At 43.3% G+C, this 144179-nt stretch overlaps 3 long non-coding RNA genes across 4 annotated transcripts; 2 read left to right on the plus strand and 1 right to left on the minus strand.

Annotated features, from left to right (window-relative positions):
* The first annotated feature begins 5009 nt into the window (after positions 1 to 5009).
* On the plus strand, positions 5010 to 8229 carry LOC128835070 (uncharacterized). The gene is made up of 3 exons (XR_008444568.1): positions 5010 to 5386; positions 7556 to 7607; positions 8154 to 8229. It is a non-coding gene; the product is annotated as an uncharacterized LOC128835070 (long non-coding RNA).
* A 71-nt stretch (positions 8230 to 8300) lies between these two features.
* On the minus strand, positions 8301 to 90271 carry LOC128835067 (uncharacterized). 2 transcript variants are annotated; one of them, XR_008444564.1, is made up of 5 exons: positions 90126 to 90271; positions 73924 to 74055; positions 12918 to 12997; positions 12199 to 12310; positions 8301 to 8380 (listed from the first exon to the last, which is right to left on the minus strand). It is a non-coding gene; the product is annotated as an uncharacterized LOC128835067 (long non-coding RNA). The 2 variants fall into 2 exon arrangements; XR_008444565.1 differs by lacking the exons at positions 73924 to 74055; positions 90126 to 90271 and adding an exon at positions 25118 to 25159.
* LOC128835069 (uncharacterized) lies at positions 14996 to 29749 on the plus strand. Its single transcript, XR_008444567.1, has 3 exons — positions 14996 to 15239; positions 27183 to 27347; positions 27802 to 29749. It is a non-coding gene; the product is annotated as an uncharacterized LOC128835069 (long non-coding RNA).
* Positions 90272 to 144179: the final 53908 nt, after the last annotated feature.

The following is a 144179-nucleotide window of genomic DNA, read 5'->3' on the forward strand; positions in this document are numbered from 1 at the left end:
TCTTCAAAGGATAGCAATTTCCAAGTTTAGACATTGTGCTATAGGCAAATGTACAACACTGTTGGCTAACTACATGGAAAAAAATCCTCTTGTAATTCTATCACTCTTGTGAGAGGAATGAGACAAAGCCACTAAAGCACATTCAGGGACAGTGGTAATTTTCTGCTAAGGCCTAGTATATGTGCATTCAGTTAGTATCAGTATTGAATACTTGTTCTTGTGCCAAAGAAATATCTTGTTATCATCCAGTAAAATATGAACTTGCAAGTTGCCATCAATGGGAATGCTGTAAGCCCGAGCTGCCACCCCCAACAAACAGCATCCTTAATGACTAAGTGAGCCCTGTGAACTAGTTACATGAGTTAATTGCATAGTTAGACTAAAATAACACGGCTATTTTGTGAAAACTATGCAATAACTCCATGGCAACCCCACTGAAGAAGATGGTGACTAAATTGTGACAACGCTGCCACGTTATCGCCTGATAATGCTCATGTCCCCATTACTGAACGTGTTGCCAGCCTAGTCAGACCCCCTATGGCATGTTGCCATCAGCTAACCAGGGGGAGAGAGAGCGAGAGCGCGAGAGAGAGAAGGGACATACACGCATTTGCTTCTGCGAGAATTGTGGGCATATATGATCAAATGTAACCCTGTTGTAATTTTTTGCTTCAGCACTTACGTCCGGGATGAATGGGACTCATGGATATGTTCAAGCTACTCTAATAATGTTTATGCAAACTCTGTGGAGGAGTGGGTCAAAACCTGTGACACTTGGGCACAATTAAATTGAAATTGTGAGTTAAGCTACCTTCCACAGAGTAAGGAAGGTACCACTAACAACCGACACGGTGGCAACTGGATATTACATGAAAAATAAGGAAATAAATTAGAAAGTGTGGCAGGAGAGCACAAGAAACTCCAAAATGAAATCTGTGGTCCAGATCCAGGGCTGCAACTGATGAATGGCTCAATGGGAGGGGAAGGCACAAAACCACATTCATGTCCCCCCCCCCCCCCAAATCTTGAACTGCTCTGTGTTAGCCTGGTGCTTGGGGCAAACCACAGTTGGCTGCTGAAGGATCCCAATGATAGCAGCTGCCATTAGCCTCAAGGGGCCAGTCCAGTAGCCAGGGAAAAGTGGTGCATAAGAGAGTTCTGGCCATACCTGCTTTCCCCTGGCTACACCCTGTGGCAGCAGACAGGAAGGCAGGGTCTATAGGCCCTGAGAAATCCGCTATGTGTCGAGGTAACCTGGCAATCTGCACCTGTCATTTGAGAGCAGTTCTGCCCTACATCCATGTAGTCCCTGGGGTCAGTGGGGCTGAATGTATGTAGTCAAGGGCAAAATTTGATCAACTGAGTCTAAAACATATGAGTGGGGGGAAAATCGGAAATCCTTCACTAGCAATGCAGGGCCAGATTTTCAAAGGTATTTAGGCACCTTCAGATGCAGATAGGTGCCTAGTGGGATTTTCAAAAGCAACTAGTCACCTAATTCATTGCTTCAGATATTAGCTACCTAGTTACTTTTGAAAAATCCCACTGGGTGCCTATCCACATTTGAAGGTGCCTAAATGCTTTCAAAAATCTGGCCCACAGTGTCTAGCTCTTGGAATTAGAGCAAAGGCTGATACTCATGGTGAAGAGGAACAAAATGGAAACTATATTTAAAAGCAGCTTTTATTAGCTGGTCTCCCTACTTCATCTCAAAGGCAAACCAATCTGTTCCACCTGGAAGAACTCATTCCAAGGTATTGAGGCTTCATAATCTCACTACTGAGCAGTATTATTTGCTTGCCTTGGGCATACTGACAACGAGGGAGCAGCAGCTTTACTGAAAGTTACCTGAAGTCTCTGAGAACTGCACAAGCCTTTAGTGAGAGAGTGGTCCAAAACCTGTCAGCATTTATCAATCTAAAGAGCTGCTGAAAAATTCACTTCCTATAGTCTTATTCTGAGAAACATGAATACTTTTGTCACTGCTCCTGATCTTCACATCCCAGCTCAAAGTGATTTCAAGGCAATTTCAAACTAGTGAGATTCATAGGACTGACAATGGAAGGAGACAGGCCGGGCACTGATTTTTAACAGTGTTGCATAAAATCCTGTAAAGTGCCCCTAAAATGAGCATTCTACCTAAATATGTCTTTGGTTAAAAATGTACCTTTGCCCTGCCCACCCCCAAGACCCAATGATGACACAAACCATTTTTTACTGCTTTCAACATTCAGTGCCTTGTATGATGAATGGAAGGAAACACACACTTTTGCCTGAATTTTCATGTGTATTTTGTCTGGTCCAGAAATCTTGCACTCTCTCAGGTGAGATAGGTGATATCTCAGCAGCTGTGATGCTGACTGAGGTCACGTCTACACTACCCGCCGGATTGGCGGGTAGTAGTAATCAATCTATCGGGGATCGATTTATCGTGTCTCATCTAGATGCGATAAATTGATCCTCGAATCGATGCCCATACTCCACCTTGGCAGGAGGAGTAAGTGGAGTCGACGGGGGAGCTGCAGCGGTCGACTTGCTGCCATGAGGACAGCCAGGTAAATCGAACTAAGATACTTCGACTTCAGCTACGTGAATAGCGTAGCTGAAGTTGCGTATCTTAGATCGATCCCCTCCCCCCAGTGTAGACCAGCCCTGAGTCTTCCATTTTCAGTTAGGAGAGGGGGAAATGGTCAGCTGGCCTCTTCTACAAGTCAGTTACACCACTTTAGCACAAAACACATGTGTGGCCTTAAAGCAATGCACTGTAGATCCCAGGAACAAACTGACTATTTTTCCTCCCAGTAAATACTACCAAGTGTTATTCTAGGTAACAAACTACAGAGTGGAGTGGCAATGCAAAGCCCTTAGGGCCATCTATATATCTCAAAGTCAAAGCTAGCATTTGAGGCAAGATTTTCTGCTGTGTCTGAAATCCATCCAGTGCAACGAACAAAGGGGACTGTCAGGGAGCCATTTTTGGTTCCTTGTTTCTCTGCTTGCCTCCACACTAGCCCCAGCATATGTTAGAGCAACCACTCAGGCTGCTCTTACCTACAACACTTGACAAGATCCTCCAGAAGCCATACACCAGCTGAGGATAACTAGTGTGATCCAGTTATGCCCCCTGTACTGGGGTTGGGCACCCATCTCGCCTTTTGAAAAATCTCCCCCTGACTAAGAATTCCCACCTCCTGCCCAATTTTACTCCCAATTGTCATCACTATTGCTGCTGTGTCCTCCTGTACAGTAGCATTCCAGGGGCACCTCAGGGTCTGTATTTTTGAGACCATTGTCCTGATTTGCACTGCACCTGAAACAGCCTGGAATATTTGGTTGCATGGAAGGGAATGCCACACCTTGTTTCAAGAGTATCCCAAAGACTGTGGCTTTCTAAATGGCTTCAAAGCAGGGTCAAGGCCACCTATGGTATTTTTACATTATTTACCACTGTTAGCAGCTATGGAAAAACCCTGTGTCCCAGCCCCAATGTTAACATATGTAAGACCCTAATGCCAGATTTTATCAGTAACATTTATAGCTTTGCAAGGTGATCAGGATAATCCAGCCTCATACTTCATGGCATAAAGTTGTCTCTGATGAGAGGCCTTAAAACATTTTTCACTTCATATACAGCACTGTACAATTAGTTAGCTACAGCATGTTTTGTTTCAACTTCCTTTGGAGCATTGGGTACTATTTGGTACTTCCACAGGCAAAATACCGGACTGGATTGGCTAGTGGTGTCAGCCCGTCTTGCAAATCTGTGTTGCAGAATAACAATAATTATTTTTAACAAAAGAAACCAGTGATGGCTCCCCCTACTCCCACCATGTCAAATTCAAGCTTCTTGGCCCAGATCCTCAAAAGCATTTAAGTGCCTAACTCCCTTTGTCTTTACCTCAAAGGCTATTCTCAGTATACCACTCCCTACTTACCTACTCTTCTCTATTATCATTTTGCTTCCTGCATGCTCCCTCCATTTTTACCAGAGATGGCTACTTTGATCATCCGTTTGTCCACTCCTACAAATGTCTTTGTGCATCTACCACATTCTAATGCACATAACTCCCTCCCTGGACTGATACATATATGAGGATTCCCCCCCATAAGGCTTCATGGAATATGCTTATGAATGTATATGTGACATAACTGGAATATGTTTTAGGGGACATATGCCATGTGTGACAAAGTTCCTCCTCTATCTTGGTGGGTCCTGCGCTTATTGGTGGATTTTCTTGCCTCAGAGATTCACCATGTGGGTTGGGGAACAGCCCAGAGACCTTCCCCTCTGGAAGAACCCACAGTCCAGGTCAATTGCAAGGTTTGGGGGGAACCCAGGCCCACCCTCTACTCCGGGTTCCAGCCCAGGGCCCTGTGGACCTCAGCTGTCTATAGTGCCTCCTGTAACAGCTGCATGAAAGCTACAACTCCCTGGGCTACTTCCCCATAGCCTCCTCCAAACACCTTTCTTATTCTCACCACAGGACCTTCCTCCTGATGTCTGATAACACTTGTGCTCCTCAGTCCTCCAGCAGCACACCCTCTCATTCTCAGCTCTTTACTCCCAGCTCCTCACACTCACACCACAAACTGAAGAGAGCTCCTTTTTAAAACACAGGTGCCCTGATTAGCCTGCCTTAATTGACTCTAGCAGCTTCTTCTTAATTGGCTCCAGGTGTCCTAATTAGCCTGCCTGCCTTAACTGGTTCTAGCAGGTTCCTGATTACTCTAGTGCAGCCCCTTCTCTGGTCACTCAGGGAACAGAAAACTACTCATCCAGTGACCAGTATATTTGCCCTCTACCAGACTCCTGTACCCCACTGGTCTGGGTCTGTCACACATGTAACATATCTATGTAAAGGTTATGATCTATTGAATGTATTCATCCTATTTGTATGCATGTATAATTTTTGTATTTGAAGTTATGAATATTGGCTGTGTACTGGCTTGATTTTAACTAGCCTAGTAGAGCATTTGGTCAGCTGCTTGACAAAATTGCAAATTAAGTGTCCAATCAAAAACCACTTAAGCCAACAATGAACTTGAAGATGCCAATCCACATCTGAGCTTTCACAGGAATGTGGCTTGGCTGGTAAAAACTGAGTTATGCATGGACATGTGGCTTGCCCATGTGACTCCAAAACTCCATCTTAGAGCTGGATTTTGCATAGGAGAGAGAAGGGGGTTTCCACCCACAAGGGAAAGTCTATTTAACCCCCTGGGAGACCACTCCATTTTTTCTTCAGCTGGCTAAAGAGAGAGCCTCTCCACCCCCAAGATACCTGAAAGAAACTGGAACAAAGGACAGTAACTACACAGGATGTGAGTGATTGCTGGACCCAGACTAGCAGGAGACTAGTCTGTAAAAGGAAGCTTACTGGAACTGGTGAGGTTATATCTGTATTCAGTTTTCTTAGACATAGACTTGCGTGTTCTATTTTATTTTACTTGGTAATTCACTTTGTTCTCTCCATTACTACTTGGAACCACTTAAATCCCACTTTCTGTATTTAATAAAATCACTTTTTACTTATTAATTAACCCAGAGTATGTATTAATACCTGAGGGGGCAAACAGCTGTGCATCTCTCTCTATCAGTGTTATAGAGGGCGAACAATTTATGAGTTTACCCTGTATAAACTTTATACAGGGTAAAATGGATTTATTTGGGGTTTAGATCCCACTGGGTGTTGGGCATCCGAGTGTTAAAGACAGGAACGCTTCTATAAGCTGCTTTCCGTTTAAGCCTACAGCTGTTAGGGGATGTGGTCCAGACCTGAGTCTGGGTTTGCAGCAGGCTAGCGGGTCTGGCTCAAACCAGGCAGGGTGCTGGAGTCTGAAGCTGCTAGGGCAGGAAAGCAGGGGCAGAAGTAGTCTTGGCACATCAGTTGGCAGTTCCCAAGGGGGTTTCTGTCATACAACCCATCATGCCATAAGGCTGCTTAACCTCTTTGCCTTCAAATCCCTCTGCAAAACCCATTCCTTCCATGATATTTTCAAGAAATCAACCAGTGTATGATGCCAAGGTGGCGGGCAGTTGGGGAAATGTAATTTTATGGACTTGTAGAAACTTAAGCAATTGCAAAACTTTCTTTTTTTAAAAAAAGTTATAATGGATCTAGAACTATATGAACTGAATCTCTCCCTTTCTTTAATCTCTTGATGCATTTGTCTTTTTAGACAAAGTCTCTGGCACAGCAGGAGCCCAATCCTGCTCAGGAACTCTGGGCACTACCCGAATATAAACATTCAGTAATAATGAGCTAATCTGGTTTTTCTGATTGTCACTTCATTTCAGGCTATGTGATGGCACCATCTTGGTTTGAATGGAGGTCTGCTACAGCTAATAAATATATATATATTTATTTATGCTAAACCCAGGGTTGTGAGTTCAATCCTTGAGAGGGCCATTTAGGGATCTGGGGCAAAAATTTGTCTGGGGACTGGTCCTGCTTTGAGCAGGAGGTTGGACTAGATGACCTCCTGAGGTCCCTTCCAGCCCTGATATTCTATGACACACACCCTACTTCAGGGTAGGTTGTGGGTATATTAAGACAGAAGCATAGGGCTTGGTTGCAATGAATATGCACCTGTAGGGAGTTCCCCAGTATTTTCTGTTGGGCATTTGTGGCTGGATTAGGGCCCTTTTGCCCAATAACCCAGTCTGATAATCTGGCCCCTTGTTTTTTCCTGGATCTTTACAGGTGCAGGCACCAGATGCTAATTAAGACCCAAACACAGGGATCAAAGCCACAGTTTTCAGCCCTGTAAGGAAATACAGTAGGTGTCAGGGTTGCTACTATAATAATTAATAGAGCTGGTAGAAATTTTTCTACCAAAGTCTTTTTTTGTTGAAATGGAAATTTATGCAAGAAATGTCCTTTTTAAATTAAATTTTGGGGGCATTGTTGAAAAAAAGAATTCCTCCTCCCAAATTTAGTATTTGGGTTTCCAATAAAAAATCCCCCCAAAATTAAAGAAAAAATTGACAGTATCAAACAGGTTCATTTCATCATATTTTTTCACAGAAAAATAAAGTTCTGACCAGCTCTAATTATTATTAATAATAGTTAATGATTTAGTTAAGTAATGTATCAACTAAGGCTGAATTCAGGCCCTGAAAATTTGACTTTGACTTTATAACTTGATAAAGTGTAGAAAAATGTCTCAAGCAATTCCGATGTCCTCTTAAATCCAGGTCATCACAGTATATGGAGCATAGATGTCATTACACAATAAGGTAAAGCTTGCATGTCACTGAAAGTTCTGTGCAAGAAAATGATTTCCTCACACTGTTGCAATATCTGAATATGTATTGAAGATTAAATGAAAGCTCATTCTTGGTTGAGATCCAAACTGACATTACTCAAAAGAGTTTAAAATATTCATATTCAGAAAACCTCTCTAAATGTGTTTTCATTAAAACAACTAGAAAGTAATCTACTGTGGAATGAAACATCACTCAGTTTAGCTACCAATTTAGGCCTCTTTGTAGGTGTGGGGAGAAGGATTATGACTGTACTGTTTGATATCTCCCTTTCTGACTTTTTTCTAGACCGGATAATTGATAAATTGAATGGATCAAGTTTAAGTGGATTTATTGAAAGGTATGATGAGAGATGGAGCAAGGGGTTTGTACTCAGATCATCATTAAGCTAAAGCTAAGGTTTGGTTTGAATTAATGGTGCCAAATTCTAATGAGATGTTCACATGCAGTTTTAGAAGGCGAAATAGCAGATATCAAGTAAGATTACCAATTTTTACAAGAATGTTCCACCTTTTTGAACAGTAGCTGAACGAGACCTGGAAAGGGAATCCTAGATTCTGATTCTAGAAGTAGAATTTGGTTGAAGACCCAACCTGGGTCCAAACTCATAGTGGCAGGTTTAGATCCAGCGATCAGGGCATAATTCCCTACTCCAGAAATTCAGGGTTGACAGGGTTGGAATTGATATTCTGATTTGTGTCCAAATCCATTTTGGATATCCACACTACCCCTTTTGCCCTCCTTTCCCCTACCAAGCATACTCGGTGAATCCTCTCTGTGCATTCATCCCAGCAGGGCTGACAGATTTAGAATGCTTTTGTAGAATATAAATGCAAAACAAAGGAAAACTAGCACTCTCTTTTGTTGCTGTTTTGTTTTACTCTAGGAAGTGAGGAGACACTAGCCCAGACAGCAGAAATGACAGGTCATGGAGTGAGCACTTCCTATGAAGCAGGAATCCGCCTCACCCTGCTGGCTGCTGACTTCCTCTTGGTCCTTTGTACTTTTATTGCTGTGTTGTGTGCAGTGGATGCTCAGAGGGACTGTTACAATTGGAAAGGCAAGGCACGGCAAAGGAAGCTGTCCATACGGCTTTGCATTCAGTGTCAAGTGCTGTGAGCAAACAAAAGGCTCTGGCTGAGTTATGAAGAGCTGGGTGATGCAAATGCAAGTACTCTGAATACCAAATGTAATCAGTGAGCAGCACTGACATAATATGCAGCTAAAGAAATGCTCATCAGGAATGGTGTTCCTATAGTAAGCATAGATGGGAAACTCCCAAACTGCTTAAAAGGCATCTTTGTTTTCTCTCATACCTTAATATACTCCCTAGCTCTTTTGGCCACAGCTTCACACTGGCATCTCATGTGTAGTTGATTATCCACCATGACCTAAGTTCCCTGTAAGCTGCATGGCCACGCGGCTGCACAGCAGTCTATTTAGCGCCACACAGGTGCTTAGGGAACCCGACTGGGGACCTGCCGTGGTGGAGGGAGGGGCACCCCTCCCCCACCCCAACTCACCCTGTGGCCCAGACTTGCCACGGCTGGAGCAGCCCGGACCCAGCCACAGCAGGATCAGGCCCAGGCGCCGCCCCAGGTGCAGCAGGGGAGGCGTGGCTGGAGTGGCACGGACCTAGCTGCGGCCGGATCAGGCCCAGGCATGGCCTGGCCCCAGGCTTGGCCTGGGCGGCCCTCCCCTGGCCCGGTCCTGTTAATGATGGGGGGGTGCCTATCCTGCAGACTCAGCCCTAGAGCTTCCATGACAGTGACAGGCGCCTCTCCCCCCAGCCCAGGTGCTGCTGCGGGGAGAGCACACTGGGGAGAGTCCTCTCTCCCCACAGTAGCCCCAGAGCACCCTCCTGCACCCCAAATCCCTCATCCCTAGCCCCACCCCTGAGCCCACACCCCAGCTGGAGCCCTCACTCCCTGCACCCAACACTCTGCCCCAGCCCTGAACCCCTCCCACAAGAATCCCTCAGTCCCACCCCTACCACATGATTCATTCCACACAAGGGTGGGAAAAATTAGAGGGAACACTGACCATGACCCCCAAATCTTTTTCAGAGTTACTGCTTCCCAGGATAGAATCCCCCATCCTGAAAGTATGGTCTACACTCTTTGTTCCTAAATGTATACTTTTACATTTAGCCAGATAAAAACACACATTGTTTGGTTGTGACCAGTTTACCAATTAATCCAGATCTCACTGAATCAGTGACCTGTCCTCTTCATTATTTATCACTTCCTCAACTTCTGTGTCATCTGCAAACTTTATCAGTGTTGATTTTATGTTTTCTTCAGGTCATTCATAAAAATGTTAAATAATTTTGGCCTAAGAACCAATCCCTGTCTGACACCACTAGAAATATACCTGCTCTATGATGAGTCCCTGTTTACAGTTACATTTTGAGACCTATCAGTTAGCCAGATTTTAATCCATTTAATGTGTGCCATGTTAATCTTATATCTTTCTAGTTTTCTAATCAAAATGTTGTGCAGTACCAAGTCAAATGTCTTACAAAACTCTAAATATATTATATCAACTCTATTGCCTTTAGCAGCCAAACTTGTAATCTCATCAATAAAGGTATCATGTTAGTTTGATAGGATCTATTTTCCATAAAGGTATGTTGATTTGTATTAATTGCATTACCCTCCTTTAATTCTTTATTAATCTAGTTCTGTAACAACCACTCCATTATCTTGCCCTGGATTAATGTCAGGCTGACAGACCTATAATTATCCAGGTCATGCTGTTTACCTTTTTAAAAAATTGACATATTAGCTTTCTTCCAGTCTTCTGGAACTTCCTCAGTGTTTTAAGACTTATTGAAAATCAGCATCAACATTCCAGTGAGCTTCTCAGGCAGCTCTTTTAAAACTTGTGGATGCAGATCAGAGACGACCCGTGCCTGCTGATAATGGGGGGTGTGGCCAAAGTGAGGGCAGCCATTTTCAGCAGTGTTACTGAGCATGCTACAGTCCATGTGAGCATGCTCAGGGCAAGCCAAGTTGCAAATCTGGGGAAGCACATGACCCCACATGCCCCCTCTTCCTCATGTTTTCTCTGATGCAAGTTATCTGGACCTGCTGATTTGAAAATGTCTAACTCTAATAGCTGCTGTTTAACATCCTCCAGAGATACTTGTAGAATGGAAAGAGTGTCACCATACAATGAAACTATATCATCTGTTTTTCTCCAAATACAGGATAGAAATATTTATTGAACAATTCTGCCTTTTCTGCATTGTTATTGATAATTTCACCATTACCACCTAATAACACACCAATACCATTTTCAGGATTCTTTTTGTTCCTATATCAGGGGGTAGCCGTGTTAGTCTGTATCTACAAAAACAACAAGGAGTCTGGTGGCACCTTAAAGACTAACAGATTTATTTGGGCATAAGCTTTCGTGAGTAAAAACCTCACTTCTTCGGATGCATAGCATATGCATCCGAAGAAGTGAGGTTTTTACTCACGAAAGCTTATGCCCAAATAAATCTGTTAGTCTTTAAGGTGCCACCAGACTCCTTGTTGTTTTTGTTCCTAATATATTTTTAAAACTCCTTCTTATTGTCTTTAATTCTGTTGGCCATAGATTTCTCTTTGGCTTCCCTTATCAATTTTCTACAATTCCTAAATAAATTCTGATTTATATTCATTACTATCAACTTCCCTTTTCTCCCATTTGTTATACGCACATATACACATACATACATACACAACATTATAAATGTGATCAAGTCATGTTCACTTACATGTGGGGATGAGCTGCCATCCACATGTGTGTCCCATATATATATATATAAAAATAGCTTCATTCACTTCCCTTTTAAAGCATTTTTTTTTTTAACAGTATGGCCTTAATCCTAATTTGTGGGATTGTGGCTTTTTGGTCATCTAGTAAAGTATTCTTAAATGATTCTCAATTATCATTCAGATTTGTTTGATTAAATTCTTCCTCCCAGCTGATTTGGCTCATAATTGTTTTCATCTCTGTGAAACTGGCCCTGTTAAAGCACCAAATACATATATTACTGGTCTGCACTTTATTCTGTTTGCACATTATAAATGTGATCAAGTCATGATCACTTACTTGTACCTAAGCTACAATTAACTTTTAGTTCTGTGATCAGTTCCTCTTTATATGTTAGAACAAGGTCTAATATAGAATTCCCTTGTGTTGGCTGCAACACTTTTTGAGTTAGGAAATTGGCATCTATAATGAGAAATTCCAAGGATGTTTTAGTACTGTCAGTCCCCCATGACTAAACAGCCCTTTCCCCCCTACTAATTGTAGATAGGTGCACAAGTGGTCATCCTGTTCTCTAGTGTGATCCAGTGGTCTGTAGCAGACATCAACCAATACCCCATTTTATGCTTTACCTGTTAGGACATTCACCCATAAGCATTCAAGATAATTTTCTTTCAAGTTATCAGTAACTCAGAAACAGGTAATGTCATTTTGACATAAAGTACCACTTCCCCCACCCTTTTGCCCATTTAATCTTTCCTAAATAGGTTATAGCCATCGATTCCAATCATCCCACCAGGTTTCAGTAATTCCAACTAGATCAAATTTATGCTCATAAATGAGAAATTCCAATTCCTCTTGTTTGTTACCCAGGCTCCTAGCATTGATATATAGGGAAATTCAAGAATTTCTTCTTTGTATCCTTTGACTCCTTGATTAATTTTGTTCTCAACATCTCGATTTTGTGTTGAGTGCTCATAGCCTACCTCTTTTTACCCTCTCCTTTTGCTATTAGTTTAACTCTCTCCTGACTACTTTAGCCAGCCTGTCCCCAAGGAGACTGGGACCACTTTCCAGTGAGGTGGAGACCAGCCAAACTATGCAGCCCTCTGCCCCAGAGAAGTAGGACCAATGTTCCACAAAACCAAAACCCTCCACCATACACCACTTACCTAGCCAGTGATTCACTTCCAGAATCTTCTGCCTTCCTTTGCTTATGAAACAGAAAGGATCTCAGAGAAGATTTCTTGTACATTCTTCTTCTTCAGCACACTTCCGAGTTCCCTGAAATCATTGCTATTTGTGAGATATCCCACACGCAGTGTCATTAGTACTGATATGAACCATTACCAATGGATCCTTGCCTGTCAGAAGCCCACAGGCACCGGCTTTCTCTTTTCCCCAGGGGCGCTCAACCCCTGCTCAGCCACAGGCCCCTCACTCACTCCACCCAAGACCCCACCCCACCCCCTCTTCCCGCCCTTCCTGCCCCGCCCCACCCCCTCTCCCCTCCCCCGAGCACACCCCATCTCCACTCCTCTCTCTCCCCTCCCAGAACCTCCTGCACACTGTGGAACAACTGATTGCGGTGGGAAGAAGGTGCTGGGAGTGAGGGGGAAGAGTTGGCTGCTGGTGGGTGCTAAGCACCCACTAATTTTTTCCATGGGTGCTCCAACCCTGGAGCACCCATGGAGTCGGCACCTATGCAGAAGCCTATCCAATCTTGGAATGATATTTTGTGTCTTGACTCTGGGAAGGAGCACACTTTCCTGTTGTCCACCTGGCCCTTGCAGAATGTTCTTTCAATTCTTCAGAGTACTGAATCCCCAACAAAGGTCATCTGTCTTCCTTGGACAACAGAAAACTCTGTGGGTAAGCTGGATTTTCTTACAGGTGGGGTTGAGCTGCCATCCACTTGTGTGTCCCACACATCTCTCCATTCCCTTGGACCTGCTGGATTTTGAGAGGTAGCTTCCATAGAAAGAAACAAAGAGAGAATCAGGATCACTAGTTTGTTTTAAGATATTTCTCCAACACTGGCGGATGCTGTTTCCCACTATTTGTACAGTACTCATAGAAACTGCTTCTTTGTGGCTGAATAACCTCAACATACTCTGTTGTCATAACTATTTGTCTTCTACTACCATATAAAAGGTACTCTTTTGTAAAGGTGCAAAAGTATTAGCTCATTAGTCAATGTTTGTAAAATACTTTGAACATGAAAAATTTATAATTTTATTTTGTATTAAAAGGTGCAGCTTTTGCCTCAGAAAGTAGCCACATACTGATATTTTTTCAAGTATTTTCAAAATTAGTCCAGGACAAGATGTCTTCATTTTAACCAGCTATGAGAAGAGTAAAACTCCTCTAATTGGGCAAACCCAGGCATTTTCTCCAAGCCTTTTTTCTCCAAAAGGACAGTTTTTAAGTGTGACAACTGCTCCCTTTGTTGTATGGAGAAAGGGGGGAAAATCAAAGGAAGAACAAAGCCCATTCCTCTTTTTACCCAATACATGATGAAGCCTAGACACACTGATATCTTATTAAAAGATTTATGATCCCATGCTGTATGTCAGTCAGTTGTTGAAAGACTTTATGAAATATTAAATAAAATGTCAGAATCAGGGATTCAGAGAAAGAGCATATGAAGCAGACTGCAAAATCAGTCTCATAATGTGACCCAATTAGTTCCTGAGTTTTGAGGAAGTGGCTTTCCTGTGATTAGATGTCTGCCTTGCAGTAACACTGAGCTCTGTCTTTTTAATGAAGACACTGTGCCAGCAATATCAAGTTGTCTGTCAGCAGATGCAGCATGATGTAAAAGTAATAATCAAAGATTGAAAGTATCAGTAAGCAATGAAGCTTTTCGGGGAATATGAAGGGCCTAATTGGAGAAATGGTCTGAGTTAAACAGGATGAAGTTTAACAAAGACAAATGCAAAGTGCTCCACTTAGGAAGGAAAAATCAATTTCACACATACAGAATGGGAAAAGACTGTCTAGGAAGGAGTACGGCAGAAAGGGATCTAGGGGTTATAGTGGACCACAAGCTAAATATGAGTCAACAGTGTGATGCTGTTGCAAAAAAAGCAAACATGATTCTGGGATGCATTAACAGGTGTGTTGTGAGCAAGACACGAGAAGTCATTCTTCCGCTCTACTCTGCTCTGGTTAGGCCTCAGCTGGAGTATTGTGTCCAGTTCTGGGCGCCGCATTTTAAAAAAGATGTGGAGAAACTGGAAAGGGTCCAAAGAAGAGCAACAAGAATGATTAAAGGTCTTGAGAACATGACCTATGAAGGAAGGCTGAAAGAATTGGGTTTGTTTAGTTTGGAAAAGAGAAGACTGAGAGGGGACATGATAGCAGTTTTCAGGTATATAAAAGGGTGTCATAAGGAGGAGGGAGAGAACTTGTTCACCTTAGCCTCTAAGGATAGAACCAGAAACAATGGGTTTAAACTGCAGCAAGGGAGGTCTAGATTGGACATTAGGAAAAAGTTCCTAACTGTCAGGGTGGTTAAACACTGGAACAAATTGCCTAGGGAGGTTGTGGAATCTCCGTCTCTGGAGATATTTAAGAGTAGGTTAGATAAATGTCTATTAGGGATGGTCTAGGCAGTATTTGGTCCTGCCATGCGGGCAGGGGACTGGACTCGATGACCTCTCGAGGTCCCTTCCAGTCCTAGAATCTATGAATCTATGAATAATTCATCCATGGTGACATCCCATTGAAGTTACTGGAGTAGTTACGCTAGAGATGAATTAGGTCTGATGAGCTTTGTTTGCCCTAGAGAACTGCATCATTGCTACTTTCACCTGTGTGGTTGAGCCAGTGCGAGACGTAGCAGCGCAGTGTGTCCACACTGATCAGCCCATTTCAGGTGCACTACTGCCCCACATCCACACACAGCACTCCTTACAAATGCTTGGATGGATAGAGATGGTTGTCTTTTCCCCCCAGATTCCTGACTCAAGTCCCAGGAGCAGGGACATAATGCATATGGGATATAATGTCTGTTCAGAATCTGATTTATTCCAATAGATCCTTTGATTGACACTGCCCTTTGCAAGGATGCACATGCCATCAAACTCATATTGGCATGTTGGAGGGTCATCAGCTCCTACGCCACCTGATGCCCAAATTACTCTTGGCATGGAGATCCATGGCTTTCTACAGTGAGCACCAGCACCTTTGAGTAGCAATGCTCAACGGGGTAAGGAGCTAATGGCTAATGCTGTTCTTTTCATTCATGCTATGATATGTTTTGTCGAGTGGTTGTTTTGCTTTCTTGGTTTCTTTTGTTGTTTTTGTGAGTTCGTTTGATGAGCAAATGCAGTTCAGGAGGGAAGAGATCCAAACAGGACACTCCAGGAGGCCCTGTTCCTCCTCCTGTAGTGGGAGCTGGGGCATGTGTAGATGGTTAGGAGAGCTGTAGGGGACAGCTGGGATTATTTTTTAAAGACATTTTCTTTCACATCATCACTATATTGTTTCCAACTAAACTAAACAGAATAAAAAAAAGTGAAAGGGAGAACTGCACTTGGAAGGAATTGACTCAGTGTGAAATCCTTCAATATGTTCGTAAATCTGGCTTTTGATCTTTCCTGTCCCTTCAACCTACCATGCAGAGGTCCTGTTCCCCTACTACAGGATGTGAGTAAAGGCCATTTCAATCAATGGGAGTTGCCCATATTATCTGATAAGAAAATAGGGCCTAAGCAAATACTTGGGTTTCATTTCAGTTCCTGAACAGCTCTCTCATCATAGCAGGTGAAGAAGAAATTTGCTGCCAAGAAAAATCTCTTCTTTGTATATGTAAGAGGTTTCTTTTCAGACACTAGGTAATCTGATCCTCTGATAATAGCAAACTGGATTTAGCTTTAATTGAATATTAGAGATTTTCTTTTGGCTGTGCCCAGCTACAGTAATAACAGTTACTTATTTGCATAGTGCCTCCCACCACCCTGAAGAATCCCAGAGCACTTTATTAACGTAACACATTTATTTTATGGAGCAGTAGCAGCCATGGACAGATAAGAGTGAAAATGAGTTTTCATTTTAAACTGATTTCTCCAAATCTTTGAAAGGATTTTCAGAATCTGGGCTGCCCTCAATCCCCTCCTTAAAAAAAAAAAAATAGAAGAAGTAGTCCATTGGTTATTTGGAAATTAAAAAATGGGTATGGGAAGCAGCTTACTATTATATTTCATTTCTGTTAGCTCAGCGGATAATACAATCCCCTCTATTATTCTGGTTTAATATCACTCCAGGTGAGCATACATTGCCTGTTAAAAAATTACTAGTATCAGTCTAACAGAATTAAATAACTACCCATCAGAAACTGCTGTTTTAATGAACAAGAAATAAAGTTTTTCTGAGTGTAACTTAGCTATATTTAATTTTTAAACCCTTTATTTTTAAACAAAATTAAAGCACATTTCAAGTCCCACATCAGTTTTATTGTTATTCCCACTTGCAGCTTTTTGCTTTGAATAATTCAGCAGATTCAGTAGCCTACGTCAAGCCTAACCCCAAATTTACAAAACTCAATTTAAAGGTTCTCACCCTAAGAAGTACATTTAATAAATTATGTATTTTGCAATGGATTGTAAATAGCCCATACATTTTCCCCGTGATACTATTCATTTTCACATTAAAGAAAGAGAAAAGTTAAATATGGTATAAATATTCCTTTAGCCAAAACCCTGAGTTTCTCTTCTCCAAATTTCACCATTAGAAAATTTGGCCCAATAGAAAAGCCATTATAGGTTCCTGCAATCAGCACTAGTTACAACTGCATGCAGAAAATGAGACGTAAAATTCCAATTAAACTTATAATAATCTCATTGTGTAATTTACCAAATATATAATTTATTGTACATTTACTGAGAAAAATACAGAAGAAGGAATACTCTACATAACCTGGCAATTAGGTATGTGCCTTTGGCACACAGGCTTCACAGTTTCAAACTAGAAATGGGCTGGAGCTGCAAATTTTAGATTTGGATCCTGATTTTAAACACTTTAAAGTTTAGGGGTGTTCAGATGTGGCATTTTGGTTTAGGCCAATGAAAAAGATATGGGTCAACTTTCAATAGTTAGATGTACCTGTTTAGATTCCAATACAGAGCGATGGTTTCAAGTGCAAGGTTTTGGTTCAGAATAATTACCCTATACATGAATAAACATAATACAATGTAATTAAAATGTTAGCTATGAAGGGCTAGATCAGGAATCGGCAACCTTTGGCACACGGCCCATCAGGGAAATCCGCTGGTGGGCTGGGACGGTTTGTTTACCTGCAGCACCCGCAGGTTCAGCTGATTGCAGCTCCCACTGGCCGCAGTTCGCCATTCCAGGCCAATGGGAGCTGCGGGAAGCGGCGTGGGCTGAGGGATATGCTCAGGGCAGTATTGTAAAGTTACAATGCAACCTCTAATGTCTCTGAGCCAAAACTTTGTTTAAATGTATCCAGTCCAATAAATATTAGATTTTGCCTTCTCCCTACTTCTCATTTTTCCTCTCTAGAATTGAACAGTGAGAAAACCCATTAGGGCTTGTGTTAGTAACAGCCAGTGTTCTTGTGCGCACGTGTAGGGTGAATCAATTAATTCCCATTAGTCTGAAAGCGTATGGTGAAAGCATAGCATTGGCCTAATATACAGATCCTTTTTTGAATGACTTGCCTTATTCCTCTGTGTTTGCACTTCAGGCACTAAGAGTGAACTTTATGCATTAGCCTGATGCCAAATTAGGTTTAAAGATACAAATTGACTTTACAAACCCTATATAATGCCTGCAGAGAAAACTGTTTCACATTTTGAAATGCAGTTTTTGGGGTGGATGGCTAGGGCAGCAATTACCTAGCTTACTTAACTGAATTATACTTCTAACTTGTGATGAATCACTTCCCAGCAATAAATTATTATTTTTATTACAGTAGTTTCTAGAGTCTCTGATTGGGGCCCAATTCATTGTGCTAGGGGCTGTACAAATATATACCCAGAATAAGTAAAGGAGACAGAATCTGGCCCAAACATTCTTGGGACCAATCGCCAAGAGTCGGATTCTACTGTCCTTACTCATGTTGGTTAGTCCTGTAGTGTGAGACACCCTGCTGTCTTCAGTCAGACTTGTAGTGAAGCAAAGTACTGAGGGATAGCTCAGTGGTTTGAGCATTGGCCTGCTAAAACCAGGGTTGTGAGTTCAGTCCTTGAGGGGCCCATTTAGGATCTGGAGCAAAAATCTGTCTGGGGATAGGTCCTGCTTTGAGCAGGTGATTGGACTAGATGACCTCCTGAGGTCCCTTCCAACCCTGACATTCTATGATACTATACAGTGTGCTGGCTTGTGGAACCCTCACTCCAGCTGGTAAGTGATGACTTACACAAGCACTCCCACTGAAGTCACTCGGACTCATATGAGGGACAGCTCACACATGGGAGTAAGGAGTTCACAGTCTGGCCTAATGTGACTGAAAATATCAGAATCTGGCTCTAAGTAGCCAGATGGAATATAATGGGAAAGACCTATGTAACAACAGGTGTAAAGAATCCCAGAAGCAATCAGAATGGAGTGAGAAATATATAACAAAAACAACAAGGAGTCTGGTGGCACATTAAAGACTAACAGATTTATCAGGGCTTAAGTTTTCATGTGTAAAAATCCCCACTTCTTCAGATGCATGGATGAAGTGTTTTTGTTTTTGTTGTTGAAGAAGTGGGTTTTTTACCCACAAAAGCTTATGCCCAAATAAATCAGACTAACACGGCTATCCCTCTGATAACAAAATCAGGTTATCTGGGAAGATCTAGCACAGAACCAGTAGTATCATTTATTAATAAATGTTCCTTTTATTTAATCAAAGTATGCACGAAGAGCCATGTTATTTGAAGAGAAAGAACACAAAAACATAGTATAAAAACACACTTTCCCCTAAATAATATTAGTCAACCAACTCTTTTCCCGCTAGGTTACGCCATATTGCTAACCTATACATATGTTCCCCAGGGCATCATTGAGAAAAATAAACTGCAGTCTCCATCATCCCTCACCTTTATTTATTCAGGGTTTAACTGCATTTTAGCACCTGAAGAAGCATTTTGTGCAGTAATGGGAATGAAGTGGCCGTTTAACCTCTCTTGGAAGTTTTGCTGAAGTCAACTGTATAGGCTCAATCCTATTGTGAGTAATGAAATATCTATGATTGAAAATATCCAGTTTCCATCTAGCAGATGTAACCTTTGTAATTTGCCACTGTTCAGAAATAGCTGCTTTCTTTCATGTGCTGCAGCTTGAATATATTCTACCATATTCTTTCATGATTTTTTTTCTTACGAGCAAATAAACTGCAAATTGGAGGACAAAGGACCAGATTTTTGAAGGTGTTGATGCACCTAACTCCTATTGATGTTTACGGTATAAAGGACCTGACCCGTATTGATTTCAAGGGGAATAAGGTGCTTAAATACCTTAAAAAATATCTGGCCATATATCCCCTGCTTCCATAGAAAAGCCCATGGAAGAAACAAACAATCAATCAATTAAACAAACAAGCACTCAAAAAACTCCAAGGCTTTTCACTTAAGGACTGCCTGTTCTTGGAGCTGGGGGTCTGATTCCTAGCTTGAGGCGATATACTCACACCAGCTCTATTCAAGCCAGTGCACTAAAAATAGAATGTAACCATGGCAGTATGAGCATGTGCTTGCTTTGCTGGTGCCTAGAGCCGGTCCTGCTTTCAATTAAAAAAAAATTCAAGGAATTTGTAATAAATGGATTAACTTCTTATTACCGAACCATAATTGACTAAAAAAGTAGTAGGCCAAGTGGAAGTGGAGGAGGAGGTGGGGAGGACATTCAGGGTTTTGGATCATGTTGTTCTGCTAGTTTGGCTATTTGCATAGCTTCAGAGCCATCAGAAACCCTACAGGAAACTACTGGAAGTTGGAGCGATAGGCACCATTGTTACATGGACAATCAGTTGACTGTATCCCTTTCAAATTATATAAGTAGCACAACAAATGAACCCAGAGATCTATATACAATTAACTCCCTGTCCTTGATATATGTGCGCAAAAGGAAATTGTGCAGGGGAAGTTCCTGCAGAATAAAGCTATGGAGTTCCGAATGTGTGCAGATAAGGGCTCAGCTACACTCAGTCACCTGCTCCATACCCTGCCTCTGCACTGGGGAAGTTCTGATGGTGGCTAGGAAGAACGGGCTCTGTTCCTGAGCAGGTGCTGCCTCACAAAGCTGCTGCTGCCTAGACTCCTCTCTGCCATTCATCCAATCCCAAGCCCGCTAGCTCACCATGTAGGCAGCATGAAAAGGGGTGTATGTAACAATTTTAATTTGCAGGGCCATGTAGATGAATAGCACAGTGGGTCTCATCTGTTGATTACCAATGGGCCGGACTATAAAAGCCTGTAGCCTATTACTCTGTTCTGATACCATCAGTGCTCACAAATTAAGTGGCATCAGATGAGGTCATTACTTGGATGGGAAACAGTTGGTTGCAGTGTAAAATAGGCTTGATGGTTAAGTGTTTTTTGCCTATGAGTCAATATGGGAATGTTTGCCCAGCATGGCACATGGGGGTGCTGGGAAGCTGCAGACCATCGGCCTGATTCTCCTCACAGTTACACTGCTGTAAATCAGAATTAACTCCACTGAAATCAATCAAGTCACGCTGATTTAAAACCAAAATAAATAACCGCAGAATCAGATCCTCAACTGGTGTAAATTACCACAGCTCCATGAAGCTATAATCATTTTCACCAGCTCAGGATTTGACCTTGTGTCTTTCTGATGAAAAACCAATTCCCTTATCCTCTATTATTACCATTAAAGCACCCACATTCTTGGTAGAGGGGGTTACTTAGGGTCTGTGAGATTTGGCAATGGAATTTCCTGGGTGGAATTTTGCCAGTATACATGACCGCCTCAGTGTTAAATAAACAGTGTTATTTTGATATATATGCAATTATTTGTTTTAAATTTAAAAATTGCTTGTTCAGCATTGCTGTTGGAGGTAGTCTTAAGAATGTGCAAAGTGAGGTAAGAATTTTCCCAGACAGATTAGGTACATAGTTAAGTTTTATAAACTTAGTCTTAACCCTCTTTTGGAAAGCTTCTTTTCTAAGAATTCCATTAAAGTATGAACAGCTATTGTTTGATTTATAACTGTTTAGCATGAAGGGCTAAATTCACTCCTGGTATAATCCTGTTGATTTCTGTCTGTTTTAGAACAGAGAGGAATTTTGTCCAAAGGTTTTGGACCAAAATCTGGTGGGGGTCTAGACATAAACACAAATGGATCTGTAAATGAATTCACAGATATGCAGCAAAAACAGCATTAGTTTATACCTTTGGAAAATGCAGTCTGAAGCATAGCACTCTGACAGTCTATTTCTATTAGAATGCAAATAACTTGCAAAGTGGGGCTGTGCAGAGAGACTATTGCTGGCTCAGGAAGCGTACATACAAAGTAGGGTGATCATCACACTCCTGACCCTGCAGCATGCCCTCTGTAGATCCTGTTGCAGAAAGCCTGCTGCAGAACTGTACTACTGGGATATTTTGGGGAAGCTACTATACGGCCTTGTCTACCCTAGAAAAGATGAAGTGGTTTAACTAAATTGAGTTTAAATCAATCTAGTTAAACTAGTGCAAAGCCCCACTGAATTAACCATAGTTTAAATCAATTTAGCATAATTTGGTGAGTTACAGAAGGTTTGGATAGAAATATGATTTTTGGGAACAGCAACCAGTCAATTTTTATGTTTTATGCTTTGTATCTTTCATATTATTTTGATATATCAATGTTTCTTCTGTATGTGTGCAAATATCTGATTTGTGTTCACTGTTCAACAATTTGTGCACAAAACTTGTGTGCATAATTGGCTCGTCGTTTAGCTAGGTCTCCACCCAACAGTTCTTAGAACCTAAAGTAAATGGCATACTATGAAGCTAGCAATAGTCATAGCCAATAAACAAAAGATGTTTGAGAATTTCCTATTTTTATCTTCAATGTATTTGTGTTACCGGTAAAAGGATTGGTACTGTAGCAGCTGACCAGGTGCATGGTTTGCACATTCTGGAGCTGACGTACTTATGCTGGTGTGCTCTTCCAGAAGGATCAGTGTAGCTGTCTTCTTAAACAGAAAGTTTCTGAGACAAGGATTAGCAGAGTAGTTAGTGTGATTATATGCTAATTATTTGTTATTTTTTAACTCCGTGCAAGATGTTTGGATATATAATATAGGGTGAGATTTTCAAAGCTGTAGAGAATTTTGCCACACAACCTGTAGCTAAATCCATTAGTCAGCTTTGACATCTCAACTATATCATCCACTGTTAGGTGCTACTCTTTGAATAGCATAGTGTACTAAAAGTATTGGAAACATTTTCTCCCTTGTCCTTCTACTCTTCCAAGGACCCTAAAGACTCACAGAGGGGTGACAAACATACCCTGTCCTCCAGTTAATTAGAGATGGTTGAAACTCAGAATTTCTGTTCCATGAGAAATTCTAACATTTTAAAATTTCCTTTCATCCCAAATCAGAACAAAATTTCAAAATTTCTCTTAAAACAAAAATTCCAAAAAAATTAATTTGGGAAAATATTGAAATGTTTCACAGGAACTTGTCTGCAAAATGATGATTTCAAAATTGAAATGTTTTGTGAGTATTGATTTTTGTCAACCTTTTTGACTCAATATCAAAATGTTTTGTTTCAATAAGATCAAAGAGCTTCATTTTTTCTTTGTTTTGACATTTATATAAGTCAAAATGATAAAGTAAAATAGAAATACTTCAACCTCATTGAAATAAAATCTTTAGAGAATTCTTAATGGAAAAATCCAATATATTCCCATGAAATAGTTTGATTTTTGTCAAATCAGCATTTTCCAATGAAAAGCTGTTCCATCAGAAAATTTTCAACCAGTTCTGCTGATGGTTCTCAACAGCTGTCTCCCTTGCTAACCTAGAAGAACTTTTAATGAAAAAATTCCTCTTAGTATTTGTGAAATATCATTTATTTTTTTACTACAGTGCCTGATTAGATTTTTTGACATCTCTTTTTAGTTGACAAGGCATACCAACTTGAATGTTGTCAAAAATGTATTGTTCAAATTGTTTTGTGCCATTGGATCCCTAATCTTGTTAGCTAATGTACTCTTTCTCTCTCTCTTTAAAGTAAAATAATAGTACCACACTTTTGGAAGACTACAAGTTCATATCATAACTGTAGTTATTCAGCATCAATCAATTACATGTTCCTACTGATATTGCACAGGAGTTCATGAAAAGGGCCAGGATTGGCAATTTTTTGACTGGAAGTTATATAGTACAATTAACTCAACAAAACATTAGAATGTCTGCTTATATCGAGGACTCTTTGATTTGACCAATGTTTGTTTCAAAGTGTTCTTGTTATGTGAAGTCTAGATTCATGTCTTTGCTAAATGGTTTTTTTCCCTATGTACTCTACTGTAGTTTATAATTGAACTGCAGAAGGTTTGTCAAGAAGTGATCACATGGAAAAGACTAATGCTTCAGCTGATTTTACTTTTCTGGTTTCGTGTTTGGAAAAGTTGCCACACCAACTACAAAAATGTGGCTTTTTGCCCAGCAGTGACTAAGCAAGTTGAAACTAATGTTGCTGTAAATCCCTCCCCTGAGCAGGAGGGATTTGTATGTCCTTTCCTCCCCTTGAGAGCACTTTTCGCCATGCAAGCTTAAAGTTCCATTGGATACACTTTCCTTTCTGAAGTATTTATATCCCAACTGGTTAACACAATGTAATATATACTAGAATGAAGCAGGGTGGGTCACATAAACAACAGGAGGTAGTCAGAGGCACTTTACAATGGCAATTCACCATGGAAACATCAAACATAATATAGTGATCCTGTGTCTATTTATTTGTAGTGTTTAGCAATAGCCTGGAACTAACTGATAGAAATCCTGGCTTCTGGGAAGGTTCTGTTACAGGCTTCTAAAGTGACACCATGAAGAAACAAATCTGAAGTGTGCAACTCTTGTCTAGTTGTCCTTTGCACAAATAATTTGGCCACCAATCTATTTGTTTTTTATTGTCTGTATGATGGTTGTTAGCTATGTTGACAATGCAGCCATCTGAATCTCATCAGCATATTTATAGAAGAAAACTGGCTTTGGATGGAAGGAGGGAATTGGCGAGCATTTACAGAATCCTGCAAAGATGGGGAAGGAAGGGGTTAACTCCTTGTCAAAGGGGCTAAGTGAAGCTCATGCCCCACCAGAGACAACCTGCTCAGCCTGCCAGCTGGAGAGAGAAAGGGTTTCTTTCCATCAGGCAAATGAAGAGCTTGAGCGTGAGGCACTCAAAGAACAGAAATTTTCTTGTTTCTCTCTTCCCCCAATCTAGGGAGATAATAGGGCCTAGCATGCCACTGCCATGTCTGATGGCCACTGAATAGGTGGCCTGGTGTTTCTGCAACAGGGATTGTTTTATATACATACCAAAAAACGGTGCTACTTTTCCTAACTCAAGGGGGACAAGAAGCAAGAGATTCTCAAACCAAGCCTGTCTTAGGGGTCCTGTAGACTCTGGGAGATAGACTGGTAACCAGAGATTAAAACTTCTCACTCCCAGATAAAACTGCTTATTCTCCTTTTGCTTTGATTATCCCTCCACTGAAATGAGCCTACCTATATTTGGCAATGAGCTCTACCTGGTGCATCAGGCTAAGGAAAGTCTTAGTCTTTATCTTTGTAAACTGACCAGAACAGAGAGCAGCCCAGTGCATTAAAGAGACAGTGAACTAGTTGACTGGGTTTTCCCTTGATATTTGGGATCCCAATACTAACGTCTAGGTCAGTTAAGTACAGGGAGAAAAAGAAATATATAGAACACGACTTCAATTTATAAACATTGGCAAATAGCAGGTCATGGCAGTAGCAATTTTAGAAAGGGATATACTACCTATATCACACAGAGGCTATTGAAGGCTTTCTCCTGCTGCAGATGTGTCCTGCCATTTGGACATATGGTAAGGAAAAAGGGAGGGAGTCTTTTCTCAATTCTGTTGTAAAAACTTCATACCTTCATTGTCCTTTGCTTGAGAAGGCAAACTGAAAACCTAATTGCTGGGTTTTTAAGCCTGATTGATTCTAAATTAAGCCCACTTCAAGATTCTCTTCTCCCCCAATCCACTCCCACTCTCACCTGCAGTTAGTTGGTTCTTGTGTCCTAGTGGGTTGTTTCCTTTTGGGATGGAAAACTGAAGTGTTCCATGAATGGCTACATGAAAAGGCATCAGAAAGCAGTGGTTGCTACTGTGGAATGAGGATTCTGACATTTAAAAGAGGGAAATCAACAACATAGACTGTACTGGCAGCATTCACAGATGGCAAAAAGTGGGGATTTCCCCCCTCCTTAATTAAATAAGTGATTAAACAGTGTGTTTTATACTTGTGTATAATCTCTATTACATACCTGCTTATGTACAAGAAAATTATTCATGATATGGATTTTTTTCTCCAAACCAGTTTAACCCATTTCCACCATGAAATAATTATGCTATTTTGCATTTGGAGAAATCAAATTAAATTGACTTTATGCTAGAGGTTTAGAGAATAACAAACTATGAAAAAAAATATTATGTGACCATCAGTTTGTTCCAGTTCTGCCAAGAACCCCTTAGCAAAATTAAGATTTACTCCAAGTGACTCTATTTCTAGTTCTTTATAACTTTAATTCTGAAAAATATCTTAGTACTTGGAACATTTGCCAGAAAGATTCTGACTGGGCTTTTTATCCAGTGTATTATATATTATCTTATTATTTTACTTTTATTCATTTTATTTCATGATTCAACTAAAGCAACTGGCAAAACTCTTCTTTTATTTCAGTTTACATAATCCAACAATAAAAATGAGGAGTCTGGTGGCACCTTAAAGACTAACAGATTTATTTGAGCATAAGCTTTTATGGGGTTTTTTTTACCCACGAAAGTTTATTCGCAAATAAATCTGTTAGTCTTTAAGGTGCCACCAGACTCCTCATTGTTTTTATGGATACAGACTAACATGGCTACCCCCCAATACTTGGCATAATCCAACAATAATAGTCCTTTATTCTGTATGAGATGGGACTGATTTGATGAATATGTACAGATCTGCTTTGGGTCTTGTCTACGCCTAAAAGGGTTTGCCAGTATATCTATACAGGTGGAACTATGCTGGCAAATCCCACTGGTGGAGATGCAGTTTCTATCTGCAAAAGAGTTCTTTTGCTGATATAGCTTCAGCCAGTTCCCAAAACTGAATAATCTGCACTGGCAAAAGAGTCCAAAACTGCTTCTACCATAGGGCTTTTACCAGCACAACTACGTTGGTTAGGGGGATGATTTTTTCATACTCCCGATCAACATAGCTATGCCAATAAAACTTTCTAGAGTGGACCAGGTCTTGGGTGGAATTACATACCAGTAGGAGAGACCACCCTGGAGATAGCTATTGTGCGAACAGTTCCCCAAACTGCAATCCTTGTTCAGGCAAATGGCCTATTGAAGTCAATGAATTTGCCTAGGACTAGGACCATAGATCACACCCATATTGTGGAAGGCTCTATGGTGACCAAATTAACTGTAATCACAAGCAGTTTGACTAAAACTTGACTTAGGGTTTGTTTACACTTACAGCATTGTAGCAGCATGGCTACCCCCTTGTAGTGCTTAGTGAAGACTCTACTTACGCCGACAGAATAATTTCTCCTGTCAGTGTAGGGACTTCACCTCCTTGAGAGGCAGTAGCTATGTTGACAGGAGAAACTCTCCCATTGACATAGTGTTGTTTACACCCAGAGGTAGGTCGGTATATCTACGTCGCTCAGGGGGGTGGATTTTCCACCCCCCTGAGGGACGTAATTATACCACCTAAGTTTGTAGTGTAGACCGGGGCTAAGTCTCGCTGAGTGCTAGAGCTGGATGAATTGCGCAAACCTTGACAAATATCTTTTGTGATACTCGTTTGCTTTAAAGTTCAATAATGTTATTTACCCCTTGTTTTCCCGCTTCTCCATGAACACTTCTGTGAGTGGGGGCTTTTCTTTGCATTTATTATTTTATTTTATTCATATTATTATTATTTGTTTATTTGTATTGCAGTTGCACCTAAAAGTCCCTGTCAGGATGAGACCTCTACTGCGCTAGGTGCTGTACAAACACAGAACTAAAAGATGGTCCCTATCCCAAGCGTTTACAGTCTAAGTACAATCGTCACACAAACAGCCATATTCATATGTGAATAAGAGTACTCATGGGGAAATACAGGTATGTGCTATTTAACCCAAAGAGTGCTAATCCTGTTTATACAATTTCAGACATCTAATCATGCAGCAGAAACAATAGCATGTGACTTGGGGAGGGGGCAATCACACACCATGAATTATAGCGATGAATGGTTTGTGAACCTCCCATAGAAACGTGTCTGCATAAAATGTTCAAACCATTAGAAATAACGAATATTTATGTCAATGTAAAAGTCTGTGGGTAGTTTGTGAATTTAAAAATAGGTTACACTTGGCAGATGAAGTATTGTCTAAGATTAGCTACCGCATACTTGGGTTTAAAACCCAAGGAAGAGATAAATGGATAATTTCACTCCTCTTCATCTGCCAAGGCTCTGTCTGTAGGTGGTACAAAAATATGAATTGAAGGGCAAAAGAAAAAGAATGGTAGAAATTCAATGTTTCTTTAGCACACTAAACATTTTCTGTAATTTCAGTTTCCTCCATTGTGATTGCCAAGCACCCTGCATCTGTGTGTGTAGGTTGGCAGGGGATCTGCATTGTAGATAAATGGAATACACTTGCATACCTTCCCTATCTCTTCCCTGTCCCTCCACACTGATATGTGAGGTAGCTTCAGGAGCTCACTTTCACAGTGCATGACTGTTGAAGAATCCCTTCCATTCCCTTTCCTATATCTTCAGCCTTTCTGCACACTAGCTCCACTGCCTTCCAGACCATAGGAAGCCATAAATGGATGGGGCTGCACATTATAAATATCTAGGAAAAATGACATTAACAGTTACATTGTCCATCTAAATATTATGCTATGGGAATCAGAGAACCACTGCAGTGAGTACAGGACCTATGAGCTTCTCTCTATAGCACTGCTATGGGTACCCGCATGTCCCCACAGTATGCCAACATTTTTATGGCTGACTTAGAACAACGCTTCCTCAGCTCTTGTCCCCTAACGCCCCTATTCTACTTGTGCTACCTTGATAACATCTTCATCATCTGGACCCATGGAAAAGAAGCCCTTGAGGAATTCCACCAGGATTTCAACAATTTCCATCCTACCATCAACCTCAGCCTGGACCAGTCGACACAAGAGATCCACTTCCTGGACACTACAGTGCAAATAAGTGATGGTGACATAAACACCACCCTATACCAGAAACCTACTGACTGCTATACTTACCTACATGCCTCCAGCTTTTATCCAGACCACATCACACGATCCATTGTCTACAGCCAAGCTCTAAGATACAACCGCATTTGCTCCAATCCTTCAGACAGAGACAAACACCTATAGGATCTCTATCAAGCATTCTTACAACTACAATACCCACCTGCTGAAGTGAAGAAACAGATTGACAGAGCCAGACGAGTACCCAGAAGTCACCTACTACAGGACAGACCCAACAAAGAAAGTAACAGAACTCCACTAGCCGTCACCTTCAGCCCCCAACTAAGACCTTTCCAGCGCATCATCAAGGATCACAACCTATCCTGAAAGACGATCCCTCACTCTCACAGACCTTGGGAGACAGGCCAGTCCTCTCTTACAGACAGCCCCCCAACCTGAAGCAAATATTAACCAGCAACCATACACCACACAACAAAAACACTAACCCAGGAACCTATCCTTGCAATAAACCCTGTTGCCAACTCTGTCCACATATCTATTCAAGGGACTCCATCATAGGACCTAATCACATCAGCCACACCGTCAGGGGCTCGTTCACCTGCACATCTACCAATGTGATATATGCCATCATGTGCCAGCAATTCCACTCTGCCATGTACATTGGCCAAACCAGACAGTCTCTACACAAAAGAATAAACGGACACAAATCAGACGTCAAGAATTATAACATTCAAAAACCAGACGGAGAACACTTCAACCTCCCTGGACACTCTATTACAGACCTACAAGTAGCAATTCTTCAACCAAAAAAACTTCAAAAACAGACTCCAATGAGAAACTGCAGAACTGGAATTAATTTGCAACCTGGACACCCTCAAATTAGACCTGAATAAAGACTGGGAATGGATGGGTCATTACACAAACTAAAAACTATTTCCCCATGCTTATTCTCCCCCCCCGTTACCCACACCTTCTTGTCAACTGTTTGAAATGGGCCATCCTGATTACCACTACAAAAGTGATTTTTCCTCCTGCTGATAATAGCCCACTTTAATTGATTTGTCTCGTTAGAGTTGGTGAGGCAACCCCCATCTTTTCATGTTCTCTGTGTGTATATACATAATCTTCCTACTGTATTTTCCGCTCCATGCATCTGATGATGTGGGTTTTAGCCCATGAAAGCTTATGCCCAAATAAATTTGTTAGTCTCTAAGGTGCCACAAGTACTCCTGTTCTTTTCTCTATAGCATGGTCCGGATTAGGCCATCAATGTCATTTATCTTCATGTTAGCCACTGAAAGTGTATACGTCTGTTGGCCATTGCTGATCATGGTATGTTATTGTCTTGATTTAAATATGCTGATTAAATTTTTGTACTTGATTATAATACTATTAATGAATGAATGTGATGTATCAAGCAGACAGAGATCTGGCCTCTTTGTGTCACTCAGATGATACACTGGAACCAGAATTGGGCCATAAATGGCCAGCAGCCTGTGGTGCACAAAGCTGGCAGAGGTGGCTCCTTCCACCCCTTTCCCTGGAGTAAATAATATGTCAGGGGAGGGAGGAAGCATGTAAGGGGTGGTAAGAGTAGCCCCTGAGTTTTTCTAACTCTTGCCACAGCTGGCTACTGATCATCAGGATTAGGGAGCTGTAGCCAGCTGCCTGATGACCCCTTCTTTCTCTTCTTGGTGGAGATCTTAGTGGAGCTCAGCTGCCACAGAGAATCTGGCCCTGAATCTCTTCCTGTCTGAAAGCTCCACTACAGAACACAGCTAAGAGAGATTCATAGATTTTTAAGGCCAGAAGGACTATTATGATCATCTAGTCTGATCTGCACAACACAGAGCATATAATCTGCCCTAGATGAGAAGAGATGGAACCCACTGATCTCATGTTTACCTAAATTCCGCACAAAGAAAAAGAGCTAATCAGAGAAGGAAGCCCACATTTTCAAATTGTAGGTTTTAAAATAAAAGGAAATTAACATACACAAACTTTTCATGCAGTAGTGTACGTTTCTATGGTTTTAGGATATTGTAGTTACTGTAAGGCTATTTGACAATGTATCTGCCTTTTCTTAACTGTTCCTTTGCACACTTTTAAAAGCTTAGTGTTTTCTCATTTCTCAGCATACATATATTTCAACTTCAATGTTAAATAGCAACCTTAATCTAAATCTAGCACAAAAAAAAAATTATTTGATCTGATAATTAGCAGGTATTTCAGTTCATAACACAAGTATACATAGATATGGGGTTAGATTATCTAGCTATACTAGATGGCACTTGAATAAGGCAAATGATAATTTAATCTTTCATTTTGCTAAAGTACTAACTCATAGACCTTTTGAAATAATGTAATTTTCTTTTTAAAATGTCTATTACATTTTCAGTTTACTGTGATTTATGCACCATTATCACCTTTTCTTAGCTAAAGCACTCACTGCTCACTACAATGGGGATTAGCTTTATTCCCGTTTTCCATCAGTTTTTGTTTCTACTTTAGAAATTTATTTTAGGCAGTTTTAAAATGCAGTTTGTCATAAACCCACCCTAACAAATTTCTATTTTAGGCCGGTGGTGACCAGCTAGGCTAACGGTTATGGTAACGGTAAGGAGAGGCAGAGGCAAACCAAGACAAAAGGGATACTTTTGATTGTTTAGAACTTTAGAAGGGAAACCCCAAAATTGTACCAGGACCATAAATAATATAGAACATTACCAAAGACTTACTACTAATAATAATAATAAACTATAGGTTACCAACTTATTAACATTTGTGAGCTTGTACATGTTGTGCCTTTACTACCAAATGCATTGTTATTAACAAGAACAAAAGAGATTACTCTACAATATACTGTATCACTTCAGAGAAGAATCAATTTTTTGTCTCTTTGGCTGTAAATCCAGCTCCACTCTTGCTGTCCTGTTCTTTGCTTCTCTTCGGCTTGAAGTACTCCTTAGACCTGATCTACACTTTGGGGCGGAAGAAGCTAAGTCGGTCTAAGTTACGCAACTTTAGCAATGAAAATAGGGTAGTTGAAGTCGACGTACTTAGAGCTGCTCACTGTGGTGTCTTCACTGCGGTAGGTTAACTGCTGACGCTCCCCCGTCGACTCCTCCTACGCTTCTTGCTCCAGTGGAGTACTGGAGTCAACAGGAGAGCACTCGGCGGTCAATTTTTCACATCTTCACTAGACATGATAAATTGACCCCCGCTGGATCGATTGCTCCGGAGGGAGGAGTAAACATGTGCTGAGATTGGGTGTTCCTGTGGCTGTACCTCTTTGCACTGAGTTTATCCACAAGTGGGGTTTCTTCACCTACTGAGCCCTCACTGGTCCATTAGGCACCTTTGAACTGTATTCCGTCAATATATGTTCAGAGAGTCATTCTCTCTGTTCACGCACTGTAGGTCCTTTGTGGTTGGAAATCTCTGTTACTGATTCCGGGATCTGTTTTCATCTCATGCCACTTTTTGATCAAGTCCCTTTTTCACCTATTTCCTTTCAAAAAAAGAACAGGAGTACTTGTGGCACCTTAGAGACTAACAAATTTATTAGAGCATAAGCTTTCGTGGACTACAGCCCACTTCTTCGGATGCATATTCTTCTATATGCATCCGAAGAAGTGGGCTGTAGTCCACGAAAGCTTATGCTCTAATAAATTTGTTAGTCTCTAAGGTGCCACAAGTACTCCTGTTCTTCTTTTTGCGGATACAGACTAACACGGCTGTTACTCTGAAACCTGTCATTATTTCCTTTCAGTTTTCTTTTCCCTTGCTCTCTCTCCGGTATGCCTGTAGATTTAATTTCCCGCTATTTTCCTTCTCTAAGAGTGCCTGCTCATATACCCATGTCTGTTCTTTTTTCTGCTTTTCCTTTCCTATTTTCCTTCTTTCCTCCTTTTATTCTCCTGTTCTTCTTCTAACTTATCCCTTCACCACCTACTGAGGCTCTAGTTCATCCACTAGCTCAGCATGAACCCTCTTCTTCTCTAACAGTGTTTTCCAACTGCTCCTTCAGGTAGATTCAGAGCCCCCACCCCCAGTCGAGCTGCCCTCTGGTTGGCAGTCTCTCTCCCCAGGACAGCAGTCTGTGTCACTGCATCGCAACTGCAGCAGGTGCTGGTGCCAATCTGAGGGGGACTGTGCTCCATTCTGAGAAGTGTTCAGAACCAGAGATTATTATTGAATACATTTATTTATTAATTTTACTTGTCATACAAGGGTTTGTGACAGTTATATAAAAAGGGCCAGATTCTCCACTAGTTTAATTCTCTATGGCTCCACTGAAATCTATGTTCATTGGTTAACGCCAAAGGAGCCATGTTGAGTTACACTAGCTGACCATCAGGCTGAAAAACTAAAAAGAGAGAGTGATTTAAAATGGTCTAGGCCACATTTATCCCTGGTGCAACCCTACTAACTTCAGTGGATTTACACTGAGGAGGAATCTGTCCCATAGTAAATTAGTTCACAACTAGGTAGTACAGTTTAATTACAACATGAAAAAAATACAACCAAGTGTAATAAGTAATTATTAGATTAGGAATAGGCTGAGAAAGTGGTCTCTAGATTCCACTGATTTAGTAGACCGGTAATATAATTGCAGGTTTCATAAATACTGGTGGTTACAGTCTCCTTTTGGTATCTCTACTGTAACTCTCTTACAACATGGAATGAGGAGGATATCCCTGTAATCTGGAAAGAGTTTTATTCACTATCATGCTGAGGAATGGAATGGAACTTTCTCATTACTTTACTAGAGATGGTCATGATGAAATTAAAGACATAACTGGCAGTCTCTACAATTGACAAAAGTTGGAGCTTGTCATGTCAGTCTCATGATAGCCACAGCTGATTTGCCTCAGTGCAGCAATGGAAAATATGCAAGTTGGCGGGGTGACTGATTAATTTACCCCTGGGGATCCGCCAGTCTGAATTGTCCTGTAATTAAAGCCATCCAGACAATGTAAATAATTGTCTTATAAACTTTCTGCATTGGAAACTTTCTACAGCTGTTTGTTCATTGGTCTGACTTTGTATTTACTAACTTGCCAATGCACTGGAAGCTCATTAAGTTTTAGTACCTGTCAAGGACTTTCTGTTCCTGTTCCCCTTGTCCTCACATGTAGCATTCCTGGCTGAAGCCTGCAGGTATAACAGTGCTAACTATTCATAGCTGAGGTCTGTATTCCACAGCATCAGCAAAACAAGGAAGGCAGCAGTCTAAGGACCTGACTTTTCAGAAGTTTACGCACCCACAACTTGAAATGAAATCAAATGAGAGCTGAACATGTTTAGCACTGCTGGAAAAAATCAAGCTCTTAACCCTTTGGAGTTGGATGTGTGTACAGTATATTATAGGTGGGGCTGGTAGCACTGCTATTAAGGTTGCCCGATACTTCCATTATAAGACCACATTGCTATCTAAATCCCCACTATCTGGACTAGGGTGACCAGATCACTGACGGGGAAATATCGGGATGCAGGGGGAGGGAGAAGGGGGGATATCAGGACGCGCGCGGGGGGGGGGGGGGGGAGCGGGGGAAGGGGGGGAGCAAAAAAAAAGCTGTTTTGCAGGTGCCGGCCGCATGGCTGCTGCCCCTCCCTCCCCCTCCCCCCCCCAGGGCACATGTGTCACCTCCCGCCGCCCCACGGGGAAGGAGCTGCTGGAGCAAGAGGCACGGGGCTCTGGACCCCGGCAGCGGCGGGGGAGAGTGACTCATGGCCGCGCGAGTGGGCATATACAGTTTATTGGCTGTGGGGGGGGGAACCCCGGCCGGCTCCTCGCCCTGCCCTGTAGGGGGGGTAGCGTCCCCGCCCCGTGTCAGCATGTTCCACCGGCCGCCGCAGGCCAGGTAAGGAACCGAGTCCCCTTTCCCCCCGGCTCCTCAGCTGAGCGGCATTCCTCCTCCCTCTGCCGGCGCAAGCCTGGAGGGAGGGGGTGGTGGCCGGCTTCCAGTTCCTGCGGCTTGTGAGTACGGGCACCGGGCAGGCAAGGGGGGCTGGCAAGGGGGCTGCTCCCCCGGGAGGGTGACAGGGGGGCTCAGCTGAGGAACCAGGACGAGGGGGGAGAGGGCGACTCGGCTCCTTACCTGGCCTGTGGCGGCCGGCGCAGGACGGGGAGCCGGCTGGGGTCCACCCCGAGCCGATAAACTTTACATGGCCACTTGTGCGGCCCCGAGCCGCTCTCCCCCGCCGTTGCTGGGGTCCGGAGCCCCCCCCATCTACCTCCTGGGGAGCAGCCCCCTGGCCAGCCCCCCTTGCCCGCCCAGTGCCCCTACTCACCAGCTCCAGGAACTGGAAGCCGGCCACCACCCCCTCCCTCCAGGCTTGCCGCCATTACAGCAGCAAGCCTGGGAGGGAGGAGGAGTGCCACATGCATGGGGAAGAGGTGGGGCCAGGGCGGGGATTTGGGGAGGGAGCCAATGGGGGATGGAGGGGGTGGAGTCGGGGTGGGGGATGGGGGCGCGAGCCCTCCAGGGAGGGCAAAATTGCTTGTTTGTCCAGTGTCCCGACCGCACATTTGTCCTGGGGACTGCGGGACAAACAAGCAAATATCGGGACAGTCCCGATAAAATTGGGACGTCTGGTCCCCCTAATCTGGACCCACTTTTCTCAAGTTGTGCCCTTTCAATACACATGAATGGAGCTGTAGGTCTAAACTCTTTGTTCTTGGACTCCTTCCAGCCAAAATTTGGATATACAGATCAACGCACAGTGGGGCATTGATGCCTGGGTCTCCTGGGTGCTTCTACATTACAAATAAATAAACAAAGTAAATAAATTATTAATGCTTAACCCATCACTGCATGAAGTAATCTTGAGAGGCCTGTATATCCTCGGCTCTCCTAAGAAATTTTCTTGTAGGTCTGTCTGAGCCTTCTGGGCTTCTACCATGGTAAAAGGATTGGAAAATTCATGTTATATGCTCCTTGATATCTTTACTGTAGTAAGAAGACTGAGTTTGAAAAGTGGAGGAGATGGGGGGTTATAATTGTGTATAAAATAATGAATGAGGAACAAATATTTATTATAGAAGATGCTGGTAGCCTTGCCTATTATTAAAGTTGCCTGACATTTCCCATTTCAGCTGCTTATGGCTTTGCCAAACTTTAACCATTTGGGCTGAAATTTTCCATGCTGGATGTCTGCTTCGAGCTGACACATATAATTCCAGCCAAAATCATCCATTCACTTCTAAGGGTGGCTACAGAAAAATACATTCTTTTGGCCGTTTTGAAAAGCTCTACTCCAAGCTTTGGAGCATGGACTTGAAATTTGGCAAGGGGGTGGCCTTTGTGTCAGGGATGAGCCTTCTGCTATTCCCATGAAAAACCACCCAAATTTGCCCAGGTTATAAGCCTTTGAAAAAGTGAACTAGAGACTAGCAGTTAAATTCCCTAACAACTCTGTCCACACTGAACATGTTGTGGGGTATGCCAGATTTGGGTCTTGGCACCTGAACTAACAGCAGGGAGCCTGTCTCTCCTGTGCTTTCAATGACCTCCCTACTGGGCCAAGGCAGTGTGGAGGAAGAAGCTGCCTGATTTTTTTAATGCAGAGGGCACACTATCGGGGCCTGCTGGGGGTCGGAGTAGATTACAACAAGGAGCCTGGAATGAGGAGACTGGGATTGGGGGCTAGTGGAGGGAGAAAGGGAAACTGGGACTGAGAATTAGAGTGGGTGGAGACTGGGACAGGGAGTCCAGATGGGTGAAGTTAGAACTTGCTGACCAAGAAGACTGGGATGAGAAGCCTGAGGAGTGGAGTCTGAGACTGGTTAGTAGAGAACAGGACTGGGATGAGGAGCCAGGGATGGGGAAGAGGCATAACTGGGATGAGGACAGGTGGCAGGGCTTGGCTAAGAAGGGGTCAAACTTTGGGGTGAACAGGCAGAAGAGTGAGCACATTCCCTTCCATCCCTGCCTTTGCCACACAGTTTCTGTGTGGAGCTGGGCAAGTCATTTAAACCACACTTTTCACACCTGGTCACTGACTGTGTGTGCATCATTTCCTGGATGTCTGACTTGGGACCCTGTATACTCACAAGAGCTGTGCTTTGAGCATATAAAGTGTCATAAATTGTAAGGATTGTGAAAAATAAGGAACTAGGCATCTCAAATCGGTCACCAAAAATTAGAGGATACATTTTACTTTAATTTCTCTGTGCCTCAGTTCCCCATCTGTATAGGGGTGTTGTAAAATTAAATTTATTAATTGTAGCAAAGCACCCAGGTGCTATAGTGATGCACTCCATAGAAAAGCCCCTGAGGAAAGTAATAATTCTGGCATCAGTGCAGGGTTTGAAGAGTACATATTAGATAAGGCCTGGGACTACATGTTGAACAATGAGGATAAAACGAAATATTCATTAGCCGCTCATTAAGTGAATACCATCCACCCCATGTACTGAATGAAGCAGGCTTCCTCCTGTGGAAAAAAATGGTTTGTGATCTGTAATTGAAGACTGTACCATAATGCATGTGCACTAGAGGGGGCTGAATTAAAGTTGTACCAACAGCCTTAATACTGGAATGTCTTTACTTTTGGTGCTTGACTATGCAAAAGGGGTAGATGTGTGCGTGTGTGTGTGTGCGTGTGTGTGTGTGTGTGTGTGTGTGTGTGCGCGCACTATAAATACTAGAGACAGGTCAGAAACAGCCAGACTTTGGAGGGTTTGGAATCTGAATCCAGACCTGGATCTTCATTTCATAGCTGACTCCTATCTCTGTGACAGGCTGAACCAAACCCCTATATTGAAACACATTCACAGTCTGTGTTAGTGAGAATTTAGGTCTGAATATGAATCCCCCTAAGCGCTGAAGCATTACTTTGGCCTGTAGGTTGTATGTGTAGAGTTTCAGAAAGTCACTGACTGACAGCCCTGAAGACTGAAGTCTTCTATTTATGCACAGAAATGGTACAAAAGAGTCAATGGCTATTTCCTTCTGTGTGCTGGTAGGGAACCTTGTTCCCTAGTCCTGTATGTCAGTCTGACTGACAGCTGGCATCTAACAGAAAAATGAGTCAGTGAAAGGTGAGAGTCCTGGATATTTCTTAGTTGGAATCTTCTTGAGTTTTGAACAAGTGTGGGAGCTTTTAAGAAATTTGGAATGTCCTAGGTTTCGATAAAAGGATTTATTATAATGCTACAGAGAGGCTCTTATGCTAAGAATACCAATGAAATATAAACTGAGGGTGAAATTCAGCCCTATGCAGAGGGCCAGCTGGTATAAATCAGCTTAGCTCCGCTGAAGTCAGTTTTGAGGGTTGGCTGTTTGCTTTAAAAATCCACCGTACTTTCCCCCCAGTCTTTCTGTGTTGGAGGTTAGAATTGTTCCGCTGATTCTCTCAGGGCTTTCCTTTGAAAACACCTCTGCTGAAGGTGAACTATCATGTGAATGTTACACTTTTGCATGTGAAGGCTATAGAACCTAAGGATGTGTATTTATTGTAAGTGAATTCTGTAAGTTAAGGGTTAAAAAACAGATTCAGTGAAGGGTTAATCAAAGCAAGGACTACTGTGATACAGGTTGCAATCCAGGCCACCAGAGTTCTATGCAGATGTGGGGGCATAGCCTGGAGTACTTTTATGGATTCCAAATTAAAGAAAGCCACCCCAAAGGCGGAGAAAAGAGGAGGACTTCCCCATGCAGTCATCCCAGAAGAAACTTCCAGATCTTTCCTGCTGCTCACCAAATGTGATGGATGTCTGCCCGAGGCTCCACAAAGCCCCATACAAACACTAGAGCCCAGATCCTCAAAGGTATTTCAATGGAAGTTAAGCACCTAAATACTTTGCGTATCTGGGCCTAAGTGACTAAATCTAGGGTGGCCAAAGTTGCATTAACATTTTTGTTGTAGCTGTATTGTCAATGTAAATGAAAGAGTCAGAGTTTAGCCAAGGGGTTTCTTTGCCTCCATAATGTGGCTTAGTGCATCTGTGGGGAAAAAACCATGCTGGCAAAAGTCTACCTCTGCTGTGCTGGAGGAATGCTCCCTGATTGCTGGAATAACACCTTCCTGGCTGAACAAAGAGCCTGCAAAAGCTCATCTGATTTCTGGGTTTTTTTAGAGAGTGGTGGAATCTTGCTGACTTCTGTAGAAACAGTTAAACCACATAATAACCTGAAAACAGTGCAGGACCGTAAAGCTAGTAAGAGTCATTCACCCTTTTTGACGTATGGAGCCTTAAGCTCTGTACCGAGTAGCTCTCTGCTAGATTTTCCCCAGAGAGAAAGAGATCATATTTCTGAGGACTTCTTTTCCCTTGTTTTTTCAACTGTCTTGCTATCCTGTTTTGAAATTATAGCCTCTATTGCTTTCTGTTCACTGACACCTAATGAGCCAATAATGCAATTACTATTACTCACATTCCTCCTTTGGCACAATGTTAACCTTTTTGTTTGTTTGTTTGCTTTGTTTTGTTTTTGTTTCTTATGTGTCAGGGAAAATAAATCTTTGACTACAAATGAGGTATTTTTTTAAGAAGGAAGAGGCATTAGCTGGAGCCAGCTTTTCCTGCTTCTCTAGATGCTTAGCATTTCAGAGACTCTGGTGGCAGAGACAACCTTTGTTTAATGGAAGAATATTATGTTGAATAGTGCATGAAAATTATTTTCTCTTCATAAACACAGCAGGGACTCATTCAGTAACTCCTAAGGATTTCATATCTGCAAACAAACCAAAACCACCGGGCCTGATTCACCACTGGGTTACTCCAGTTTTATGCCAGTCTAAAACAAAATTAAAATCTGCAGAGTTACATGAGCATATAACTGAAATAATTCAGTAGTGATTCAAACCCACCAAATACCTTAATGCAGATTCACTGCTATATAAACCTGTCTCGTCACATTTAGAGATTCTAAGTGTTTCTGAAAACACTGGTTTTCATCATGGTTTCTTCACTTAAAATATACTTTCAGTTGTCAGAAAAGCAAAAGTAGAGATGAGCCAGAACAGGAATATACACATCTGGAGCTCAACCTTCCCAGTAGGCCCATTATAGAAATAAGGGATAGCTTCAAAAATTAAATCCATCTCAAAACCAAAGATGTATAGATCCTAGAATCTAATCTTCTGAATGTTATGGTCTGGGGAAGAAAAACAAAATCTTAAAACAATCTCTCTACACAGTACCTTCTGCTGTTCTGAAAAAGAATGTAGAGTTCAGAAAGGTGTTGACTTGACAACCCTAGAAACTGCCATCCTCTATTAATAAAGAATATGTGCAAGAGCAGTGCTAGAGATCAAGAAGGGAGTTTGTTCTCTTTACTGCTATTATTCAGTCTGGACTTTCTTGTCTAAGGCTGCCATTGAAGACAGTAATTTTTGTGAAGTAAGCCCCTGATCATTATTTGCAAATGGACTGAGATCACCAACTCAGGCATCTGCTTTAGGAAGACCTCTGTTATAAACCTACTTCCACTATACACAGGGCCGGCTCTGGCTTTTTGGCCGCCCCAAGCAAAAAAAAAAAACACCCACAACCTACAGCACGGCCGGAGCGCGGGTGCAGGGGGACCGGCTACGGGGGGGACGGGGAGGGAGCAGGCGGGAGAGAGAGAGAGAAGGGGGTGGCTAGGGCTACAGCAGGGGCGCTGCCACGGGGCCCCTCCCACTGCGCCGCCTCCTGCCGCGAGGGCTCCGCACCGGTCGGCGGGGAGGGAAGGAAGAGGACTGCCCTGCAGGGAGCTCTGGTTCTCTGCGCCGCTACCCCCTACAGGGCGGTCGGAGCGGAACAAGAACAACAACAAAAAAAAAAGCGTCCCTGTTGCCCTAGGATTGGGCAGAATGCCGCCTCCAACAATCTGCCGCCCCAAGCACCAGCTTGCTCAGCTGGTGCCTGGAGCCGGCCCTGACTATACATTATACTGCAAGTCTGATAATTGTGCTATAACTATATATTGAATTATTATTTTATTATTGGTTTGTTACTACTACTCAGTACAAGTTTAATGCAGTACAAAACACAGAAGAAAACAGAATCGAGTATTGCCAATACCAGACATTAAAAAATGAGATAATTTTAAAATCATGAGATTTTAAAAGTTGTTTTTAATTGCCTTCTGGATTTTGAGTCTTTAGAATTCATGCTTTCAACTTTTTCTTTGCAATCATGAGGTTTAGAAACTCATTGTTTTCTTTTAAATGAAAGATGAAATTCTCACATAATCATATGACCCCAGAAGCTGAGGCTTTAAGAAAAGAAAAGAAAAGATCAGCTATTATCAGACTGCCAATAAGATCACAAAAGTTGGCAATAATGGAGCCAAGCCCCAAGGAGCTAACATCTATGTTAGACACTGTGACGTTGCACCCCATAATGCTTTATGGAAATATGCTTACGGATGTATATATTACATAACTGGAATATGTTTTATGCTACATATGCCATGTAACATATCTCTGCAAAGGTTATGATCTACTGAACATATTCATCCTATTTGTATGCATGTGTCATTTTTGTATTCGAAGTTATGAATATTGGCTGTGTACTTGTTTGAGTTTAAGGGTATGTCTCCACTAGAAACTTCAAAGCATTGCCATGGGAACGCTCCTACGGCAGCACTTTGAAGTGCGAGTGTGGTCGCATGCAAGCGCTGGGAGAGAGCTCTCCCAGTGCTCCTGGTACTCCACTTCCATGAGGGCATTAGCTCCCAGCACTGGAAGCGTTGTTCCCAGCACTCAGAGCCTGTCTACACTAGAACTTTACAGCACTCAGACTTGCTGTGCTCAATAGGGTGATTTTTCACACCCCCTGAGCCAGCAAATTAGAGCACTATAAAATGTAAGTGTAGACAAGCCCTATGTAGGCATTTGGTCAGTTTCTTGAGAAAGGAATGTGCAAATTAAATGCCTGATCAAGAAACACTTAACTGACAATGGATCTTGGAAGACTCCAATCCACATAAGAAGTCTTCCTGGAGACATTCAAGATAGCAAGTGGGCAATGGCTGCTGCCTGTAAAGACTGAGTCATGCATGGACATGTGACTTGCCCATGTGACTCCAAAACTCCATCTTAGAGCTGGATTTTGCATAGGAGAGAGGAGGAGGTCTCCACCCACAAGAGAAAGTCTATTTAAGCCCCTGGGAGACCCCGCCATTTTGTCTTCAGCTGGCTCAAGAGATATCCTTTGGGGGTGGAGAGGCTACCTGAAAGAAACTGGAACAAGGACAGTAACCATGGGGTGTGTGAGTGATTGCTGGACCCAGACTGGAAGGAGGCTAGTTTGTAAAAGAAGCTTACTGGAACATCTCTGAGGGTGAGATTTCAGCTGTAATCATTTTCTTACTGTATTAGGTTTAGACTTGTGTGTTTTATTTTGTTTTACTTGGTAATTCACTTTGTTCTGTCTGTTACTACTTGGAACCACGTAAATCCTACTTTTGTATTTCATAAATTCACTTTTTACTTATTAATTAACCCAACGTATGTATTAATAGCTGGGGGTGGAGGGGTGAACAGCTGTGCATATCTCTCTATCAGTGTTATAGAGGGCGAACAACGTATGAGTTTACCCTGTATTATTTGGAGTTTAAACCCCAATGGGAGCTGGGCATCTGAGTGTTGGAGACAGGAACACTTCTTAAGCTGTTTTTAGTTAAGCCTGCACCTTTTGGGGGATGTTGTTCAGACCTGGGTCTGGGTTTGTGGCAGGCTGGCGTGTTTGGCTCAAGCAGGCAAGGTTCTGGAGTCCCAAGCTGGCAGGGAAAATAGCTTAGAGGTAGTCCCAGCATATCAGTTGGCAGTTCCCAAGGGGTTTTCTGTGACCCAAACCATCACGATGGATATGTTTTATGCTACATATGCCATGTAACATATACATTCATAAGCATATTTCCATAAAGCATTATGGGTAGGGTTACCATATTTTGTGCCTCCAAAAGGAGGACACTCCACGGGGCCCCGCCCCCAGCCCCACCCATGCCCCTGCCCCAACTCCGCCCCTTCCCCAAAGTCTCTGCCCCCTCCCCTGCTTCCCACGAACATTTGATTCGCGGGAAGCCTGAAGCAGGTAAGGAGGCTGTGGGGGGAGGAGGCGTGGCCCAGTCTGGCCCCCCTGGCATCTCCAGCCTGGGTCGGCTCGGGCCCTGGGGTGCCGGCCCCGGGCCCGGTCCCTGGCCGAGCACCCCCGGCCCGCCCAGCACCGCCGGCCCGTCCCCCGAGCCCCCGGCCCCGCTCCGCCGGCCCGTTCCCCGGCCCGGCACCGCTCCGCCGGCCCGTCCCCCGAGCCCCCGGCCCGGCACCGCTCCGCCGACCCGTCCCCCGAGCCCCCGGCCCGGCACCGCTCCGCCGGCCAGGCCCCCGAGCCCCCGGCCCGGCCTGGCACCGCTCCGCCGGCCTGTCCCCCGAGCCCCTGGCTCGGCACCGCCGACCGCCGGCCCCGCATGTCCTGATTTTCCCGGACATGCCTGGCTTTTTGGGATTTCCCCCCGGACAGGGATTTGGAGCCCAAAAAGCCGGACGTGTCCGGGAAAATCCGGACGTATGGTAACCCTAATTATGGGGTGCAACGTCACAGACACAAAGGACCAAATTCTGTTGTCAGCTATAATGGTGTAAGTATGGAATAGCACACTTACAGATTTCCACCACTGTGAGAGCAGAAATGAGCCAGCTCTGAACCTAGTATTATACCTGAAGACATTAGATTGATACATTTTTAATTTTCTGAAGAAACTAAAAATGTGTGTTTGTGTGTGTGGGGGGGAGGAATCAATAATTTTTTGCAAACACTTTCTTTTGGGTAAAAAAGCCATTTTTCTATTAATAAAAATTTGATTGAAAAATTGACCAGCGATATTATATATACAAACATAAAGGGCCTGATAAGTCACTTTAAGCCACTGGCTGATGTAGATGCTCCAGAATACATTGTGTCCAGCTCAGTACTTAGACCTTTGAAAGAATGCAGCATTGGTTATTCTCTACTGGCTGGTGCAAGAGAGGATGGCGGCTCCTCCCAGTCTCCTTTTGGGAAGGCTAGTACTGGTGAGGCACAATCCTTATGCTTACAGAGTTCAAGGATAAATATGGTGAATAGCTGCTATGCAGGGGTGAAGAAAGTGAAGAAGACTTCTGGAGTAAGAAGAAATGCAAGCAGAGATGTAATTATTTAGAAATCCCAGAAGTTGTTTGTCCTTAGCTGTAAGTGCTGAAAACATCTATTGAATGAGATGTGGAGAATCAGGTAAAGTCTATGCCAGTGTCCCACAAGCAAGGAACACAAGCAGCAAGAGGTATGCTTTAATAAAGTCCCCTTGGCTCCTACAAGTTATGCTGATATTTTTTCCCCAGAGTTATCACTTAATCCCTGGCTGCAGAGCTACTTCCTTTGCATGCTATCCTATATTTATCCACCCCCTAAAACTGAGATCATTAGATCATCAAAAGAGTAATACATCTCCCTTGATCTGCCAGTTCATGCTAGTTTTCCAGCATGATTAGAGGGCACCACATTCAGTGGTGCTCCTAGCTTCAGTGTGTTTGCTTTTTTGGGTGTTTCTTTTAGGGGTATACTTCAATCACATTACATAAATCAGATTACCATTAGAAAATGGAACAGCCTTTTATGGTCCGGCCTGCAGCTGAACTTGTTCTTTCATTTATAATTAATTAAAGCTGCAATTATTTAGTGATAAAGCCATTCCTTTTTTATTTTTGTTTTGTTTTCTAAGGAAAAGCTAAGCCTTTTCAGTCTCAGCAGGAAATCAAAATTACAGAACCAAACCAAAAAAAAAAAAAAGAGAGAATCAACTTTTATTAAGGGAACACATGCAACAGACCTGACTGCTGTGTGATGCTGGATCTAAACACGCCACTCTCGATTGAAACTGTGTGCTGTTTGCCTCATGTAAGGTGGAAGAAGAGCTTGAGAATAAGCTCTTATAATAGCATGGATTTCTATGGCACAGCTCAACTGTGGATTACTTTCCCAAATTATACAAAAATGAGTCCATGGAACATTTCACACTACAGTTATAAATATAAAAAGGATAGGGAAGACATGACATTGCATTTTGGCCAGTGTATGCAAGTATTATTTTTCATTCCTACAAGTCAACTGAAAATCGATAAACACTGGATGGGGTCCAGTGATATTTCCTTGTGACCTGGCTGGTTCAATATGGTTTGTCTGCCAAGCTAGAAAGGTTAAGGAGGAACTGCCAAAATACTTGCTGATTGGCTGCTTTTCTGGAAGCATTGACACAGAGTGTAGTCCGGGAACATAACTAGAGATGGCATTGAGTCAGAGCTAGGTCTTCAGTGCTCATGGGGATACAAGTTAAATGTGGGCTGTACAGTCTATGCTCTTCAAAGCCATCTGGAAATATGCTAAATGAGATTAATACCAAGGTATAGCAACAATGTGGCTCCTCCTATGTAAGCAATGTAATTGGGTTAAGGGTGTTGAAGAATTGGAAACTGAGAGAACACTATGATCCCAGGGCGGTTTTATTGGTTCTGCGAGAAGCTACTTTCTGTCTTGGTTTACAGGAATTACAGTAATATTATGTAATGACTTTATACTTGTTATGTTACATTTTCAATCTGCAGTTAAAATATTACAGACACATAAAAACAGATTAGGGTTATTGTGAGATCTGGGAAGGAGCATTGTCTAATGGCTAAAGTAGGTTGGGGAGTCAGGAAATCAGCCCTTTGTTCATAACTCTCTCTGAGTCCTGATGTGTGACCTTGAGCAAGTCACTTAATCTCTCTGTGCCTCTGTTTGAACCTCTGATTGGCAATCTCTGTCATGTGGGAGAACAGTGGCTGCTGTGAAAGGGGTGGTGATCCATCCTGTGGCTTCCACCTAAGGAGAACATCTTTGAAATCTGCTTCGCACTCCACTGGATGAAGCTTCCTGTGAGACGTGCAGCACGTCTCACTGTTTCCCATGGCTACTTTTTAGGGCTGCACTGGGCCCCTTGGCAAAATGGAATTACTCCAGGTACTGCTGCAATGAACCCACAACCTGGATTATGCCACCTTCCACTAGTGCAACTCAAGGAATGCACTGGCAGCGAGACTATTACCTCAGTGCTCTGTGATGAGATACTTCTGCACGTGCAGCTCAAAACTTCACTGTCTCCTCCCTCCCCTCCCACCACCTGCCCAAGTCTTGTCCAGTTACTGTCCTGTATCACTCCCAACACTGGTTCAAAGATTGCTCCCTCTCACTGAATGTCTGTGTTTTGGATTATTTCCCCCCAGACATAGTAGCCCTCATTTTTCTATATTGAGTCCCAGTGTGTAATTTTCACATACGTTGTATTTGCTGATGATTGTAGCTTCCCCCAAATTAGTATAAGCTGTGAATTTCACTAACATGCTGTTTACTTCCTCTTCCAGATATTAAACAAGTCAGGACTGTTAAACAAGGGCCTGTAATGTGTGTTGTCACCCTCATATGAAAGGGCTTCTAGAAGGGGACTCTCTGTGCCTCTGTTTGAACCTCTTATTGGCAAGAGGTTTTTGAGCTTTAAGGCCCAGATCCAACAAATACCTTAAGCATGTACTTATCTTTAAGCATTTGAATAGCCCCTGATTGAAATAGGACCACCCATATGCTTAAAGTTAAGCACAGGCTTTTTAGTGCTCTTTTAGATTAGTAACTTGGGCCCTGACCCAAAGCCCATTAAAAACCAATGAGACTTTTCCCATTAATTTCGATGGGCTTTGGATCAGACCCTCGGTGAGCATCCTACATGTTTGGATGCTTATTCAGTTCTGATTGGTCTTGTGGAAATTTTATGCTCTGATTATTTGTGTTTTAATGTTTACTCAAAGCTCTGGATAGGTGCTTTTTAAGAAAAAAAAAAAAAGAATAAATACATATAAATATGGGGGCCTCCCTTTCCCTCTGTAATGCAGGGCCAGACTCATGACATACACATCTTGTGCTTGGCTTCACACTGTGCATCTGTTACCCTACATACCAATGTGCTTGCCAGCTGTTGCGAAAGTAGAACCAGGAGAGTTGTTCTTATGTTGCCATGGAAATATTATTATTTGTGGTGCACCTTGCGCGGCGAAGTTGAGAAACATCGTCATGTATGAAAACTTTAAGAGGTCACCACATAGACATCAGTGCTTCTTGAATGAAGAAAAGCTTGAAAATAGCTTGTTGGGGTGTGGTCTTTTTTCAAACAAGGAGGTCACAGACTCAGAAGGTTTGTGCTGGAAAGGGAGCTGGTCAACTTTAGTGTGCACGGAAGGATTCTGAAAGTAGTTACAGGGTGAGGAGAGAGTATTAGAAATGTTAATATGGCCTCCAAATAGTAACACCACTGTAAGACAGGTGTAGAAATGGTAACTGAATTTTCCCCAGCTGATCAGCTTTGTGCCAGGAATTGTCTCTTAGGGTACATCTACACTGCAGCTAGGAGGTGTAGTTCCCAGCTCAGTAGAGATACATGTGCTAAAAACAGCAGTGTAGCTCTGGGCTAGTTACTCAAGTACCTAAGGATCTCAGATGAGATTGCACTAAGAGAGAGAGCCTGAGCCAACACCTTGGTGTGTCACCACCATACGGCTACTTTGAGTGCACTAGTTCTATCAAAGGCAGCACTAACGCATGCACATCTACTTCAACAGGGAATTACACCTCCCAGCTGCAGCAAGCATGCACTTTTAGCTATGTCTGTGCTGTACTCAGCACAATGGGGTCCCTAGTCCAAAGAGAACCCTTTGGGCATACCATAATATAGATGTTTACTACTATACAAGAGTAACTCTGTGTGGGAATACCCATTTACAGGCCCGTGCCCCAAATACTAGTAGCATTAGCTAAATTGAAAGACTTTAACTTCAGAGTTCCAAAAACTTTCCTTTTTGCCTGTTTCCTCATCCTTAACAACAATTCATTTTGTACATTTCCCTTTGGCCAAGCTTTTTTTCCTAGGTGCTTTTGACAGAGACTATTTACAAGAGGGGTGGATACTTCTGGCTTCTCAAGGGAAGCTCATGGGCTGTGTGTGGGGAGCTTGACGCCAGATAGTTAAACCTTAGCTGTAGGTCTTCCTTTTTACTTTGAATAAACAATGGTAATCCATTATTTACAGACTGCATTGTAAACAACTGTGGCTGAAACCTACTCTTCTGGGAGTCTGGTATCATAAACCCAACAAGAGAAGAAGGAAGGGCCAACCCATTGAGGGGAATAGGACTAATCTGAAGACATTTTAAAACAATCAGCAAACACTCAGTGGTTCCATTTATGCAGAACATAAACAAGTAAGTAAAACTGAAGATACCTCTGGTAAAATCCTGGCACCACTGAAGTCAATGGGAGCTTTGCCATTGACTTTAATGGGACCAGGATTACACTCCTTGCCATTTTTTGAGATTTACTTTAGATCATAAAATGAATGGCAAGTATCTGATGCTGTGATTCAGCTACTGCTTTCATTTGCACATTCTCCACCCACCTACACACCCAGTGACCCCTGTTATGTACCTAACACTTGAGATCTAATTTCACTTTTGTTTTTTAAAGATTAACTTAAAGGGAAGGGAGAATCATGCAAAATACGGTGGGATATTTACTGAACACAGAGAGAAAAGAAAATGGATTAGAGTCTGCAACTGCTGCTAACAAACTTAGAGCACTGGACTTGAAAGGCTTATTAACAAAAACAACGAGGAGTCTGGTGGCACCTTAAAGACTAACAGATTTATTTGGGCATAAGCTTTCGTGGGTTGAAGAAGTGGGTTTTTTACCCAAGAAAGCTTATGCGATTATTTTTCACTATTGTATCAGTAATTAACTTTTAGATGCCATGGATTATGCAAAACTTCCCCAAACATTTAATTATGAGAAAATACAGGAAGCTGATAATCCTTTGTCATTTGAGAATTGCGTATTTCATACCTTAAAACCTTCCTCTGAACGTTTGCAGACTTTGAGTTTCATTATTTTAGTACACAACGGCAGCCTTTTGTGCATTTTGTTTTTGCTCTGTGTCACAGGGTTAGCTGGCCCTTTAAAGGGGGTTGGAACTCAGCCTCACCTATGCGAGATTTAGCCCACCTTCCTGCTGGGAGATATGCAGGCAGCCTGTGGCCAACTGGAGGAGATTCCAGGAAAAGTAGACTTGGGAGTGAATGCTCCAGAAAGAATGAGAAACCAGTAGGAAAGGGTACAGGATTAGGTCCAGGCTGAGCCCACAGGAAGAAACTTTGGGAAGGAAAGAGAGCGGTTTGTGTTTCCAGCCCAATTGTTTAGGGTCTTGGGGCTGGAAACCTGTGGTAGAGAGTGGGCTCAGGTCCCTCTATGCTTTTACCTCTGTCTCTCATGCAGCATCAACTGTTGATTAAATGTAAGAATGGTCACAATGCAACTGACCTTGAAGTCTGTTTAGTTTGGTATCTTGATTTCTGAGGATCTCTCTTTTGACCACCTAGAATTAAAACACACATAACACCCCCTCTTAGTAGCCCTCATGATTACTCAATGCACTGCGTTGTCAGGTATTTCTCTTAGTTATCATTTGCTCCATTAGAGTCCATTATATGCCAAGTGTTGGTGAAATCCTGGTCCCTCTAAAGTCAATGGGAGTACTTGCTCTAAAAAGCTTGCAATCTCTGTAGACCAAACAGATAAAGGCTAGGAGAAGTAAAAAATGTTTTCAAATGTAAGTTTATTTGTGGTCAAATGTGTGGGTGAGTCAAAAGTTGGAATGGTAGCAAACACAGGAGAAGAAAATTCACCGTTAAGTGATCTAGAGAGTGGAATGGAGCAAGCTAGCAATGAAGAGAGGCTTGGAAGTAATAACCTGAAAGTCATAGAATCATAGAATATCAGGGTTGGAAGGGACCTCAAGAGGTCATCTAGTCCAACCCCCTGCTCAAAGCAGGATCAATTCCGAACTAAATCATCCCAGCCAGGGCTTTGTCCCAGAGGTTCATGAGCAAACAAACCTCGGAAACACTAACAAATAAATGTAATCCGGCAGTCACATCCATCACATTAGAGAGTTTATTTTCATCCTGTCCTATTAGTATTTTTTCATGTAACCAAGCAACTCCTACCTACTATGGAGTAAGATGTGAAATTAGCCTGAGGAAGGAAGATGGCTTTAATATGGAAAATGTCTAAGAGCCAGGGAGTTAAGCGATAGCCATTTTTTTCAGCGCCCCTTTCCATTGATCTTTCCAGAGCTGACTCCTCAACTTTGATCCTTAATATCAGAATTGTAATAATGTTCTGAGCTTTAATTGATTATCCCTAGCTAGTGAGTTTGGACAATCCCCCCCGCAAGACCCTCAGGAGGTCTAAAGGGTGGAGTGTGCTGTAGATTACGCTACCCCTAACAACAGACACAGCTCGCACATCTTGATTTTTCCAACACACATTGTCTATGACTATGCTTATCTGATGCTTGTACAAGTCAATTGCATTAACTGTGTGTAGGAGAGGATGTGCTTCTACTGACATCTTTTATCTGAAATGAAATCTTATAGCTTTCATCCTGCAAGTGAAAATCTCGTCTATAAATTCTCCTCATTAGCTCAGCCCTCTTACTGGGCACACTGAACTTGTCTCCCTCATAGCACTGGATGTTCTGCTCTGCCTAATATTAATCCTTTGTATTCAAGGGACCAACCAAAGTCCTACCAGAGTGAGTCCTACCCGACTCGGCAGTCACATACCTCGGTGAACTGGCCCTATAGCAATGACATGCATGCTTAATTGCAGTGAATATTTGGTACAGAAATATCCTTGTCTACCCAGCGTGAGCTTTTTGGGAACAAATCTTCATTTCCTTCATATACATTTCAGTGTTAACGCTCATTAGCAGTTGTTCACTATATAGCATCTCTAGGAAATGCAATAGCAATTATTAAGTTTCACACAACAAAACAAAAAGCATGTGTCGACAGGTAGATAAAATCTGATAGTTCAGCATTACGGCTCTGAAACATATGCTGCCTGAGAGACGGAGGGGAGAGCAGGAATTTTTATCTTTAAGCCTACCCAACATTAGACGTTCTCAAGGGACAAACAAAGTCTCTTTAGAGCCAAGATATTCCCTTGGATTTTGAGCATATCACTAAATTATTCAGCACTTCTTCCAAACTTTGCTCCAGAAAGACATCTTCATGATCTGAAACACTCTCTTTTATTTTGCATTTGAATGTGCACTCTCTTTTATTTTGCATTTGAATTGAATCACATGCCACGTTGGCATGATTTTGTACATATGCTGAGTATGCACCACAGTTAATTCTCCTCTGGAAGAAATGCAAGGGGAAGATAAATATAAAAATAAGATTAACAGCATAGCTGAAACTAAATTAAGTTAGGCTCAAAAGTTCATGGAGCACAGATGAGGATAAAAAAAGATAGAGGAAAATATTTAGTGAGCTTCTTTCAGCAGAAATCCCAGTATTGGGAAGTAGGCCAACCGTCCTGCAGGTCATGATTTTCACCCTGATTCTACACAAAATTTTGCTATGAGATTATGTACTGCACTGGAGCCATAAAAACTGGAAGTATGCTCCTTATATAGCATTGCTGTGAACTCTTCAACCACTACCACATTCCACCCTAGCAATGGTTGCATCTCAGTGGTTGGTGAAGTAATTCCTGTGTGCAGAGATGGAGAGTACACAATCCTTCCTGTTGAAAGATGCTACATATACATAATCTATCATTAGTTCTATATTTCTGTTATTAATAATGTTGTTGGCCAATGTCACTTTTCTCAATCAGATGGGGCCTGATCCAAACCCCTTGCAAGTCAATGGAAAGACTTCCACTGATTTAATGGGGATTGGATCAGGCCCATGTTGAACAACAAATGCAGCTACTGAAAACAGAGTGGTCCAGATACTCTGCTGTGCTAATCTTCCCCTCAGTGCTGCAGGGGAGTAGGGGTGTCAGGGAACCACTTACAGATTCCTGATTCTCAGGGTGGGGTCTTGCCACCCTGCACCTCAGCAAAGGCTGTTCTAACTCCTGATTACTGGCTATTGTCCCCAAGGCTCATACTCTGGCCACACCCACTCCTGCCTTGACATGCTGTCAATGTGTCTTCTCTACAAGGGTCAGTTGGGGGTATGGCAGAGCAGGAGCCATCTATGCTGGCTCCGCACCGGCTGACAGTTCCCCTGCATCAGAGAAATTCTCATCTGGGCAGAACTAGCTTCTTTTCAAGCCCTTTGCTCAGGTGACACAAGGGGCCAGGATGCAAAGGAGAAGCCAGCCCACAATCTTCAGACAAAACTCTGAACAAAACACTAAGGTCACTTTGGAAGGATCATCCAAGGTTGTTTTTTAGTTTTTAATGTCTTCCATGTTTAATACTGTTCATATCTGTAAGAGGGGCATTTTCCAAGTACCGTTAGTTTTGTGTTCCTTGTCGATTCTTCCTGGGACCCGGCACTCACAAACTCTAGAAAAGTCCACTTTGTGTATGATTCTTTATGCTTGAGCAGAATTGCAGTCTAAATAAGCAGCAAGGTCACCAGGGGTTATTCATCAGTCTCCCCTAGTGAGCTGTTCTTCCTTTTCAGCATGCATGTGTGGTGTTGTTGATGCAGGTTTCCCACTTAGAGGCTTGTCACAATTGCTAGTTTCACCTGATCGGAAATGTTTAAACCCTCTGTATACATCTCCTGAGATCACGGCTTCATCATCAGACAGTTTGCATACACTTTTGAATCTCCTTGCCACTCTAGCTTTATATGTAGAGGAGTTCTACCACCACACATCACTTAAAATTCATTCCTGACCTGAAAATTAACTCAGTAAAAATGGCACCTTCTCTCTCTCGACATACCTTCTCCCTGTGAGCTGCTTGTGGCATTTACTGATGTTAGTGGCAGTTTATTTTACTATTTTGCATAGGAAGCACATGAATATCCCCTTCAGGGAGACTAACCCCTAGGCCCTGCCCCCAGCTCCACTCCTTCCACACACACCCACACACCAGAGCCCTGAGGCCTCCCCACACCATGGTGGGAGGAGCCCCAGCCAAACCACCCTGAGCCCCGGCCGCCCATCGGCCCCACAATCACTGGCTCAACCCCCGGGCCACCTTCCAGCCCAACTATCAGGCTGCTGGCCAGCCCCGAACCACCTTGGACCACCCCTGGCTGCCGGCCGAAGCAATTGGCTGGCCAAGCCCCAGCTTCAGGCTGCCAGCCGGAGCTAAGACCCCACCAGCTTCAGGGAGAGCAGGAGCCAGGGCGGGACCACAGCCTGGGTTAGGGGAGGCTTACCCTCCCCTGGCCTATGATACCAACCGCCCATGCTATTTTGTGGTCACTTTTGCACGGCAGAGTCAGTACAGCTATGGGAGCAGGAGCCTCATTTCAGTCTATCTTGTGCCTCGTTAAAAGAACTGGTTTTCTGAATTCTGATAGTGCCTATTAGTTACACCTGTGCAAGCCCCTCTGAAGGTTGCACAGGTGTCTTTGAGGACTGTCCTGGTTACCAGGCACGCTGCACTTTAGGCCTTCTTGAGTGCCCCCCTCAGGTGACAGGTCTGGCAATCTTCACTTCCCTCAAGGGTAGAACCAAGTGGTCCCGCCTCTCTAGGGTTTATCTTCACTGTATTATTAGCTTAAGCCATAACTCTAGTTTTACCTTAACCCTGCTCCCGTCCACTCACAAAATCGTGTAGCTCCAATTATATGGCACTTTAAGCATGTGCTAGCTAGCATGTACTGCTGTCCCTTGTGCTAGTAATGCAGTCAGTACGCAGCTGCTAATGAAATCCCTGTGCTAATCCAATAACTCTGTGTGGTTCCAGTGTTCTGCAGTGTTGTCGTTCTCACTTGCACTAGGCTAGCTGGGGTGGAGTACCTCAAGTGTACTAACTCGAGCTAATTGTTGCAGTGAACATAAGCTGTGAATCTCTGGGCTGCAGCCCTCCCTATCTCCAAACAGTTAACCCAATAGGCCAAACAGAGTTACCACCTAAAACCCAAGTTGGAAAAAACATCCTTTTGCTTCTCATCTGAACAGATTTGATATGGAAATAAACATGGAATTCCACAATGCCATTGTCACACTCATTCATAATGACTCAAACCTGATGTTTAGCTGTGACAGACACTCTGAGTCCATTTCCCAGACCTGAAGAGGAGCTCGGTGTAGCTCGAAAGCTTGTCTCTCTCACCAACAGAAATTGGTCCGATAAAAGATATACCCCCCACATCTTATCAATATATCGGTCATCCAAACCCCAGAGCGCCCAGATCTGATCATGAAGTAACTTCTTCAGGTCGTTACTGGGTTGACCCTGTGTAATGTGTGTTATGTCCTTCCCCAGTCTTCTATCAAAAGTAGTTAAGAATTAATCAATACTGTAACCCATTGTTGCCAATTAGTTACCTGTTTCTCATAAGTTTAAGATTCTCTGGCAGGGCACAGTTCCTTTGTTGCTAAAGGCAAAAAAGTCCAAGTGGAATACTGCAGCTTCAGTTTGAACTGTAATTGTCAGGGTCAAATTCTCATTTACACTAAAGCCCATTCACATGGCTCTGGCAGCGTAAAGGAGCCAGGTACAATGTAACGTATGCTCACTGTCAAAACAGTGTTAAGGGGCCTTAATATAAATGAAAATCAAGCCCAAAAAGTTCATAGTAAAGATATTTACTTTAGAATACTAGGAGCTGTAACCACACACCAAGTCTTGCCAGTGGAAACCGGGGCATAGGGCCCATAGCAATAGAAAGTCCACTGCAGGGTGGGGGAGTATTGCAGCAGTGCACAACCAGGAGACTAAAGCCAGCAAACAAATCAAGTCACAGGTGTTGTGCAGATACCACAAACTCCTCTGGCTCACACACATACAGTTGCAGTCTAAATCTCAGGAATCAATCAACACTTATTACTCTGGAGCCAAATCAGGACACAAGTTGTTCTACTTCTCAGCTTCTTTAGTTTCCACAGTTCCCTTTACAGTGTGTCTGTCTCAGCTCTTCCAGTTCCTGAATCCTACTGCTCCTCTCTGCCCCAAACATTGAATATGTTATATTCTCTTTATGCAAATAAAGTATTTATGCAACACTCAGATAGTGATTGTTTGTGGCTGCTGAATAGTCCTCTCAAATCTTTGGGCATGGCTACACTTGCAGATGTAGAGCACTTTGAGTTAAACCAGCAGTAGGAAAAGCGCTACATTCTGTCCACATTAACAGTTGCAAGCGCACTGGCGTGGCCACATTAGCAGCTCTTGCAATGGCCACAGAGAGCAATGCATTGTGGTAGCTATCCCAGAATGCAAGTGGCTGCAACGCGCTTTTCAAATGGGGGGGGTGGAGTGTGACATGGAATGTGTTGTGTGTATGTGGGGGGAGAGAGAGTGGGTTTTTGGGGGGCTGGGAGCATGTCAGCATGCTGTCTTATAAGTTCAGACAGCAACTGATCCTCCCTCTCCCCCCCGCTGCTCTCTCTCACACACAGCATTCCACAGTAATGGTTGCTTTGTGTCAGAGCAGATAAGCAGCCGGCTGTCAGAAATGGAGCTTTCAAAGGGCATAACGTAATTTTAGTCAATTAATCAACAGCGTGCCATCGCTGGTAAATAGTATCAATGGCCAATGAGGGTCTGGCTGGAGAATCTTGCCTGCATGCTCGGGGTTCTCCTGATCGCCCTATTTGGGGTCGGGAAGGAATTTTCCTCCAGGGTAGATTGGCAGAGGCCCTGGAGGTTTTTCGCCTTCCTCCGCAGCATGGGGCGGGGGTCGCTAGCTGGAGGATTCTCTGCGACTTGAAGTCCTTAAATCACAGGATTTGGGGACTTCAACAGCTGAGTCAAGGGAAAGGGGGTGGGTCCGCTTTTGTGGCCTGCATCATGCGGGAGGTCAGACTAGATGATCATACTGGTCCCTTCTGACCTTAAAGTCTATGAGTCTATATCCACATTGCTGCAGTGATTACAAACAATGGCAAGAGTGGCCACTTGACTTAAGGGGATTATGGGACATTTTCGGAGACTGATCAGAGCGCAGTAATGCAACACCTTGTCCACACTGGCAACGCAGCGCTCCAGCGGGGGGCGCAGCAAATGTTATTCCACTTGCTGAGGTGGAGTACCAGCAGCGCTGTAGCCACAGAGTCAGAGCGCTCTATGTGCCTTGCCAGTGTGGACGGGGAGTGAGCTAGTGCGCCTGAGGCTCCTTTATTGCACTGTAACTCGCAAGTGTAGCCAAGCCCTTTGATGTGGATGCGCTCTTCCCAAGCTGAGTGAGAAGTGGCGAGAGAATGGGTAAGACACATAGGGCATGTCTACACTGCAATTAAACCCCCACAACTAGCCAGTGTCAGCTGACTCAGGCTCGTGGGTCTTGAGTTACGGTGCTGTAAAACTATGGTGTTGACATTCGAGCTAGGGCTGGATCCCAAGCCCTGAGACCCTATGAAAAAGGAGGGTCCCAGAACCTGGGCTCCAATTTGAGCCCAAACATCTGCACTGCAATTTTACAGTGCAACAGCCCGAGCCCCATAAGCCTGAGTCAGCTGACTCAGGATTGCCACGGGTGTTTGCTTGCAGAATAGACATACCCATAGCCTGAATCGTGTCCCCAAGCAGACAGCTTTGAAATAGAGCTGTCAGCCAGGGAGAGGGTGGAGCAGTCCAGAGGCAGAGTAGTAGAGTGATACCCCTCCAAAGGATAACAGTTGTCTTGTTTTCATACCAACACATATTAGAGACCCTTGGGCCTATTTTTCCTCTAGCAACAGTTCCTTAAAGTCACTATGATTTCCCGAATCTTCAAAGTGGAATGGGTTGGGAGAGGGATGAGGAACAGGTTTTGGAGGTTGTGGAGGGGATGGAAATAAATGTTGTATGCAGGGCCGGCTCTAACTTTTTTGCCACCCCAGGCAAAAAAGAAGAGCGCCGCCCCGCCGTAACACCCCCCCTCCCGAGTGCTGCACCGCCGACACCCCCCCCCAGTGCCATGCTGGGCCACCAAAACCCCCGCTCCCCCCCCCCCGATTGCCGCTCCGGGCCGCCCAAATCTCCGCCTCCCCCGCCCCCCCCCCCCCCGAGCGCCGGGTTGCCCAAAACCCCTGGAGCGCCGGGCCGCCGAAACCCCCGCTCCCCCACCCGAGCACCTCGCCGGGCCGCCCAAACCCTCGGAGCGCCAGGCCAGGCCGCCCAACCCCCCCCCAAGCGCTGCACCGGGCCAGGCCGCCCAAACCCCTGCCGCCCCCCAGCGCCGGGCCAGGCTGGGCCGCCCAAACCCCTGCCTCCCCGGAACACTGCGCCGGGCCGCACAAACCCCCGCACTCCCCCCGTGCCGCCGAAACAAACAAAAAAACCCCTCGAGCGCCGCCCTGCGAACAAAAACAAAAACACCGCGAGCGCCCCCCATCACACCAACATTGGCCACCCCTTATAACATGCTGCCCCAAGCACGTGCTTAGTCGGCTGGTGCCTGGAGCTGGCCCTGGTTGTATGGTCAGAGAATGAGCTAGGGATGGGAGATCAATGATTATAACCTGATGCAGAAATACTGGGATTGTATTTCTTGAGGTCAAAAGATTTGGAATTTTAAATAAGGCTGCAATAAGCTTATGGACTTCTGGCGGTTAATCTGAAATAAAATCTTGATCTTTCAAGGTCCACACATCACTAGATTCCTGCTGCAACAATACAGTGTTGTTGTTTTTGTGTTCTGTAACCAATGGAAACGTGCATTCCAGTCACTGTTTAAGGCTGTGTCATAAACCACCAAAACTCTAGGAAGCAAATTATTCGAAGTTCAGAATGACACAACATCCTAAATTGGTCATTTTTTACCTACAGCTATGGACAGACTCTTAACATCACACATTCAGTTAAGTGCCCTGGGTGAGGAAACACCTAAGGATGGAATGTCACCCTCAAATGTCACTGTTTTAATTAGCTCATTTAAATTGTGCAAAGTGTCTGATCCCAAAACTTCCCCAAGGGGTTTCAGCATCCAACAGAAGGAAACAGTCACATGATACATGAAGCGACCAAAACAACACAGCAGAACTTGTGTACAATTTCACACTCATGTAAGAGTTATTTATACCACACAACACTGAAAAGTATAATGCAGGCACCCTGACGAAGAAATTCAGGCCACTAATGTCTCTGATCCACTGTTTAAATGGACCTGCTGTGTCTTTATGCTACTGGCTGTTTGCATTCAAATAGCTAGCTTCCTGATTTTGATTATGCTGTCATTTGTTCTCCCTGGGGCTGAGACAGAAAACCAGAACTATGGGATGCAGTCATCACTTCATGCAATGTATCATATGGTTAACAGTTGGAGAGCCTGTATTTGCTTGGGTCCTAATGCATTCAGGCTTCAAATAATTGTATTAAAGTGAAGCTCTTAACAAAATGCTGTTGAATTTTCCGATGTCTAACTTGACATGGTTACAATGATGCAGTCTGAAACTGCAGAAGCTAATGGCCCATTATTTTTTCTGCTGTCTTTCTTTATAATTTCCATGTAATATAATTTAAATGTCAGGTCATCTATCTCAGGAGATATTGTAATATGTGTAATAATTGTGTTAGACCCTGGTTGGAGTTGATCTTCAGACACATATGGTAGGCCCAATCTGTGAGGTGCTGAGTTGACTGCAGAAGGAGTTGAGGATATCATGAGTGTCTCTCATGATTGGTTCCGGTGTCAGCTAGGATTGAAACTTGGAAGTAACAATTTCTAAGACACCTAGGAATTAAAACTTGTTATTTCCTATCCACACTGTATGTGCCTGTGTGTTCAAGTTGAGTAATACCAGCCAGTCACCCTCTTCTTCACTTATGACTTGGAAACTGACTTCTTGGAGTCCCCCCATCCCACCCCATTCACTATCAAATCTTCCTGCCTTCTTCCTTAGGGTATGCAATCAATTTATCTGGGATCGATATATCACGTCTCGTTAAGACGCGATATATCGATCCCTGAATGCGCTCACCTTCGATTCCGGAACTCCACAAGAGCGAGCGGCGGTAGCGCAGTCGACAGGGGAGCCGCGGCCGTCGATCCCGCGCCGTGTGGACCCCAGGTAATTCGATCCAAGATACTTCGACTTCAGCTACGCTATTCGCAACTTCGGCTATTCGCATAGCTGAAGTTGCGTATCTTGGATCAATCCCCCACCCCCCCCAGTGTAGACCAGCACTTAGACTCCTGTAGTGTTCATGCTAAAGTCAATGGCAAAAACGTGTACAGACTTCAATGGGACCACAATCAAGTCAAAAAGCTCCAATGAACAGCCATGACCAAGAAACTTCAAAAATAAATTGTGTAAAAAAGGGCTATGCAAGAAGACCTGCTACTACCTTTGTCTTAATTATTTTATTTGTAAAAAAAAGTATGTTTTTTTGGTTGGTACTTTTGCGCCCTTCTGGTATAAAGTGACTATAAAGCTGTGGTAACTGGGCAGCTGGAGATTTCCCTGGTTGTGGGAATCATTTTGTAGATAAAAGTGGGAATAACTCCACTCTGCACCATTAGGGAGAATGCTGGGAGATAGGAGGGAAGCAAGACTACACTATATTGTACCCTGGCAATCCCTGGATGGCCCTTACCAAATGTAACGAGCAAAACTTGGCAAGATCCAAGATTCACGCACTGAGCATGTCTTGTTCATTCACTTATGCAGGCTGTAATGGAAGTTCTGGAGCATGTTCATAAACAAACTAGGGATATACAACCTAGATGGAGCTACTATAAGGTGGGTGCATAACTGGTTGGAAAATCGTTCCCAGAGAGTAGTTATCAGTGGTTCACAGGCAAGCTGGAAGGGCATAATGAGTGGGGTCCGCAGGGATTGGTTCTGGGTCTGGTTCTGTTCAATAGCTTCATCAGTGATTTAGATAATGGCATAGAGAGTACACTTATAAAGTTTGCGAACGATACCAAGCTGGGAGTGGTTGCAAGTGCTTTGGAGGATAGGATTAAAATTCAAAAAGATCTGGACAAACTGGAGAAATGATCTGAAGTAAACAAGATGAAATTCAATAAGGACAAAGCAAAGTACTCCACTTAGGAAGGAACAATCAGTTGCACACATACAAAATGGGAAATGACTGTCTAGGAAGGAGTACTGCGGAAAGAGCTCTGAGGGTCATAGTGGATCAAAAGCTATATGAGTCAAAAGTGTAATGCTGTTGTAAAAAAAGCAAACATCATTCTGGGATGTGTTAGCAGGAGTATTGTAAGCAAGACACGAGAAGTAATTCTTCTGCTCTACTCCACACTGATTAGGCCTCAACTGGAGTATTGTGTCCAGTTCTGGGCACCACATTTCAGGAAAGAGTGGACAAATTGGAGAAAGTCCAGAGAAGAGCAACAAAAATGATTAAAGGTCTAGAAAACAGCAACCTGTGAGGGAAGATTGAAAAAATTGAGTTTGTTTAGTCTGGAGAAGAGAAGACTGAGGGGGGACATGATAACAGTTTTCAAGTACATAAAAGGTTGTTACAAGTGTGACAGTGTACCCCATAAAGCTTTATGGGGAGGGGGTGCTTATAAATGTATGTATGACATAACTGGAATATGTTTTGTGCTGCCTGTGCCATGTAATATATCTCCGTAAAAGTTGTGGTCTACTATATCTATTCATCCTATTTGTACATATATATCATTTTCTACTTGAGGTTAAGAATATGGGCTGTATGCTGGCTTGGTTTCTAAGTAAGCTTTGGGAGGCATTTGGTCAGCTTCTTTAGGAAGGAATTTGCCAGGTTAAGTACCTGATCAGGAAACACTTGGAGAACAATGCATCTTGGAATGCTCCAATCCACATAAGAAGTCTTCCTGGAGACATGCAAGATACCACGTGGACAATGGCTTCGGCCTGTAAAGACTGAGTCATGCAGGGACTTGTGACTTGCCCAGGTGACTCCAGAACTTCATCTTGGAGCTGGACTTTGCATAGGAGGGAGGAGGGGGGTCTCCACCCACAAGAGAGAGTCTATTTAAACCCGGGGGAGACCCCTCCATTTTGTCTTCAGCTGGCTAAAGAAGGAGTCTCTCCACACCCCCAGGATACTTGAAGGAAACTGGAACAAAGGACAGTAACTACAGGGGTTGTGAATGATTGCTGGACCCAGGCTAAAAGGAGATTAGCCTGTAGAAGGGAGCATTCTGGAACTGGTGAGATTATCTGTATTTAGTTTGATTAGACATAGATTTGCGCATTTTATTTTATTTTGCTTGGGGACTTACTTTGTTCTGTCTGTTACTACTTGGAACCACTTAAATCCTATTTTCTGTATTTAATAAAATCACTCTTTATTTAGTAATTTACTCAGAGTATGTATTAATACCTGGGGGAGCGAACAACTGTGCATATCTCTCTATCAGTGTTATAGAGGGCGAACAATTTATGAGTTTACTCTGCATAAGATTTATACAGGGTAAAACGGATTTATTTGGGTTTAGACCCCATTGGGAATTGGGCATCTGAGTGCTAAAGACAAGCAAACTTCTGTGAGCTGTTTTCAGGTAAACTTGCAGCTTTGCGCAAGTGATTCAGACCCTGGGTCTGTGTTGGAGCAGACAGGAGTGTCTGGCTCAGCAAGACTGGGTGCTGGAGTCCTGAGCTGGCAGGGAAAACAGGAGCAGAGGTAGTCTTTGCACATCAGGTGGCAGCTCCCAAGGGGGTTTCTGTGATCCAACCCGTCACAACAAGGAGGAGGGAGAAAATTTGTTATTCTTAACCTCTGAAGATAGGACAAGAAGCAATGGGCTTAAATTGCAGTAAGGGCGGTTTAAGTTGGACATTAGGAAAAACTTCCTAACTGTCAGAGTGGTTAAGCACTGGAATAAATCGCCTAGGGAGGTGGTGGAATCTCCATCATTGGGGATTGGAGAATGGCATGGACTGCACCCTCAGCAAGTTTGCAGATTATACTAAACTGGGAGGAGTGGTAGATATGCTAGAGGGGAGGGATAAGTTACAGAGGGACCTAGACAAATTAGAGGATTGGGCCAAAAGAAATCTGATGAGGTTCAATAAATACAAGTGCAGAATCCTTCACTTAGGACGGAAGAATCCCATGCACCACTACAGGCTGGGGACCAACTGGCTAAGCAGCAGTTCTGCAGAAGAGGACCTGGGGATTACAGTGGATGAGAAGCTGGATATGAGTCAACAGTGTGCCCTTGTTGCCAAGAAGGCTAATGGCATTTGGGGCTGTATAAGTAGGGACATTGCCAGCAGATCGAGGGACGTAATCATTCCCCTCTATTCGACATTGGTGAGGCCTTGTCTGGAGTACTGTGTCCAGTTTTGGGCCCCACACTACAAGAAGGATGTGGAAAAATGGGAAAGAGTCCAGCAGAGGGCAACAAAAATGATTAGGGGGCTGGAGCACATGACTTATGAGGATAGGCTGAGGGAATGGGATTGTTTAGTCTGTGGAAGAGAAGAATGAGGGGGGATTTGATAGCTGCTTTCAACTACCTGAAAAGGGGTTCCAAAGAGGATGGATCTAGACTGTTCTTAGTGGTACCAGATGACAGAACAAGGAGTAATGGTCTCAAGTTGCAGTGGGAGAGGTTTAGGTTGGATATTAGGAAAAACTTTTTCACTAGGAGGGTGGTGAAACACTGGAATGGGTTACCTAGGGAGGTGGTGGAATGTCCTTCCTTAGAGGTTTTTAAGGTCAGGTTTGACAAAGCCCTGGCTGGAATGATTTAGTTGGGGATTGGTCCTGCTTTGAGCAGGGGGTTGGACTAGATGACCTCCTGAAGTTCCGTCCAACCCTGATATTCTATTCTATGATTTTTAAGAGCAGTTTGGACAAACACCTGTCAGGGATGGTCCAGATAATACTTAGTCCTGCTCTGAGTGCAGGGGACTGGACTAGATAACCTCTCGAGGACCCTCATCTGGTGCTCAAGCAATTAGGTGCCATGGCTCAAGCAAATTTTTTACATACATAACTGATGCAGCAAGCTGCCAGGGCTATGACCTGCCAAGAGTTTAGAGGTGCCAGGGCTCAGCCCTGGCAAGCCCTGGCACAAATTAAGCATGGCTCTCATCTTCTCTACCCTCTGTGTTCATTTCCATGTTTGTTGCACTCTGTCTAATATTTACATTTTGTGTTCTTCAATGCAGCAGCAGCCGTCTTTTTGTTGTTATTGTCTGTAATGCAGCTAATACACTTTTGAATGCTCCATCAGTAATAGTAAGAAGATGAATATTATTGCTAGAGCTGCTCAACATTTATCATTTGGAAAGTATTCCTGCTGAAAAATATAGTTTGATTGAAAATGAAATTTTTCAAAAGAAATTGTTGATTCTGATGAATATTTTCAAAATTTTCTTAACAATAACTGTCATTTTGAATTGACATTTAGAAACAAAGCAACAATTTTTCATTTATTCCATCATAAAATGTCATTTTGGGTTTAAAAAAGAAACTAAGTGACAATTTTGTCAGAACAACAATTTTTACTGATATACTAAAAAAAAAAAAAAACCCATTTTTTGTTTTAACATTTCTAATTGAAATTTTGATTATTTGTTGATATTTCAATTTTCTGTTCCATTTTGGAACAAGGCTTAGTTGCAGGTCTTTTATTTCAATGTAGATGTAGTCTAAGGATCATTCCGGTCAAAGAGCCCTGGCCTTCCTCCACAAACCTGCAAAGCCGAACTCATCCTTTTTCAGATGGCACATGCATATGAAGGCTACTCTATGAAAGAGAAGTACTTGGGAGAGACCTTTTCATTTATTTAATAAATTACCGTCTAAGCTTTATGGGTGTCCTTAAGTTGTAGTCAGAGATGGAGTTCATTTAGCGTATGTCTACATCGAACAGTAAGCCCAGAGTCTGACTCAGGTTTACCCCCAACCACCCCTTCAGTCCACCCACAAATTAGTCTGACTCGGACCAGCAAGCACTTGGGTGCCTGGTCCCTAGGCCTCTGCTAGGGGTGGGTGGGTCAGACTAAAGTCCCACTGCGACTCAGGTCCAAACCTGTCATTTTGCAGTGTGGACGCAGTTCAAGCTGTAGACCTGAGTCAGAAGGTCTGCATAGTATAGTATGGATGCATTAGCATGGTTATGAGATCCAGGTCCAGCAATTGTAAGCCCAGGTTTACAATGCAGAGTGAATGTTCAAGCACAGGCTTGGAAACACTGAGTCCACAAGCCCAGGTCCCACAGACACAGGTTTAAAAAGCAGTGTAGACACCCCCTGAGGCATCCCAGTCCCCGAAAAGCTGCACTGCAATTAATTCTTTCAGGCTCCTTATTTAATGAGCACCAACCATGTTCTCAGCACTGTACAAAATACAGAGGAAATCCCAGTACCTACTTACTATCTCTGTAGAGAGCTAGTATATTAGACACCATAGGCACTGACTCCATGGGTGCTCCGGGACTGGAGCACTGTCATAAATATATAGGGAAGGGTAACAACCTTCCTGTATACAGTACTATAAAATCCCTCCTGGCCATAGGTACAAAATCTTTTTACCTGTAAAGGGTTAAGAAGCTCAGGTAACCTAGCTGGCACCTGACCAAAAAGGACCAATAAGGGGACAAGATACTTTCAAATCTGGGAGGCGGCTTTGTTTTGTCTGTTCTTTGTCTGTCTGTTCTGTGTGCTTGCCGGAGACAGATCAAGAAAGCAAGCAATCCAACTCCATTAGAATTAGTATGTACTAGCGAGGAAATGTGTTAGCTTACTTTTATTTTGGCTTGTGATTTTCTCTGTGCTGAAAGGAAGGTGTATTACTGGTTTTCCTTTTGTAACTTTAAGGTTTTGCCTAGAGGGAAACCCTCTGTGTTTTGAATCTGATTGCCTGTGAGATTATCTTCCATTCTAATCTTACAGAGGTACTCCTTTCACCTTTTTTCTTTCTAATAAAGTTCTGGGGGGAGGGGGGGTTTAGAATCTGATTGGTTTTTTTTAGTATCCTAAAAACCCAAGGTTGGTTTGTGCTCATCTTGCTTATTCTCAAGCCTCCCCAGGAAAGGGGGTGTAGGGCTTGGGGGAATATTAGGGGAAAGTAGGAACCCCAAGTGGTCCTTTCCCTGAGTTTTGTCTAATCACTTGGTGGTGGCAGCATTCCCTAATCCAAGGTACAAAGGAGAATTTTTTCCTTGGGGAGTTTTAACCTAAGCTGGTAGAAATAAGCTTAGGGTGTCTTTCATGCAGGTCCCCATGTCTGTACCCTAGAGTTCAGAGTGGGAGGGAACCCTGACAAGCACACATGGGGAAAAAATGGTGGCTGCTGAGCACCCACTGGCAGCCCCCTTATTAGAATCTCCCCTTCCCCCCAGCGCCTCCTGCCCATCAGTGGGCCCAGCCAATCAGCACCTCCCCTCCCTGCCCAGACCTCCCACCCACCATGATCAGCTGGTTTGTTCAGGAGGCTCTGGAGGAGAGGGGGAAAGGGAGGATGCAGTGCACGTGGAGGAGGGGACGGAACTGGGTGGGAAGAGGCGGGGCGGGGTAGAGCGGGGGTGGGAAGAGGTGGGGTGGGGGGTGGGGCCTTGGGGGAAGAGATGGAGTGGAGGCGGGGTCTGGGGCAGAGCCGGGAGTCGAGCCCCCCACGGCAGTTTGAAAAGTTGGCGCCTGTGCTAGACACAGTGAATGACCTGATCAGATTATGTCAAAGGCGTGCAAAATCAAAAGAGTTTTCTTCTTATATAGTCACTCTTCTTTCATTAATAGTGATAGCAATGTATCCAGGACAGTTTACTCTGTGTGAATTTGCCATCTAGACTTTTTACAAAATGGTCAATGTTCTTCTCGGCTGTAAAACTAATAAATGCCACTCAGGCTCAAGTACTAACAGTGGGGGAGTTCTTCTGACGTGATGCCAGCTGGAACCATATTGGTTTTTCTTTTATTTCAAAAGCCAAGGTGGATGAAGTGTTTTGTTAATCTAGACTTCCCTACAAGAATAACCGTAAAGGACTCCATAGACTAAACATGTATCCTGCTGTCCCTAGACAAAGACTTCCTTGTATCCTACAGTTAATGAAAAAACTCCAGCATGCTCAGGCAGAGCACACAGCAAATGTTTCTTATTTCCTTCCAAAAGATCAGAGTGTCCCTAACATTTTCTAAATTCTCAAGATATTGTAAGAGAAGTTATCCCATCTGGGGTGGAGCGGCAGGAAGGAGTATTTTTCTAAGGTTTAAAGCTTTATTACACATTTACTAATCAGATCCTCCTCAAACCACAGGACCACTAGTGTCTTGTCCAGTTTCAGTCAAACATGTTCTCTGCATTTCTGTCATTCCTGCTATCGCCTATCAACCAACTACACTAGTAGTACTTGTTGTAGGAATCGTATTACAAGTCGATCGAGATTGGGGTTCTATTGTGCTGGGGGCTGTAAAATCATAAAATAAAAGAACCCCTGCCCTAAAGATGGCCTTTAGGGCAGCAGCTAATACATATATATATAAAATACACACAGAGACACCATCCAGAACAGCCTGCGTCATTCACTAAACATAATGGGCCAGAGCCTCAATGCAGTTCCAGTCTGTTAGTGCTGCTCTGATGGTACCAGTACATCAAAAAGCCAGCTTAACAAGCTAAATGAGAATTTCTCCCAGTTTGGGGGAATACAGGTAGCAGAGTCAGCATAGTGGGCTCTACACTACCCCCTTTTTAGCCCTTTGTAAGGGAATGTGGATGCATGAAGAGGCAGAGTTGGGATACAACTGCACTCGGGTTATCCCTGAGTGGTGAAACAATTCCTTGTGGCCACTGGTAGCTGGGAGAAAATTAAAGCAGTCCTCGGCTCAAATTTGCATCTAGGGTCACAGCACCCTGAGGATGGCCACAGGACTGGGGAGACATAAAGGTGGTGTAAAGCCACCTTTATTCCCCCCACACACACACATGTCCTGAGAGAGGTGCAATATGTGCCAGAAAGGCCAGGGAGAAAGAAGAGCTTACAGTTGTCAAGACAGGAGATGAAGACCTGGACAAGAATTTTGGCAATGAAGACAAAAAGAAATCATGGGTGGTGGGTACAATAGGCTAGGGGAGGCTCTATCTCCCCTGGAGCTGCCACTACTGCTGAATGCCTGATTGCAGGTTTGGCAGGGTAAGTTTTTGCTCTATTATGTCCCATGCAGGTTCTGGAGCAGTGAGGAGGCAATATGTGGTAATCAGCTTCCCGGGTTCATCAGTAATCTCCCTGGACTCCAGAGAGATTACTGATGAACCCAGAAAGCTGAGTAGCAGATACTGCCGCCTCAGCCACTCTGGAACCTTCATGGGGCATATCAAAAGCTCAGGTTCTTCTTCAGGAAGAGACTATCACGCTGTGGCATTTCCCGGGCAGCTTGGGGTCGGGGGAGAGGAGGGGAGGTGCAGTGCGGCTGTGGCTAGCCCAGGGCTCCTCCAGGCAAGTGTGGGGAGGGGCTCAGGGCTCCTCTGGGCAGGTGTGGGGGGCAGGGGGCTTGGCAACCAGGCTTCAGCCAGCCTGGGGCTCCTCCAGTCAAGGGGGTGGGGCACTTGGGGCTCCTCTGGGTGGAGGGGGGCTCGTTATTCCAGCTGCGGGGGGAGGGGGTCTTGGGGCTCCAGCTTCAAGGGTGGGGTGGGGACATAAGGGACAGAGCCATGGTCTAGCCACCCCAAAGCTGGGCTCCACCCACCGCCAATGAAAGAAATGTTTCTACTTTGTAAATGTTGTGGAGGAAGAAGCAACAAAACCTGGACACAATTTGGACATGTGAAGCTAGAGGGAGGACAGAAGCAAAGGATGACACCCGGGTCACTGGCTTGAGTAACAGGGATGGATGATGGTTTTGTCAACAGCCGAAGAGAAATAGCGGGGTATGGAGTGAATGGGAAGAAAAACAAGTTTTGATCATGGTGAGCTTAAGTCAATGGTTCTCAAACTTTTTGTATTGGTGACCCCTTTCACACAGCAAGCCTGTGTGTGTGACCCCCTTTATAAATAAAAAATGGGGTTTTAATTTAATGGGGAATTGGGGCTGTCAGTCCCGCACCCGGCCTGGCTCATGACCTCCATGTAACAACCTTGCAACTCCCCGAGGGGTTACGACCCCCAGTTTGAGAATCCCTGGCTTAAGTTAATGGGAAGACATCCATGAGGAGATATCAGAGAGAGAGAGAAAAAGAGGCTGAGGTTTGGGAGACATGTCTCAAATAGAGAGAGAGATTTTTTGAGTCAATGTAAAGACTGCAGCTGGAGCCATCTAAACAGATAAGGTCACCCAGAAAGAGGAGGGTGCAAGGGTAGAGCCCTGTGGAAATCACACACAAAATGGGAAGGAGGAAGAGGAGTATCTATCAAGGATACACTGAAGGAATAATCAGAGGTAGGAAGAGGACAGGCTTGAAAACTGAGAAAGGACAAGATTTCAAGACGTAAGGTTGGTCAAAGCAACTGAGAGGTCAAGGAGGATGATGTACGAGAGATTCCCCTCTAAACATGTCTGAATGACTTCATCTGCTCCATTAATTTCAGCTACTACCTGTATGATGACTCACAAATTGAGTCAGCCTCACCCCGACTGTCCAGTTTCATATCTCTCACTGTCCTTCCAGCATCTATTCTGATGCTCCACTGGCATTTCAAACAGTCATGATACTTCCCCCCCTCTACAACATATTTAAAATGTTCATTTTCCTCTCCATCCCCATTGTAAAAATCTGGTCATGTCATCTGGCCACTTCCACCTCCTCTCCACATCTCTTCTCTGGCACCTTTTCCTTTTCTATAACAAGTGTAAGTCTTTTGTCCACACAACTCTGTCCCTGGCTATAGCCCTACTTTCAATTCTGGCTACCCTCCATCTTGCTTGCTACATAGCCCTACCTTCTGGATAATTGCTCCTTTGTGTCCTCTTCCTGCTGTTGCATTTGCACTTCCTCCATGTTTTTACTTATACCTGGAACGATCTCCCTTTCCTCATGCATCAAGTAACTTTCCTTTTATCCTTTAAATCCCTCCTTAAAACACATTTATTTCATACACTCAGTACCTGCATCTCTTTGCATTAGAAGTGTGTATTGTATGTGTCTGAATTAGACTGTAAACTCTTCAAGGCAAAGATCTTGTCTTCTAAGTGGTTTTAGAGCACAATGTACATTCACAGTCTGGCCCTTTAAAATTCCTCCTGTCTTACAGCAAGGAAGTGTACTTCCTACAGGCACTCAGTATTATTCAATATAATTCACCCTGGATGGGCAGGAAGAATTTTAAAGAGTCAGGATTGCAAAATACTTTAAAATTATTATATAAAAAAATCATACTCTATACTCGGTCATTGTCCCTATTTTATCCTGAATGTATTAATTTCATTGTACCAACTCCTATTTCATTCACTCTCTCAAAAAGAATGGAAAAGTTCACTTGTCAGTTTTCCCTTGTATCTGGCTTTCACACATGCATTTTGGGAGAACATATCAGTTCACTTTAAACTACTGAACCGACTGGATTACTGTACACTCTGTAATGTTACTGTGCCCTTGTACAAACATAATAAAACATTAGTCACCTAAAGCATCATGTTCCCTTTACCTTCTTTAATACAAGTCCCTCCTCAGACATCTTGCAATTACTTCCTGTTTCTTTGTGAGGTGAGTGACCCTTTGTACATTTCAGGTATTCTTGTTATAGATATTCCTGGGTTTATAACCTAGCAAGAGACTTCCTGTAAGGTTAACAGCTGTTTTGGCATGTGACATATAAATGTAAACAATTCTGAATTCTGAACCTTGAGTCTGTATAATGTTCTATTGGCATCTTTCAAAATGAATTGTGAACCTATGCCTATGATTCATCAAACTTTAGCTTCATATTAATTGTATAAACTACCACTCTAAAAGTTACTTCTCAAGGTCCACAGTAAGATGAATTCATGTGCATTTGATTCTTCTACTATTATTGTTTACAATAGTCTAGTTTAACATAGCCAGATTTACCTGTGATTGATACTACACTGCTGAGCTGTGCTGCAAAGGGGCTCCCTGTGCATTAATACAGAGGGAAGATTTGGGGTTTAGGGAGGAGACCCCTGGATTGGTCAGGCACTTCCCTCTGTGAAGGGGGCCCAGTGGCTCTAGGGGCTTTTGCAGCCCTGAAATTATAGTGTAACCTTCCCCCACCCCACCCCCACAAACTCTGAAGAAACCAATCAGCATCTAGTCTGGGTACCTAACCTGGGCAATGGGCACAGGATTTCCCCTTCTCAAAGTAGGAATATAGGCCCTGATCCTCAGCTATAGCCAAAGGAGGTTACAAAGTAACTCAGAAAGGCTGTTTATGTAAAGGTGGACTTAGAATTTGACATCACTGGGGCATGTGCTAATCACTCTGGGCCTCCTTACTTGATTGTTGTTCTCTTTCCTTTACAACCCATTTCTCTGTCTGTTTTGTTTTTCTAGACTGTAAGCTCTTTGGGGAAGGCACTGTGCCTCCTTTTGAGTTTGTACAGCACCTGGCACATTTGAGGCATTACCAGAAAATAAAGCTGGTCAGAAAAATGTGCTAAAAAGGAATTTTTTTTCAAAAAGTAGTTTTAATTCAAAAAACTTTTTGCAAAAATGGAATCTCATTTCCTGACCATCTCTACTGTTAAGGTGAGGTGTCATTAAAGGAGGTTTTGGAACTGATAAACTAAACAGTAATAAGTCACCAGGACCAGATGGTATTCACCCAAGAGTTCTGAAGGTACTCAAATGTGAAATTGCAGAACTACTAACTGTAGTCTGTAACCTATCATTTAAATCAGCTTCTGTACCAAATGACTGGAGGATAGCTAATGTGACGACAATTTTTAAAAAGGGCTCCAGAGGTGATCCTGGCAATTACAGGCCTTTAAACCTGACTTCAGAACTGGGAAAACTGGTTGAAACAATAGTAAACAACAAAATTGTCAGACATATAGATTAACATAATTTGTTGGGGAAGAGTCAACATAGCTTTTGTAAAGGGAAATCATGCCTCACCAATCTACTAGAATTCTTTGAGGGGGGTCAACAAGCATGTGGACAAGAGGGATCCAGAGGATATAGTGTACTTAGATTTTCAGAAATCCTTTGACAAGGTCCTTCACCAAAGGCTCTTAAGCAAGGTAAGCTGTTATGGGATAACAGGGAAGGTCCTTTTATGGCGTGGTAACTAGTTAAAAGATAGGAAACAAAGGGTAGGAATAAATGGTCAGTTTTCAGAATGGAGAGAGGTAAATAGTGGTGTCCCCCAGGGGTCTGTACTGGGCCCAGTCCTATTCAACATATTCAGAAATGATCTGGAAAAAGGGATAAACAGTGAGGTGGCAAAATTTGCAGATGATTTAAAACTATTCAAGATAGTTAAGTCCCAGGCAGACTACGAAGAGCTACGAAAGGATCTCTCAAAACTAGGTGACTGGGCAACAAAATGGCAGCTAAAATTCAATGTTGATAAATGCAAAGTCATGCACATTGGAAAACATAATCCCAGCTATACATATAAAATTATGGGGTCTAAATATGCTGTTACCACTCAAGAAAGAGATCTTGGAGTCAGTGGATAATTCTCAGAAAACATCCACTCGATGTGCAGTGGCAGTCAAAAAAGCAAACAGAATGTTGGAAATCATTAAGAAAGGGATAGATAATAAGACAGAAAATATCATATTGCCTCTATATAAATCTATGGTATGCCCACATCTTGAATACTACGTGCATATGTGGTCACCCCATCTAAAAAAAGATACAGTATATTGGAATTGGAAAAGGTTCAGAAAAGGGCAACAAAAATGATTAGGGATATGGAACATCTGTCATATAAGGAGAGATTAATAAGAATGGGACTTTTCAGCTTGGAAAAGAGATGACTAAGGGCAGATATGATCGAGATCTATAAAATCACTAAGGAAGTGTTATTAACTCCTCCTCATAACACAAGAACTAGGGGTACCAAATGAAATTAATAGGCAGCATGTTTAAAACAAACAAAAGGAAGTATTTTTTCACACAACGCACAGTCAACCTGTGGAACTCTTTGCCAGAGGATGTTGTGAAGGCCAAGCCTATTACAGGGTTCAAAAAAGAACTAGATAAGTTCATGGATGATAGGTCTATCAATTGCTATTAGCCAAGATGGACAGGGATGGTGTCTCTAGCCTGTTTGCCAGAAGCTGGGAATAGGCGACGGGATGGATCACTTGATGATTACCTGTTCTGTTCATTCCCTCTGGAGCACCTGGCATTGGGCATTGTCGGAAAACAGGATATTGGGCTAGATGGACCTTTGGTCTGACCCAGAATGGCCGTTTTTATGTTCTTAAGAAATAATAACAATAGTAATTGTGTCAGAGAGACATTAGGCGCAAGAAGGGAAAAGATGTTGGTGTGAACTAGTGGTGGCTGTACAGATGTGAGCTTGGTGGGTGCCAAGTGAAAACTTCCACGCTGTGTCTTTTCAAAGGCCTCTATCATTAACATGTTTCTCTTTGATGCAATATTTTCTCTTTGGGGACCTATTATCACAGCACTGGCATTAAGCATGAGGATTATAGACCCCTTGGCTTTGGTAGATAGTGGCCAAACCTGAACAATGCTGGCTGGCACTGTTTGTAACTGGTGCCGGCCCAAATCAGACAACAGACACCTCCTCCATCTCCGTAAGAGATCGGGTTAGCCTGACAGTGTCTTGCTGTTTACCCTGTACAATGCTGAGCACATGGCTGGTGCTTAACAAACAATACATTAGAAAATGACAATGAGGATCCTCCTTCTGTCCTGGAGCATGGGGTTCACCTTCCTCTTTCACATAGAGAGGGCACAAATCTTATCTGGCTCCTTTGGTCTCACTTTTCATAATCATTCCTTGAAAAAGAACCATTCAGATAATAGCCTTCCACAAAAGAGAGGGTCCGAGATGCCGCCTTTTACTCAAGTCTGGAAGTTTGCAAACACTGAATATTTTTATTTAAATCAGTACATTGAAATGGATAAAGCTTGTACCACAAACAGCCAGGCTTATTTGAATGATACAAAGAATGCCTTGAACTTTACGCAAAGTTTGCTTTTGTTGTGTGGAAACTATGTACTCAAAGCTTCACTAGTGAGAATAAACATAAAGCATAACACTGTGATGAGACACCACACCATAAAAAAGCCACAGAGAACATTATGGTCCTGCAATGGTAAACTAGGTAACAAGAGTGCATGTAAGTTTCTCACCTCTCCTGGTCTTTTTAGAAGCTTCTATGTTCTGTAAGGAAAAATCAGCTAGTCTAGATCAGAATTCAGCTGTGGTGGCCTTACATGTTGTTAAATATCTCCCTCCTTGTCTCCCCTATCTGGAAGCTTCTACTTCTTTCCATGAGGTTTTCATCACTCTCGTCCCATTCTATAATCTTACTATTTTAAAAAAAGTATGGCTTTATTGCCACTAAATCCCAGCCTTAGAGCTCTGAACACCAAAGGGAACACCACAGGCAAGGGGCACCATGTGGGGATGCACTGAGCACACAGCTGTAGGTCCAGGCTCAGCTTCCCAGACAAGCTACATTATTTTGGTTCCACAATTTCCATTCCTTGTGGCCTACTTTTGCTGCCTATATTCGTTTCTCATCTTATGTAATTATAGCATTTTACCTGAGCCTAGGAAATTAGAGCAATTGCTGATGTTTTTTCCACACGCTACTTGGCACTGGGGAATTTGTCCAGAGATGTCACAAAATATTCTTTCCTTATCCCCATTACCTGTTCCAGGAGTGAGAATATCAACCCCATAACAGGAATGCCCAGGCTGATATTATTATGCTCAGATCCCGCACCAGGGTGTATGAAGCTAAACTAATAACTCACCCATCAGGCTAGCCACAGCTTTTAATAACCTCCATTGCCACTCACTTTGCAAACCCTCCAACACATAGAGGGCGAGTGCCTTTACAAATATAAAGTCAAACCTCTCTTTGTCTCTTTTATTGTGTACTGGAATCTGAGGCCTCTCCACTGTCACACTATGTTTCCCTGTGCAATCTGGGGCCTTGCCATGTATTTATGAAATCTTAATCATGACATAAATGTGTTCAGTGTTAGGTTTTAGTGAATCTAGTTTGTTTTCATGGCACTCACACTGTGTTGCCTCCATGGTTCAACTGCACTAACCCCAACTGTAAATTGGAATTAAGTTCCAAAATTCAGGTACAGATAAAGAGTTCACGCACAGAATTTTTTCGCAGGAAAAATACCTCACCCAGTTCCTGCAGTCATTCTTCCATTTCCAGCAGATTCAGATAAGGAACTCACTGGCTCAATCAAGTTGTTCTGTGGATTAGGAGTGGCCAACTTATCTATTTATTTTCTGTGTCACTGCCCCATCACAGCTCCAGCTAATCTTGCTTGAAGCAAATTTTCTTTAGGGTTGTGGCAGCAGATGGAATATATTAAGTGACAAGTGCTGCCCTTCTCCTTCCTCTTTGTTAACATTTTGTGGCTTTTCTTGACCATATTTCCCTGCATTTTGAATAAAGTAGTGTTACCTTAAGTAGAATGATGAAGTATGCAACTATAACTTTTCCTCTGAGGCTCTGTATTGTTCTGCGGTAAATCAAGGCCTACAAATCTGCAAAGTCTTGTTAGTCTTGTGGTGTTCACTGAGTCCAAGATGGAATCTAAAAAGGGCAGGTAAATAAGATAGCAAGTAAAGTATAAGAGAGCATGTGACATTAAAAATGCTAGGTGCTTTGTGTCCTCTACCCATCAGGCATTGCAATCTGCCATCCATCCCACCTGGAGCGCATCAGATTCCCATTCCACTCTGAGACACACATACACATACAGGCCAAATTCATCCCTTGTATATTCTGTGGATTTCAATGGAGTTATACTATTTGAATTTGGTCCTATGTTTTCCTACTTTAAGAGAGCACTATTTTGGTACTGTTCACAAACTTCTACTGTTAATCTTCTTCTAAAATGACCATGAAGAATTTGTTAGTTTTTAATTGATGTAGCACTGGATAAAGACCCACTGCTTCACAGAGCCAATGAACACTTAAAGTCTGACTCACTATTCTCCATCAGCGGAAAAGAGACAAATGTAATAAGTGCATAGTTATTAACATGTTGTACACATAAGAACAGATATACTATTCCATGTGACACAATTAACATTTGTCCCTATTACCAGTACAGCCTCAGAGTTTATGGCCCTGTGTATTAATGAAATACTTACGAAATAGCATTGACATTAGAAAACTGTTTAGAACTTAATTTCTATCAAGTTACGTACATTATACTTTGCTGTAAATAATGAAGTGGTGTTTGCTTTCTTTTTCAAAAGGATGTTTTTGCTGATTGCATTGGCAATTAATGAGATGGTGTGCAATGCATGGCTACTCAGCTGGCCATAAAATAAAATGAACTCACATTGTGATGGTTCATTGTTGGTGTGTGCTGTTTCTTAGAATGACAATTATGTGATTAATTGTTTGTATTTTATTGGCTTATGCTGAAACAGGGATTGAATGATGGCTGTCCCCTGCTGGGACACTCACAACAATGAGATATATATTGCTCCTGAGCAGAATCTAAAATAAATAGACACAAATTAGAAAAGTCACTGTGAGCTGAGGCTCTTCACGGCTGGTATAATGATGATGTCCACTGTAGCTCATGAGCAGGGTAACAAGCCATGACCTTTAGCTTCAGAACACAGACCACTTGACTAACTCCATTAGCTGGCAGCAGTAGTAGGCTGTTATATGTTATAGGGGACTGGAGGAAAATCCAACATACAGTTTCAGCCTGTTAAACTGGAATATAAGCATGTCATAAAAAGAGACTGACAGCCTCAATACTGAATGCTGTGTTAATTCTAGACAACCAGGCAGCCAGCTTCAATATCTTTAGGGCCTGATGCAAGTACAAGATCCCAAGCTCCCAGAAATGGGAAGGAGGAAGAATTAGGCTATAATTTTCCTCCATCTGGTCCCATCTGCCAGAGGGGTAGGGTGTCTGGCAGAAAGTAATTTCCTCTCCTTCTCCTCCTGGAGTGAGCAATAGGGAAAGTGTATGCAAGGGTTACATATAATGTGAAAAACCCACAAAAGCATCACACAGGCATCCTCTTATAATGAAGGCTGGCTCTGAAGAACTGTCAGTGGTAATAAATGAGAGCATCTTGGGACAGGCAGGCTTGCAAAAAGCTTCAAATAGAACACAGAAATCCAGTTGGGACTCATCCCGCAAGAAGCTTTGGTTAGTAATACATTTCACAGTTGCAGACTGTAGACATCAGAGAAAAACCTGATTACTGCTGCCAAATTTAGATATGATTTATGTAACTTTACCTTAGCAATTTACCCATATTACTGCTAAATACCAGGCAATTGTATTTTATAGCGATCAGTTATTAGGGTAAAATTCTGCTCTGGACAGGTTAGCTTTAGTGTGGCAGTCCAGTGTGTCTTCTGCCGAAAGGGGATTCATAGGGGAAAGCCAAAGCACAAAGGTGGGAGATACTTTGCTACTTCTTTGAGAAAGCTCAGACCATCTTCAATCTAGGGTTTGAACTGATGGAAACATACATACTAAGCAGTGAATACATCCCAGACCACATCCCCTTGAGCAGGGGTTCTCAACCAGGAGCCTGGGACCCACTGCGGGGGGCTGCGAGCAGGTTTCAGGGCATCCACCAAAATAAATGAAAGAGCAGGGCCAGCATTAGACTCACTGGGGCCCAGGGCAGAAAGCCAAATCTTGAGCCCCGCTGCCCGGGGATGAAGCCAAAGCCCGAGCAGCTTAGCTTAGCAGGGCTCCCTGTGGCATGGGGCCCTGGGCAATTGCTCTGATTGCTCCCCCCTTAACGCCGGCCCTGGCTTTTCACCCACTGAAAAACTGTTGTTGTGGCACAGGGGGCTGTGGAATTTTTATGGCATGTTGGTGGAGGGGGGCGCAGAAAGAAAAAGGTGGAGAACCCCATCCCTTGAGGACATAGAGATCTGGCTGGCTGATTAGCAGGGTCCAACTCCTATTCATTCCTGTGCAATGTGGAGTGATCCTGGCAACTGTTTATATAGAGAAAAGAGGCTTTTTTCCCACTTGCTCACCAGTATAACCAAAAAACCATAAATTAAGAAGAAGCAAAGTATGTAGGTTTGTGAGTGTGTGAGAGAGACAGACAGAAGAACTGCACGTTTGGTGCCTCGCTGTTCTACAGGATGCAAAGGGGAAAAAAGGCAGAGCTTGACTGCGCTCAAACACTGTAACTTACAGGCAACTGTGCCATTTAAAAGCAGACAAGTGCCTAACTAGTGGCATAACCAGCAGCATGGTGCAGCACACCATGGTCATATAAGGAATAAGGTTGGCTGATACAATCATCCTTATTGATTACACCTGCCACCAAGAGAAGTAGGTAATGTAAATTCTGGCAGTCAGTGATGCTGGGATTGTGAACCTGGCATCTGGCAGTATTTCCTGAGGGAGGCAGGAGATGTTCACATACACATGAAGTACTATTAAAAAAAGATGTGCATAAGGATAAAACCATGCTGTCCTGAAACCTGTATGTGGCACACATGAAACATTCCCAGATCTAATGTACATATGAAATGATTGGGCTGCTCTTTAATCGCCAAAGTGCTGCCCAGACTCATAGATATTTGACACACCCTCACAGATCAGCATGACCTGCTGCTGCACTTTCATCTGTGCCCTATTGGCACAGCTTGTGCATGCTTGGCAGCCCTCATTACTGTTGCTGGCTCCTTTGCCCTGTGACTAAAGTGCAGGGCAAAGAGTGGGGCTGAGAGCAGTCGCAGGTAGATCAGCTGAACTGCAGACAGTGTGCATCAGAGTATGTGTGGGCAAAAGGGGGCTTATAGGTGGCCACTGGCATCTTCACCACAAAAGCTGCTCAGAGCAGAGGATTGATAGGCCACTGAAGTGATCTGAGTATTTGGGGATTTTCCCTCCACTCCTCCATAGGCAGCGTTTTACTATCGTAACTATGTTCACTGAATTGGATTCTGCTGCGTTATTGGCTGGTGGAGGAAACAAACCTGGAAAGAATTAAAAGAAAATAAGAGCAGTGGCTGGGGGACTGAGTGGCCAAAGGGATAAGGAGCCTTTCAGCAATTTGAATGAGTGCAGCCTTGATCAGCAGTGATGAAAAGGCCTTAGTATCCAGTGAGTTATAGGCACTGAGATGATGGTCTCCGCTCTTTGCTAGCTAACAGATGTCCACATTAAAAAAACTTCAACACCAAAACATTCTCATACTTTGCATTATTTGCCAGTCTCAGCAGACAACCCAATAGAAGAAAGATGGTCTAGTGGAGATGGCATCAGACTGGGACTTGGATGACTGGAGTTCACCTCCTGGCTTAGACTTCCTCTGTGACATTGAGCAAAAAATTTCATTATCCTCCATCTCAGTCACCGGTCTATAAAATGAAAATAGCATTTCCCTATCTCAGAGGACTGCTGTAAAGATAAATTCCATCAATGATTGTGAGTCAGCCAGATATTATGGTAATGAGGGCCATATAGCTGTCAGCTCGAAAGAGAATGAACTCCCTCCTGTTGGAAATGCTCCCTCTGGGCTGAACCATGTGGTGAAGAAGTCGACTAGCCCATGCTGTGTACCTGGTCTGTGAAGAGAGGACTTCAGTCCCCACAGCTGTTGATTTGGCATCTTTCACTAGCACTAAGTTCACTTTCAGAACTAGCTGATAAGTAATCGGGTGGAAAAATCCTTTCTGAAGGCTGTGTGAAATATTATCTGGTGAACTTTGTCTGTAGACAGCTGGTATCTTAGGAGAGGCTTTTATGTACAAGATTGGTTTGAGTTGTGTTATGTAACTGTGTTCTGTCTCTTTTCTTTAATTCTCTTATTTGGCTTTTGCTGCCCGTGCCAAGACCTTGTCAGTATAGCCTGTGTTAGCAAAAGAACATCTAGTGATCACAGAACCAGGAAGGTGTGAACTACATGCAAACATTTCCAATTACATGCTTCATTTGCCTTCTGGGAGGAACGCTCACCTGGACTCTTGTTCTTGCTTGGAGTGTCATTGGGGGACATAGTGTGTGAGGAGACTTATCCCTGGCACGCGTCCCACACCCAGCACCTGCCAATGAAGTTAGCTGGTCACAGCAGGAAGTGCATGCTGCACCTCCTGAAGGATGTAGCTTGCCCCCCTACAACTCAAGAAAGGGACCTGGGCTCATTGTAAGCAGCTCAATAAAACCAGCTCAGTGTGCTGCTGTGGTTTAAAAAAAAAAGCTAAGATGTTAGGATGAAAAAGGAATGGGATGGAGAATCTGATCATACTTTTTTATAAATCAGTGGTGCAGCCTGACCTGGAATACTGTGTGCCATACTGGTCAACCTGTTTGTAAAATGGCTGTGTTTCTAAAAGAACATTGCAGAGCTGGAAGAGATTTGGAGAAGGATGACCAGAATGGCCAAGGGTATGAAAAAAAACTCTCAGATGAAGAGAGATTGGAAAGATTGCAATGGCTTACCTTAGAAAGGAGATGAATAAGGTATGTAAAATAATGAATGGTACAGAGAAGATAGAATAGGAACATCTGTTCTCCCTGTCTCATAACACAAGAAAAAGAGGACATCCAATGAAATTAAAAGGTAGCAAATTCAAAACTGACAAAAGGAAATACTTTTTTCATATAATGCATAATTGGACTGTGGAACTCATTGCGACAGGAAATCACTCAGGCCAAGAACTTAGTAAGAATCAGAAGGGATTGGATATGTATGTGGATATCAAGAATATCCAGAATTATCATAATTAATTACAATAAAAATATTGGGGGAGGGGGGCCGCAGAAAGAAAAAGGTGGAGAACCCCTTTAACCTTATGTTTCAGGGTTTAGGCCTATCTCTAAGAGATGAGCATGAGACCTAATGTGAGGGAGTTTTATCCCCCATCTGACTACTGTGGGATTCTTACACCTTCCTCTGAAACACTGATTGTAGCCACTGTCAGAGACAGGATACTGAGCTAGATCAACCTTGGGTCTGATCCAGTCTGACAATTCCTATGTTCCTTGCCTGTTTGGGAGCACAGAGAAACTCTGGAGCCTAAGGCACAATATCGCTGTGTTCCCAGAGAATGGTGTAACTCCTCTCTATTGCATTCTACAGACCATTTACAATCACTAAATGTTTAAAATATTTGTGCTTAATATAATTTCAGTTCTAGTCTGTCCTATTCATATTGTTGTGGGGAAAGGAATGCTGTCTCATGCACCCATGCATTATGGTAGAAAGACTAGGTGGGAGGTGGCATAGCATTATGTAGCCCCCCCTCTGGGATTTTGCCAACAGAACATTGCACCAAAAGACACTGTGATCCTCTTAGGAAGGTGCTCTCCCTCTAAGAGATAGTTAAGTTTCTTTGTGCAGTCCTTGAGGCCCCTAGCGCCTTATTCCCTCATAGCCAGAATTTAAACAAATATTGTGAAGGTTATGGAAAAGGAGACTATCCATTGAAACAGATTGTATACACTGTTACAACCATTAATTTTATTTACAGAGAGAAAGAGAGAGAGAGAAAGGACCTGGGAAGTCATCCTGTTGGGTTTTTTTCCAGTAATCATTTAACAGTAAATGATGGTCTCAGTCTTGATCAGGAGACTGTTCAGCATTCTAAAGCTAATGTCAGCTGACAAGGTCTGTCTTGCTTTTCACTAATTGCATGCTTCTCAATTCTCTGTATAAAGAAAGCGAACACCACAGCAGAGGAAGAGAGGTTTCCAAGAAAGGCCCAAGCACATTTGGCAGAAAGGGGCAGTGTTTATGAGAGATAAACGTGGAGGGGAAAGGAGGGGAAGAGAGACATTGTGAGATCAAATTAGGAATGTTTATAAAAGCATTAGAGGGGTAGCCGAGAAATATGTTTTATTATTATTATTTGTTCTATAGTAGCATCTAAAGAACCCAGCTGAGATCAGAGCCTCATTATGCTAGCTTCTGTGTATAAACAAAAACAGAGACAGTTGCTGCCCTGAAGAGCTTACAATCTAAATAGACAAAACAGACAAAGGGTGGGAGAAGGTAAATATTATTATTCAGCTTCTGCAGCTGGTGAATTGAGGCACACAGAGATTTGCTGAAGGTCAGAAAGGAAGAGTCTGTACCTGGTCCATGGACTGAATGCAGATTTCCTGAGTCCTAATCCAATGCCTTAACCAAAAGATCAACATTGTACTGTATGGACCACTATAATAAACACAATTTAACAGAGGTCTCAATGATAGGGCTCCATAAAATCATTTAAAATGACCTTTTGTTTGTATCATAGTAGTAGGCAAAGGCCCCAATCATGGTTGGAGGCACCATTGTGCTAGACACCCTGCAAACTCAGCAAGAAACAAGTCGCTGCCCAATTGAATTCAAGACAAGACACAACAAGTGGGAGTAGCAAACAAATGGAGGGCATGGATATTTTCTATCTTTATTTTTAAATCCTTCCTCACTCAAGGGATTATCTTCTTGGTGGAGGAGTGTCCATTTCCAGTTGACTTCACATTGATTCGGTCCCTGATATTACTTTTAAAGTATTCTTAATTGGCCTGATCCAGAGCTCACTAATGTCAATGGGAATCTTTCCACTCATTTCCATGGGCTTTGGACCATGCCCTATCAGACATGCTGAACTAGAAAACTGATCTAAATGACACCTGTACTAAAACTGATCTAAACGATACATTTATGCTGAAAAAACGTCATTCAGCATCCTTTCAAAGCTTCCTGAAAGGGAATTTTTTTCTCATTTTGCCCCCTCATTATGTTCCAAAACTTAGCCTTTGCAATGTTTAAGTGCGTGGGGGTTGGGTACCTTTTGGTTAAGGTAAAACTCTGTAATGAGGGAGGAGAGGAGAGTAAGTTTGCAGCCCGAGTTACCTCGCCGATATCCCTAAAGTATAATGTTCTGTCCTAATAGAATATGGAATTTTACTGTATATCCAATTGGAATAGTCCCTGCTTTTCATGGAGATATTCATGTTTTACAACCAAGACCTTTGTACCTAGCTAGCGCAATGGGATTTTCCTGGTTTTATTGCCCTTATTTAAAACAGAAACAATATGTTCTGGGTACAGAGATGCCATAAAATAGAGATCAGGACACTTTCATTAGATTCTGAGTATTCTTACCACCTTTTTCCATTTAGAAATAAATATACATAAGGAGGATAATATTTGGATGAATCAATGGTGTACTTAGTCACAATAAGCCCATTCTGAGTCAACTGGTTCCTTATATGATATGACCATGACATTGTACTGAAAAAGTTATTTATATTCTGCTCACCCACAAGGATTGAGATGCTTTATGTATATATATTGAAAGTTTGCTGTCAGCAGGCTTTGAAAAGAGCTTTTCTGCTTTAAAAACATTTATTTCTTCTGTCTGCAGACAGCCTGGTTGTTCATCAGTGGGTCTTAAAACATTGGGGTCATGTATGCAATCATTTAGGAAAGACAAGTTTCCAGTCATAACAAACATACATGAAACTATATCAGAAGAACACAGTGCATTTTAGTGCAAGAGGCAGGAAAGCAATTCTCAAGCCTATGGACAGTTTTCATGCTTCTGTTCTCACTTCTCATTACTTCAGAATGTGCTGGCAAAAATAATGAAGGACAGGCTGGACAGATGCCAGCTGATCCTTTTCCACTGGCTGTTCAGCCCATGGTTTTACACAATACTGCTATTCTTGATAGATCTCTGACACTCCACCTTTTTAAGGTGCTGTTAGGCTGAGAGAACTAGCAAAGGCTTAAGAAAAAACTGAGAAAAACAAAGATAGTCTGCCAGTCATCACAAAAAATGTTGCCTCCAGAATATTAAACATTGTACACCGCTGGGTAAATCCCATATGTCTACATACACCCATGAGCCCTGACTGACAGTTGCTTTGTTCACATGCTTAGCTTTTACACCACTTTTATTCTAGGTTAGGGTGACCAGACAGCAAATGTGAAAAATCAGGACAGGGGGTGGGGGATAATAGGAACCTATATAAGAAAAAGACCCAAAAATCGGGACTGTCTCTATAAAATCGGGACATCTGGTCACCCTATTCTAGGTCTGCCAAGGACTGCCTTCCTACCAGTGGAAGTGAGGGCAATCTCAGTGAGGTGCAAATGTATGCATTGTCACCTTGAATGGCTGAGAATCCCATACTCCCTCCCTGCCATAATACACACACACACACACACACACACCTCTCCGTACACCAGAGGGCATGCAAGGAGGGATCTGTCTAGAACTGTTCTGTTAGCTCTGTATCTGAAGGGGTGTCCCCTGAGAGCTTCCTTCCTCCTTTGTGGCCCCTTTATGCCTCCAGAACAGCATGAAAGGACTGCAGCACTACAGGGAACTGGACTCATGATTTGTTTAAGTTGCTTCTGTAGAAAGGTAGGAAAGACCGAGTGGGTAATCTTTTGGCAATCACCACACACCTAACCATTTCCTCATACCTAATTTCAATGCTCTTTCTTTCCTTGTATTGTGTGTATATTTATTACAATCCAAACATATTTGCTAAATTCTTCATCATTTGCACATTAGGAGTCTGGCAGCTGCACCTTTCACCCTGCTTGCAATGGCAGCATTGTTGAAAACAATTCAGGTCAGAAAATTGGAGCTCTGGCCTTTTCCACGGACAGTCTGAGATCCTACCAACCATATGTAATGAAAATTCAGCTCAGGTTTTGAAACATATTGAACTGCTAAAATCAACAAAAAGATGGCACAGAATGTACTTTGAGGTTATTTTTAGATTGACTCTGAGTGGACTTTTGACACCTATTCAGCAATGTGCCTTGGCACGCAACAAACTAGTTTATCAAAACGCTGAAAACATTTAGACAGTAACTACTTCATTTGCTGGTAAATTTCCTTCCTTCTTGATCTCTCTCTCTCTTTCTCTCTCTCTTTCTTTAAAATGTTGAATTTGGATACCACACCATAATCATGTGATATGCAGGAGGTGATGTTCTTGGAAAAGAGATACAACTTATGACCCAGAAAAGAGCTTATCTTTTCAGGGTAAAAGAACAAGTGTGTTCATTGAGATAAAGTCTTAGTTGGAGCAATTTCTAACCCTTTAATGAGCTGCAATTATTAAATTAGTACTCTCTTACTGTACACATTTATAATAAATACATTAACTGTGCATATGGGTAAATATGTTTCATAAAAAGAAGGGCATATATATGCATTACAGTACACACACACGCATATATATATATTTGTATTCTATTTAAAATACTCAGTGTAACAACCATTTCTATTCCCCTTTCAGTTATGTACATTGTTTCCTTTTGCAATAGTTTTCTGTACACACACAGAAACTTACTGAAATTGAATACAGTATATATTCAACTGATGCAAAGGACGCAATGAACATCATGCAAAGGAGAATATGTATTGTCTTTTGCGTATTCTAAACAGCATACAAGTGGTCAAGCCTGTAACATTCTATATACATATACTCATATACAGTGTATCTTTATACAGCTGGAACAATACATGTCATGGAAAATGTAACTGCTGTTATTTTTCCATCTGAGTAATTTCTTAGTACTGAGAGGCGTAACGAATGGTGATTTGAAATATGCAATCGCTTACACTCAGATATTCAGTTCACGTGTTAGTAGCAGTGTAAGACACACACACACACACACACACACACACACACACACACACACAAACACAAAATAAAACCCCACAACTGCAGGGGTTACGAGCCCTTCTCACTAATGCCACTGGATCAGGTGCACACTGCTACTACTCATGGCAATAATAAAGGTCTATCCATTTAGCTGTCACCATCCTGCCTTAACTGTTGAAATCCAGCACCCCAGTTAAACAAGAAAACTAGGCCTTTATGCCTCTAAGCCACCTTGGCCTTGAGCTGCAGCTCTGCGAAACATATTGTTTACTTATTCACTAAGATCCATCACTAAGCCTTCCCTACTCAGGCCTCTGTCTATCAATTTCAACGGGGGAAGCGCACAAATAAAGTTAATAAAATACCCAAAATGCAAAAGAGGCTACAAGAAAGTAAAGAAAAATGGCGCTCCTTCCTTTCCATAACTAACAATGTCACCCTCATGAATGCCTACCGAACCGTCCTACATGGAGCCCACTCCCAAAGGAGGGTTTAATTAAAGGCAATCACAGACTTCTTCCTGGTACCTAATTCCAAATTGTATCTTAAAATATAATACTGAAGAACGGGGGATGCCCCTTATAAGAGATTGTAAGCCTGGCGGCATGTGAATTGTTAGCATAGCAATGGAACTATTACAAAGCTGGAGGTGATTCAGTAAGCTTCAAACAAAATCTGTTGGTTTTACAGAGGTTAAACAATGAACATGACAAGCCTTAAAATGAGTGGGCTGCTTTAAGTGATACTTCCTCTTTAGCATAGTTAGCTTTGTTATAAGCAATTACTGCACATAAACTTCTCTCTCGCCACACGGATTTCTTTCTAGGTGATAATGAGGAAGGGCAATATTACCTGATGGAAGAACAGAGCAGGAAATGCAGAACACCATGTCTAGCAGAACTTTTATTGCATTCCATTCAATTTGACTTTGTCATGAAAGCTTCATGAATACAGAGCACCGAGCTAACAGCAGACCTTATCATTAAGGGTGTCTTAGGTTAATAACTCTCACAAAATATATTTCCCCCCCCTCCAAATTAGGCCCTGATGCTTCAGTAAGAACCACACAGGCAGACCCCTGCACCAGTGCAGAATCCCATTGATTTCAATGGGGCTCTGCATTTGTCCGTTCGAAACACGAGCCTGTTCACGTGTTTCTCATGACAGAATCAAAGTCTAAGTTTGAGGTTGACAAGACTTTTCCCACTATTTTAAGCCCTTTATGTTCCATAGGGTGATCAGGTTTTAGAAACAATGCCAATGTGTTTTTCTAGCTAAAGGGAAGCTTGTGCCCAAATGAGTGTCCTGTTTAAAGTGTATTTATATGGCGAGGTGGGGGGGGCTAAGAGTATCACAGTTAGACTCCCTCTAACTGTTTTTATTTTACACTGCACCTCTTCTTCTACTTCATTTTCACCCTATTTTTTCTCCCTACCCTTCCCAGCTCCCACTCTTTTTTTCCTGAGCAAAGCAGGAACCCAACAGTACTTTAGTTCATGTCAAACTTTGAAATATACATTGTTTGAGTAAGTTCATAACTAGAGAGGTTGAATTCACCCATCCATGCTTATTACAGCTTCCATTAATTGTGTTGCAGCAGGTCACGGGAAAGCTTTTGGTGTGTGTGCAAAGCCTACTTTATAAATCACAAGTAATGGAGATGAAAGCTTCGAGTGCAGTCTCCTGGAGGAAAATGATTACCGCAGTAAAGTATCATTTTTGCAGGAAAGATTGTGTAATAATAACTTGATGGGATTTTATATTACTGGTGTAACCCAGAGATGAGCAGCAAGGTTCACTGTGTGCATTAATAATGTGTGTGTAGGTAGTAAATTTTCCATTGCTTTTGTGAGTTTGAAGTATATTTGAGATATATTCATACAGCACACTCAATACAAACTATCTGACTCTGGACCGTTTCATCCCACCTACCATGCATGTGGCATCTATCATGTAGCATACATTCATATCACATCATGAATGTAGATGATTTACCCCTCCCCCCCATGAATAGTACGTATTGCTTATTAACACAGGGTAAATATCCTCCATATGCAAAAGGCCAGCACAAGTCAACCATGCAAGCTTAAGTCCCACTTACATCCCCAAAATAGAGCTTACGTGGTGTAAAAGCTTTGTTCTGCCCTTTGGTATGGAGGTAAATTTCACCCATAAGCAATAACTGGAATGTGTGCATAGCAATGCCTGTTTAGCCTTGTATAGACCTTTGAATGTACTGTGCACTAAGGCTGCACATAGAGAGTGAGTTCCACATCTGGATAAATTTTTGAAAATTGTGGGCTAAATCATATTAAAAGAGATGAATACATATAAATTCTGCTGAGCATAATAAAGGCGGTGTTTTCTAGGACGCTGTGGAGAGGATAATATTTGCATTCCTTTTTAGATTTCAAGGCAGTTTTGAATTGAACATGAATAATCCAAACATTACAAGCTCTTCCTAGCTAATGATTAAAAAAAAAGTGGCTGTGTTTCCCACCCCAAAAAGAAATCATTACAAAAATTACTTCTGGGGTTTCTGACCCTTGAGGAGCCTTCTGAGCCTCCAGACATTTTTGGTGACATTAGTGGCTTGAAGAGAAATTATTTTTTTAAAATTGTTTAGAAGCCCTGATGCCAGTCTCTCCAGCCAGTCCCCAAAGCCCCACTAAGTCATAGAAATAGTGGACCAGTGGCTAGGACATGAACTATTCACACTGGGGCAGGGAGAAATCATCTGAAATGGGCATAGGGCACCTCCTTCCCCAATTGTTATTCTAGCCTCTCTCTGTCTGTGGTCAGCTACTACAAGCCATTATTTGGAGGTAAATAATTAAAGAGTCATTGGGTTAGAGAAAAAAGAGAACAAGAGTGAGCAAATGACTTTGTAGTCTGCTGGTTAAGGAACATTCCTCAGAGGTGGGAGATCCTGGTGCCCAGCCCCAGTGCTCCAATTACTCTTTCATTATTGATCCACAATGGAACAACTTACGTGAGAAGGAGAAACTGAGGCAGTCCCCATATCAGAACATCCCATAACTCAGTGGTTAGCATATGTTCCTAGGACACCCCGATCAAATCCTTTCTTTCCATCTGGCTCACAGGGGGAACTGAACCTGGGTCTCTTACATCTAGGATGACCAGACCGCAAATGTGAAAAACCAGGTGGTGGGGGGGGAGGTAATAGGAGCCTACATAAGAAAAAGACTCTAAAATCAGGATTGTCCCTATAAAATCGGAACATCTGGTCACCCTACTTACATCTCAGGCAAGTGCTCTAACCTCTTGGCTAAAAGCTATAAAACAGGTGGTGGCACCTCCTCCTGCAGCCATTTTGTGTGGAATGAGGCAACTGCTTAACTCATTCTCACAAGAAATGCCTTAGATGACTAAGCCACCTGCCTCCAGAAGAGGCATTCCCATTCATGGATCACTAGCAGAGCTAGGCACCTCCTTGCAGCCTGGACTTAGGTGCCTATCACTGTGAGGGAGCGGGCCTTAGCATACATCCCTCTCATCAGCATCTCCCATTGGCTAGCTTAGGCAGCTCCCCACTTAACATGCTGGCCAGTCTCTCTCCAAGCATTGGATAGGGATCCTAGATGCTTAACATTTGTGAATTGCAGTGTTGTTTCAGTGTTTTCCTAAGCACTGAAAAGTTAGGGGTTGCCATGATCAGTGTCACATTGCCTAAATCCCTTTGTGACTCTAGCCCATAGTGACGTGATGAAGTTTTTTTATTCTGATGTGGCAGTATTTTGCAGTCACTTTGCACTGGTATAGATGGCTGCACAGCATTCAGGGAAAGAGAATCAGGCCCATCATTTTATGTATAAAACATTAACAAGAGAAGCACAAACATGCACATTCATTCCAGTGCAAATAATTAACTATCAGCACAGCTTATAGAAAGTTTCAACAAGAAATAGCCCAAAGAGAACTTTAGAGGCTATTTTTTTCAAATATTTAATATTGGAGTGGTGCTTTGTACTAAAAGATAAGGAATCACCAAGAAATTATAAGTATGTCTGCAAAATGAAAAAAAAAAAAAAAAAAGATTTGAGTATTACCTTCACACACCCACAAATAGAACAATAAGTGACTTTGATTCTAATACAAGAAGGGATAGTTCCGTGTTTAAGCATTGGCCTCCTAAACCCAGAGTTATGAGTTCAATCCTTGAGAGAGCCATTTGGGGATCTAAGGCAAAAATCAGTAGTTAGTTCTGCTAGCAAAGGCAGGGGGCTGGACTCAATGACCTTTCAAGGTCTCTTCTAGTTCTATGAGATAAGTATATCTCCATATATAATTGTGGTCAGGGCCGGCTCCAGGCACCAGCCCACCAAGCATTTGCTTGGGGTGACACCTGGAGGGGGGTGGCGTGGCGCTCCGGCCCGAGAGCGGGGCCGCGACTGGGCTCGCCGCCCTCCCCCCGGCGCTCCGGCCGGTCGGGGAGAGCGGGGCCGCGGCGGGCTCACCGCCGGGGAGAGCAGAGCCTCTGCCGGGCTCTCCACCCTCCTCCTGGTGCTCTGGCGGCCAGGGAGAGCGGAGCCGCGGCGGGCTCGCCGCCCTCCCCCCGGCGCTCCGGCCAATCGGGGAGAGTGGGCCCGCGGCTGGGCTTGGCGCCCTCCCCTGCCGCTCTCTCCGCGGGGGGCGGCGGGAGACTTTTTTGCCTGGGGCGGCAAAAAAGCCAGAGCCGGTCCTGATTGTGGCTAAGGGAACAAACTTAAAGTCCCAAAGTAGAAAGACTATAAGGTTACCAGTCTCTTTAAAAAGTTTGAGAAACATGTACACCTTGAACTTTTGTATCTTTAATTTCCTGGCTGCTTGCCATCTCAGATTATCTTTCATCTGTCCCAGATGAAGTTCCTTGACACTGGAACTGATTTAATTAACAAAGCCATTCCATACTGACGTCCTGAGTGACAAAGGCCTAGGTAGTAAAATCCAGTTTGTCAGTCAAAAAGAAGTAGACAGTGTTCAGGCTTGTAATTGTTACAGAGCTTAAGGCCTTGGCTACACTGGCAATTCACAGTGCTGCACTTGCTGCCCTCAGGGGTGTGAAAAAACACCCCCCCCCCCCCTGAGCGCAGCGAGTGCAGCGCTGTAAAGCGCCAGTGTAATCAGCGCCTGCAGTGCTGCACGCTCACTCGCAGCGCTGCAAGCTATTCCCCTCGGAGAGGTGGACTACACTTGCGCTTCACAGCGCTGCCGTGGCAGTGCTGCGAATTTCCAAGTGTAGCCAAGGCCTTAGACTGTGAAAAGTTAGTTCATCACTTCTAAAGAAAGCAGTGATTTCTCCTAACCTGCATTCCCCATTGCCACTCTACAAGTGGAAATACAGAGCCAACCTGCTCATTCTTTACAGATGCAAGTTGAGGTAGAGAATAAATCCAAGTCTGGGATCAAATATAATTACAGCTATGCCTGGAAGATAGGGAGTTTATAACCTCGCCTTAAAAATGTGCTGCTAGCTGAAATATGGCACACAAGTTCTCAGGTCAGGAGTACATTAAAAAACAAACAAACACCCATTTGGCTATTTTAAAATTATAAAACTGTCAACAATTAACTGCCTTTTGAGTCTTTTATATTACTTCCTAATGCAGGTTACATGCTTTTTTCTATATTAAAAAATAAGCAAAGTAGCTGAGATTTCAAAACATCTACTTATAGAATACTTATTGTTTCTAAGGATTATCATTCTAAACATGTTACGAATGGAATCACAATGTGCAAACATATGTCTTATGAATCTTCAAATGAGCTATAATACATATGAAAGGTGACCTGCACATGTGGAAAAATTGGACTTGTGCCTCCTTTTATGTTTTTATGATGAATAAAGAGAAACCTGAAATGGATTAATTTGCTCTAATAAACCAAAATATCCTTAAATGTATTAAGGAATAATAATGAAAAATTTACCCAATAGTTCAAATCCCCATTCAGATCATACAAAGAAAGTCCAAAAGAGCGTTGCCCTCTATCAAGTAACACACAATATATGAAATACAGAGACTGTTTTTGTTACCTCTGCTCTGCCAAGCTCTTTGTTAGCTGTGACTGGCAAGAAGGTTGTGTCCTTTTCTCTTGGATAAGGACCTCTCTATGATTATCTGTCACCTTGAGGTTTGATTTCTGCAACGTGCTCTGCATGGAATTAAACCTTCAAACCATTTGGAAACTAGAGCTAGTGCAGAGCACAATGGCTCAGTTTTCTTGCCAGGAGCACATGAGTTCTGCGCTGCCAGACAGCTGATTACAGAGTGAAGTCCAAAGGGCTGGTTTTAACGTATGAAAAACAAAATGAGCTGCTTGAGAAACTGCGTCTTTCCCCATGTGCTGCCTTTACAATCATCCATTTTGTTCCCATTAACAGACACCTCCCTACTTTGAAGAGGATGGGAAAGGTAGCAGGGCATTTTTGGTGAGGGGTCCTTGGCCTTGTAATTCAACCACTTGCCTCATTAGTTTGCCAGAGGCTAGGTTTAGTGACCTTCAGAATACACTCAGCTGTGAAGAGTCCACATCTATAAAATGGGAATAATGATACTGGCCTTCTTTGTAAAGCCCTTTGCGATCTACTGATGAAAAGTGCTGTATAACAAGAAGGTATTATTATTATGTTTCTCCAGGTTTATCCTGGTAGGATGGTGGCATGGAGGATGGAGTGGGTTGTTGGGTGGGAATCCACCTTGGAACTACAAAACGCTTTTCCTTAGGAGATCTACTCCTTTTATAGTCAATTTGATACGGTTTCATTTTTTTATTTGAAAACCAAGACCAGGGGATTGGCTCCTCTGAAAAACCTCTCATAAATGCCTATTGAAATCAATGGTGACAATCTACCTATTGCGGGTACTGGGATGAGTGGACCTACGCTCACTTAGAACTAAATACCCACCCCCTCACCCCAGGGGGAAGAACCACTGAACTCAGACCACAAATGAATTATTGAGGCAACAAATAATAAAACATGAATGAGAGTGAGAGCAAAGGTTAAAAATCCAGGAACCAGAAGGGGACACTAAGCAGAGAACCCTCGACAGCACTCACTGCTCCTCAAAGGCAGCTAAGGAGTCAATGGACACTGCCCACAGGAACGCTTCATGGAGATGTGATTTGACCAGGAACTGGAAATAAGCCCCACAGTCACAGAGTATCCCTCCCCCATCCATCTTCCTCCTCCTGGTGTGATGGATGGCCACCTTGGCCAGCACCAGGAGGAGATTGACAAGGAGGTCTCGTCTTGACCTTGTGGGGACATGGGTGGGATGTGCAAAGACAAACATGTGAGGGGAAAAGTGCAGCCGGATCCTCAGTAATTGGTTCTGGAGGAGTCAGAAGAGTGGCTGCAGCCTGACACATGCTACATAGGCATGTGCCAGAGTTTCCCTCTTGCTGCAGAAGGAACAGGTGTCTGGGGATTCTGTGAACCATGCCAGGTACATGTCCATGCTCATGGCTCCGTGAAGGAACTGCCAACTAAAATCCCCTGTGCACCATGGAACCAGAATGGAATACAGACTGGCCCACTAGGGCTCCCTGCCCTCTGCAGATGGCAGTAAGTTCCGCAACTTGATGCTGGAGTGGGACACAAGGGCAAGGAAGTGGATGGTATGAAGAATGAGCATGTAAAGATGTTCTCTGGGTGTGGTTCAAAGATGGAATGGGTGGATGGCAGCAGGAAGGCTCTCAGGGCAGTGGCCCAATGATGTGCTCCAGTTCCACTGGTTCCAATGGGTCTTGGACTGGGCTCTAAGGGTACGTCTATACTCACCCTCTGGTTCAGCAGCAAGCAATCAATCTTCTGGGATCGATTTATCGTGTCTTGTCTAGACGCGATAAATCGATCCCGGAAGTGCTCGCCGTCGATGCCGGTAATCCTGGTCTGTGAGAGGAGTAGGCAGAGTCGACGGGGGAGCCTGCCTGCCAGATGTGGACCCACGGTAAGTATCTTTAAGTTCGAACTAAGATACTTCGACTTCAGCTACATTATTCACGTAGCTGAAGTTGTGTATCTTAGTTCGAACTGGGGGCTTAGTGTGGACCAGCCCTAACAAGTATAAATGTAAAGTATTATTGTTCAGATTCAAAAACGAAAAAAGGAAATACTTTTTCTCAGAACATACAATTAGACTGTGGAACTCATTGCCACGGGATGTTGTTGAGGCCAAGAATTTAGCAAGATTCAGAAAGGGATGGGACATTCATTTGGCTATCAGGAATATGCAGCATTATAATAATGAATGCTAACAACATTTTGGAAGGTATATCAAACAGGCTTCAAAACTTAAGCCAATCTCTTATTCTTAGAGATCAGGCCTAATGTGGGGGTGAAGATTATCCCACATCTGCTGACTGTGGGGTTCCTGCATCTTCCTCAAAAACTTCTGGTACTGGCCACTGTCAGAGACAGGATATTGGACTAGATGGACCTTGGGTCGGGTCAGGTGTGTCAATTCCTAGACAGGGTATTAGTGGCATATAGTCATAGTAAGTTGCAGCTTATTACTGTAGATGAGTAAACCCAGAGAAGCTGAGATTCAGTTAGTGTCTGTATGGTTTTATTGACACAACTCCACCCTGTGTCCCAAAGACAAGCTCTTCTGGAGTACAGCTTGGAAATTGTTGTCCCTCTCCTATTTTTCATGCTCCAGACATGGGCTTCTAGAACATGGGATTTTCCTGGGACGGCTACAGTGAAGCAGGTGGGTCTCAACTCCATAGTACTATATATGATGTTTGTGACACAATGCAAACATCCGTTATGGCTAACTGTCATTATTACTTGTTATTAAACCTACATAGTACCATAGATTTACACAACTTTCTGCAAAAACAGAGTAGGCCATATTGCCTATCCTGAAGAGCAATTCATAGCATTCAACTCCTTAAACACTGTTGATTTGGACAGATTCTGATTCCTGCCTGAACCATTTGCCCAATGTATTTAATTAGTACAGGGTTGTGTAGAAATCTCTACAGTTTGTGCATCCAGATGCTGAAGTTCTTAATCAGTCCTTATTCAGGCAAATTCACAATAATGTTTGGGTAAGGAATGAGTAGATATTGGGAAAGGACTTCATGATTTGGCTCCCGATGAATTAAGAAATACCCTCCTTTTTATAGACTTCTTACACACCATCAACCCTATAAAAATATAAATTTACTCAGACTGAATGTTCAGCATTTGAAATTTGTATTCTGTTTAGGTTCTTATATTTTACTTCTCACCCTAGTATCTGAGCTTACCCAAAACGATGAGCATGGGCTTTTAAAACAAGTGTGTATGTCAACAGAAGCCCTTTTTTATGTTAGACTTCTGACACTTGGCATCACATCATATGATAATGCGTCAGACATATGGTAACCTGCCATTCTCTATGGCATTCTCTCTTTTAATGGCAACATAAGCAAGTTTGCAATGTCAGATCAACATGTCCATATAAACTGAAAATACAAACAAGCCAACAGTTATAATATTGCACTCCTTCATTAAACAGCAAAATGTATACTGGGTGCAGTCCAAATGGCTATTTGTATTTTTCTTTGAACTGAACAGATGAAATTGTTAGGTAAAAAGCAAGTCCTCACTCACCTCTCCAGCACCCGAGTTCGTGCGGAGTTGGTATGGGGCTCACAATCTGTCAGAGACCAGACACCAATTCGTTGATCAACGGGCTCACACTATCCTTAGCTTGAAAAGCTTCAGAGTAAGTGTGGCAAGTTTATTAGGGGTGAGCATCAATATTTATACACAGAAGTAAACAAAGTGATTAACAGATCATAATGGTCATGTATAATCAATCAAGATTCTACAGGATAAAACAGGTTAAAATGTAAATTCAGAAAGAGAAAAGGGGAGATGACTACTTAAGGGGAGGGGGGTGTCATGAGTAGTTCGCAGGTCAGAGCTTTGATTAAAAGTTCAGACAGAGACATCAAGTCTGGGTTAAGTTTAAGCTCATCAAAAGTTCAGACTCAACATTATGAAATGACAGAATGTTTTTTTTAAAACAGGGGAATCAGGGACTTTCTTGATACTTATTGTAGGGATTGTATGTGAAAGTGAAGAAAATACATAAAATTTTGCATCATTTTTGTCATTTCTATCCCTGACATTTCATAAACCAGAAACATCATGGTTCATGAAATGTTTCAAAATGATTTCCACAAAGGACAATTTTCCCATTGAAAAGATGCAAAACTAAACATTTTGCAATTTTTGCATTAGGAAGACAAGGTGGGTGAGATAAAATCTTTTATTGGACCAACTTCTGTTGGTGAGAGAGACAAGCTTTCGAGCTACACAGAGCTCTGCTTCAGGTCTGGGAAAGGTTACAGCTAAACACAAGATGGAACAAATTGATTAGCATAAGTAGTTAACACATTTTCTAAGGGACCATTAATGGGCCACTTCACCTTGAATGGTCTCTTAGAATATGTGTTAACTACTTATGCTAAAAGAAGAACAGGAGTACTTGTGGCACCTTAGAGACTAACAAATTTATTAGAGCATAAGCTTTCGTGGACTACAGCCCACTTCTTCGGATGCATCCGAAGAAGTGGGCTGTAGTCCACGAAAGCTTATGCTCTAATAAATTTGTTAGTCTCTAAGGTGCCACAAGTACTCCTGTTCTTCTTTTTGCGGATACAGACTAACACGGCTGTTACTCTGAAACTTTACTTATGCTAAATAACTTGTTCCACCTTTTATTTACTGGTTTCAGAGTAGCAGCCATTTACTGTAACCTTTCCCAGACCCAAAGAAGAACTCTGTAACTGGAATTGTTTCCTTCATCAACGGAAGCTGGTCACTCACCTTGTCTCTCTACTGAAACTTCACTGGCAGTTCATGATATGAGATCATTTTTTAACATGCAAAACCTTTTTGATTTTTTGTTTTTCCATTCCACTTTCAATTTTTTAATCACACCTTTGCTAGGAAAGATCTTTATTTGTTAATGAGAATTATTTTAAAAGCATTAAACTAAATTCAGAATTTTCTTTTCCATGTAGCATAGAGTTGAAAGACAGTCTTTCATCTCCTACTTTCAGATGCTTTATAGACCGAGTCTTGCAATAAGATATATTTAAAGAAGAGCATGTCCCCATCTGTATATAAAAAGGAGGTGATGGAGTGGTTTTGTTGGAGTGATGATGATGTAAATTCAGGAAGATGTTGTTGATGTGTACTAGAACATTATGTGCCCTGTCTATTGGTTGTATTTTATTTAGGGTGCTTAATATGGGACATCTGGGAAAATTAGTCATATTCAAGCAAGTTCAACAGCAATCAATCAGAACTATGCAGTACAAACGTTCAAATTAACATCAAGTTGACTGAGCTTCCATTAAAAAGAAATACTGTGTAGTTGGAGACTTTTTATCTGCCTTCTTATCTTTAAGGCTTTAGGGTTCACCCGGGGAGGGGTGATGCACACACACTTCTACCTCCCCCCCACACACACACACGGGGAGAGGTTACACACACACACTCCCGTACCCCTCTCTCACATGGGGGGCCAAACCAAACCAACCCTCCCCTCCCTGCCCGGTGCTCTCCGCCCTCCAGGCCTGGCTGGGCCCCTGGGACTGACCTGCCTCTCCTGGTACCTGATGCTGCATCTTCCCGAGCTAACACGTGTGGAGGGACATGCAGGGTCACATGCTCCCCCCTGATTTCTGCCCTGGTTCACACCAGAATGTGAGCAGCAGTAGCCTTTTGGCACTGTGTGGGAGGGAATGGATGGGAGCTGCTTCCAGTTGCAAGTGGAGAGGGGGGAAGGGATGACCTGGCCTGTGTCTTCACAGAGCTCATCTCTTCTCCTCCCCCAGGGCTTTGGCGTGCATGGCTCGGCTCCTCCTGGCCAGCACCCTGTGCCTGCGGGTCTCAGGGTTTCCCAGAGCGCCGGCCCATCCAGAGGCAGTGCGGGAAAGCAGGAGCATGCCAGCCAGTCTGCTGGTGAGCTGAGTGCTCTGACCAAGGGCTGGTTTTCCGAACAGCTCTGGGACCAGGACTCGCCTCGCCAGTGGAGATATGGAGGAGCCGCGTGGCTGGGGAGGTGAAGGGGCAAATTCGGGAGAGGATAGTGAGAGGGGAGCACGTAAAGGGCTGATGGGTGGGCAACAGAGGTGACAGGTAACTGGCCACTGCCTGGCAGCTGCCCGCACGCACCAGCCACCACAGCTCGCAGCCCACAGCCAGTGCCGGCTGGAAATGGGACAGGGGGAAGGGCCCTGTTGGCTGAGAGCCAGCATGCAGTGGGGGCTGCACTGACAGACCAACTGGGGGAGCGGCCAGCCCCGCGCACTGCATCTTTGCCCCGCCAACAGCCTTGCACACCCACCACCATAGTTGGCCACTGGACCCCCCACTCATCACTGGTGGGAGGGTGGCTGGTGAGCAGTGATCTGGCCAGCAGCAGGACCCACCAGTACTGATGTGGGGGAGATAGAAAATACGGGACAATTTGCCCTTTTTTAAGAAAAAGTCGGGACACCTACAGGAGGGCTTAAATATGGGACTGTTCCTTTAAAAATGGGACATCTGGTCACCCTAATTTTATTTCACCTGCTAACAAGTGAATGTGGCAGGAGGTACTTTTTGCCAGGCTCCCGAGCAGCACTTTGCTGCTGTTAGTTTCCTCGGGTAGCAGGAAGTTACCCAGTGAGTTCTTCACTGCTTATGGACTTCGCAAGGGATGAGATGACACTCCTGTGTGGAGGGTGTGGTCAATGTACAGCCCCAAAAGTTAGTTTAAATGGGACTTAAGAGGTGCATAGACAAACTTTCTGCCCAAGGGTGAATTTAATGCAAAGAATGTGGTTTATAGGCCCCTTCAGTTTGGTCCTGGGAATGCTTTCCTGTCTCTGGGTATCAAATAGAAATCACCAAATCCACCGGCTCTACAAAGCTGAAATGACTGAAAAGTAAGCTCCAGCCCAGAGTATACACAGACTATACTGCACTGCACCAATTTCTTTACTCTGTCCTATGCAAAGTGCCATCATGGATATCAGGGATCGGAACATTCTCAGTCTTATTAATAGGGACGCACAAATTTGTTCATATCCGCTAAGCTCTGACCTGATCCTTCACCCAGAACTCAAACTGAAGTTGCACAGAAGATTTTTCAAAGTTCAAAATATTTCAGTTAATTTTAAAGACAAAAAACCCATATTGGCCAGCTTTATATGCCTCTTCTAGTTCTGAGTCAAAGTGCCAAAATACTTTGAACAGAATAATGTAATGTGCTATGTTTCAAACATGAACAGACCAGAATAAATCAGATGTTTCATAAGGAACTCATATTTTACCATGAATCTTTAAGCTCAGATTTGCGGAGTTCAGGATGTTCAGATGCGTGAAATAAGATTTGGATAAGTATCCAAACGTTTGCAGGGTACTTACCTGGAATAAATCTCCAGCCTTTTGAGCTTCACCTACCAATAATTATAACTGTGATGCTAGTTTATATTATTCCAGATCATGTCTGAGTCTGACATCACCACTGAGTGACAAAGAGAACAGAATAGTCCTGACATCATCAGAAAATTGCATTCTAGCTTCCATCCCCAAAATATGTAGTCATTACTTCTGTGTTCTCCAATTTTTCTTGTACCTCTTTTGGATGCTGCAGTGCTATTTTAGTGTAATGCTTTTATGACTACAGTAGTTGATTGCTTTGACCCTGAAGTCCTTTCTGCGGTGTTGCTGAGTCGCTGAATCTCAGAGTTCATTCATAGCCCTTTGCCAGTGAGTTATAAACTGAATGCCCAACTTGCTAGAGCAGCAATATTAAATAATAATAATGATGATAATGAAAATAAAGACTCCACTAACCTGACAAGTTCAAGCGAATATGAATAGCTGTGTGGCTTTAAACACTACAAATATCGAGTACCACACACAGCTTAATTATCCCTTTCACCTTTAAAGTCTTCACATGAAAACTTCTCTCTTGCTTCCCCTTATGTTTCAGTGATGTTAATTGTTTGGCTTAAACCCAGAAATCAGGAAATTCAGTTTGTATCTTTATCTTTAACCCATCCCACTGGTGCCTAGGAATTTCAGCACAGTATAAAACCATCCCCAAGGCTACGTCTACACTACCACTTATGTCGGTATAATTTATGTCATTTGGGTGTGAATAAGCCATCCCGCTGAGCAACATAAGTTACGCCAGATTAAGCACCAGAGTGCACAGGTCTATGTCAGCAGGAGAGCTTTTCCCACCGACATAGCTATTGCAGCTCATTGGGGGTGGATTAAGTCAATGGGAGAGCTCTCTCCTGTCAGCTTAGAGGAGCGGCTAGATGCACCTGCACTGCTGTAAACTCTCTAGTGTAGCCATAGACCAAGTGTCTCAGCCCCCTGCCCCTGCTGCTGATGGCTATAAACTGAATCCTGAATGACTAGGGCTTCAGGATAATGCTCTTTACTAACGAAGACTTTGTACGGCAAATGTAAGCACCGAATGAATTAATGAGAGACGACCCTCAAAATGCTTGAGACTGTTTGGATAAACACCCAGAAATTTGGGAGCTTCTCCAAGCTATCTGATCCCCTTGTGGAAATCTTACAGCTTGTCAAGAGGTTTTTAATGCTTCCTGCTTGTAGTCCATCCAGATCACAGCCATTTTTCATGGTGTGTCAGTGAACATAACATGGAAGCGCCTAGATGTGTGTAAATTAAAAATAAGGAAGAAACAAAAGTTTGCCTACCTTTTTCAAACCTTATACAATACACAGCTTTGGGTTTCAGAGTAGCAGCCGTGTTAGTCTATATCCGCAAAAATAACAGGAGTACTTGTGGCACCTTAGAGACTAACAAATTTATTTGTGCATAAGCTTTCATGGGCTACAGCCCACTTCATCGGATGCATGCAGTGGAAAATACAGTAGGAAGATTTTATATATATATACACACACACACACACACACACACACACACACACACACACACACAGAGAGAGCGAGAACATGAAACAATGGGTGTTACCATACACACTATACGAGGGTGGTTAGTTAAGGTGAGCTATTATCAGCAGGAGAGAAAAAAACTGTTTGTAGTGGTAATGAAAATGGCCCATTTCCAGCAGTTGACAGAAGATGTGAGGAACTGTAGAGGGGGGAAACTAAACATGGGGAAATAGTTTTACTTTATGTAATGGCCCATCCACTCCCAGTCTTTATTCAAGCCTAATTTAATGGTGTCCAATAAATGAAGACTGGGAGTGGATGGACCATTACACAAAGTAAAACTATTTCCCCATGTTTATTCCTCCCTCCCCCCTGCCCCTGCTACAGTTCCTCACATCTTCTTGTCAACTGCTGGAAATGGGCCATTTTCATTTCCACTACAAACAGTTTTTTTTCTCTCCTGCTGATAATAGCTCACCTTAACTAATCACCCTCATTATAGTGTGTATGGTAACACCCATTGTTTCATTTTCTCTGTGTATACATATATATCTTCCTACTGTATTTTCCACTGCATGCATCCGATGAAGTGGGCTATAGCCCACGAAAGCTTACGCTCAAATAAATTTGTTAGTCTCTAAGGTGCCACAAGTATTCCTGTTCTTTTTACAGCTTTGGGTGATGGTTTGGTGGCTTTCCAAACCAGTTAACTCATTCCCAGAATAAACACTAATTGTCAAATTACACAGCCATGAGAAATGGGGTTTATAAGGTGTGATGGGAACTTTATAGGCCATTAAGTATGCTGGTGAGAGTTGCTCTCTGTAAGGGAGATTATTTCACAGTTGACAGTTTGTCTTCCTGACACCTCCACAAAATTGAGATTAGCTGATACAGACCTTGGAGTAGAACGTTTTGGGGTAGGCATGTTCAGCAGAGGCCTCTTGAGTCCCAAATTCTCTTCCTCCCCTAGTCTGACAGAGCCTGAGTCTGTTGACCTTCAGGACACATGAACTGCCTGGCTGTTTGCTCAGGCTTTTGCTGAGAGGTTTATTATAACTGCTGGGAGAGATGGGGGTTTATGTTTAGAACTCTGCTATTGAGTCTATAACATTCAGCTTGCTATTGCTGAACTAATTTTGTAGAATTTTGAGAAATGTTTCTGCCTGTAACTCCAGAGATAAGTGTGACAGGGACTTTAAATGAATCTATTACATTGAATTAATCTTTTTTTTAATTGCTCATCCTCCCTTATTTCTTCTGTTTCTCTTAGGTGCTCAGCTTTTTACTGGCAAAGCCTGTCCTGAAGTAGCTTCCTTCTGCATCCCTTCTCCATTTTGTGAGCAGTCACTGTCTCATAGTGCTGTTTCAGCACAGCAGGCAGGCCAGCTGCAAGGACAATGAGGACGTGGATTCATTGGCAGGGGGTATGTTCTGCAGTGGTGCAGATGGCTTGGTACTTAAATGTATGGGCCAGTCACAACAGGCTCATGGTGTGAGACCTCCCCCCACCCCATGCTTCTTTTGCAGTCGAATGAGCAAAGCAATTAGTGAGTCATTGTTTGTTCACACAGATTAACTGTGAAGAGTGAGGAAATTTAGATAATAGGTTGCATATTCCCCTTCTCTTTCCCATAATCAGGGCCTGGTGATATTTTCTCATATTATTTATCATGATTTAGCAGTGCAGATGAAACTACATACAAAACCTAGGGACACATATTGGAGAATGGGCATTAGCTAGCACACATCTTAAGAGAGAAACTAATTATAGGTGGAGCAAATGGAGCCATATGAACTACATGAAGTTGTGCTAACCTGGTGTCAAATTTCAAAGGGGAATCGTACCTGTAAATCACTAAATCATGCTAAATTTAAAGTCAGTAGCAACAGTTTATGTCCACACTATGCACACTAGGGGTTGCATTATGAAATTGTCTTTGAGTCTTGTAGGGCAGTGACTAAACATGGTCCTGAAGAATTGTTAGTACTCTATTGCTCAGCAGCCAAATTGCTTGTGAAATATAAAACAGAGCGCTTGTTTTAGATATAATACTAGGAAGAGAGTACTTAAGTTATCTAACAATATACAGTGGCGAGTGGTGTAATGTAAAATAGAACTGAACTCTTCATGTCTTCACCTTAATAGATGAAGTTACAAAACAAATACAACATTGTTGAATTTTAGACCAAATCAGGTTGTACTCAGGGAAAACCCTCATTCACTTCAATGAGCTTTAGAATTTGGCCTTTCCTTTTCATATAACTTGATCTAGCTAAAATGCAGCTTTCTGGACACCAAGGCTAAATAATCCGTATCAGAGGAAGGAAAAATCATTGTAGTGTTATTGCTATTGTTGTTTTTGTTTGTTTGGCTGGTTGGTGGAGGAAATAGAAAGCAAGGTGGTAGAGAGAACTCAAAACTATACACAATGATTTGCTATCACAGCAAGTGAATAGTGTTATCTAAAGCGGCTGCTTGGACAGAGGATTCCCTTGGTCTGTTAATTCACTTTGAATAAGTCATTAGCTAACACTTTTCCTGGGGTGATGACCACAAGGGACAATCCTGTCCCCATCCTCCCACTCCCTAACAATGTCCCTGAATTAAAATGAAAACACCCTGATGTTTTACAATTATCAGTAAGTATAAATGACTCACTAATCCTAAAAAGCAACAGAGGGTCCTGTGGCACCTTTGAGACACTAAAAGTCTCAAAGGTGCCACAGGACCCTCTGTTGCTTTTTACAGATTCAGACTAACACGGCTAACCCCACTGATACTTCACTAATCCTATAATACTTCCCTTTGCAATGGGACTCAGATCTAACTGGGAGTGACATAATCCTCGTTTAAAGGGGCCATGCCCTTTTAGTCTGTTCCCTCTGGTTGTTTTTTTTTATTTTTATTTTTTTGGGGGGGAGGGGGGGAAGGCTTTAACAAGCAAAACATGACAGAGCCAGTGGGGAAGTGAAGCAAGCACCTAGATCTCTCTTGGCCTGCTTAGGAACACACTGTTTCATTTGGTCAAAGATGGGTGATTAAAATCTACTACTCCCAATGTGACTCTACATCCATAACTCAAAGAACTTTTATTGACCAGGTGGGGAAGGCTGGAGTGGAGATCAGACTTCTGATAGTTAAGGAAAATTTTGCATCCAATTCTGCAAAGAAAATGTCCTTTAAATGTGTATAGTGTAAAGGAAGAACCATTCAGACATGTAGCCTGTGTTTTAGTCTAGTTGCCAATAAATAATAATAAGGACAAATAATTAATGGGGATATCATATGTGTGTGTGTATTACTGAAGTTCACACAGTGCAGGAGAGAGAGGAGTATTAAAACAGTCTGGGCTTTACCACTCTGGCTCTATCACAAATAATGAAAAAAAAAGGATTAAATAAATAATGAGGTAGTCTTAGTGAATCAAAACTCTGAAGGAATTCCTTTGATTTAGGCTGTGGGCCTATACACACGGGCAAATGGAGCATGTTGGGTGAAGCTCATCCCAATTGTCTACTAAAACTGGTTTCTTTTGCCTGTGCAGATGGAACCAAACTGGGTTTCAACTATGTTACTGGAGCATGTAAACATCATGTTTAGCCTTGTAAATATCAGGAGACAAATTCACCCAGGGTTTGCTTCCAACATAAACCCAGCCAGAGGTCCCTGAGATGGAAATTGTGCCAGGAGGAGCCTGGAATGGTACAGAAACACAACCATTAGAGTTGGCAACATTGGCAATGGTGAGGTAGGGTTGGCTGTGGAGAAAGATATGGCTTGTCCTCCCTTAAAACCGAATGAGGGTGTAAGACACCAATAACTGAAACAAATGCTGAGGAGCAATAGTCCATCAAAAATCAGCAAGAGCAATAACAAGAGTAAAAACTCCACCTGTCACCACACATTGCAGTGATGTGCCACAAATTCGCAGCATCCGCTGTTAGCATGTATCTTTTTCCAAGACCCCAAGAATTCTGCAACAAACCCCTATCAACTTTAACAGTGATGTGGATAGTAATGACTGTGAATGAGAACCTTTGAATAACAAGGCATTTAGTGGGAGCATTAGTAATAAGAACTGTCTCATGGATGACCCTGTGAATCAGACCTAAGCACCAGCATCATCTAACAAAAGGGCCCAGAAAAATAAAACCCTCTCAAAATTCTAAACCCTAAACAAAGCCAAACTCCCTCTACTTGTCTGAATCTCCCTTGTAATGAAAAAGGACAGCATTATCTTCTGTATCATTGGAGTATTTCTCATCAGTAAATTCTGTAGAAAGGGTCACTTTATTTATCACAGCCCTGGTGATACTTGCCATACTATTTGTGTGCATTGCAAATTGCACAGAACTTGTGCAAAGCTAATCTGAGTTCCTCAACCATAATAAAACAGATGATGGGAAGGATGGTCCAGAGATTAAAGCACTAAGTAAGGGGTCTACAGACCAGGGTTCAAGTTCTTGCTCTGCCACAGGATCCCTATATTGTCATATTGTCTCGCTGACTGTTCCCCACCTTATATATATCTATAGGGAATACACTTTCCTTCCAGGAGTGTTGTAGAGATCAGTGTGTGTTACAGATTGTGAGGTGGTTAGATGCTGTTATAATGGGAACTCTACAACTACCTCTTAGATATAAACATCTTCACCATTCCAACAATACTAGATATGTCTGGGTGAGATATTAGGTGTCTTCGGATAAGAGTCCTTTATTTTCTACTTGTGAATAGTAACGCAAAACTGAAAAAGAGCCAAGGGGAAAAACCAGCTCACAATTTATTTGAACTTTCACAAAGCTTTTTACAAAGTCCTTACAAGAGGCTATTAAAGAAACTAGTAGTCATGAGGTGAGAGGTAAAGAACTACCATGGATTAGAAACTAGCCAAGAGATAGACAATAAAGAGTAAGGATAAAGCATTCAATTTGCCATATGGGAAGAGATTAACAATTAAGTGCCCCAAAGATCTGTACTGGAAACACTGTTCCATGTATTTGCTAATGATCTGGATAAGAGGGTGAACATTCAGATGGGAAAAAATCTGTGGACGATACAAAATTGTTTAATTTAGTCAGCACTGGAGCAGACTGTGAGGAACTCCAGAGGGACCTAACATGATAGCAGATTAAATTAATTACAGACAAGTGCAAGGAAATAACACTGTAAGGAATATTTTGAACTTCTCATATATAATGTAAACTCACTGTTTCTGAGGAATGAGGCCTGAACCTTTGGAGGTTCCTCCATTGCTATTTTTAATCAATGCAAAAGGAGTTCCAGGAGAGTTCATTAACTCAGCCAGAGATTAGGGGTCTACATCAGGAGTGGGTGCGGTGCTGTGGACTGCAATGTGCAGAAGGTTAGACTAGATGATCACGATGGTCCCTTCTGACCATAAAGCCTGTGAGTCTATGAGTTCCTTAACAGATCACCAAGGCACAGTCTTTCTACTACATAGTTATAGAAATGTTTTAAAGGACAGACTTAATTTTTTTAAGGTTAAAATGCTTCAGTTTAACAAAAAATGTGTCAAAATTCTATATTTGGAAAAGCCATAATACTGCATAATACAGATCCTACATGTAGGGGCAGCCAGGGGGCTTCACGCCACATGCTGTCCCCGCACCAAGCATCGTCCCCACAGCTCCCATTGGCCAGGAACCATGGCCAATGGGAGCTGCAGGGGTGGTGCCTGTGGACGGGACAGTGCACAGCAGAGCCACCTGGCTGCGCACCCACGTAGGAGCCAGAGGGGACACATGCCGCTGCTTCCAGGAGCCACTTTGAGGTTAGCACCACCCGGACCCTGCACCCCTGAGCCACCCCTCTGCTCCCCAACCCCCTGCCCCAGCCCTGATTCCCCCTCTCGCCCTCCAAACCCCTCAGTCCCGGAGCACCGCACCCTCCTGCACCCCAAAACCCTCATCCCCAGTGCCACCTCAGAGCCTGCACCCCCAGCTGAAGCCCTCACTGCCCCCGCCCCGTGTCCCAACCCCTTTCCCCAGCCCTAATCCCCCTCTTGCCCTCTGAACCCCTCGGTCCCAGCCCAGAGCACTTTTCTACACCCCAAACCTCTCATCCCCAGCCCGCACCCCCAGCCAGAGCCCTCACCCACCCACCCCACCCCGCATCCTGCTTGGAGCCCCTTCCCATACCTTGAACTCCTCATTTCTGGCCCCACTCCGGAGCCCGCACTCCCAGCCAGAGCTCTCATCCCCTCCCACACCCCAACCCCAATTTTGTGAGCATTCATGACCCGCCATACAATTTCCATATCCAGATGTGCCCTTGGGCCAAAAAGTTGGCCCACCCCTGCTCTAGGTTTTAAAGCAGTGGCTTCAACCTTTTTTCATTGGTGGACCCCTAAAAAAATTTCGATCGGAGGTGTGGCCCCTTTTGGAAATCTTAGATATAGTCTGAGGACCCCCAGGAGTATGGACCACAAGTTGAAAACCACTAGTCTGGAGTCCTTAGATTTCAATCAAAGCTCAGATGCCAACTTCAATCATATCGGAAACCCTTTCTTTCAAAAGCAGAAATATAAAATAACACTGCATGTATGTAAAAATTCATTCTCCCTGGGTGAACAGAAACATAAATGAGAAAGGAATTCAGGAGTATAAATTAAAATGTTTAACCTATATTTATACAGCACCCTTCCTGATGAAGAATCCCAGAGCACTTTATGAACTACAAGGATATACCATATAACAACAACTCCTCCCATCATCTAAATGCTGCCACCACTGCAGTGGAAAGAGGCAGCTGTTTAACAGCACATGGTATTATTACAAGAATTTAGCACTGGAAGTGAAGGATACCATATTCAGTTGAAATTGCAAAGGGAATTCTGATAGAGAGAATGTAATGACCCAAATTAGAATTTGGCCAGGAAATCAGGGCTAACACTTCTGAGTAAGAATAATATTGTTTGTTCTACTCTTTTTGTAAAGAAATTTTTAAAAATGGTTTACAGGATGAAGTTGTTTGGGTTTTTGTTGTCAATTGCAGTCCCATATAGAGCAAGAAAATTGGCGTGTGAAGGGTCTTGCAGGTTCAGCATAGGCCAAGCTATAATGCATAAAAAACAGAATGTATTTATAATACTTCTCAGCATAGTACTTCCAGGCTCGCTCCTGAAAAACCTCCCATTGACTTCACTTGTCAGGATCAGAGTCCTCCCCTTCCATTTTAATCTCAGTTTGTAAAAAATCCTTTTTAACTGTTTCATAAAGGAACACAATAAATGAAATTCTAAATGGAAAGGGTGAGATCAGTTCTTTTTCATTAATCACAAGGTGCATTGGTATACTTATTACGCACATATATTTGAATTAGATTTAGAGAGGTCTCTTCCCTCCCCTTATACCGCTTTTATGGGACATATTTCTTGTATGCCCCCGCCTGCTGAGATCTTGCAAGCTGCTGCCCTTGGATTGCAATATTTTGTGAATTTTAACAGGCACCCAGCTAATAATTCACCTTGTACCATCTAATAGGGTCCACATAAATGTTTAAAAAAGCCATCTGGAAACATGAGATCTTTGAGTCCATAGCTGAATCAATTAAATGATCCAATTCATTTGTTAAACCACCTGGGTCACTGAAATGTGATGCCCTGGGACAACTTCTGATGTGATTAATTGATCCATTTGTCCATTTCACATGTTTTAATTTAAAGAGTAAATTGAAATATTGTTAATTTGTTAACCTATATGCCATTGTAGTTAGCTTGTAATCTTTAAAACATGGACTGAATATCACGGTAAGGAATCACTGTATCTTATTAGAGGTAACACAGTGAACAAATGGAGAAAATACAGCATTCTTGATGCAACTATTTCCTTACAGTGATTAATTTAGACTAGCAAACTCAATCATCTGCTTCATATTCTCCAGGGTAACGTTGTCATCAGCTTGGTCTTTTAACCGGGAAGAGTTTGCATGCATCGAAAATAAGGACATTTATGGGTAGGAAGGAAGACTGTTAATCTTTAGGTTTAGTAGACCAGTTAGATTACTAGACAGGGAACTAATCCTTATCAGTCTCCAGAATTAGTTCAGGTCTGATGTCATTCAGTGCTTAAAATAAAGACTTCACCATATCAAAATAGAAACTGAAAGATCCCTTGGAAAGCAGGCAATTCCTCCTTAGGTGCCTTGTTCACTGTAGACATAAGGTAGTAAGTGAATCCTCTACATGTAATGTAATAAGAATAGAGCTGGATGATAGGTACTATCTATCACTACTATGGAAACAATTATACATTTAAGAACTCTAGAAGCATTAGCTGTATCAACATTGCATCTAGGAAAGGAGATTTTTTTCAGTGTGATATTGTCAGGAATTACACTGTAATGGAATGGCTTCAGAAATACAGACTTCTGGGATGCTGTATGGTAATTTTCACTTTGATTCACTACTGCCTTAAAATGAATTGTGTTTATACCCATAACAAAGTCAGCTATTCATGTCATGTCACAACATGCCATCTTTTAACCTATCATCATTTAGTTCCACCAAATATTTACTGATTAGACATTTCAGTATAATAACAATTAGGATGCTTCCTGTTAGCTCAGCAATAATTATCTCGTGGGTTAATAACTGAGATGAATGATTAATGACAAACATTTTGCTGGATGTTGTATTTGAAATGTGTCACATGAAAGCATTCAGTTATTATTGTTCCATCAGCTTTAGTAATAAACGCCTTGGATTTGGACTTGGTTTGCTCTACAGGTGCTGTAGGATCATTCTGCAACATTGTGACATCACAACAAAACATCCCATGGTGCAGACATCACATAAATATTCCATGACATTGTGGAATGATTATGTTCTTATTTGTGAGGAAACAATTTTTCAGGATATTTAAATGCTTCAATTACAGCTTCCAGAATGTGGTAAAATCATGGATAATCCTGCAAAAGCTGAGGTTTCTGCCTCAAAGTTTGTTTATCCCAGGGGATTGTTATTGTAGTACTTTATGAACAGGAAACACTCGCACTGTGTCATCTAAATAACACATGGATATGTGTGTTACTCACTCTGCAATCCATGCTAAAAAAAATCTTGTAATGGATGATTTTATCCCAGTCAGGGGACTGCCACTAGGCTGAGAAGTGAGAACCACGTGGTATGAGGATTGAGAGTTAAGAGGTTACAGGAATAAAACAAGGATGGAGAGAAGCAGCTGGGAGGAGAACAGGTGGAGAGAGGATGAGGGAGGAGGGTGACGCAGGAGCAGCAAATGGTAGTTCATGTACGGTGTAAATCCATTGCTCATGCTTGTGGTTTTTCTATGCCAGTGGACTCTCTCAATAAAAACAGAGATGGGCCACTCATTTATTTTATATTTATTAGCTGGATTTCTAGTACACTGGAAAATTTTCCCCAATTTTCCTCTATTATATGAATGTAATTCCTAAAACTACTTACAGTATCTGAATGGAATTCTTAACAGCACTTACCAGCACTGATTTTCAAAGGGTTTACCAGACACAATCCCTGGGGAAAACAGCGATTTAGAAATTTCACTTTCTGCTTTAAACTGCAACTAGCTCAACCACTTTACATCCAGCCAGCTTGCAGAAGGAGGTGGAGTAGCCATTTTATTCCTTCCAGCTCAAACGCAGGAAAATGTCACTAAAATCAAAATGATTTGAATATGTCCATTTAATCTATGAGACCACAGAGACAAAACTGAACTGGACATCCTGCTAATCTATAAACCACAAGATATCACTGGCTTCCCAGAGAAGCTGGTAAAAGATACTTTCTGACACGATGATGAAGTTCTTAAGAATCAATATCAGACCCATTGTCTTGGTAGACTTCGATATCCACATAGATGAAGCATCTGTTATGACAGTCCGAAGCCCTCTACCCAAACACTCCACTTTGGTTTCTCCTAGGTGATATTTGCCCCCCAGCTGGCTGTTACTAGAATGAATTTTTGGATGGGGCTTGGACATCAAAAACGCAAGAACCATCATCCTATCCTGGTCAGATCACTTCTATCCTCAGGCAGAAACTCTTCCATTGCAGTCAGAAGAAACCACCACCATAGTCCATCCCCAAATACTCTCTCAATGCCTAGCTGAATCCAACACCTGAATGAAAAGCAGCTGGTTAAAGCTGAATGCAGGTAAGAATAAAGAAATGTTCATAGGACAAAGAGTTATTTACATGAGGGAAAACACAGCAGTTAAGCTTTCCTGCAAAATCACTTTTGTTCTTCAGTTTGGTTCTTTGTCACACCCTGCACCCCACTTTTGGGTTTGGAAAGGAGAAGAGGTATGCTTCCGATTCTTATGTCACGCTGTAGCCTTTAGGTCCTTTGGGTCATTATGCTATTGATGTATAAATAGCCATGGTGACAAAAAATGTACATAGCCATGCTCTACTGGCCAGAAGATTGCATCCCATCTTATCAGACACAGACCTGGCCAGGGTGACCAATGCATTTGTGACTCTTAGGTTTAGGGTGACCAGATGTCCTGATTTTATCGGGACTGTCCCGATATTTGCTTGTTTGTCCCGCGTCCCGACCAATGTGCGGTCAGGACACTGGACCAACAAGCAATTTTGCCCTCCCGGAAGGGCTCTTGCCCCCCCCTCCCGACTCCACCCTCTCCATCCCCCATTGGCTCCCTCCCCAAATCCCCGCCCTGGCCCTGCCTCTTCCCCATGCATGTGGCACTCCTCCTCCCTTCCAGGCTTGCTGCTGTAATGGCGGGGCAAGCCTGGAGGGAGGGGGTGGTGGCCGGCTTCCAGTTCCTGGAGCTGGTGAGTAGGGGCACTGGGCGGGCAAGGGGGGCTGGCCAGGGGGCTGCTCCCCCAGGAGGTAGATGGGGGGGCCCCGGACCCCAGCAGCGGCGGGGGAGAGCGGCTCGGGGCCGCACGAGTGGCCATGTAAAGTTTATCAGCTTGGATGGGACCCCGGCCGGCTCCCCGCCCCGCGCCAGCATGTCGCTCCGGCCGCCACAGGCTAGGTAAGGAGCCGAGTCACCCTCTCCCCCCTCATCCTGGCTCCTCAGCTGAGCCCTCCCCATCACCCTCCTGGGGGAGTATCCCACTTGCCAGCCCCCCTTGCCCACCCAGTGCCCGTACTCACAAGCTGCAGGAACTGGAAGCCGGCCACCACCCACTCCCTCCAGGCTTGCGCCGGCATTCCAGCAGCAAGCCTGGGAGGGAGGAGGAATGCCGCTCAGCTGAGGAGCCGGTGGGAGGGGGGACTCGGTTCCTTACCTGGCCTGCAGCGGCCAGTGGGACATGCTGGCGTGGGTCGGGGATGCTACCCCCCTACAGGGCAGAGCGAGGAGCCGGCCGGGGTCCCCCCCCAGCCAATAAACTTTATGTGCCCACTCGTGCGGCCCTGAGCCGCTCTCCCCCTGCCGCTGCAGGGGTCCGGAGCCCCACGCCTCTCGCTCCAGTGGCTCCTTCCCCGTGGGGTGGCGGAACGTGCCGCACGTGCCCTGGGGGGCGGGGAGGGGCAACAGCCACGGCGCGGCCGGCACCTGCAAAACAGATTTTTTTTTACTTTTTTTTTGCTCCGCCCCCTCTCGCATCCCAATATCCCCCCTTCTCCCCCCCCCCCACGTCCCGATATTTCCCATCAGTGATCTGGTCACCCTACTTAGGCTTGATTACTGTGACTTATATCTAGGAACAAAGTCACACACCCTGAAAAAGACCATTTGCTCAGCAAACCAGTGCTCAACTCTGAACTTGATCCAAAGCCCACTGAAACAAATGGGAGCCTTTCCATTGACTTTAATGGGGTTTGGGTCAGACTATCGCTGCATTGGCTCCCAATAAAATACAGAGTCCAGTTCAAGGTCTTTCCTGATAGTCAAAACCTTCCATTTAATTGTTCCTAGCTACCTGAGAGATTGTCTCTCCATCCACCACCATGTCCTCCTACAACAGCTATGTTCTATTAAAACCATGAAACTGTCAGCCAATAAGGGGAGCTCATGAGTGTGGGAAACAGAAGTTTCACAGGAGCTGGAGCTAAACTATGGAGTGAGAGATAAGAATGACCATGAACCTCACCACCTCCCAGACTAAATGCAAAACTTGTTTCTCTGAAGTTGCTTTCCCACAATAATTTCTGCACAGAGATAAAAAGAGAAACAAAGATCCTACTTAAACATAAGAAAGAAAAATATTTGAAAAATTTTAAATCCTTGGGAGATGCTCAAATACTATAGTACTGATCAGAGAGAGAGAGAGAGAGAATCTGGGAGGTGTCGCATTGAGCTTCAGATCTGGGAAACCTGAAGTTCTATGAAAAGTACAGTACAAGCCTGGGGACTATGACAGATTGGATGTTGTCAGTTGAGAAATCATACTTGATAAGAATGAGATTATTGAGAAATATGGAATTAGGGAAAACTTGGGAACCTTAACGCTGTGACTGAAGGAGAATGATCTACTGTCTAGAAATTAAACACAGGAAAGCAAACACCTTTGGGGGTGAAGGGAATACGCTAATACAGGGCCTGATCTTGCCTCCAAGGATGCAAACTCCCAATGACTTCAGTGGGAGCAGGATTGGGCCCTTAGGCGAGGACATAAAGAGCTATTTTCAGGTGAGCATCAGTGGAAGAGAAAGACCACCGTCCAAGGCAGGTAATTGTATATGTGAGTTCAAAGGAGATTTTGCATTAATGTTTATTAACAGACAGGAGATGGAAAACAAACCTATTGGGCAGAGAAAACGGATATTAATTCATTCGCTCAGCTAGAGCACCTGTGCAAATATCACCATCCCTATTCAAATAAAACGGAGCACTCCATGGCTGATATGATAATGCCGATTAACACCTGACCACTTCGCAGGGAGCAAAGAATAAAACCGGCAGGTCTGCAGAGCAGAAAAGAGATTCTAGTGAGAGAAATGGAGACAAGGGTCTTGTCTATACTTACAAACACTGCAGCTGCACCAGTCAGCTGTGCCACTGTAGCCCTTGTAGGTATTCCACCTCCCCAAGAGGCAGTAGCTATGTTGACTGGAGAAGCTCTCTGGTCAACATAGCACTGTCTACACCAGGGGTTAGATCGGTATAACTATGTCACAAAGGGGTGTAGATTTTCCACACCCCTGAGCAATGCAGGTAGACCCACATAAGTTTGTAGTGTGGATCAGGGATAGAGTTGTGGGGGGAATGGTTTGCTCCTACGAATTTTTGAGATTTTGAATTTTTTCCCATCCCAGAGCAGGACAAAAAGTCAAAACTTTGAAAAAATTTGGCAAACCAAAAATCAGATTTTTTTTTTTTGGATTGGGTCAATCTAACATTACATTTCCATAATTCTGAAACATTTCATTGTGATTTTTTAATTTTTTTTTTACTATAAAGTAACAAATTTCAAAACAAAACGTCATTTCCACCTGAAAAACCAGAAATTTCATTTAAAAAAAAAAAAGTCAATATGGGATGTTTCAACAGTTTCAAAATGCATTCCTTTTTGTGTTAGTTTTGTTTTTTATTTGGGGGTTTTTGTTGTTGTTTGCTTTTGTTTTCCAAAACCCGGGAGATTTGTCAAAAGTGACCCTTCTCTGCAAACAGTTTCTGTTTAAAAGAATCAGTGTATTCTGACAAAAAAAAAAAAAAGTCTAAAAATTCCCCACTAATTCTCATGGGAACCCCCTTCAGAAAGACTGAACTTCATAGACATCAGGGGTTGGAACAGTGACCCTATGATGACAAGAAAGCCACCTTTCTCATCATGCATTGTGCTACTACTTTCTAAGCACTGAAGTGGGACTCAGGAGACCTGAGTTCTAGTCCTGGCTGGCCTGCTGGGTGACTGTGAGCAAGCCACTTCAATCTGTCTGTGACTCAGTTTCCCCAGCTGTAAAATGGTAATGATGATATTGACCTCCTTTGTAAAGTGCTTTGAGGTCTAGTGATGAAGAGCACTATATCAGAGGTAGGTATTAATAAGGACATGGTCTAATTCTTCTTTAGAAACCTAAATAGGGACTTAGATGCCTTACTCTAGGCCCCCAGTTAAAAATATTCTGTCCATAAAGTTGTATGTGAAACCAAGAGAAAGGACTGACAAAGAAAAGAATTGGCAAGTCACCTTGAAAAATGCCCTCCTCCCCCAGAAATACAAATCTATAGGCCATGGAGAGCATGTTCTATCTCTGTCTACATTCAAGATACAGGGACAAAGCCATGCAGGCTTACTCCATCCACTCATCATGATCCTCAAGCAAGTGCACAAAGAATGCTAAAATCTAAAAGAATCAGCTGACTTTACTCCATCACTACACAGAGGTTAAAGAACAATGGGACAAGCGTAGTCTCTGGGTCATGTTTAGGGTTTGGAACTGGATTAATAGAACTCAGAGAAATCAGACTTATGATGCCAGTGTCACAACATACAGCTATGTAGCCCCTAGCTGACCTCAACCTCAGATTAACATGAGGTTTATTACAGGTTAAGCAAAACCGTTATGTAACTAGCAACAACTGAGCAGGACAGAATCAAAACAGACAAGCAAAGAGTCAAGGGCATCTCTGGACCTACCATATCCAGCACCAGCTGGTCGTAGCTTATTTGCAGTAGGTTATTAGAAGTGTAACAAAACAAAAACAAAGGCGATAGGATTGATTTACAACTTTCTTGTATCACTCAGGACAAATACCTAAAATTGAGATGCTACTATATTTATGCTTCATCTTTTGCTGATTTGGAGCTATAACTGACCCTGCAGAAGTATTTTCCCTCTAACACTCAGACACCGTATCTTATACTTGGCCTCCTCAAATTTCTAAGCTGTCAACATACAGTGCTGAGAACTTATTAAAGATTACAGATGACTGAATCATCATTAAATGATTTTTGAGAGATCCAGGCAAGCATTTATAAAAGAGATTTCACAGATGGGGAAAAAAGAAGGAAAGCCCCTTTACCACTGATTGGGAACTATATGTAGAGCATCAGAATTAAAGCCTATAAATTAGGCTTGTTTCAATTTGTTGCTGAACAAGACAGAGAAACACTGGCAAGCAGCCACTGATGAGACAATACTGACAGGAAATAAGGGGAAACACAGTAGCAGACAAGCATACGAGATCTAGTTGATTTCACAATTACATAGAAAAAAATCCCAATGCAGGAGACTATTCCATATCCTGGGTATACTGATTTCTCACAGGGATAATTGTTGATTTGCAAAGAAGTACCAGGATAGAAAGGAACATTTATATCAAGCCATGGATTTCAATGAGATCTGGAGAATTGAACTTGGTGTTCAGGAGAGAAAAATAAAATAGGAAGAGGATTTATTGTAATGAAAAGGTTGCTATGGAGCACAATGGCAAATAAATATGTTAAACTAACTTAAGGTAAAGTAAGTGGAGAGGAATCTAGCTATGGGAGGATAAAAAATTAGTTCACAGCTTCAAACTGAGGGGAACATTTTCAGGCAAGAATTGTACTTGTTTACATACTCTGATCACATAGTTAGTTGTTATTATTAATGATGTTTATTTGGTGAAGTGCCTAGGGACTAAGGGTGTGCTCTGGAATTTAAATTTGACCATTAGAGTAGCGGCCAGGGGGTAGGTCCAGGGCCAGAGCAGTGGCTGGGGCTGGAGCAGCGGCTGGGGCTGAGGCAGCGAACAGCGGTCAGTCGCTGGGGTTGGGGCAGCAGCAGGGGCTGGAGCAGCAGCTGGAGACTGGGTCCAGGGCTGGAGCAGCAGCTGGGGCTAGTTATGGGGCTGGAGCAGAAATATATATATATTTTTTTTAAATTAATACTGGGGGGAGGGGGATGCACATGCTTGTTCCCCCTTCTGCACTTTCCTGCCAGGGACTAACCAAGAATGGGCTCCATTGTGCTAGACACAAGGCCGGCTCCAGGCACCAGCCCACCAACCTTGTGCTTGGGGCGGCACCTGGAGCGGGGCGGCGCAGTGCTCCGGCTGCCGGGGAGAGCGGGGCTACGGTTGGGGCTCGCCGCCGGGGAGAGAGCAGAGCCCCGGCCGGGGCTCGCCGCCGGGGAGAGAGTGGAGCCCCGGCCGGGGCTCGCCGCCGGGGAGAGAGCGGAGCCCCGGCCGGGGCTCGCCGCCGGGGAGAGAGCGGAGCCCCGGCCGGGGCTCGCCGCCGGGGAGAGAGTGGAGCCCCGGCCGGGGTTCGCCACCCTCCCCCTGGCGCTCTGGCCACCGGGGACAGCGGAGCTGCGGCGGGCTCACCGCCCTCCCCCCGGGGCTCCGGCTGCCCTCCCCTGCTGTGCTGGGGGGGGGGGGCGCAGCCGGAGGCTTTTTTGCCTGGGGCGGCAAAAAAGCTAGAGCAGGCCCTGGCTAGACACTGCACAAACACAGAATAGTAGCTGGTTCCTGCCCCTGAAGAGCTTACAATCTAAATAGACAAGACAGAAGAAGGGTAAGGAAAAGGGATGTAACAGAGCAATCGACGTGACAGCAGAAAATATCATGTTAGTTCCACAGTTGTTATAATTGTTTGGGCTGGATTTAGCATAGGGTGGGATAAATTAAACAGAAAGACAAAGGAAGGGAGGGGATCGGGGGTGGGAGAGACAGAGCGGGGGTAAGAGGGAGGGGAAGGAAATTCGGAGGGGTAGTGACGCTGAGATGAAGGGACTGTGAGCAAAGCGATGGGAGGCGGTTGTAGCAAACAGCCAATCAGCACAGACAAGTCGAAACTGTAGAAAATATTATCAGTATCCATGGGACCCTGCTGAAATTGTTTTGCAGCTGCTCTGCCAGGTTCAGTGTCTGTCTGGCTCCTCCCTGCAGTTTCTTTCTAAAGGTCACATTGCTGGCAGGAGGGGTGACACCACCTGGGTCCTAGTCCTCTCTGCATCTGAGTGTGGGGAGTGCTGGGCAGAATCAGAGGCCACTGAGATTCTCAGATGACTGGAGGAGCAGTGTGGAAGGTTTGCAATTGTGTTAAGCACAGGGATCAGAGTTTACACCAGGGGTCTCAAACTCAAATGACCATGAGGGCCACATGAGGACTAGTACATTGGCCCGAGGGCCACCTTACTGACACCCCCTCCCCGCCACCCTGGGCCCTGCCCCCACTCCACTCCTTCCATGAGGCCCCACCCCTGCCCTGCCTCTTCCCACCCCTTCCCTGCCCCCAATCCAACCCCTTTCCCAAAATCCCCACCCCAACTCTGCCCCCTCCCTGCCCCCAGGGGGTGCAGGAGGGGTGTGGGGTGTGGTGGGGGCTCAGGGCAGGAAGTTGGGGTGTGGGGTGCAGGAGGGGTGAGGGGTCCAGCAAGGGGTCAGGGTGCGGCAGGGAGCTCAGGGCAGGGGGTTGGGATGCAAGAGGAGTGTGGGGTGTGGCAGGGGGCTCAGGGCAGTGGGTTGGGGTGCAGGGTGCAGCAGGGGGCTCGGCAGGGGTCAGGGTGCAGGGTATGGCAGGTGGTCGGGGTGCAGGAGGGTGTGGCATGGGGCTCAGGGCAGTGGGTTGGGATGCAGGAAGGGGGATGAGGCAGGGGGTTGGGGTGCAGGAGGGGTGCAGGGTATGGCAGGGGGTCGCGGTGCAGGGTGCGACAGGGGGCTCAGGGCAGGGGGTTCGGTTGCAGGAGGGGGTCGGGGGGCAGGATCTGGCCCGGTGCGTACCGGGGGCAGGGCAGGCTCCCTGCCTGCACTCCCTGCCTGCCTGCCTGTCTGCCTTGCCCCGCAAGAGGCTGGAACGTGGGGAAGGGGGGCGGAGGGGCTGTGTGTTTCTGTTGCTTGAGGCACCGCCTCCAGCAGCTCCCATTGGCCGCGGTTCCCCGTTCCCGGCCAATGGGAGCTGCTGGGGGCGCTGCCTAAAGCAACAGCCACACACAGTCCCTCCGCCCCCCTTCCTCACATTCCAGCCTCTTCCCGGAGCTGTGCAGGGCAGGCAGGCAGGGAGCATGCCCTGCTCCCGGTGCACGTCCGGCTGCCGCTCTGGTAAACACTGTGGGAGGGCGGGGGGCTGCAAGGGGCTCGTGGGCTGCAGAAAATCACCCCGGGCTGCGTGTTTGAGACCCCTGGTTTACACTATGTGTTACCCCCAGTATTTATTGTACTTTATTTAATGTATTTATTTATTTGGTTTCTTTTGCAGCATGATCTAAACACTGGTACAACAAATATAAACAAACATTCCAAAAATTACAGATTTGATCCATATAACCACTAAATCCCCTCCACTCATCCAACCCAACATAACAGTAACTTTACTTACCTCAGCCCACTTCCACTCTCCTCAGCCACCTGCACACCCTCCCTCAACACCCTGGGGAAATAGAGAATGATACAAAGGTCAACCAAGGTCAAGCTCTGTGAAACCAAAGGGAGAAGTGTGCTCCAGTTGAGGGTGTCTCACTGAGAGCTCCTTCCTAGAGATACTCTTTCCATATAAAACCGAGGGCTCCTAGCTACAAGTAACTCAATTGACCTCTACAGCTGTAATACCACATGAAGAGATGGGCAGGCTCTAAACCATTCATGTGCAGCCTTTGGGATTTAAAGGTCAAAAGCAACACTTTGAATTGCACCCAGCAATGAAGTGGAAGCCAATGCAGCTCATGGAGCATTGCAGTAATGTATGCCCTGGGAATAGCCCCGGTCAACAAGCCAACAACTATGCTTTGCTCAGTTATAGCTTCCAAAGAGTCTTAGAGTGTAGCCAAATTTTGCAGTGTTCAAATTGTGCAAGGCACTTGGCAGAATAAATTAAGAGACAAATTTCCTGTCCTGAATAATTTACAATCTAAATTTAGACATGACAGTACAAATGAGGTGACACAGCAGAAGTGATTAGAAGGTATGAGGAGAGGATGTCTTTCCTTCCATATGGCACAGTGTGAGAAGATGCATGAAGTCAGGTATGGGAGAAGTGAATGAAGAGCTCATCAAAGCTCGTGTTATTGATGGGGTGGAGGAGCAGAATGGGGAACCAAATAGGAGAGAAGCTCAAAGATGTAGTCCAGGCTGATACACATAAAGCCAGGAAAGCCAGAATAAGTAGTTTGAACTTGATGTGCTGGGCAATGACAAGCCAGTGGAGGGAGGAAGATGATTTTAGCAGCACCATTTTTGGACAGTTTGAAGAGGAATAATGTATCAGGATGACAAGAGAGGAGAATGTTGCAATATTAGCCATGCCTTGCACATGGCCATGTCAAATGTCTTCAGTGGAAATTGGATGAGGTTTATTAGAACACAGCATCTAGTTACTGGAAGAAACTCAATGCACATGTACATACAGCTAATAACAGTAGAGCCTTATGCCTCTCACTTCCTCAGTCTTCTTTCCAGCTTGAGGATCTTACTTCCCAATACCAATTCTATAAATATAACAACAACAATTTCCCCACCATGTTCCTATTGTGCTACAATAAATGCCAAGAGATCCATACAGTCCAGTGAGCGCAGAATAACCCTTCTATTTACTAATTAAGAATCAGATCAGAAATGACTTTCAGCATATGTATGTATGTACTTTGCGCGTGTTGATCAACCATCTTAATGCATTTATTAAATGCAAGGTCCTTGTGGTATTTAAAAATGTGATGCACTATGAGGCCATTCTGAACAATATCCCTGGCATGTGGAGAACAGGAAATAATCTCCTTGTTATCAGAGCTGTGATTCTTTCCCTGGTTTTGAGGGTCCTTAAAAACACCTGCCATCTTTTCTCAAATGCATTCCAACATGGAAGCCTATTACCCTGTGACTAACAGCTTTTACTTTGAAAAATACCCAGCTGCATTCAAATTATCCCTGATGTGCCATCATGGCAATATGTATTTTAATCAGACTCCCTGAGTGGAGCTTTCAGTGAAGGGTTGTTCTGGAGGCATTCCAATAATATATGGAAATAAAGAGGAAACATATAGGAGCACAATGACTCATGACACTTGGGGTGTAACTGTGGGGGCAGAGGGTGTCTCCTAGCAGGAAACGGAAGAGCAGATGAGCTTTTGAAATGAGTTTGGAAGAGTGATGTGGGAACATACAATAACTCTACAAAATAAACATTCTTGGTCATTATATTGCTCTTCATTTACTCTCTCCAATTATAATATTGTGGTCAGTCTACAATGATGTATTTAAACACCCCCTCTATCGAGTGCATCTGATACGTTAGGCAATACAACTGCTGATTCCATGCATTTATTTTCAAATAATACCACCGTAGTCATGTTCATGGCAGACTGACCCCAGTGCAAGGGGGAGAAACTCACTGTCGGATTTTGGTTTTGAGGGTCCTTAAAAATTCATTTAAAAGAAAGAGTCATTGAGAAGGGTTTCTCTCTCTCTCTCTCACCATCTCAATGACTCTTTCTTTAACTGAATTTTAAGGACTCTCAAAACCAAAGCCCTTTGACTATATATATGTGTGCACATGCATGCACTGTTTTTTACAAAACACAAGTTAACCAGGAAGGGGAGAGAGGCCATGAGGTCTTTTTGCCCAGGATATGATTCACCTCATTAACCAGTTTTTGTCTGCTCTATTTTTCTAAACAGTTTATATCTGGAGCACAGCTGTTTTGAAGATGAAATCAAAAGGAGGATCTGGGTCTGAGTGTTTATCCTTACTCGTGTTCTTAGCAGAAAGGCTAAAGACTAAATGACTGTGGAGAATGAACTACTCTTCCATCCCCAGAAGTTATTGCTCCAGCTCATAGTTGAGGCACATTGATGGGAAAGCTTGTACTGCTGGAGCTTTTGCTAAAACATTTCTCTGGATAAACTGTGGGTTTCACTCCTAACATTGACAGGCTGTAACGATGCAGTTCTGGCAGGACCCAACTGAAAGTGCCAATTCAGGACAAATCACTTAAAACAGGGCAGTTCCAGCCCAAGGCTGGGGTTTTTCCACTTCTAAGGCAAACCAAGCCAGCAGACAGCGAAGACTTTGGTCTCACCTCACTGGCTAATCACAAATCACACAAGCAATTTCCTTAGACACTCCACTTTCCCAGTATCACCACCAGTGCCACTTGTTATGGGGACAAATGGTTATGAAAACCAATACCCCAATAAAAGAAAAAAGGTTCTCCTGATCCCAAAGGATCAAGCCGCAGACCCAGGTCAATATACAAATCAGATCTTACCCACAAATCATGCTGTTGCCAGTCCTTTAGAATCTAAAATCTAAAGGTTTATTCGTAAAAGGAAAAAGATATAGATGAGAGCTAGAATTGGTTAAATGGAATCAATTGCATACAGTAATGGCAAAGTTCTTGGTTCAGGCTTGTAGCAGAGATAGAATGAACTGCAGGTTCAAATCAAGTCTCTGGAGTACATCCACAGCTGGGATGGGTCATTCAGTCCTTTGTGTAGGGCTTCCATTTGTAGCAAAGTCCCTCCAGAGGTAAGAAGCACGATTGAAGACCAGATGGAGGAGAGGCATCAGCCTTTTTATAGTCTTTTCCAGGTGTAAGAATACCTCTTTGTCCTTACTGTGGAAAATTACAGCAAAATGGAGTCTGGAGTCACATGGGCAGTCCCTGCATACTTTGCTGAGTTGCAAGGCGTATTTGCCTTCTCTCAATGGGTCAATTGTATAGCTGATGGTCCTTAATGGTCCATCAAGCAGGCTAGGCAGAGCTAACACCAACTTGTCTGGGAAGTTTCCCAGAAGCATAGCATAAGTTTGAAATACAGACAGTATAGAGCCAATATTCATAACTTCAACTACAAAATTGATACACACATATAGACAGCATAATTATAACCAGCAAACCATAACCTTCTCTTAGACACCTCATTTGACCCTCTTTAGACAAGATTTGGTGCCACTACAGGACTTTGGTTGCAACCATGTTCTATATGGTCCCAGTTCAAATCAATAACATGACACAGGCTGCCACCTTTCACTAAATTATCTACAAAAAATAACCCTTGGTCACAGCATATTCTGCATTTTAGAAGACCAGGGCCTCATTCTTTCAACAAAAATTATCTGTTTGTATTTTTACCCCAGGGTTTCTGATAAATCACAATTACATTTGTTAGTGAGTGAACAGGTAAAACAAGAACATAAGGACACACCTGAGGCACTTGGTCCAGAAACCTCCCTTCCTTCTCTCTACATGGAGAACACAGATGCAGCTGGGCGAGAGGACTTTGCAGCCTCCTGCCATTATCTAATCTGTCTATCCAGCTACCTACTTACCTGCCTTCATGGCCCTTATCATAATCTGACCTCTTCCCAAGTATTTCAAAGAAACAAGCAATATTAAGGTCCACATAAACACATCGGGAGATGGAGAAATAGAGAGTTAGATAATGGCAGGAGGCAGTCAGATACTATGATAATTAAGAAGGGAGATAATGGGTATTAGCTTCTCCATATTAAAGTTGCAAGCAACCTCCATTATAAAACCTTGTATTTGCCCAACCTGTAACCTTAACTTGGCAAATCCATTGGACTTGAAAATTGCCAGGTTTTTCTGAACTGTTTTATTAAATTGACTAAGTAGTTTTAAAGATTTTTAAAAGGTTTCTTTCTGAAAACTGTGCAGCTTCAAATTTTTTCTGCACCTCTTGGTCTGCCCAGCAAAATCAATTACACCACAAAAATTGAAAAGCACTTTGTACAGATTTTTATATTGACTTATGTAAGAGGCATGTGTATAGGGGCAGAGTTGTAAACTCTTTAATGCGAAAAATGGGCATGATTCTCTGTTACTGACACTGACAGGGAAAATAACATGATCATGGAGAATATTTTCCATCAATGATCTCTAAACCAACCAGAGCTATTTATTTAAAAATAAAAGGAAATTCAAGTATTTAACCTTAAGTCAACAAGCATGTTCTGTTACTCTTTTAAAATCTTCAAAATGTAGACAAAATTACTATACAAAGCTTTGCAATTTTCTTTTAACAATGTTGAAGCAGGGGGCAGGGCCACTGTCCAAGCACTGGTACCCTCCACCCCCCATACACACACTTCTAGGCATAGGCGTCAACTTCTCCTGGTGCCGGTGGGTGCTCGACTCCCCCAGCCCCAACTCCACCCTGCCTTGCCCACTACTGCCCCTGCCCCACCCCCATTCCAACCCCTTCCCCAAAGTCCCCATCCCAACTCCACCCCCTCCCTGCCCCATTGGACTCCTTCCCCAAATCCTCGCCTCCTCCTCTGAGCGTGCCGTGTTCCTGCTCCTCCCTCCTCCCACCCACAGCTTGTTACGCTGGGAAAAAGCTGTTTCGTGGTGCCAAACACTAGGAGGAGAAGTGGGGACGCGGCATGCTCAGGGGAGGAGGCGGAGGTGAGCTGGGATGGTCTGGGGAGCTTGGCTGCACCCACCAATTTTTCCCCATGGGTGCTCCAGCCCCAGAGCACCACGGAGTCAGCGCCTATGCTTCTAGGGAGCTTCCGACGCTAGGGCCCTGTGTCCCTGGATGCTGGAGTCACATGCCGCTCATGGGGGAAGGAATTACCATATGCCCAGACTGTAACCATCTTACTCACTGGTGAGCAGATAATCAGAGTGAAGTCAATGGGGCTGCTTGTGTGAGTAACTAGTCACCAGTGGGAGTATGGAGGTCCCCATCTGGCCCAAAGGGAAGAAGATACTTTCCTGAGGAAAGGTTTCAGAGTGGTAGCCGTGTTAGTCTGTATCAGCAAAAACAATGAGGAGTCCTTGTGGCACCTTAGAGACTAACACATTTATTTGGGCATAAGCTTTCGTGAAGTGGGTTTTAGCCCACGAAAGCTTATGCCCAAATAAATGTGTTAGTCTCTAAGGTGCCACAAGGACTCCTTGTTATTTTCTCTGAGGAAAGTTATTCTCATGGTGATTTCAGCACCAACTCACACACTCAAAGTCTGCAAGGACACTCAGTTGTGATGATATGGCACAAAGCATTTGCAGCATCTTCACCAGCTCCCCAATAATGCAATAAAATTGGAGTCCTGTAGAATTCAATTAATTCACCTCATAAAACCCAACAAAGAGAATAATTAAATAAATTGTCTGAGGTCTTTTCAGAATATCATTCCATGCACCTTCCTCTCAAAAGCTGGATTTTAACTGATTTTTGGTGCTTCAGTCATTGATGAATCTAAGTCAGAATTGATGAGCATGCAGGTAGTAAGGAGAGTTCCCTCCAGGAAACTCATACTACTGTAACTGTGAAATCTTGCCACATATGCTCAAATTCCTTTAAGAGTGAAAAAGCAGATGAAAATTCTTCTGTGTACCACTGTGCAAATTATATGACTGAGAAAATGGATGCTGCTTGCTGCTTTCTTTTGATTAAATAATCCCAAGCAGGCTGTACGGGGGGGGGGGTGTTATTGGCACCCTGCTAAATCAGCACAGGAAAACAATGAGAGCCCACTCTTCCTAATGGCCTGTATCTCTCACTTCCTTTTGAAGTGTTGAGAGTTCCGTGAATTGCATTACTCTCCTCTGATGTACTGTAGGTGAAAGTTAGCAAGGCTGATGTTATGCATTCCAATATAGTCATTTATCACTCATGATATGAAAACTAAAGGGATGATACAACACTCATTGCTGCCTGGCTGGACATGCTGATATATCACATGTACAGGCAGGTAGCAAGAAAGATTTTATATATTTAATATTCAGACATAGCTACATACACATATGTATATTTAGGTCCTGTCTCTACTCCAAATAAAGCCGTACACATAATTTGCAATGAGTGCTTTATTCAGTGAATGTAGTTCTCCTTTTTTGTTCATAGAACATCCATGAACAGATTTTAATTTGCTTAGTTTTATTCATGATTTGAATATAGTCAACATTTTTTTTAAAAATTCTTTAGTCTAGGGACAAATAGTGACTATTCAACACTTGAGCTGTGCTGCTTAGTTGTGATTGGTCAAAACAAGCTACATGTCCCTCCTCCTTGATTGGATGAGCATGCAACCAAGGAATCAGCCATGAACTCCAGCCAGTAGGAGCAGCCTGCAGAAGCAGCCAAAGCCAGGACCTTCAGACATTCAGAGAACTTTCTACAGTTTAGACAGGACTTTCTGTACCCTGTGCTGATTGGCTGTTTGCTCCAGTCTTCCCATTCCCTCAGTCTCTTCACCTTAGCTTCATCCACACCTACCCCTCTTCCTCCCTGCCCTGGCCCCCTCACTCTCCCTCCCTTCAATGTCCCCCTCCCTTCACTTTTACTTCCATGTATCTTATTCTTGCTTAACAAAACCCACCCCACAATAAATAAATAAATAAAAATTATGGAACTAATGTGACAATTGCTACCATCAGTAGTTCCCTATGTGTTCTACCCCTCCCACAACCTGTATCTGTCTTGTCTATTTAGATTGCATGCTATTCGGGGCAGGTACTGTCTACTACTCTGTGTTTGTACAGTGCCTAGCACAACGGGGTCCCATTCTTGTTAGTCCTTAGGCACTGCCATAATAAATATGATTATTATTATTAATAATAATAATAATCAATAATTCCAGCATGAATACTTGTATGTGCAAATTAAAAATGTTTGCTCCTGGAGTATTCAAGCAAGGGACTTTGCAATTTCCTTTCTGTGAACAATTTTACCTATAAAACCCAAGTGATAGGCTAGTGTTTGTAGAACAAGAACCCAAAAGGTGTGTGAGCAGAACCAAAGTGAATTCATAATAAAATGCTCAAGTAAATATTATTGGGGAAAAAAATCACTTGTGTTATTTTCTCAACTCTAACTACAAACATGGTGATTTTCTCAGCTCTAACTACAAACATGGCATATACATAAGTGATTCCTAACAGAGTTAGGTCACTGCCTTATAGGGTGACCAGATTGCAAGAGTGAAATATCAGGACACATTGGGCGAGCGGGGGGTGGGGTGGAGGACTACGACAGACACAGTTGCACAGCCCCAAACGGAGCCAGAGGCACACTGGTCCACTTGGCCCTGTGCTACCAGCGTGCCCCTTCCTGCTGGGGGTGGGCCATGCTGCCCCACTCAGCTCCCCTTCCCAGCGCCCCCTGGATCCACTATGCCCAGAGCCCCCTTACAACCCTTCCATCACAAATGCACAGTGCTGTGCACACACACCCCGCCCAGCGCCCCCCTGCCTACAGCCCCACCACAGCTGCCCAGCACCCCACACAGACCCCCCCACTCGCTTCCCAATACACACAGATTTCTCCTCCCTCCCAGTGCCCTTCCCTACATCTCCACCACCACAACTACACAATGCCCCACACAGACCCACACTGCCCAGTGCCCTGACATACACAGATCTCCCCCACTGCCCAGCACCCCCCAACAGGCCCCCACTGTCTAGCACCCCAAAACACACAAACCTCCCTCACAGCCCAACGCCTTCCACACCCTCACAGCCCAGCGCTTCAAACACACCACTCAGACACTCCCTCCATTACACCCTGCTCCCTTCCCTGGTCGCACTCACCAGCCCTGCTGGGAGGTCTCTGGCTCCTAGGGTGAGAGCGGCGAGGGGAGTCTCCAGACTCTCCATGTGCTGTGCCCTCCACAAGCGCGAGCTCTGTGGCTCCCATTGGCTGGGGAAAGCGCCAGTGGGAGCTGCCGGAGCCGCAAAGTGGGGCTTGCAGGCGCCGACAGTATTCAGAGTCCCCCCACCCTAAGAGCCGGAGGGACCTGCCAGGGGGCGAGGTGGGGAGTCCCGGTGGTGCTCACCTGGGGCAGCTCCTGTCCCAGGAAGCATCGGGCAGGCTGGTCCCTCTGGCTCCTAGAGTCGCGGGTAGGTTGGGGTCGGGTGGGGGTGTGGAAGGCTCTCTGCCCACTCCTGGTGTCTGCAAGCCCCGCCCCTGCAGCACGTGACGCTCTTGCCCGGGGGCAGGCACTGGGAGCTGCCCCAGGAAGCGGTGAGTGGTGGTGCCGTGGCTGCGGTCCGGACGGTCCCTGATATCGGGACAAAGGGCATCCCGACTGATGTAAGGTCAGGAGGTGGGGCAAGTCCCCTAAAATCGGGACTGTCCCGATAATATTGGGATGTCTGGTCACCCTACTGCCTTACAGAACCATACTTTGGCTTCTGCCAAGTTCAGAGGCAACCACATTCTCAATCCCCCCCCTGACCCTCAACTGTATTGCGTTTGTGGAGCAGAAGGGACCTTAGAAGCTGCCTTCCTGTAGGGCTTGCATGATTTATCTGTGATAATTATATAGTCCCCATTACTGTAGTAGTATCTGAGCACCTCACAATCTTTAATGTACTTAGCCTCACAACACCCCAGTGAGGTAGGGAGTTATTAGTATCCCCATTTACTGGCAGAGATCAAAGAAGCTAAGTGGCTTGTACAGGATCTTACAAGAAGTCTGTTGCAGAATGTGAACTTGAACCCACACACCTTGAACCCACACCAGGCATAGGCTTGTACCATAACCATGGCACCTCCCCTACTAATGAGCAAGCTGATGTTGATCCAACAAAGTATTTAGAAATGTGCTTAATTTAAAGCACATGAGTAATCCCAATGGAGTGGATGGGACTATTCATGTGCTCTAAATGAAGTGTGTGCCTAAATGTTTTGCTGGATTAAAGCCAGGTGTTGAACATCTTGCAGCAGGTGAAGCTCTTAGTGTCTGAATCTTTATCATGCAGTTTTTAAATAGCAGCTGTCCTCCTTTAGAAGCTGGATCTTTACTAGGCCAGCCATAGGGAAAGTAATTAAATGTGATAGAAGTCATGTCTTCTAAAGAAAGATATAAGGTATTTGATTCACTTTTTAGATCATCTTAATTTTAATTAGATTTTACATTTTAATTACCGGTATCTTATGGTCTGTAGATGTGAGTAAATGCAAAACATGCAAAACTCCATTTAAGGTAAGGAGGGGGAAATGGGTCAGCTTAACTAAAGATTTCCAACCCCCACCAGCCCACTTTGACCACATAACTTTAATAAGTCAGAAGCAAATTTTAGTGAATCAAGGAAATATGTTCTGAGAGAGAGAGAAATCTCACCTGTAACCCTCATAATGCTTGTATCCTTAAGTTTAGCATCTTCATAATCATGTTTCTTTAATGCTTGTCTGCCTTCCCCCACTGAATTTCTCACCTTCTTAATTTAGGGTCCCATCCTGTGATGTGGGGTATGCACGTGGACTACTGCATCCACAGGGATTCCACACAGGCACAGAAATTCACTTGCACACTACAATTTGCAGGATCAGGGCCTAAGGTCTATGGGATAGTGACTTTGGGTCCAATTGTCTTATCATCCTAGTATGAATTAGGTATAAAGTCAGTGGGCTTACACCATTGTAAAAGCAGTGTAAGCAAGGTGAAAATCAGACTAAAGACTGGTCTTCACTACAAAGTTAGGTTGTCTTAACTACATCACTCAAGGTTGTGAAAAATGTCATGGCCTGTATGATGTAATTAAGCTGACCTAAGCCTCAGGGTAGACATTGCTAGGTTCATTGACCAAGCTACCCCTCTTTGAGAGGTGGATTTTCTACAGCTGTGAAAGAACCCCTTCTATCACTGCAGTAAGTATCTACACTATAGCACTACAGCCAGTGGCTATATATGCAGTGCATGCATTGCATGTCCCAGAATTCATAAAAATGTGGTCCATCTGATGGCCTACAGGCTGGATCTGGCCCATGTGACAATTCCATCCAGCTCCCAAATGCACACTGTAGAACAAAGTAGCATCTTCTGCACAGCGTGACCTCTCACAAACCTCATGTGCCACCAGGTCATATCAGCTGGAAGACACCATCTTGTGGAATGTCACTAGAAAGTTTGGACCACCTAGGACAGCCAAGAGTAGAACTGAATCTTCCATGATAGAACAGAGCTAGCAGGACAAATAATTCTTTGGCAGGATGGAAAGTTTAGTGCAAAATTTGTTCACTAAAAAGTTTCTGCGTGCCTGACTAAAAATGTCATGGCATGCCACAGGATACAACCGTACGGCTTCAGCACTGTCGCTGTGCTGCTGCAGCATTCTAGCATTGACATACCTTCATTGTCTTTTATTTCTGTGCCATATGCATTTTGTGGAGCTGTATAAATAAACAACAATATAGTAATCATTAATCATAATAACAATGCCACATCAGAAGATCACCATGGTTGACACTAGAAGTAGGATTTCCAAAAGTGTATAAGAATTTAGGAGCACTGGTATCAATAGTTTTCAGTTAGACTTGTCCTCCTAAGTCCCTTAGATGTTGTTGAAAATTTTAGCCTAAGGTCCTGCCCACACTACAAAAATAGCTGTTTACTTTTAACAAAAAAGTGCCCCCCAATTTTTTTTTAAAGAAAGAATTTCAGGTGCTCAATATTTCTAAATGTGTGGGGTTTTTTAAAATTCAATTTTAATTGACTAGATGCAAAATTCAGATGTGATGTGAAAGACAGTGAAGGTCAGTGGAAGTGTGCCAAATTCAGTGGTGACATAAACACTGGTGTGCATAGGAAACAGGTGCAGGGTGTAGAGTAGAAAAGTAGTGTAACTTATACCAAATTAGGTATGCAAGGGAGTGTAAAATTAGTGTAGCATATGTATTAAGGGGCAGGGAGATATAAGCAAGATGTCACAGGAAAAGCATCTAGCAGGAGAGTAAAGCAGCCTCCTGTACACACTTTAATTTATCGTGCACCATCCCAAAAACTCCTGGTGGCAAATTCAGTATATTTAACAAAATATAAAGACATTTGATTATGTATTATGTAGAATAATTCCTGGGCAAGGGCCTCCCACACTTTTGCCTAGATTGTGTACTGAGTTATAGGTCAAAAGTCTCTAACGATACCTAAAGCAAGGAACTTAAATGAATCTGGCCTATTTTTAGAAGTGCTGATCAGGCACAGCTCCTATTGTTGGTGCTCAGCACCTATGAAAATGAGCCCACTTTTATTTGTATGTCTAAATTTGAGTATAGGTGCTTAACTTCAGGCATCTATGTTAAAAATTCTGCTCCCAAAAATGTTCATTGGATATAAGTGACTGGGGACCTTCAATAAGTAAATTCAGTGGGTAAAATTAATTCATTATATTAATTATGTAAAATAAAAACTGGGAGTCAAAGGCCTCCAGGGAAAGGAGGAAAGAGAAACCTCTGAAGGTGACCTGTGCAGTGCTAAGCCCACTCACCATCATCAGACCCCAGTGGGAGGACCTGGAAGGTGGGTAGTGCAATACAGAGGCTCCCAGGCAAAGGGCCCCCTGTTCTTTGCAAACAACTCAGATCTGACAAACTACCCCAAACACACCTTACAGGATACTTATCAATAAAGAGTAACACATACGGTATCTACAGAAAGATTATAACTTGTCAAGAATCATAATCATTGCGACTTGCAGGATGTATTTATGGGTAATATTTAAGGAACAATTATAGACTTGGAGTAAAACTTAATCACCGGGGACGCTGTGCCTCAGTGATGGCCCATTCAGGCAAGATGGTGGTGTCATCCTGCCCGGTTTAGCTGGTGATGAAATGCAAGTCTCATTTGTTTAGACTTACTCAATACCAAGACTTTCCATAGAAAACCATCAGAGACAACTGAAAACAGCTGAAACTTCTTGAAGGTTAAAAAAACAACATAACAACAAGACATTTGTTTCTATTCCTAAACAGAGCAAACCAAAGACTGTTTCAGGATAACACAGAGGAAGGAGAGGTACCCTGAATCCATTCACTGAGGAGACATCTTGGGAGTGGGGAGATTCTGATGAAAGTTTGGATTCTGGTTCCTGTGAAGTCAACCAGCTCTGCAACAGGCTGAACTTTTTTTTGGGGGGGGGGGGGGGGGAAACCTACTTTATTTGAAAGGAAAGCTAACTATTACTAGGTATAGGCCCAGGTTCAAGTTTTATGATTTTGTTTGCTGTTGTGAGCATTTGCTTCCACCACCGTCTGTCATTTCTAGTTAAAACTTTTGTTCGTTCTGTGAGTAGCCAGTGATTGTGACTGGATATCACAGCGGAATGATTCAATGGGACTCGGGGACTGCAGTTCATCTCGTTAACCTGCAAGGTGAAGACAGTGCTGACATAGACCAGAGGAGAGTGCTTGAATGACTGAAAGGCAGTGGTCTTATTGGGTGCTGGGAAGTGGGTGGGCGCAAACCACTACAAGCAAGACTGCCTGGAGGCAGGGGGTAACAGGGTGACTCATAATACTGAGTACCAAAGAACCATCACATGTAGTGAATGAGGCAGAGTTCTGCAGGAAGAGAGAGTTGAATGCTTGACATGAGGCCCTGGATTTGATTTGCAGGACAGCTGAGCGCTCACAGCTGTAACTGAAGTCAATAAAAGCAGTGCTTTGGACATATTAAGAGGTATAGAATACTATGCATGCTCAAAAATCAGATTTGAATGGGAGTCTCCCATGTCTCAGGAGGGTGCTCTAAGCCCTATGATATGTGATAGCCTGATACAGCACACCAACCACCTTAATTCTGGCATTTCCTAACTTTTGAATACCTGATTTTGCAAACTTAATAATGTTACTTTAATGTAGCCTTTTTGTGTGTAATTAGAATTTAATGACTGTGGAGTGTATATATTTCATAACATAATGGCAGATTTACAATTCAAATGCTGAGGCGGACATCTGTTTTAAACATAAAAGATTTATTGGGCAGTCATTAATTAATTAATATTGATACATCTTTGTGAAAAAGTGAAGTGTAACCCATGCCTGCTTGATGTGATGCTCCGTTTCCCCTCTAGTGACACCTAGACCATCTAGCAATCAATGAGTCTGCTACAGCCTTGAGTAACAGGCATGTGCTCATGCAGCTGAGGCTCACACAGTAAGCTTCAGAGAGATCCCAGGTTCAATCCCCCTGATTGGCATCTGTCAGCATTACACAATGTGCTATATTAGTGCTTCCCCTCCTTACCATGCAATGATAATTGGGGAGCTAAAATGTAATATAATGAGTGCAGGGTTGTCATTTTGGGGGTCTACTCTAGGTTTCTGTATGAGCCGTTAGCAAGTTTTAAAAATGCTTGGATAAATCCCCCATCAGTACTAGCTTTCCCCTGTTAATCACAGCTAATGAATAAACTTAATGAGCACAGAGGATTAATGGACTCAAAGGCCTACATTAAACTTCAGCCTGTCTATTTGGAGGTGAAAAAGAGAGGGGAAGGAAAAGATCCAATTATCCCATCAGACACAGATGTCATTTTTTCATCCCCGGTTGAGATATTAATAATGGACTGACCAAATTTCCCTTGAGCTCTCTGTAAAGAGGAGCTACACCACTCAGGACAGTGGCTAAATGCTGCAATTAGGCCCAGTAATATTTCCCTGTACATTCACCTTTTAAAATAAATAATTGTAGGTATAAGCCAGTTTTTGCCTCACTTGCCTGCCAGTGTTTGAATTCAGAGTACTGTCTTGATGGCTTTCCAGCTCCTAAACCAAAGCATTTTCCTGCACACTCTGAACTTGTTTAAATGTGACGTACTGTAGTAACAAAAGATACTTGAACAGACCAAGATTCCTTCTAATCTAGCATCCTATTGCTGGGAGTGGCAAGTGTTGACTGCCTCAAAGGAAGATGTAAAATCCAATGATACACCTAGGCCTTGGCTACACTGGTGCTGTACAGCGCTGCAACTTGCTGCGCTCAGGGGTGTGAAAAAACACCCCCGCTGAGCGCAGCGAGTGCAGCGCTGTAAAGCGCCAGTGTAATCAGTGCCTGCAGTGCTGCACGCTCTCTCGCAGTGCTGCAAGCTATTCCCCTCGGAGAGGTGGAGTACATACAGCACTGTGAGAGCTCTCTCAGTGCTACGAAGTCCCGAGTGTAGCCAAGGCCTCAAGAGGGGAGGGATAGCTCAGTGGTTTGAGCATTGGCCTGCTAAACACAAGGTAAAAATCTGTCTGGGGATAGGTCTTGCTTTGAGCAGGGGGTTGGACTAGATGATCTCCTGAGGTCCCTTCCAACCCTGACATTCTATGATTCTAACTCCAGTGTATATTACTGGGGGGAGGAGAATGTCTCCTGTCCCCAGCTGGTGATAATTTTGTATCCTGAAGCATGAGGATACATAGCCCATATCATTGTATCCTAGGTAGTGAAGTCAACGTCTTTTGCATTGGAAATTGATTCCTGAAAGCACAGTCTGGCAGCTAAGCAAAGGAGAAAGAGCGACCCCAAAATTTTAAACTGCAAATGTATTTGTAATGGCTCAGTTAGTGCTTTAGAGCCCACTCAGGCCCGCTCCTCTTACAGACTGTGGATCTGGGCTGGCTTTACTGATCCTAAGGCTGGTCAAGATAGTCTGGTAGGGAGTGTAGAGCTGCTGCTCTGCCACTCTGTGACTGGAATCTGCAGAGGCTCCGAAGGAGACAGGGACCACATGAGCTCCCTGCCCCCTCCACTGATTCTGAATCTCCCTCTTTCCTGGCAGCCATTAACTCCCACTGATCCACCTGTGTGGGGCAGACAGGCTGTGACCCCAAAATCAGCTGTTTGAGGTGAGGGGACTGGGAGGTAAAGGGTGCGCAGAGGTTCACCCTCTGCTACCTTTCCCTGGGGATATCTTTTGGGCCACTTCAGAACGGTCAGCCTGGTCCAGTGCCAGAGAAGGACACTGCTCAGCCCCTTGTTATCTCTCAGCCAGGGAGACCCCACCCATTATGCAGGGACATTGAAGGATGAACCACCTCCCTGCCAGCATCATTCCTCCATGCTGCTCCATGGACATATATGATAAGAAGGGGTGGCTGAGTATGGGACTGTGAATTCAAGTGGGGAGTGGGCAGTGATGCTGCTGCTTAGGGAGGGCATCCCCCCATCAGGATTCTATTAGTGCCCTGTGGGCATGAAGCACAGCTGTGGCCACATTCTGGGGAGTAGGATCCTTTAGTTTTGTAAATGGGGTTTTAAAATGTACACCCGGAGGGCCAGATTCCCTTCTCAGGCTTCAGCTGGCTGTCACATGCCACTGAGAGTCGAATTTGGCCCAGTATGCTTTGCCCCTCATCTGCCTACCCACGTTTTCCTAGGCACAGCATGGTAGAATGCAGCACTGATTGAACTCTGGCGGTTGCCCACTACCCGGCCACAACTATTGTTTTCAATAGTTAAGCTATTTGGATTTGACTAAAATCACTGCGAATGCAGGCAGGGATAAACCAGAGGGCAAATGATCAACTGGCCAAATCCAGAAAATGGAGCCCATGCTACAATCACTAAGCATAAATCCTCAGAAAGCATAACAAGGAATTCTTTGTATTATACTGGGTTTTACCCTCAACAACCCCATCATGCTCACAACAGGCACACCCCATGCCATGCACTTTGAAAAGGAAAAGCTCCAGCCTTGGGTCATATTTTTATATTTATTATAGAGTGTTTATTTTTATAGGGGCTTTTTCTTCTCTTTTTCTCACTTTCATCCCTGCCTCCTGCTTCTTACCATTTGTAATCCCAGTGCCACATGTACTTTCGCAGGTAACAGTAGCTGATAACAGCTTGCCCTTTGGACTACCAATATCAGTGCCTGCATGCAGCCTCTCACATTTGGTGAACTCCAGCATTTAAAGGTTGTAACATTATTTGGTTTTATTATTTGAATCTAATAGAGCAGTTTGTGATCAATAAAGGGGATGCTTTTATCATACTTGCCAGTCTTTTATTCATAAATATGCAGATTTTCTGCCTTCTAGCCACACTGCTTGTGATTTTAATATTCATGGAGAAAATAAAGTGATTCCACCCTACCTTTAAGCTGCCTGTTTATGTCTAGTGTGATAAAATGCATCTTTATTGAAGTGGTACATGGATTATGCTGACATCACAAAAACATATTGCTTCTGTGTCTTTAAACATTGTGGAAGTGCTGTATTGTATTAGTCATGTATGGAATGAGGTCACTTCCTTTACATAAGGGCCTGATTCTCATTTACAGTAAGGGGCCTTACACTGTTACAGTAATTTAAATGGGCCTTAATGTGGGAATAAATTATATTTGCATTTCCTATTAAACATCTCATTGCAAACTGTGATCAGATACGCTCTAGTGCAACATATTAATCCATGAACAAATGCTTAATGGCTTAGATGACAACACATGACACTGAACTGATGTAAGTTATGTAATCACTCTCCAATCATTTTACTATTAAATTGATAACTTAGAGCAGTGGTTCTCAAACTTTTATATTGGTGACCCCTTTCACATAGCAAGCCTCTGAGTGCGACCCCCCTTATAAATTAAAAATACTTTAAAATATATTTAACACCATTATAAATGCTGGAGGCAAAGCGGGGATTGGGGTGGAGGCTGACAGCTCGCGACCCCCGAGGGGTCCTCACCCCCAATTTGAGAACCCCTGGCTTAGAGTAACTTCCTTGGCTAATAGCTGAACTGGAGGCATCACATGACCTACACCATATAGGAGGGACCATACCTAATAGGACTTGCTCAAAAAATAAATTAATATAATTGTTGTTATTATTTTGTCTAATGCGTTTGAAAAGGCACTTGAATGGTCAAAATCTAAAGAGCTTATGACCTTCCGGTAGAAAGAGCAAATGTGATTGTTTTAATCTGTCTTGGCAGCCATAATGAATGCACTGAATGTCAAGATTCTAGTTCAGTAATTGTGTCACTTAGTCATCTGCTGAAAGCTTCTATAATATCCAGACACACATGATATAATGATGCCTAAATGTGATACTTTATTACATATGCTACTCTCCCATATCAATCCATGCACTGATCAAGTGATGCTCACTTTCCTGGAACTACCACCTCCACCCACTCTGCTCAGGAACAACAACTGTGTGCAGTGAGCCCGGCATGGATGTGTTAACAGTCAGAAAGTGATGACTAGTTACATCAGTCTGGACTTGCTCAAAGGCACAACTGGAAAAACAAACCTCCCTGCATGCTCCAGCCTGCTTTTCGGTTGATGAATCACAGCACCAACTGGAGTATTTATAAGCAAGTTTCAACTAGCATGATTCCCTAGCCACTATTAGAGCTAGAGGAGGCAGGATATTTCCCCCTCTTTAACCATCATTACTGCTGAGGATACTCTAGGTAGGGCTTGAACCTAGAGGAATTATTTACATTATCTCACTGTTATTTCCATACAAGAAGGCAACAGTACAAAGAAATAATTTGATTGAAAGAACTAACCTGGTACTTCTGGTTCTACTGAGAAGCTTCACTTCTGTTGCTTACAGAATAACTTCTTTCACAACAAAAGGCTTTGTAAAACCCAGTTAGTAATGATTACAAAGTGCAGCAATGGCCATGTGCTGTATTTGTGCAATGTTAGATTTTTTTTCATGTTTTCCTATGCTCTGTTTCTCTATCTTCAGAAAACAGAGGGCATCTTTTGATGATATAAAGTGGAATTTTCAAAAGTGCCTATGTGATTTAGGAACATGAGTCCCATTGAAAGTCAATTGGACATTTAAGTGCTTTTGCAAATGTTACCTATATAGGTGGCTGAGGAAGGATCTTGCACTAGACTGGGACTCGAGATACAAATGTTCAGTTCCTGGGTCAGTCACAGACTTCCTGTGTGACCTTGGGCAAATAATTTAGTCTCTCTGTGGCTCAGTTTCCCATCTGTGAAACTGGGATAATAATACTTCCTTTCTCCTACACTTTCTCTGTCTTGTAAACTCTTTGCAGTGACAGTTGTTATGTGTTTGTACCATACCTAGCATAATAGAGCCAGATCTTGGCTGGGGCCACTGGGTGTTACTATAATATAAATAAATAATGCTGATGGGATGTGACTTGTAGAATAACATACAGTACATCTGTAATTCTGTTTTCTAGTTATCCTGTGACTCTGGCCTGGTCTACACCTAAAACTTAGGTCAACCTAGCTACATCACTCAGGGCTGTCAAAAATTTCATGCCCTGTGTGACATAGTTAGGTCAACCCTAACCCCCTAATGTAGACACCACAAGCTTGACAGATTCTGTCAACCTAGCTACCACTTCTCTGGGAGGTGAATTACTTACATTGATGGAAAAACCCCTTTCGTCAACTTAGGAAGTGTCTATTACACTACAGCCCGCTAGCGGCATAGCCGAAATGCCATTATAGCAGTGCTGCTATACGCCGTGGTTCTCAATCACTTTACCATTGTGGGCCGCATATACAACTCTCTATATGTTATGTTGGCTGCATCCATACAACATATATACTACCTGTATGGCCCTGAAGATGTCACATGGGCTGCAGCTGTATGCTGATTGGGCCACAAGTGGCCCACAGGTTGAGAAACACCGCATAGTGTGACAACACTGCTACACCTATTTAGCCAAATTCATCCCTATTGTCAGTAACTCTACTGACTTAGATGAATTTGGCCTATTTGTCTGGACAGTAGTTCCACTGGAGCAACAAAACAGAGAAGCAGGTCCTGTAGTTCATTACAGCTAAAGATCTGAGTGTGTTGGAACTAAAGGGGAAAAAACCATATGGGAGGTGCTGAATAATTTATTGTGAAGTGTGGCAGGGAATTGAATTGATTCTTTTTTTGGGGGGGGGGGGGGGGGCTCTTGTAAATGTAAACATTGCTTGTGCTTCCCATCCCTACTAATGCGTTCAGAAGACTAAGCGCTTTGATGTTCAGATCTTTCGAGTCACTCTCTTTTTTTCCTCTTCACATTAAACCTCTCATTTGTAAATATTATGATTATTACTGTGGTACGTAGGAGCCCTAGTTATAGACCAAGATCCCATTATTGTAGGCACCACTTCCTTTTCCATGGATTTCCCACCCTAGGGAACTGTCTTGAATAAATAAATAAATAAACCCTTAAAAATTGACAGAGTCCCTTCATTCAGTGTGTTAGGTAACTAATTCATGCTATTGAAAAAGCTTTTTGTTTCCACATCTGAGACTGTGCTGCCACCACATCCCATCAGGATAACTCCAATGAGACACAACAGCACTTCTCTTTCCGATGACTGTGAGGATTTCTCACACAAGTGCCCCACCCCCACCCCCCCAGTCACCGTGTCTGTCTTTATATCTGTATCAGAATTCCTGGCACATCAGTTAGGTGTGGAAGGAATACAAACAGGGCCCTCATTGTGCTAGTTCTCCTTCTCTTCTCACCGTAGTAAGATTCTTGCCCCATTTTATGCAAATATTATAATAAAATAATAATCAATGTAGCTCTATACATTATAATAGTATATATAATTATATACAACTATAAATGATACTAAAACATTGTGTGGCTGGCCACCCAAGCGCCTCCAGCAATAGATGCTCCTGAGCTGGTCTGCTCAGAGCAGGACACTGTCAAGGCAATGGAGGCAGTGTGGGGAGGGTGGCAAGGTCACAGCCCCTTCCCCACACAGCCAGGTATTCCCCACACTGTTAGCTTCTATGACAGATTTAGATTTTGTAGACTCCAAGTGTTCTTTCTTTCTTTCTTCTCTTTCCTCTCTTTCCCCTCCAATAAGTTTCTAGCCTTTACTGTTGTAAAGAAAATCTCCCAAACACAAACCAAATGTAGCCAATGCAGCGAATCTGCAGACAACTTCAGACAGGTGTGAACTGTGCCATTCATCTTAATGGAGTATTAAGATTTAAGCTTATGGCAGAGGCTTTAACGGCTACTTCCAAATAATGTCGATGTGCCACTGTGCACCTATGCTGCACAATTACCACAGTTGTGTGCAGATGGATGATTGTATCCGTGAAGGGCCAAAACAAACATTTATGTACTTCACTAAGGCCAAATTCTACACTTGATCTTTGTGTGAACTCTAGTCAACGGCTGTGGATCGAGGGTAATTTATGGCCCTAAATTTGGGCTTCTTGTCACATACCGTAACTAACATTAAGATTTAGCCTCCTTGACTTTCCTAATTTAAAAACACCTTAGTAGATCCACGAAAATCACCTGATGTGTAGTATAGACCAGGGCATTTTATTGCACAAGAAAGCAAATGTAACTAACGGCTTGGTATGACCTCCTTGCACGTCACTATGCCACGCACCTGGATTCTGATCCACAGCCTAGTATATATTGCAGGACTGTGTCTCTCCTGCATAGGCAATACTAACTGAGACAGATGAATTAGTTATTTTGTGAAACAGATAAACATCCTGAGGATTAGACTAATAATCCTAACTCACATTTGAGTTAAAGGTGTTTTGGGGAAGGGATTGGTTGTTTGTATTTAAGATCTGAGCCCAGGATTATGTGTGAAATTAACCACCACACCTTTCCCTAGCTGTTTTGTACATATATATTTGGGCATAATTTAGATTAATTTGCCATAAATATGCTGTTAGTTGTCTTACATGACAAGGCAAGTGAATAACTGGGAGTATAGTTGAAAGACAAACTCCAAACTGACTTTGTTGTGACCTGCCTGATGAATCACAATTTATTATACTTATTCTGTGGAAAAAAACAGAAGAAATGTGTTCTTAGTACAATGGGACAATTCTCCTGGAGCTATACTGATGTGAATGAGACCTGAGTTTGGCCATATATTTTCAAGGATTGTTCATGTAATATTTCAGTAGCTCTCTGCCCCACTGACCCCACATCTACTTTGACACTTTGTTTCAAATGTGCTTTCTGAGTAAAGCAGTGAGTAGCTTCAACCTTCCTTTGTTGCTTCTTCAGTCACTCAGCAGCAGACTCTGTGGTCTCCTTGTACCATTGCTATAACTCTGAGACATGATTGTACAGACTGTGTGGGTTTGGGGGCTGGGCAGGGCTCCTTACCCCCAACCTTGCAGCAAGTTTTGGCCAGTCATGTGGTTAGCTTGTAAATAGTGCATAGGAAATGTTTATTTTAGAAAAACCTCTTTTTGCTGCAACATTTAACAATAATTTAATGGAAACTTTCTGCGAACGTTCAGGTTTGTAAAACTTTTTCAGAAATCTCACTGTTGGGTCTAAACTATCTCAGCAATCCTGCCCGTGTGCATATTTCTTAATTTCTTTCTCCCTTTGATATTATTTATTATTAAGGAGCCTGATCCAACTCTCATTGAGGTCAATAGGATCTGTACAGTGACATTAAAGAGAGCTGGCTCAGGCCCTAAGTCTGTGTATGTAAATTTGAACTCTAAAGTATTTTGGGATACATTTTTAAATGAAATTCTAGACTCTAGTGCCATAGAATGCTAGATGCTATGGAATCTATTAATAAAGTAATGTTATGCTGGAAGTTTTAATGGCTGCCATCAAGCAGGTCTTTGATCTATAGACAATCATAGACCTCATAAGCCTGAAAGAAGTGTCATCAGCGTTAATGGGAAGGAAAAATTAAATCTCTTTATGGAGCCAGAAAATGAGAGACAATAGACGCTACTGCCCAAGGTAACTGGCCACACACAGCAAAGCATGAGCAAGTCATGTAGTCTGAGAGGTTTTCCTAAGACTTACTGAAAATGTAGGGACTAGGAAGTTGTTTGGAAAGCTGTGTGAGAGAGAGGAAAAAGCCACCAAAAAGTCAGCAGACAGCAAGAGAAGCAGCTGTGAAAGTGGCCCTGAGCGGGAGCTCTTTGGGGCACAGGACTGGCTGGAAAGACAGGCTTGTAAATTGTGAGTAAGGAAACTGCCTGCTGTTGCTTGTTTCTACTATGTTCAGGGAAACAGGGCTTTGTGTAGATTCTTTGTAAACAAACAAGATCTTACCAAAGAAATGCCTGCCTTGTATAATCAATGTCTCCCCAGTAATGGAAACAGCCCTTTGAAGCCCTGAATATTGGCTAACTGCCTGAGTCAAAAGGGCAACACTAATCATTAATGTTTTGTACTGCCGTGGGTCTCAATCCTTCAAGTACTCCTAGGAGGGCTGCGCTACCTCAACTTTCAGTGAAGACAATTAAAGTTTAGGATGCTCAGCACCTCCCAGAATGGAGTCCATAGCTTCTGATCTCTAAGGATCTAAAAGAACATAAACTATAATGTTTATAATAAAAAACATTATTTACATCCTATCAGAAACAGTGCATAAGATGTGAAAGTTAAGGAAAGAATAAGTCAAACTTCCCTCAAAAATGCTGTTCACAAATTGCCCATGCTGGAAAGAAATCTGATCTAAAAGTGTTCTGATGACATTAAATCATTACAGACTTACTGTCTTTAGAGCTATAAGTCTAAATACTCAATGTGTGCCTACACTGCAGTGCTACTAAGAGACCCTCCACATGCTCACCTCGAACCCTAAGGGATAAAAGAGTTACTTTCTCCAGAACATTTTGTAAACAATTAATCAGACTTGTTCATTGCATGAGGGATTAGTCATGCAAATATTCTTCACCTCACCTTCCGCACAGAATGAATAAATCGGATCAGCCACCCCAATTTGATTATCAGACCTAGCTGGGAAGTGATCAGGTAGTTTCTAAAAAGGGCTGAGAGAGCTACAGGAGGGAGGTTGGATCACGTGACTGGCCTTGGACCAGAAAGAGAGGCACTGTCAGTGAAAGGCCTCCAGGCCCCTGTGGCCCACGGTCAGGGGAATAGCTATGTTCGGTGTTACTTTGTGAGTTTTTTGTTTGAATTATTTAATTGTGGCCTCGGGAAAGGGCCTAAAAGTCCTGGGTGTGGCATTAGTCTTCCTGAATAATGGGAAGGCAGGCCAGCAGCCCTCCAGGCCTTCACCAAGGAGTATGGGAAAGTTGTTCATTTAATTACATCTGTGCTTAGCAGAGGTGCTGTAGGGAACAAGGCACACATAGCTGCTACCATTGAAATGCTGTGACTGCTTTAATCCAGTGACAGCAAGTTACTGAACTGTTGATTTCTGCAGATTTGGGGCAAAAGTCTCACCAGTCAACAGCGTCTGTAGATTTGTGTTACCATACAACATGTTTGAAGGAAAAAGTACATACTCCTTACTTGAGAAATCAATTCTATGATAATTATATTAGCAATTGCCTCCATTATATGAATGTTGGCTTCAAAGGCTTCTTTGTAATGATAAATGCCAATACAACAATTTCACCATACACACAAACCCATGGAACAATATTTCCGTACAACAATAATTGAAGTTTACAGAGAAGCAAGTAAGGAAAATGCTGCTTGTGAAATATAATTTAAAATATATGGAGATATACCTATCTTATAGAACTAGAAGGACCCCAAAAAGTCATTGAATCCAGCCTTCACTAGCAGGACCAAGTACTGATTTTGCCCCAGATCCTTAAGTGGCCTCCTCAAGGATTGAACTCACAACCCTGGGTTTAGGAGGCCAATGCGCAAACCCCTGAGGTATCCCTCCTCTAATAGAGGTTGATTTAAGGCTACCTACTTTGTATATTTTAACACATGATGTTGACAATTTGGATTTTAAGAGTTATAAAGCTTTAATTTTTTGAATTTCATCATCTACTGCCATTAAATAATTATCTGATTCCCCCAGTATGACACCCTCATAATTTTTTGCAACTGTGAAAATTTAAATCAATCAAAATTGAACACTACTTAAAAATAAATCATTAATATTATCTCTCAAAATTAAAAAATAAAAATCAAATGTTGTTAAGCCAAATTATATGGATAAGACAGCAGAATTCCTTACAATTTTCTATCCCAAATAATACAATTTATTGTCATTTTCACTCTTCCTTCCCCCTTCCCTCACGCCATTTTCTTTTGCCTTGGTTATGACTGATATACTAGCCTAGACTCATAGGGATAAATTGTGGCTTTGCTACAAGCCCTATCTATGAGCAGCCTAGTAAGCAAATTGTGACTCAGTCACAATCTTCCTCCTGGTTTCTCTCTGCTCCGGGGCGTGGGGGAGGAACATACCCTGTGCCAACCCTATATTTTCCACTACTTATGTTATCTGGCATGCTGGCTCAGCTGCAGGGCCCCTGACATGAAATGAGGGTGCAGCCAAGACTCTGTCCACTCCCCATTTCCACCCACCCACTCACCCAGCAACTCCATGGATGCTGCTTTCTTTTATCCCTCTCCTAGTGTTGCTACCCGCAATGTGGGTAGTGAATGCAGGGGAGCTAAGGGTCTCCTTGGGCCCTCTTCTCCCACACTTGGACATACAGGACAGGACGTGGTCTGGCCAATAATTTCTTCTCTTTGTGCAGTCTTATACTTGACTTTAATTTTTTCTAACTCTTATGTTGTGGACTCATCATTAGTTAACAACATGTTCTGGTACCAAGGTGGATATGCTCACGTTATGTTAACAAATACAAAATGCTAGGCCTGGATTGCCAGAAATCTATGGTTGAGGTGGAACACCTCTTTGGCTTTGGGCCTGTAGACTCACCTCCATACGCAGTAGATCTGTCTAGTATCTTATTGCATTGCCACTCAATGCTTCCATCATGGTAGGTTGTAGAGTCTTTGCCAGTGTCATCTGAACAACCTGTTACACTTGTGAAAACGTGGGCAGTGTTGCTACCTGTCAATTGCTTTGTGGTATTATTGATCAAAGATTATAGTGCCCACTTTTTCCACAACTTCCGTCCCCTGCTCTCACAACTCTCTCAGGCCTTGACTACACTCGCGGATTCACAGCGCTGCCGCGGCAGTGCTGTGAAGCGCAAGTGTAGTCACGCCGCCAGCGCTGCAAGTACTCCACCTCTCCGAGGGGAATAACCTACAGCGCTGCAGGCGCTGATTACACTGGCGCTTTACAGCGCTGCACTCGCTGCGCTCAGGGGGGGTGTTTTTTCACACCCCTGAGCGCAGCAAGTGCAGTGCTGTGAATTGCCAGTGTAGCCAAGGCCTTAGTAGAATGATCAAGAGTCATGCTATGTCACACTCCGATATTGCATGCCTTGAATTCCTCACCTCCTGACATATCTGGAGCTTTGCTTTTTAATAGCAAGCCCATTGTTGCCTGCTGACCAGAATATGCATGTCAGTATTAATATTAGCAATAGTACTTTGCACTTATCTATAGAGTGTTTGTCTTGAAACACTCGAGGAGCTAAAAATAAAAGCTAATTTTTTTAGTGTCATGCATGGAAGATCTTATTTAAGAGATAAATTGTGCCTTTAAGCATAGTAGCTGCAGGGTATGAGTGAGATGGGAACATGCAAAGTAGTAGCTGACTAGGGGTAGCCTGAGGCATTCTGCTTATGTAGGACAGAGAGAGATGAGGTGGGTGAAGTAATATCTTTTATTGGACCAACTTCTATTGGTGGAAGCTTTCAACCTACACAGAGCTCTTCTTCACGTCTAGGGGTACATCTACACTACAGGGGGGAGTCGATTTAAGATACGCAAATTCAGCTACGTGAATAGCGTAGCTGAATTCGACGTATTGCAGCCGACTTACCCCGCTGTGAGGACGGCGGCAAAATCGACTTCTGCGGCTTTCTGTCGGCGGCGCTTACTCCCACCTCCGCTGGTGGAGTAAGAGCGCCGATTCGGGGATCGATTGTCGCGTCCCGACGGGATGCGATAAATCGATCCCCGAGAGGTCGATTTCTACCCGCCGATTCAGGCGGGTAGTGTAGACCTAGCCTAGGAAAGATATCCAGAGTGTCACAGCTAAATACAAGGTGGGACAGATTGTTGCAGGAGACCATTTAAAATGAAGTCTGCAATTAACACCTCTACAGTCATAGGACAAAGGAGAGTTTAGAGGCAAGCAGAATGCCTGAGTTCTGGAAGTAGCATACTAACCATCTGGAAAAGGATGCAGGATGTGCTTCCCATCCATTTACCTGAAAGGAAGAAGGTTTGACCATGCCCACTCTCATCCAGCTACCTCCAATTTGGTGTGTAAAGTTAGCAGCGACGTCAGTAACCTGACTGCCCTGCACTATGTGAGGGTAAAAGGTGCCATCTACACTCTTCAACTCAGTTCTCCAGCAGAGGAACAGCTGCAATCTGACCTAATTGGATAAAGACTTGGGGGTGAAATCCTGGTCCCATTGAAGTCAATGAAAAAACTCCTAATGACTCCAAGGAGGCCAGGATTTCACCTTTGTTTCTCTATGTGGAAAAAAATGTGGGTTGCAACAGAAGATTGCTGAAAATGTCCCCACACATGCGCTCTGATGCCAAACAAACCCTTCAGCTTATATAGTAACAAGAACCATTTGCACTATGTTCATTACAAAACCATTTTGAGCATTACAAAGAGAGTTTACTCAAATGAAGATGATTATAAAGTCTTTGGATTGGGGGCGGGGGCTGTGAAGTGTTAACATTAGAACAGAAAGAATGGTTCATAAGTAGTAATGTATTTGACTAATTTGTTATTTTTTTC

Source organism: Malaclemys terrapin, chromosome 3, assembly GCF_027887155.1.
Source record: "Malaclemys terrapin pileata isolate rMalTer1 chromosome 3, rMalTer1.hap1, whole genome shotgun sequence".
NCBI lineage: Eukaryota > Metazoa > Chordata > Testudines > Emydidae > Malaclemys > Malaclemys terrapin.